Source organism: Cervus elaphus, chromosome 18 (genome assembly GCF_910594005.1).
Source record: "Cervus elaphus chromosome 18, mCerEla1.1, whole genome shotgun sequence".
Taxonomy (NCBI): Eukaryota; Metazoa; Chordata; class Mammalia; order Artiodactyla; family Cervidae; genus Cervus; species Cervus elaphus.
In genome coordinates, this window is record NC_057832.1 from 30,118,641 (window position 1) to 30,262,819 (window position 144,179).

Here is a 144,179-nt window from a genome sequence, read left to right on the forward strand (position 1 = left end):
GAGATGAAGAGAGGGAAAATGAGAGTGGAAGGAGAGAGAGAAGGGGAAGAGAATATGGAAGTAGGGAGAGAAGTTAAGTATCTTATAACCTAATTTTAGAAGTGACAGTCATTCCTTCTGTCATATGCTGTTGGTTAGAAATGAATCACTAAGTTGAGCATACCCTCAAAAGAAGGGGATTACCTACAGGTATTAATATCAGGAAGTGGTGGTCATTGGGGATCATCTTAGAGGTTGCCTAATATGGTGCTAGTGGTAAAGAACCCAGATGCCAGTGCAGGAGACATAAGAGATGCAGGTTCAGTCCCTGAGTTGGGAAGATCCCCTGGAGGAGGGCATGGCAGCCCACTCCAGAATTCTTGCCTGGAGAATCCTATGGTTAGAGGAGCCTGACAGGCTATAGTCCACGGAGTCTCAAAGAGTTGGACACGACTGAAGTGACTTAGGTGCGTGTACAACACAGGTTATGAACACAAAATACAGGACAATAATTTGGAGGGGGGAGAAGCAAGATTATAAAAGGAGAACAGAAATAGGTCTAACTGTTTTGTCATTGGCATATTTCTGAATTGAATGATTGAGTTGTAGGTGTCCATTTTGGTATTCTTTATAACTTCAGAGATACAGTGCCATTTTCTTTTGTATATATCAAATATCACATATTTTTTCAGAAAGATAGTGGTCATTTTCTGAAACAAACAAAAAAAAAGCTGTACCTAGTCAAGACTGACCCTTGATAGGTTTAGATTCTACTAAAAATTAGCCATTGCTTTTTATCTGATTTATGTCTCTTAGAGGAAAGTTTACTTCATTCTTCTGTATTTTAGGTTTTATATATGGTGCATTTTAATTCTGTCTTTAAAGTAAAGTGTTCATTCATTCATTTTAAAGTATAGTTAATTCAGTCTTTTAAAGGCTCCAAAATTTTCACATGAAAGGCACTGAAACAAACTTATAAGTAGAAAATATACTTTGTGGATATTTGGTCCATGAATTTAAGCACATGTAAGCTTTTTACTTGAATTATTCAGGTAGTAAACTCAAGTCTTTTCTGTAAATGTGATCTCTAAATGTTAGAACTATTGCAAACAAAAGAACTTCATTCCATCGTTTTTATATGGAGGTTTTTTTTTTTTTTTTGCCCACCCCCTTGCTTGGTATTATCAGTTTGATAACAAGAATCAAGCTAATAACATTAGCTTATGACTGATTAGCTGTCCAGTTTGGCCTCAGCTGAAAATTCTGAGCAATTAATTTTAATCTTATGATAATACTCATAGGACTGTAAGCCATTCTCCTTAATTCAAATACAGCAGTTTACAACTTAAATGCATATGCAATAATGAGTTAGGAAAATTTTTTACTATGAAAAAAGTACCACAACTGAAATTTTCTAAAATAACATATTAAATTTTTAATTAATTTTAATTGCCCCTTTTCAGTTAAGATAAACTATGCAGTAGTTCTTTAATTTTCAATTCATATTATTCTGAATGTCTCTTACTTGGTATTTCAAGAGAGCTGCATTGTTTGAAGTTAATTGAAGATTCTGCAAACGTATACATTACAAAATTAAGATTACTATAAAAATTCTAAGCAGATGGTACAAATATATATGAGAAGTAATAAGTAACATCTATATAAATCACTCCTCAGCTCCTAATCATACTTTCTTAAGGTAACCAATTAAAAAAAATTTATATGTCTTCATAGAAATTTTATTAAAAACATATGTGCATGCAAACACATTTTAAAATGAGTATAATAGGATTTTCTAAAAGTTTGCCTTTTCATATTTTTCATTTAATATAACATAGCCATCTTTCAAAAATGTAAGATTAAGTTCTGCATGACTCACTGTTTCATATGGTCTATAGAAATTTCATAGCTAAATATATAATAACTATTTTTCTATTGATGATCACTTGAAATATTATTAAATAACTCTATATGCAAGACAGAGGTTATTATTTAAAAATTTTATGTACTCTCTTAATTGGCTGTAACTGTCAAGATTTCCACTGACAGCTCCCATATCGTAGCTCTGCTCTTAAAAGTGTATGTGATAATTTTTTAAATTTGGATCTCAATGAGATGTTACAAATCTTGATTTTAATTTTCATTTGTTAACTCAATTATAATTACATGTTAGCTAAAGTATTCATAACAATATGTCAATTTTAAGTCAAATGAACAGCTTAAAAATAATGTTTGTCTTAAATATTTTATCTGTTTTAGCATTAAAAATTATAATATGGTAGTGTTAGAATGTATACTCTTCTTTTGACACTTTTGTGAATTATGATAAAGAATTTGCTTTTTGAAAAATAACAAGTAGCATCTTAATTAATTGCAATGTGGCTTTTACAAAGAGCTTGAGGCCTAATTAGTTAAAATCTCACATACGTATTTTCAGCACAAGAGTTCTGTCAGAAGTTACAAACTGCTTATCCATCATGGTTTCAACCGTGCTGGCAGTTTAGTTTTCTCTGAGGGATGGGGAATGAAACAGCTCTCTTTGTAGTCAGTTGCCTCACTAGGTTAGTTAGTGCTTAGTAATATAGACTGGCAGAGCCTGTTATCAACCTGCCTGAATGGGTTAATGAAGGAATTTTCTGTTTCTGTGGAAACTCAATAGATACTGGTTTGGAAGACTATCATGATGTTCAAAACAATTAGAAACAGGACATTTCTCTTAATCATTTGGTTTAACAGTAACTGGAAGGTAAGGTCATCTAAGCAGAGCTGACAGGTAGTACAGTCTGGGATCCTTGTTTTCTCATTTCAGGAGAAAAACACCTCAGTGCATCTCTTGGCAGCCCCCTCCTTTTCAGTGTGAATCTAAGATTGGAAACATTCTAGAATATATTAGGCTTTAGGACTTTGTCATTACCCGTAAACTGCCTTCTGTCTGCTTTCACTCATTGCCCTTCTTGATTCCAACCATATGGCTCTAGAAAAATCCCACTTTTGCTCTGCAGAGCCAAGCCCACAGCCGTATGCCAACCCTCAAAATGAGCAATTGAAGTTTTATTTCTGGTAAGGTCAATTTCCATTTCCTACAGCTGTTTCTTCTTTTCTGGGGAGAAAAAGAAAACTAAAATATTTTTCAGAATATTTTTCTATCACTCATGTGAAACATGATACGCATGCTATGATAAGTTGCCCCAGTTTTTTTTTTTTTTTTTTTTACCAAGTTCTGCTACTGCTTTGTGGTTTTTTCTTGGTTTGAACCATTGTACCCTTCTTTGCAGGCCACTGTGTAGAAAATGAAGGGATCAGACTATCCATAGCATTTCTGATGCTTAATTTATTTCACTTGTAATGCTGCAGGCAGGGTATATTGATGATGACATTACAATGAAAATGGCTTGAATCTTGAATATGGGGAGATAGGTTTCAGGTCAGCTTCAAAGGAAGAATTGACTACTGTCACAAAAAAGAATTTGAAAAAAAGTCCTGTTTATTTCTGGAGTCCTCAGGAATTGCAAGTCATCGGTGAGAATGCATCAGCAGAAGACACTGTTATGGCAACAAAGGGGGTCAGAGTAGGGGGATGAAGCACCTTGCAGCTGCCGTCTCCATAAACTAACATAGTGGGTATCACCAAGATCGTCCTTAGAAAAGAATGGCAGGTCTTGATGGCTAAAAACACAACCTGGAGCCATGGAAACACAAACCCTAAGAATTTCCTTTGATTCATAATCAGAGCCCTCAACCAAGAGAGAACATCTCAGCTCAGGCAGAATTGATCCAAAGCAGTAAAGAAAATACAGATGAAGATCCTGAGATCTTAGAATGAGAATCTAAACTAGATCCTAACAGTATCTCTTGGTCACATTAGCAAGGACCACAGTTACTTGGTGAGCAAGATTTACATGTGATATCAGAATCAGTGAGATACACACACACACACACACACACTATATGATCTATTTATCTTTCTATCTGAGGGAATTGGGAAATAAAGCGGAATTATTTTCACTATACTGTTTGTGTCCAGTAAGTCTTAATACTTTTCTCAAGTTTCTAGTCTCTCAAGTCAAAGATTTTCCAGGTATTGTCATATGTAAGGCATATAGCTGGGGGGAACCTACTTACTTCAGATAAAATTATAGTGCAAAGAAGGAGTATATTCAGGAAACCATCATCCTTTACAAAGCCTTTTTTTCTCTCAGGGTGTACCACATATGGGACTTGTGATTATTTGTCAGTAATAGGAGAAAAAAATTATAACTTTGAAATATCTGAAAGTACTGGCCATTTTCATTGCTAGACTTTTCCAAGTTCAGTGTATGTATGAAAAACAAAGGTTTTCTGCTTACCCTAATAATTCTCACAGCAATTTAAATCTCATATAGATTGTCACTAAATCTTCAAATGGAATTCATCCCTTGCTAGCACAGTGGGAATTGTTAACTGCAGTCAGCCAAGTGGCTGAAATTATTGATTATTGATTAATCACCAGGTGTAACAGATGTCTAGGTCACAAGAAAGACCGATGCTGTGTTAGCGAAGAAATTTAGTTTTGAAATATGTCATGTCTGCATTAAATGTTTAATATGCTGTCTTACCCAGTGGTCGTTTTGCATTGCATGTGTGTTACCTAGGAACTGAGGATCTAGCACCATCTGCAGGTGAAACTGCTAATTCCATCTGGCAGTTACAACATTTTTAAAAGATTGACAGCTAAGGTTAAGTTTGTTTTCACATTGATGGACAAGACTGTCCTCAATTTTAAATAACTGTATGCCAGAGTTGATTGAAAATTTACATTCACTTATTTTATCTTGCTTTTGACTAACATATTGTTTAATCAGTGCTTTTTAAAAGTAAACTCTTTAGTCAGGAACAAGAAAAACCAATATACAATAATCATTGGAAAACCTAAAACCCAAATAGAGGAGTCTGTCATCTTTTCCTCAGCTTAGTGGTCCCACTAATTCATTTTTAGCAACAAAAATATATAATAGCACTCATATGTTGGGCATTTATTAGATGACATTGTGAAAAATTATTTATAATTATCTCATTTTAAATTAAAAATTATCCAGCTGATCTCTGAAATGAGAATTATTTGTCCCTATCTTACAGATGAAGGAATTAAATATAGAAGCTCTTTGTGCAAGTCCACATAACTGGGAAAAGGTGGCATGAAGATTTGGGGTTGAATTAAGCCCAGGTCTCCCCAACTCTAGAGGGTCAAAGAAAGGTTAAGAATATTTGATAATTCAAAGATTTCACTTAAGTGTTAACATGAATAAACACAAAATAGCCAAGCATATTAAACAAGGTTTAAGATCAGAATTCTTTTTTGGAAGATGACATAAACACTGAAAGTTACACTTGTTGAAGTACTTTTGCTTAAATTTTCAAACACTCATTATCTTCAAAATATTTTCCAAATAGATTTTGGATAAAAGATTTTTGAAGTTAATAGATGTGAAAATATAACCAAGAAATAAGAAAAACTTAAATTACTTCTCCATAAATTTATCAAATTACTTGCTTTTCAAAATTCACATTATATTTCTAAAACATTACTTCCGTTTGCATGAGTCATTAGCTTTCATAAGGAGTGCTTTTATATAAAATCTGCAAGCTGTAAACCATAGCATTTCTTCATTATTAGCCTATACGGGTCCATTAAATCTATTATAAATGCATAGTCTACTGATTAATATTTTAATTGCAGCTTGAGAGTCTTGGTGTGGATCTAGAGAACGTTTATGAAGATTTTAAAATCCTGGCTTAGGTATTTCAGGATAAATCCTTGAACTATTATAACTTTTTAACAATAAAAAGTATACATTGAAGATCAGCTTAGTAGCGTTACTGATAAAATTTTGCTGTATACCGAGCAAAGGAGGCAGAAGCAGATACAAAAATTACAGCTGTTTCATACGGCAGCTTCTGTAGGGATTTTAATTCTAGTTATTAACTTAAAAAAATTATTCACTTTCATCTAAAGTACTTTTGTCTTCCTAGCACTTATTTTCACAACAGATTACAAATTTAACCACATACAAATTATTAAAGGTTTATTTTGCATTTGTACGTCTATACTTTTGGCAATAAAATAAGACATAGTAAAACATGTTATAGTCTCTTAAATGATTCTTTAAAACTACCTTTCAGCAAAGATGAAATGATAAAATCTCTTTAATTCTGACACTGAATGCTATTACTTAAAAAGATTCTTATCAAAGTTGGGCAATAATTTTATTCTAACAATGTCTTACTTTGTCTTGTAATTTTAGACATGGCCTAGGAATGCTTAGTCTTTACATTTAAAACAACAAAATGACTTTTGTAAACTCATATGATTTAAAATAGGCATGTTCAAATTGAAATGTTTTTTGAAAAAGATAATGAAAAGTTTCAGGTCAAATATAATAGAGAAAAAGAAGTGTTATAACTCTAGTTAATGTATAATTATTCGCATCTCTGAAATAGAGCTTTCAGTTGTTTGTATGTCCTTTGTTTACATTCCCACTTCTTTAACAGTCATGTCAATCTAATTTTCTTTTATGAAGTATTCAAATCTCTTTTGATATTTATAGGTGGATTTGATTTTGTGACAGTTTCTCTCATTTCTGCATCAAAATAGATCATGGTACTGAAAAGAATGGATGAATAGAAGACCTTTTCACAGAAACACAGTGACCAAGTGAGTCTTTTAAAACTCCAAATTCCATTATTTCTTCCCCTGCTCTTCAGAAATGGTACACATCAGAGCAGCAGAAAGAGTAGAGATGAAAAATAAACAGACCAAACTAAACATGATATTTTATCACTGAAAGGTAATAGCTTTACCTCCAGAATATAGTCCAAAGCATTAAGATGCAGAGCTTTCAATGTGTCCCGTGTGAGCTCACTTTTGTTCCCTTGGCATCACTGTCACTTCTTCCTAAGGCTAGGAGCTACATTTTCCAGAACCCCTTCTCTGTGTGGTTCTGGGTTATAGTTCACCAAAGAAAAGAGCCTTCCAGAGAGTTAGAAGCTGGACATGAATAGAAAGCCACTATTTTTTTTTCAAGGGTGTTTGCTGCTAGATGATTGGAATTAAAGTGACATCTTCATTCTCAATTTCTCTGACTTTCAGCAGCTGCTTTCCTGACCTCTTCCCTAGCCTCCCCCATGCCCACCAAGGCTCTTCCAACAGTCCTGAGAGTTCCTAATTTTGCATTAACACTTTATATCTGGATATGTCAGATGCCTTCTGTGATGCTGACTGGTCCCAGATGATAAAGACACTATCACAGTAAAGACAGGGAAAATATTCAGTTTATTAAATATTGTGACTGTCAGAAACATCATTTCAATATGTTAATAACAAATGACATGTCAAAGTAAAATTTTGATTATCTGGATTTCTCCTTTCCTTTTCTCTAACAATGACAACTAAGACCAGTCTGTATTTATTAGTTTCTTCGTTCTTTAAAAGAGCTTTAAAAATGATGTTCAAATAAACTTCAAGTATTAATAGTTAACTTCAACTTCTTTTGAATAAAAATGTCTATTCTTGTACTTGATATTACTCAATGATGTTTGACCTGCAGTAGAAAGGGGGAAATCAAGTTTCAAAGAATATCAGAAAACTAGGTGATTCTGACTCATTATTTGCTACCTTCTTCCTCCTGACATAAAGCACTAGAGACTAAGAACTGCTGTCACAAAATTGAGATCTAATCAAGATCATATTTAAATGTCAAAACACTTGTGACTTAATGGAGCTTGCATACAATTGTATATGATTCCATCTTGGTAAAGGGTTATATTCAAGAAATATCCATGCTCAATAAAACCAAATAAATATTTTTATATTTCCAGGAAAAGACTTTTGACATTCAGGTATTACAATATTTCCTCTCAAGTCTCTCTGTCCATCCTTTTCTTTCTCCACCTCTATTCAATGTAACCACCAACAAACTTACATAGTGTTTTCTACATACCAGGCACTGTTCTAGGTACTTCACATATTTTAACATATTTAATCCTATGACAACCCCATATAAGCTCCATATTACAGATGAAAATAATTAAGGCTCAGGGTAGAGTTTAATACCTTGCCCAAGGTCACAGAGCAAACAAGTGGCAGGGATGTAGGAAGTACACTTGGCAGTTAGGCATCAGGTTATGAAATCTCTCAAAGCTGTTCATCAAACTACCCTCTTTAGCACCTCCCTTCCCCATTTCCTCTTTCTCCATGTCTTCTTTCTAGCCAGTAATTCTTTGTCTGTTTCACTGAAATTCTAGCAATCCGTAAGAGCTCGGGAGAGCAGGTTACAGTAGAGCAGGACATGTGTTCCTTGAGCTAACTCTTTTTGTTTCATTTGCCCCATGACCTCATGTTTTTTCTTTCCTTAATGTGGTTCCAGACGGATCTAAGAAATATAAATGGGGATGATGATCTGCTAGTTACCATATGAGGAAGGATTCCAATAGTAAAGAAATACATAAAAATAGAACATAGAGAAGTAGTTTAGTATGTCAAAGTGGACTTGAAAGCTTTTGAGGTCATAGGGTTTTCTGTGCCATACAAAAATCTCAAATAAAGTATATTCAGATTGCCTTCAAATCCAGGAAACTCAAACTTTTATATTAAAATATTTATTTTTCTCAATAATAACTGGTCAAATAGTTACTCAGTAACTTTTGTTTTCTGGTTTTCAAACCATAATACTATTATGATCTTGTTTTTCTCAAAATGGAGATCGTATCCTTCCATGAAGAACAGAAGTGCTAGGAGAAACATATGCATACATATCCACTTTGCCACCAAGCCAGTCTGATTCAGTATCTTCAGGAATAAAATTCCCTATCATTTTTCAAAATACAATATACTCCAGAGTACTTTGATATTCAAGACCCTTGGGTTTTTAAAGTGCTAAAAAGCATATAATTGCTTTTTAAAAGGAAATCTAATAGATTGTAGCTCAGTTGATAGAGAATCTGCTTGCAGTGCAGGAGACCCGGGTTCGATCCCTGGGTCGGGAAGATCCCCTGGAGAAGGAAATGGCAACCCACTCCAGTATTCTTGCTTGGAGAATCCCATGGACAGAGGAGCCTGGCAGGCTACAGTCTATGGGGTCATAAGAGTCGGACACAACTTAGCGACTAAACTAATAGATTAAGAAATTTTTGGAGAGTTCTACTGCAGTTTTTCTTTTCTTTTCTTTTCTTTTGGTGATTGTGTAGGAATCAGGACTGAAAAAATATCTTGGCTGGTGATATTTAGAAATTTAAGATTGGAGGCCTAAAAAATTCAGTTTCATAGTACAAGTGCTGATACGATCACAGAAACTTTCAAAATAGATGTTTACATAGCACTGGCTTATAATTTATGTAGGGGGGAGGCAACTTCAGAAACAGCAAAAAAGTCTTATTGCTTTCTTGATTTTAAAAATACAAAGAAATCCTAATTCTAATGATATGAAGAGTTTTTAAAATTGTTTTCCCTGAAATGGCTTTTTGGCAACCAACTCCGGTTATTCTTGCCTGGAAAATCCCATGGACAGAGGAACCTAGCGGGCTACAGTCCACCGAGTCACAAAGAGTAGGACATAACTGAACATACATCAGGTAAATGAAGAGAGGGGCTTCCCAGGTGGTGCTAGTTGTACAGAACCTGCCTACCAATGCAGAGGATACAAGAGATGTGAGTTGCATCCCTGAGTAGATGTGAGTTGCATCCCTGAGTTGGGAAGATCTGGAGGAGGGCACGGCGACCCACTCCAGTATTCTTGCCTGAGAAATCTCATGGACAGAGGAGCCTGGCAGGCTACAGTCCATATGTTTACAAAGAGCAGGACAGGACTGAAGCGACTTGGCATGCATGCACGCAAATGAAGAGAGAGAACTATTATCAAGGAAAGGAACAAGGATATTCAAGGCTTCGGTGGCATATGATCCACTGAACATGTTTAGAAACACGCCTCCCCCCATCAGTGAAGTAGTGATTCACTGATGTAAAGGTGGTAAAATTTTTTTAAAGGGTGAAGGTGGTCTTTTTAGCTAGTATTTGACCAAATATAAATTATTGGTGTCTTAAATCTACATTGTGAGATATTTGCTCTCTTTCAGCTCTGGTGTCATGAAATATTATATAATGTTTGATGGTTGTTATCTACATGCTGAAATTCCATAAGCGCACATGAAAATTCTGAGTAACAAGATAACCCTATAATGACACAAGAATGATATGATTTCTAGTTTTAGAAGAAAATAAAATATTGTATATTTTCTATTTTAGAAGTAAAAGAACAAAAAGCATTAACAAATAGGTATAAATTACTGCATCTATCAACTGAATATCCCGGTTGATGGCAGGTGTCAATATTTAATATATTCTTTGTTTAAAGTGTAAAATACCTTTATTTTCTTTTCACATTTGACCCCAGAATGCTCAGTGCAGCAAGAACGTATGTTGGGGAGTACACATCTGCCTCCATAAAGATACTTTTGATCGCAAATTGCTGTAATACACAAGTTTTTACAGTTACTGTCTTTTGACACAAATGCTTCAGACAATTCCAAAGTCCTGAAGCCACTCAGCAACTTGGCTATAACATAGACATAAGAATCATTGAATGACCAATTGCACTACTGTATTTCTGCAACCAGTGTGCAAACACCCACATATGCAGACATCAAAAGACCAAACACCCCCAAACTGAACACCACAGTTTCACTGTTTCATAAAGATATCGATATTATTAAAGCAAACATTTTCATTGGCTATATTTTAAAGTATTTAAAACATATCTTTTTGTTTTCTTTAGAGAGGAGATTCAAATCAGTAACATAGCATTCATAATTTGCTTTTTATTTTTTTTTCCTTTTAAAAAAATCATTTATTTTTTGGCTGATGCTATGCATGTGCTTTCTCTAGTTGCAGTGAGTGAGGGCTACTCTTTTTTGAGGTGCATGGGCTTAGTTGCTCCGAGTATGTGGGATCTTCCCAGACCAGGGATTGAACCCATGTCCTCTACACTGGCAGGCAGATTCTTTTTTTTTTTTTCTATGTACAATAGATAAAAGTTTAATTAGACTGCAGAGTGTTGTTTCATGGAAATTAAGATGAACATGTTTCACACAAGATCTTTTGCCATGAAGTGAATTAAAGTCGCTCAGTCATGTCTGACTCTTTGCAACCCCATGGACTGTAGCCTACTAGGCTCCTCGGTCCATGGGATTTTCCAGGCAAGAGTACTAGAGTGGGTTGCCATTTCCTTCTCCATCATAACTTGCTTTTTAATAAAACTTTTTTAGCAAAGACTTAAAAGGGGCAACTCAGTACTGACCAACATATGGAGAAACAGACAGTTTTATTTACTACTAATGGAAGTTTAATGTGAAACAATTCTGTTGGAAGCTTCCTAAAGATAGGCATATTATCTGTACTAGAAATTTCTTGTTTAAAATCTCTTCCTATGCAATTTTAAAATACCTTATATCTATTTCAATATCTGTTTATCTTTTGTCCTTTTTTTTCCTTCCTCATTTACCTACCTACCCACCTATAGAGAAAAAAATTCTTATCATAGTAACAGTTTGTAAATAAGAGAAATGTTCAACATGAGAGGAAAGGTCAAGTGAATTACAGTATTTATATTATGGAACTTGATATAGCATTTAAAATTATGTTTCTAAGGACACCAAAACACTTTTAAGTAATACTGACTAAATATAGGCATAATGTAAAATTATATACAATAGTTTTTTTCATGGGAGAAGTATCTGTTTAAATAGCTCATATTTGAAGCTTGCATATATAAGAATAATACTCCCTTTAGTATAAATGCAACATTGAAAGGTATGTTTTTATCTGAGCTATTGTGTACAGCAGGACAAGGTTCCGCAGCTAACTAAACACGGTTCATATCGCAGACGTCATAGATTTGAATATTTATTACAACAATTTTTCCAGAAGATGGCAGTAAAACAACTTGTATAAATAACATCATCAATATTTAGACAAGTTTCCAGACAGAAAGAAGTAAAGCATTTTTGAGGAAGGGGACTTTTAAAATCTCACACAAAGTTGCTACAAGGTGCAAAAACAGGGTGCGCATCTTCAGACTGTGCTCAGAGTACCTGAGTTCACAATCACTGGAGCATATTTCCACATTAATGTGCTTTTAGCATCTCATCATTCTCTCTCATAGTCCACACAACCCCTCTCCAGAATGAGTAGGCCAAATTGAAGTTGAGTGTTCCTTTTTATAGCATTTTATCACATCTAACTTTCAATGTGAATTACTGATTTTTGAGCAGGTATTTCTTACATAAGTACTAGCACTTAATGAATTCTTTGAAAATATTTTACTAGAATGAGAAGTGAGTAGTGATTAATAATAAAATAAACTCTAAGAGTCATAAAAATTATATGCAGAATCTCTGACAAATGGAAATGAGTGTGGTTCAAGCATACTGAAAAGCAGAGCAGGTATTTCTAGTAAAAAAGTACAGTCATTTTACAATTGTATAATTTCAGTTTATAATACATTTGCATTACCAGTTTTGATATTATGTAGGTATTAAACATTTGAAAGTACTTTGAGGAGATTCTCTGTTTTTCCCATTAAGTCAATCTTTGTTAATATTTTAAGATGTTATTTTAAGTTTACATAAATTTCAAAATTGCATAAAATTTGATTTTTGTCTATAGCATGAGATCCCATCTATGTAAAACTTTATGACTAAAAGTGGAAATAGCTAACATGAGAAAATCAAGGCATAAACTAGTTCTGGGTGATGGAATTTGGAGAAATTTATTTAAAAAAATTTTTTTCATATTTTCTCTGATTTCCATGATACATATCTACCCTATAATATAGAAAAACATTTAAACTATATATTAAAACCTTCTTCGTCTAATTCCCCCTTGGAGGAAAGCAGTCAAAAGTTACAAACTTCTTAAGTACTGGGGATGAAATGTACAACATGATAAATATAATTAACGCCACTGTACATTATATACAAAAGCTTATAAGACAGTAAAAGTTCTCATCACAAGGGAAGGATACTTTTTAAAAAAATTATTTAATGTTGTACCTATATGAGATGAATATTCACTAAACATTGTGGTAATCATTTCATAATGTATGTAAGTAAAATCATTATGTTGTACACCTTATACAGTGCAGAATGTCAATTATATTGCAAGAAAACTGGAAGAAAAAGATCTTTTAAAATGAAAAAAAACTTCTTAAGTCCACCTAAGAGGAATTCACTGACACTCCACAGACTGTACTTTGGATCTTTCTAAGTTACACAAAACAGTAATATAATATACCATACATTCTTTTTAAAATAGGTATAGAAATGGGTAAGACATCCCTCCATTTCTAAAACTTTAATGGATCAGCATACTGGGATTTATTTTTCTGTATATATTTCTCTTAAAGCTATACTTTATTTAATAATTATAGTAGATTCAAATTCAGAACGTAGAGTAGAAAGTGAGTTCTGTGGGTTTACGTATTTGACACTGTTCTCCTGCCCATGTGGTAGGACAATGGCATGTGCTGGGAGCGATACATTCACCACCATTTTTACACTTCTGAAAGCAGACTGCTGCAAATAAGTTTAAAACTTAATTTACTAGTCAAATCCTACCATAAGCGATAACAATTTTCATTAAAGAAAAAAGAGAAACAGTTAAAAATCAATGATTAAGGAATTTTTCCCCTTTTTCCCATTGTTAGACTTTTATGGAAAAAATGAAACATTTGAACGAGAACTCCCATCATCTCAAAAGCTAGATTGAAAGCAATAAAACTACTCAGGAGGTTCTGAACTGGTCTGAGATGGGGCCAAGAAATCAGTAATTTTTTAAAGCTTCCCTGACTCCTACTTATAACTGAGACCAGGACTTAAATACATGTCATTTATCCTGGCAACTGTATTGGATAAACTGGAAAATACAAGATACCCTGTACCTCTGCTAATTAGAAAGAAAGAGTTCAGAGGAACTGGCATTTTATTCTATTTTAAAAAGATATATTATTTTTTTAAATTAAAATTAATGTGATCTATTTTGACATAAGGCAGAGGAGTTTGATGTTGACATTCCAAAAGACATTTGTGGAAAACAATTTTAAAGGTGAAACATTGATGCAACTGATGCTAATTGAGAATTTCCTAGGAAAGCTCATACATATTTTGTAAGGAAATTAGGACCTTTTTGATTTAGAAGTTTAGGCAAGTCCAGTAATAAACCAATGGAAGGAGGATTGCTTTCACAGGGAAATGGAAGAAGAGTGAAATAAAAAGATAAATTCTAAAAAAAAAGATAAATTCTAAAGTAGAGCTAAATAAGAAAAAATAAAAGCAAGGAAACAAAAAACAAGGAACACGTTCTTTGTCTGAAGTCCTGCTTTATGTTCCCATGTAGACTTTAGCATGTTAAGGGTATTTATTTCCCTTATGTGTGTTGCATTGTTTCCCTGTCCAGCCAGAAGGACAAAGAGCGAATGTTTGGTCCCACACACTTTCCTCCATTAATGCACATGGAAACACAGATACCTGGAGATAAAGGGATGAAATTTTAGTCCTTAAATATTAATAGTTTTGCTGTTTAATATGTTTGCTTTACCTGTAGCTGGCAAGCATATTTAGTAGTGTCTTACTTTTTTGGCATCTCATACCAGTGACAGGCGCACACATTATTTCTCACGCAGTGACCACATTCTTACAGGGAGGCTGGCAGAGAGCTGAAAGAACACACTGCAGCAATCTGTGACTATCATATATTCAATTATTATATATTATATGTTGCATTATGTGTGTGTGATATATAGGGACATAAGGCAGAGAAATGAGCTAGTAAAATATAAGATCACAACTGCAAGTTGTTAAAACCATCATTTCTAAATCATAAAATACAGTGGTTATAGCCATAAATTGCTAGTGGGTTAGCATACTTTGAAATACATTGGTAAAGTGTTTATAACCAATGGAGCCTTCAGTATGATAGTGCAAATATTATGAATCTAATCTTATGTTTCACCAAACTCTGAAGTAAAGAGTGAAATGACCTGGGAAAAAAACAAGAAAATAAGTCAAAACCAAGCTCAAAATAAGACCTGTTCCTGTGGAAGTTAGAAAAATTGGTTATATGTTTAGAAAAAACTTTAAAGTTACTTTTGGATACCTACTGAGGTCATAGAGACAGAGCTTTCTTTATATGTGACTTATTCCTCTCAGGGCCTGGGAAAAAGTCTTTTTTAACAATAAATCTTTGGCTTTTTCAAGAATATTTATTAGATAATCCTGAATACAGTGTACTAGTAACTTCTATGTATATGGTTCTGTTCCATGGAGTTCAGAAGTTGAGGTTTGTATCTTTTATGACAGGATTTTTCTTGCTTCATACTTCTTCCTGATGTGACAATTAAATGCAGTTATTTAAAAATAGTAATACAAAGGCAAACTTGCCTATAAATTTTTAAATTTAATTTTCCTTGAGTGATGATTAAGTGGATTTTAGTTTTTGTTGTAAAAGTGAATGTCCAATTATTTTGTTTTGGTAATAAGGTATTTGTGGACAGATTCCCCTTTTGAAAATTTCCAAACACTAAGAAAAATTCCGCTGATTTCAAATAGATTTATAGGTGAAAATAATGTAACACTTTTTGTATAAAAACAATATTAACTGAAAGATTTTAGCAAATGAATAATATCCATTATTTTAGACTGAGCCTCTTCTGGTTAATAATTGAGTTTCCTTTCTCTGGTATTTTTATTGGTACTTTATATAATAGAGAAATGATCTTAAGTTTTCTGCTTTCTAATTCTTACAGTGGAGAAGGAAATGGCAACCCACTCCAATATTCTTGCCTGGAGAGTCCCATGGACAGAGGAGCCTGGTGGGCTACAGTTGGTGGGGTCACAAAGAGTCAGACACGACTGAGTGACTGAACGACAACAATCCTATTCAATTTAAGATTATTTCTGTTAACTAGGAAGAGATGTATTCTTTTCATTACAAAAACATCACAAGAAATACCAGTGGTTAGGAATTTAACGCTTAAAAAGAAAAAAGGACCTTTTTATAATGGGTAGTCTTGTTATAATCAGTACTCATATACTGTATAAAACTTGAGTGTAGAGATAAATACTACATCTATACAAAAAAGTATATATAATTAAAGTAATACAGAGAAATGGCATAAAATGTGGACTTCGTTGTGCCACCCCTAATCCCATTTTAAGAAAAGGAAGTTTAGGAGAATACCCAGTCATGTATATATTTATGAGATTCTCCAGGTCTCAGATGGATCTTCCATCAGACTCCAAAATGAGCCAAGTAATCTGGCCTTACTTTGTATATGGAAAGAGCTCATGGCATTTAAGGGATGAAGGAAATTGGAAGATACATTTAACCATCTCTAGCCTCACATTTTCAGATTCCCTTGTAACTCAGTCGGAAAAGAGTCTGCCTGCAGTGCAGGAGACCTGGGTTCAATTCCTGGGTTGGGAAGATCCCCTGAAGAAGGAAATGGCAACCCACTCCAGTATTCTTGCCTGGAGAATCCCATGGAGCCTGGCAGGCTACAGTCTATGGGGTCGCAAGAGTTGGACACGACTGAGCGACTAAGCACACACATACAGCCTCACATTTTAAGTCTTGCTTATTAATAGTTAACCTTTCATGTTTTCAGCGCAGTGTCTCTCTCTTTCGAAATCTGTAGAATACACAGTATATGCTCCTTATACTTACTTTAACCATATTCTGCCTAATTTATTCAATGGCTTTCAATATGTATACCATCTTCCCTTCCCTCTATTTGGGCTTACAAGGGATGTGACCTAATAAAGATCATATTTTTTCCTGCACTTTGTATAGCATGTCTTATAGCAATAATACCGTTACTTAATGCCAAGTGCCAACTGTGCTTGGAGGCGGTCTGCTGTAGTCTCATTCACACTTGACAGCACCTGTCCAGCTCAAACTTGAAAGTAAAGAGGTCTGAGGCCTGGAAACTATAAATTTGTCGTATCCATGCCACTAGGACGTTGTAAAGAGTGATAACTCCAAAAATTTTAACATGACATGTATTCATTAGATAATTTTTAGTTCAATTTAGTAAATTAGAGGGTCTCTGCTTTACCTAGTGATATAGTTGACATACACATTTTAGAGAAGAAATTTTCTTACTAAATCTTACACCTATTGCAAATAGCATTAGAAGCATAGCTTTTTATTTTCTTTCTCACATTCTCCTTCTACCTAAAACTCTTAAACATGCATTTAGTCTCCTAATTTTCAAGATCTGCCTTAATCTAGTTTTTGCATTCCATGTTCATACCCTAGCTCCTTAACAGAAATCTGAATTAGAAAAACTCATTTTGTATGCTTAATGTATCTAGTATTAGAGGGATGGTTTCTTCTCCATCTCAATGTCAATCTTAGAATCCTAACCTACCTCTAAGTAAAACAAAACAAAACAAAACAAAACAGGATTGTAGGTCAAACTGTAACATGACAAAGAAAGTATGTATTTTAGGAATTAAATTATCACGTCTTATACTAAAAATCCACTCTATATTTGTATAAGCTCAAAAATACTAAGATACAGAAAACAGATTTAAAATTTCATTTATTGACATTATTTCATGCCTATGTCCTCAACTTCAGGTCATGCCCATTATTCTGAAAAAAACAAAAACAGTTTATAGCATTAACTCTATGAGTGAAAGTGTTAAAGTCATAGGCCATAAATGGGGGAAATGGTACATCTTTATGTCTCATATTACTGGGTACACTGCTGTGTGTAGCTGGCTCTTCATAAGCATTTAATGAAACTAAAGTCAAGAGAGATCATGAGATAAAATTAGTACTAGACATTAGATTGACTGTAAATAAAACATTTTTGCTGAGAAGGCAACAAAAATGACAGCATTGCACACGAAAGACTGCAAGAGAGCTTTGCTTATTTGTTTCACACCTTGGTCCTACAAACGTGCTAAGGTTGTGAGCCTAACATAAGTTGAATAAGTACACATTTTACACAATAACTCATATATTTCTATGAACTGGTAATTTGGTGACCAAAACTGCAATATCACAAGAAATAGAGAAAATAAATAAATAACATCTTCCCCTTTGAAAATTGTCTTATGTTTGTTTACTCAGAGCTCTGTTTGTGTCTGACTTTTCCTTTGCCTTTTTATTTATAAAGAAAGAATAATTGCCATTCTGACACTGTGTACCAAAGAATCCATTTGGACAGATGCAAGTGTTTGGCTTATTGCAGGAACCACCATTGAGGCAAACAGGGTCACATAAAGCTGGTAAACAGCAGGAGGGAGAAAGACCATGAAAGTTTTATTATTTAAAAAATGGAAGCTGCCCTGAAGTACAGAATGGTGCATAGTGAAATATTTTATTTTTACTGCCACTTAAACCCATAGCCTATAATTAATTAGACTTTTCCAAACATACGAGGAGAGGAATAACCAGATAATAGCTTTGAAAGTTTATTCATTAACAAATATTACCAAGCTATGAATGTGGAGGCTATTATTAGAATTCAGAATGACCTTGGTAAGCATTGTTGGTAAAACAATTAGAAGTTAGGAGAAAGCAATTCAGCAGCACAAACAGGATAGTCTGTAATCTGCTCAAATATATTCAGTCATGCCTTTAAGTCATCTTCCCAATTCAAATAGGGACACTGCACTCAAGTCCTAGCACACTCAAGAACATGCTTTGTTTTTGCTTCTTCCCGTTGTTCCACGTTGAAAGTCACCCCAAATTCCATTTTTAACCCCGATTTTGCCAGTTCTACAAAGTTTACACAATTTTATTCTTAACTGCACCTGTCAGAATGAACTTCTCTTTCCTGTTTCCAAAAAGCTAAACATTTATTATGTCACTTGTTACGCAACTTGTATCATAGTACTTTTTATAATTATAACCTATATCTCCTTCACTAATGATGTGCTTCTTGTAACTGGGGAAAAAACAAATTGATCTTTATTTCCCTTTGCATCTTGCTTCACACATAGTTGTCAAGCTATAAACACTGAATTAAATTTACGTTGAGAAGAGTCATTCGATCACAATGGATTAAACATAGATAATGGCAAACATATTAAGCCTGATACTGTGATTAATAAATAGAATAACATTATGATGTCCAGTTAACTCAGAATTGCTTGAATATTTAATGAAACAGAATGTCTGCATTGTGATAAAAAATAAACTTCAAAGATACCTGAATATGCAACACAAATATGTTTCTCTCCACCATAAGGCAAGAGTATGAGGGAAAAATAAAAGCCAAAAAAGAAATTGGTTTGGGTTGGATAAGAGTAAAGCTGAAATACATTCTGTGGTTGAATACAAAGATAATTAATGAAGACGAGAGAGAGGGTTTTAAACATCTATCTGAAATAAAAACTCTACACCAGTCTCATCTGATTAGTTTTATGTTTTGCAAGTCCTTATCCTTAAGCCATTGATGCACCTTAAACCACTGATGCACCTTAAATTTCTTTCAACTGACATATTTATTGAAAATATTTCTGATTTTACCTGTGCTACAGGTAGGTCCATACCAGCCAGGTTTACACTCACAGACGTCTGGTTTAAGACATTGGCCTCCATTTTCACAGTGCCTGTTACAGACAACTAAGATCATAGGATAAATTAAAAGAAAGGTAAATTAGACTCGGTACTGGTCATATTATTGGCTATAACTTAGGTGCTCATAACTGCCAATCACATTGTCTAATGAATAAGATTAAAGAGAAAGATAAAAACCAGTTTATTTTTTGGCTTTAAATAGTTTGCAGTTTTCATATTTAGTTATCTTTATTGTTTGCTGTTGTTAATAGAGATGGGGAAAGTAGAAAATCACTGGGGTGAATAGTAAGCAAGAGTTGACTGTGAAAATTGTTACTAATGAAAGTAATCATAGACATAGATTAAAGGAGATTTGTTTATAAGCTAAAAAATTAGAGGGGCTTTCTAGGTGGCACAAGTGGTAAGAACCCAACCACCAATGCAGGAGATGCAAGAGACATGCATTCAATCCCTGAGCTGGGAAGATCCCCTGGAGAAGGAAATGGAAACCTACTCCAATATTCTTGCCTGGAGAATCCCACGGACAGAGGAGCCTGGCGGGCTACAGATCATGGGGTTGCAAAGAGTCGGACGTGACTGAGTGACTGTGCACACACAAGTTAAAATTCTTGTTCTCTCAAAGTAATGGTCATGGATAGAGTCCAGAAGAGAGCTGCTTCTAAGAACAAGCTTCTTTATCTTACTTAGTGCTGGCTCCCAGTGTTCCCAGTGGTATGCAGAATGGTCGTCATCTTAGCAAATCATGAAGGCATGTATTTTGCTGAGGGTTTGGGTTTATCTCAGGATTAGAGCAATCAACTCATTAAGGAGCAATTTCATTATATTAGACTGCAAGAGAGCTTTGCTTACTTGTTTTACACCTTATTCCTACAAAACCACAGGACACATGCAGAGGTTTCCCCCTAAGCAGGCTCCACCATGGTGACAACGTGGTCTACAGTCTTCTGCAGACACAGATTGTGTTAAATCAGCTCATAATTTGGAAAAAGCCAGTTTATGAAGCACAAGCACAAGAAAACCTGCTGCTGTGAGCAGTTTACAGGAAACTTAGTTCTAGTTTAGCATGAAATCTAGTTCTGTGGGGTTGACTATGAGGCCACACTCTGTAGACACCTATAAATATCAGCATGTTTTGGTTTATAAAACTTTTGGTTAACTGGATGGAAATACACAATCTGAAGTTTCTTCTGAAAAGTGAGACTTGGAGTTACACATTCTTGCCCTACAAAGAAAACACTTCTATATATCTATAATTATTTTCATATGCTATTCATACTAGGTGGTTCTGTTAGTTCACTATGTTTACTGTAATTTGTTAATTTGTGCCTTGCCTTGCCATGAAAACACTTAACATGGCTCTCAGTTTAATAATAATTATATATGTACAATCCACTAAGATGTATTCTTTAAAAATATTACTTAAGAAATAACAAAATTTTTTCTTTAAAGTATTATCCATTTTAAGAATGCCATTTCCTAAACTCTCCATTTAAGATTTCAACCAAGGCAATGAAATTATATGGCTATAAACATGTTTTTCAAAATGATTTTTTAGGTTTCTTTTTACTACCTGATACCTTCTAATTATTTGGTAATAGCAGTTCCTTGGACCCATGTTTGAGAAATTATTTAATAGGCAGATATCCTTTGTTTGAAGCTAAAATATTTATCAGGATATGGTTCCATATTACTAAATATCACAAAAAATTTCTGCAGATACTTTTACCAAAGATGTATGAGCTATTGCTTTTTGGCTATCTGATTTGGCAAATTTAAATTTTTTAATCTTCAATAAATTATTTTTAATAAACATTAACAAAACTTAGACTCCCTCACCAGCATTAAAAGATATATATTAATATGTACACAGTAAAACTGAATTACCTTTAAAACATTTTAAAAAGATTGCATTATTTTGGTTTTGTTATTTGATTTTTAATTTGAATTATCACCTTCATCACAGGTTGCTCCACCATATCCTAGGGGACATTCACAAATGTTAGGCTTAATACATTTTCTGTGGTTTTTGCAGTCAGGATGACATATAGCTGTTAAAAAAAAAAAGGCTCGTGGCTTAGAAATATTAGTTATCAATTAAATTCATTATGCAAACTAATAAGAGCTATACTTAACAGTCTGGCAGTTAGAACTGGTGTAACTAGGTTTATATTTGCATATGTTTGGGGCGACACACTCTGTTTCTTCCACAAGGATTTTTACAAATCACTGGAAAAATCAAGGCAAAAAGGCTGATTTGTAGATACAGTGTATCCCCATTGTCTGTAGACTTAATTATATAATAAAAGTAAAATTCTCTGAAATTGAAAAATTTGAAATTGCTGTTAAATGATAATGACTGCATACATTCACAGAATTATTTTTTCCCTTATATTTGTTTTACTACCAGAATGACTGAGGCAAATGATTAATAGGGTAAGCAAAACATACCATATGAGGAAATTAGTCCCATAGAAAATCTGCTGTTGGACATGGATGCAAACCATAAAAGGATTACAGTCTTTCAGAGAGCAATTTAGATACTAATTGGCTAAATGCTGGTGAATGGCAGGGAGAATCAGAATGTCAAAGATCAAAATGCCAGGAACACATCATTAGCTTATTATATGTTCTTATTTCTTAAGCTTCTCTAACAACCCATTTAACACTTTCTGAAGTAACTGAAATGATTGAGGTTGTTTTATTTGCTAATAATAATGAGTTTTATATTATAAACATGTAAGAATTGAAGGTTATTAACATTATTCCTACAGAAAAAAGAAAAAATGAAGTTCCTCAAGGTAACTCAGAACAAAGGAACACTCTAACAGCTCTGTTGCTTAAGTTGGTCTCAAACAAATCAAAACACAAACAAAACGAAATAATATGAACACTAAAAAGTAGCTTCTAAGCCAGAAGTTTGATTTGTATCAAACTATGCTGATGACTGAGAAAAGAAATAAACAATCCTTTCAAAATTAAAGTGATGCCTAACTTGTTTTATCCTTAAGAGCTGGAGGAATTACAGAGAAACTTAATTTATACAAATAAATATGCAGGATTAGTCATTTAAAGGCTAAATACCTTCTGTGAGCCGAACAGAACCCAGACCACATGTTATTCATACCATTATATCTTGCTGCTTACTGCCAGGAATGTCAGTTAGCCCTGTAAGGTTGTGCTTTCTTTTCTGTATAACGGGAAAAATAATACCTAGCACATGGAGTCCTTGTGGATTATATGACATAATTGAAATATTTCCAAAGGCCCTAGAACAAGTAGGTGCTTAACACATATATTTGTAATGTATTATATAGTCATAATGTTTTTTAATATCAGCATTATTAAAAAATTGAGAAACACTTGTGTTAATTTTTTTGAAATGTGAAGAGAATATACCCAAATAATAAATAAAATGAATAGAAGTTAGTGAACTAAATGGAGTAAACAAAATTTAATACATAGAAAGGTGTATCTTTTTAAGCACTTAAAAGTGAACTAGATACTTTTCTTTGTGACATTCGAAGAGTTGTCACACTACCTCTGCAATTGATACCATCTCCGTAATATCCAAAGGGGCAGCGTCCACACTGGAAGTGACCACCTGTGGTTGGCACACGGGAAACACCAAGAAGGCAAGGGGATTCAGCACAACTTGATCTTTTGTCCAATCCAGGCTTTTCTGGCAAAACTGTGATGGCTCTAGTAAGTGATGATGTAAACACATCCTTATACTGTGTGTAACCTTGGGCAGACCTGTTAGTTTGAGTATACTCTCCTGCGTCTGTTTGGGTGAGACTCGGGTAAGATCCTTTATTTCACCGTGAGAACTGTTCAGGTTAATGCTTAAAGAACTATGGTTGTTTGTAGGAACTGCCAACTCCTCCAGACCGAGGTTTGCACTAGGAGTATGATCCACATGTTCAAAATCTGATATCTGATGGGAAATAGCCTTATTTGAATGATTAATTTGGGTTGTAACAATGAGAAGTGGGAGATGTGGTTGGTTGCAGCCAAGAGCATTTTTGTAGTTGCAGGACTGTGGATTGAGCTCGCACCAAGTAGTGAATGTTCTGTTGACAGTTGCTGCAAATTTATGGCTAAACAACCAAAAAAGAAAAAGCTATGTTAGTCACAGTTAGCATAACATTTATTAATGTTCTGCTGTACCTACAGAGGGCTTCTCTGGTGGCTCAGACAGTAAAGAATCTGCCTGCAGTGCAGGAGACCTGGGTTCAATCCCTGGGTGGAGAAGATCCCCTGGAGAACAGAATGGCTACCCACTCCAATATCTTTGCCTAGAGAGTTCCACGGACAGAGGAGCCTGGCCTGCTATAGTCCATGGGAATGCAAAGGGTTGAACATGACTGAGTGACTAACACTTTCTGTAGTATTTAACATTAGGTAATTCATTCCTTCATTTGAAGTCTGTTACATGTACATCAGTCATTATAAGAGAAATGTAAATCAAAACTACAGTAAGATACCACCTGACACCAGTCAGAATGGCCATCACCAAAAAGTCTACAAATAATAAGTGCTGGAGAGGGTGTAGAGAAAAGGGAACGCTCTTACATTGCTGGTGGGAATGTAAACTGATACAGCCACTATGGAAGACAGTATCAGGACCCCTTAAAAAGCTAGGAAATAAAACCATTGACCCAGCGATCCCACTCCTAGTCATATACCCTGAGGAAATCAAAACTGAAAAAGACATATGTACCCCCATGTTCACTACAGCACTGTTTACAATAGCTAGAACATGGAAGCAACCTAGATGCCCATCAACAGATGAATGGATAAAGAAGCTGTGTTACATATATACAATGGAATACTACTCAGTGATAAAAAGGAATGCATTTGAATCTGTTCTAATGAGGGGGACGAAACTAGTGCCTATTATACAGAGTGAAGTAAGTCAAAAAAAGAAATATAAATATCATATACTGACACATATATATGGACTCTGAAGAGATGGCACTGATGAATTTATTTTCAGGGCAGCAATGGATAAGTAGACACAGAGAACAGACCTGTGGACCTGGTGGGAGGAGAGGAGTGAGAAGAGGAGATGTATGGAGAGGAACAGAAATTTACTATACCATGTGTAAAACAGACAGCCAATGGGAGTTTGCTCTGTGACTCAGGGAACCCAAACGGGGCTCCGCAACAGGCTGAAGGGTGGGGTGGGGAGGGAGATGGGAGGGAGGTGTTGGAGGGAGGGGACATGGGTGTACCTGTGGCTGATTCTTGTTGAGGTAAGACAGAAAACCACAAAATTCTGTAAAGCAATTATACTTCAATTAAAAAAACAGTCTTAAAGTCTATCACATATATAAATGCTATTCTAGGAGCCTTGCAGCATTAAAAAGTCAACACATGATTACTGCCCTCAGAGAAGTTGTAATATATTTAAATACACAAGATAACACAGAATATAAAGCAGTATAGAGATATTTGTATAAAATTTTATTTCTGCATAAAAAGACAATATAGATAAGGTAGGCCATAGAGATAGAAAAGATAATTTCAAGTACACATTATGTAAAGGATCAGTGGCCAGAATAAACCCTTACAAAACAACAAAAAGTCAAAGAAAAATTATAAAGAGATAAACAACAGAAAAGCAAATTTCGATGATGATTTGAAAAAAGTAATTTGATAACTTTTGGCAAGCTTTATCCAGAAACAAACAAACAAAACTAGACAAGTCTGTAGATATGAAAATAATTTTAAAAATTATATAATAATACATATAATTTTAAACTAAGAATTTGAAATCTCAATGAGTTTTTACAAAATATAAATGATTAAATTAACTGAAGAAGAGCTAGAGTAGATGACAGAAAAATTACATTGAAAGAAATAGAAAAACAATCTAAAATAACCTCCTAAAATGATGTCAGGACAGCTGATCTAATGGAAAAATATTTTTACCAAATTTCAAGGAAAGACTCTTGCAAAACTATTGCAACATGCACAAAGAGATGAAACATCAACATTTTATCAGAGTGGCATAATCTTATAGTCAGCATTATTTTTGAAAATACACAAATTTAAAATGAAATACTATTTTTTTATTTAAGGTAAATCAAGTGCAGCTGTGTAGTTATATATTACCACATCAGGGTGAAATAGACTTGTATCTCAACTAACAATTGTATTAAGATATAAGTGAAAAAATTAATATAATGTTGATACAACCATTTTCTGTTAAAAAAGCAGTCCGAAAGGGCAGCCCTGGTGACTCAGTGATGGAGAAGCAGCCTGCCAATGCAGGAAACATGGGTTCGATCCCTGTCCCGGGAAGATCCCACATGCCATGGAGCGACTAAGCCCATACACCACAAATACTGACCCTGTGCTCTAAAGCCCACAAACCACAACTACTGAGTCCACACGTCACAACTGCTGAAGCCTGCTTGCCCTAGAGACTGTGCTCTGCATCAGAAGACACTGCAATGAGAAGCCTGGGCACTGTAGCTAGAGAGTAGCCTCTGCTCTCTACAACTAGAGAGAAGCCCTCACAGCAACAAAGACCCAGCACAGCTAAAAATAAAGAAAGAAAAGAAAAATTATTAAAACATTCTGAAAAAGTTAATCCAAGGAAACATTAACAGATATTATAGCACATAGTGATGATGAAAAGCATTTGATAAAATGTAAAACCCACTCCTGACTTAAAACCAAAGAGAATTCTGAGAAAGCAACCAGTAAAAGGAAAATTCTAGCAGAAACCTGTAGTGATATCATATACTCAGTGGCAAAATATGGAAGAATTCCCACTAAAACCATTAAGAAACAAAACCATTAAGAAACATTCCTGAGGAGCCAAGATGGCGGAGGAGTAGGACGGGGAGACCACTTTCTCTCCTACAAATTCATCAAAAGAATAACTGAACGCAGAGCAAACTTCGCAAAACAACTTCAGATCGCTAGCTGAGGTCATCAGGCGCCCAGAAAAGCAGCCCATTGTCTTCGAAAGGAGGTAGGACAAAATATAAAAGATAAAAAGTGAGACAAAAGAGCTAAGGACGGAGATCCATCCCGGGAGCTCTTAGGCGGCATTGCTTGGGGTAGGGTCCGGGCCCCAGTGCCCTGAGGACAATCGGAGGGAACTTCTGTGAGTTGCCAACTTGAACTGTGGGAGACCAAAAGAGAGAGAGTAAATTAACCGGCCCGAACACACTGCCGGCCGTTCGCAGAACAAAGAGACGGAGAGGGTCCAGAGAGGAGCTCGCAGGCTGCGGACCGGCCCAGCCCCGCCGGAGGCAGGAGGCAGGGGGGAGGGGAAGGTCGCGGCGAGACACCCGACCGGCGCGGGCGGGGACTGGGGCTGGGGACGCGGAGGGCGGAAGGCGCGCGCGCCCGACTGGCGCCAGCGAAAACTGAGACTGGGTCCGCGGAAGGGAGTGAGTGTGCCACACCTGGGGATAGTGCGCCCATCAAGCCCCTGGCTGCCTGGACCGCTCTGACGGGGAAGGCACAGAGAGCAGGCGCAGCTTTTCCTTCCGCGCTTTTGTGGAACACCCGAGGGCTGGAGCCTCGCGCAGCGCGGGGCGCGCTCCATATAGAACAGCCGGGAGCCTGAGCAGCACAGAGGGAGAAAGCAGCGTCAGCCCCTCCCGGCAGCCCCGGCCCATCCCCGCGGCGCAAGCCTGTCCCCACAGCGCCAGCCCCGCCCGGCAGCGCAAGCCCCTCCCTGCCCCGCAGAGCAACGGAACTAGCTACCTGAATAAGAGTCCACCTCCGCCCGCCTGTGTCAGGGCGGAAATGAGGCTCTGAAGAGACCGGCAAACAGAAGCCAAATAAACAAAGGGAACCGCTTCAGAAGGGACTGGTGCAACAGATTAAAATCCCTCTAGGAAACGCTGACTACACCGGAGGGGCCTGTAGATATCGAGAAGCGTAAGCTGGAACGAGGAGCTATCTGAAACTGAGCCGAACCCACACTGACCGCAACAGCTCCAGAGAAACTCCTAGATATAATTTTACTTTTTTCTTTTTTTTTTTTTTTTAATTTTTTTTAATTTTTTTCTTTTTTTTCTTTTTTCTTTCTTCTCTTTTATTTTCCTTTAAAATCCCCTATTACTCCCCCATTACTCCTTAACTTTCATTTCCACAGACTTTTACGATTTTTTAATTAGGGGGAAAAAAAAATTTTTTTTTTCTTTTTTTTTTTTCTTTTTCTTTCTTTTTTTTTCTTTTTTTTCTTTCCTTTTTCTCTTCTATTTTCTATTTTTCTTTTTCTCTTATTTCTTTTAAAGTCCTCTAGTACTCCTCTACTACTCCTTAATTTTCATTTTCAATACACTATAACCTTACAAAAAAAAAAAAAGAGAAGCCCTATTTTTAAACCGAAGATTATTCTCTCCCAATCTTGACTCTCTGTTTTCTACCTCAGAACACCTCTATTTCCTCCTTTCCCCTTCTCTTCCCAATCCAATTCTGTGAATCCTTGTAGGTGACTGGGCTACGGAGAACACTCTGGGAACAGACAGCTGCATAGATCTGTCTCTCTCCTCTTGAGTCCCCCTTTTTCTCCTCCTGTTCATCTCTATCTCCCTCCTCCCTCTCCTCTTCTTCATGTAAATCTGTGAACCTCTCTGGGTGTCCCTAACGGGGGAGAATCTTTTAGCCATTAAGCTAGAAGTTTTCTTATCAGGGCTGTATAGTTGGAGAAGTCCTGAGACTACAGGAAGAATAAAACTGAAATCCAGAGGCAGGAGACTTAAGCCCAAAACCTGAGAACACCAGAAAACTCCTGACTACATGGAACTTTAAGTAATAAGTGACCGTCCAAAACCCTCCATACCTACACTGAAACCAACCACCACCCAAGAGCCAATAAGTTTTAGAGCAAAACATACCACGCAAATTCTCCAGCAACACAGGAACATAGCCCTGAACATCAACATACAGGCTGCCCAAGGACACACCTAACACATAGACCCATCTCAAAACTCATTACTGGGCACTCCATTGCTCTCCAAAGAGAAGAAATCAAGTTCCACGCACCAGAACACTGACGCAAGCTCCCCTAACCAGGAAATCTTGACAAGCCAATCGTCTAACCCCACCCACTGGGTTAATCCTCCACAATAAAAAGGAACCACAGACCTCCAGAATACAGAAAGCCCACTCCAGATACAGCAATCTAAACAAGATGAAAAGGCAAAGAAATACCCAACAGGTAAAGGAACATGAAAAATGCCCACCAAGTCAAACAAAAGAGGAGGAGATAGGGAATCTACCTGAAAAAGAATTTAGAATAATGATAATAAAAATGATCCAAAATCTTGAAAACAAAATGGAGTTACAGATAAATAGCCTGGAAACAAAGATTGAAAAGATTCAAGAACTGTTTAATAAAGACCTAGAAGAAATAAAAAAGAGTCAATTAAAAATGAATAATGCAATGAATGAGATCAAAAACACTTTGGAGGGAACCAAGAGTAGAATAACGGAGGCAGAAGATAGGATAAGTGAGGTAGAAGATAAAATGGTGGAAATAAATGAAGCAGAGAGGAAAAAAGAAAAAAGGATCAAAAGAAATGAGGACAACCTCAGGGACCTCTGGGACACTGTGAAACGCCCCAACATTCGAATCATAGGAGTTCCAGAAGAAGAAGACAAAAAGAAAGGCCATGAGAAAATACTCGAGGAGATAATAGCTGAAAACTTCCCTAAAATGGGGAAGGAAATAGCCACCCAAATCCAAGAAACCCAGAGAGTCCCAAACAGGATAAACCCAAGGCGAAACACCCCAAGACACATATTAATCAAATTAACAAAGATCAAACACAAAGAACAAATATTAAAAGCAGCAAGGGAAAAACAACAAATAACACACAAAGGGATTCCCATAAGGATAACAGCTGATCTATCAATAGAAACCCTCCAGGCCAGAAGGGAATGGCAGGACGTACTGAAAGTAATGAAAGAGAATAACCTACAACCTAGATTACTGTATCCAGCAAGGATCTCATTCAGATATGAAGGAGAATTCAAAAGCTTTACAGATAAGCTAAAGCTGAGAGAATTCAGCACCACCAAACCAGCTCTTCAACAAATGCTAAAGGATCTTCTCTAGACAGGAAATACAGAAAGGTTGTATAAACGTGAACCCAAAACAACAAAGTAAATGGCAACGGGACCACACCTATCAATAATTACCCTAAATGTAAATGGGTTGAATGCCCCAACCAAAAGACAAAGATTGGCTGAATGGATACAAAAACAAGACCCCTATATATGCTGTCTACAAGAGACCCACCTCAAAACAAGAGACACATACAGACTAAAAGTGAAGGGCTGGAAAAAAATATTTCATGCAAACGGAGACCAAAAGAAAGCAGGAGTCGCAATACTCATATCAGATAAAATAGACTTTCAAATAAAGGATGTGAAAAGAGACAAAGAAGGACACTACATAATGATCAAAGGATCAATCAAAGAAGAAGATATAACAATTATAAATATATATGCACCCAACATAGGAGCACCGCAATATGTACGGCAAACACTAACGAGTATGAAAGAGGAAATTAATAGTAACACAATAATAGTGGGAGACTTTAATACCCCACTCACAACTATGGATAGATCAACTAAACAGAAAATTAACAAGGAAACACAAACCTTAAATGACACAATGGACCAGCTAGACCTAATTGATATCTATAGGACATTTCACCCCAAAACAATCAACTTCACCTTTTTCTCAAGTGCACACGGAACATTCTCCAGAATAGATCACATCCTGGGCCATAAATCTGGTCTTGGAAAATTCAAAAATTTGAAATCATTCCAGTCATCTTTTCTGACCACAGTGCAGTAAGATTAGATCTCAATTACAGGAAAAAAATTGTTAAAACTTCAAACATATGGAGGCTAAATAACACGCTTCTGAATAACCAACAAATCATAGAAGAAATCAAAAAAGAAATCAAAATATGTATAGAAATGAATGAAAATGAAAACACAACAACCCAAAACCTATGGGACACTGTAAAAGCAGTGCTAAGGGGAAGGTTCATAGCATTACAGGCTTACATCAAGAAACAAGAAAAAAACCAAATAAATAACCTAACTCTACACCTAAAGCAACTAGAGAAGGAAGAAATGAAGAACCCCAGGGTTAGTAGAAGGAAAGAAATCTTAAAAATCAGGGCAGAAATAAATGCAAAAGAAACTAAAGAGACCATAGCAAAAATCAACAAAGCTAAAAGCTGGTTTTTTGAAAAAATAAACAAAATTGACAAACCATTAGCAAGACTCATTAAGAAACAAAGAGAGAAAAACCAAATTAACAAAATTAGAAATGAAAATGGAGAGATCACAACAGACAACACTGAAATACAAAGGATCATAAGAGACTACTACCAGCAGCTCTATGCCAATAAAATGGACAACTTGGATGAAATGGACAAATTCTTAGAAAAGTATAACTTTCCAAAACTGAACCAGGAAGAAATAGAAGATCTTAACAGACCCATCACAGGCAAGGAAATCGAAACTGTCATCAAAAATCTTCCAGCAAACAAAAGCCCAGGACCAGATGGCTTCACAGCTGAATTCTACCAAAAATTTAGAGAAGAGCTAACACCTACCTTACTCAAACTCTTCCAGAAAATTGCAGAAGAAGGTAAACTTCCAAACTCATTCTATGAGGCCACCATCACCCTAATTCCAAAACCAGACAAAGATGCCACAAAAAAAGAAAACTACAGGCCAATATCACTGATGAACATAGATGCAAAAATCCTTAACAAAATTCTAGCAAACAGAATCCAACAACATATTAAAAAAATCATACACCATGACCAAGTGGGCTTTATCCCAGGAATGCAAGGATTCTTTAATATCTGCAAATCAATCAATGTAATACACCACATTAACAAATTGAAAGATAAAAACCATATGATTATCTCAATAGATGCAGAGAAAGCCTTTGACAAAATTCAACACTCATTTATGATTAAAACTCTCCAAAAAGCAGGAATAGAAGGAACATACCTCAACATAATAAAAGCTATATATGACAAACCCACAGCAAGCATCACCCTCAATGGTGAAAAATTGAAGGCATTTCCCCTGAAATCAGGAACAAGACAAGGGTGCCCACTCTCACCACTACTATTCAACATAGTGTTGGAAGTTCTGGCCACAGCAATCAGAGCAGAAAAAGAAGTAAAAGGAATCCAGATAGGAAAAGAAGAAGTAAAACTCTCACTGTTTGCAGATGACATGATCCTCTATATAGAAAACCCTAAAGACTCTACCAGAAAATTACTAGAACTAATCAATGAGTATAGTAAAGTTGCAGGATATAAAATTAACACACAGAAATCCCTTGCATTCCTATATACTAACAATGAAAAAACAGAAAGAGAAATTAAGGAAACAATACCATTCACCATTGCAACAAAAAGAATAAAATACTTAGGAGTATATCTACCTAAAGAAACAAAGGACCTATACATAGAAAACTATAAAACACTGATGAAAGAAATCAAAGAGGACACAAACAGATGGAGAAACATACCGTGTTCATGGATTGGAAGAATCAATATTGTCAAAATGGCTATTCTACCCAAAGCAGTCTATAGATTCAATGCAATCCCTATCAAGCTACCAACGGTATTTTTCACAGAACTAGACCAAAGAATTTCACAATTTGTATGGAAATACAAAAAACCTCGAATAGCCAAAATAATCTTGAGAAAGAAGAATGGAACTGGAGGAATCAACCTGCCTGACTTCAGACTCTACTACGAAGCCACAGTCATCAAGACAGTATGGTACTGGCACAAAGACAGAAATATAGATCAATGGAACAGAATAGAAAGCCCAGAGATAAATCCACGAACCTATGGACACCTTATCTTTGACAAAGGAGGCAAGGATATACAATGGAAAAAAGACAACCTCTTTAACAAGTGGTGCTGGGAAAACTGGTCAACCACTTGTAAAAGAATGAAACTAGAATACTTTCTAACACCATACACAAAAATAAACTCAAAATGGATTAAAGATCTAAATGTAAGACCAGAAACTATAAAACTCCTAGAGGAGAACATAGGCAAAACACTCTCCGACATAAATCACAGCAAGATCCTCTATGACCCACCTCCCAGAATATTGGAAATAAAAGCAAGACTAAACAAATGGGACCTAATGAAACTTAAAAGCTTTTGCACTACAAAGGAAACTATAAGCAAGGTGAAAAGACAGCCTTCAGATTGGGAGAAAATAATAGCAAATGAAGAAACAGACAAAGGATTAATCTCAAAAATATACAAGCAACTCCTGCAGCTCAATTCCAGAAAAATAAATGACCCAATCAAAAAATGGGCCAAAGAACTAAACAGACATTTCTCCAAAGAAGACATACAGATGGCTAACAAACACATGAAAAGATGCTCAACATCACTCACTATCAGAGAAATGCAAATCAAAACCACAATGAGGTACCATTACACGCCAGTCAGGATGGCTGCTATCCAAAAGTCTACAAGCAATAAATGCTGGAGAGGGTGTGGAGAAAAGGGAACCCTCTTACACTGTTGGTGGGAATGCAAACTAGTACAGCCGCTATGGAAAACAGTGTGGAGATTTCTTAAAAAACTGGAAATAGAACTGCCATATGACCCAGCAATCCCACTTCTGGGCATACACACTGAGGAAACCAGATCTGAAAGAGACACGTGCACCCCAATGTTCATCGCAGCACTGTTTATAATAGCCAGGACATGGAAGCAACCTAGATGCCCATCAGCAGATGAATGGATAAGGAAGCTGTGGTACATATACACCATGGAATATTACTCAGCCATTAAAAAGAATTCATTTGAACCAGTCCTAATGAGATGGATGAAGCTGGAGCCCATTATACAGAGTGAAGTAAGCCAGAAAGATAAAGAACATTACAGCATACTACAACATATATATGGAATTTAGAAAGGTGATAACGATAACCCTATATGCAAAACAGAAAAAGAGACACAGAAATACAGAACAGACTTTTGAACTTTGTGGGAGAATGTGAGGGTGGGATATTTCAAAAGAACAGCATGTATACTACCTATGGTGAAACAGATCACCAGCCCAGGTGGGATGCATGAGACAAGTGCTCCGGCCTGGTGCACTGGGAAGACCCAGAGGAATCGGGTGGAGAGGGAGGTGGGAGGGGGGATCGGGATTGGGAATACATGTAAATCCATGGCTGATTCATATCAATGTATGACAAAACCCATTGGGGAAAAAAAAAAAAAGAAACATTCCTGCACACTTTGCACCGGAAGTCCCAGCCACTACAATCAGAACATAAATTTGATAGCTGGAACAGGGCTGTTAGATTGCTCATTTCAAGTTTTGCCTCTGTAATTTAAGAACTCTGTAAACATATTGCTTAACCCATCAGTGCCTCTGTTTACTCATTTGTAAAATGGAAATGAGTTACTATATATAGCTGTTATGAGAATAGGATGAAATAATGTATTAAAAATATTTGCTTAGTGTTGGTATATCATAAATATAGACTAAATCTTAGTTACTATAAAAAAGTAAATAGAGACAAACTCACCATTTGCAAAAATATTATGTTTTAACGACAAAATCAAGACAAGAATAAACCATAGAAGAGTGTAAATAGAGCGTTAAATAAGGCAACTGGGTGCATGAATAACTTTAAAATTAGGATAGATTTCCTATATTGCAATAATCAACAATACCTTGCAAAATGAACAGATGCAGTGATATCTTGGAAGATAAACAGCTGACATCACAGTATGCAAAGGCATAAAAAAAGGTAATTAGAAACATGCAAGAATAATAGTGTGTTACTGAATAAAACAAGAGTTATAAAGAAAGCACTGTGAAGAAGAAAAGGTCTTATGAAACAGTGAGTTTCACATTTGAGTAGGGTTTGAGTAGATGATGAACAGGAATTTATAGAATATAAGTTTGGAATGATCCCTTCCAACCCTACCTTTCTCTGAAATCACCTTAAATAATTATATAATTTGTTTCTAATACAACATGATTCATTTATCTAGAATATAAACCAGAGAATTCAAAAGATTAGCAAGAAAAAGCATAATCTGTAAAATGCATTATATAATCTTAGATGGACTTTTTGGAAAATAAAAATTCCTGAGGGGTAAATATGGGAATCTTCTGAAAACAAATGAGAGCTAATACTTGTCATTAGAGTTTAACTGAAATAATTACTTAATAAAGGCATTCCCATTTGTTGGTTTAACATTCCTGTCTCTGATCGGCATCTTTACCATCCTCTTCCTCAGTTACACTATTGTCAGACCTTGTGAGAACCACAGTATGTGCAGTAAACTCATTTTAAATGCATGTTTCAACTATAAATGTGTACACAAAAACGGATCAGAATTAAGCTTATAAAACCAAAGCACTGTGAATAAGAACATATGAAGATGTCATGTGCATTGAACTCCTTGCAAATTAGATCAGAGAACTAGCTTAAACATCACCTCTTCAGCAGATGCTTCTCTCAGGGACTGAACTGTGTTCCCCAAAATTCATTGGTGGAAGTCCTAATCCTGTGGCTGTGTTTGGAGATACTTTTAAGGAGGTGAATAAAGTTAAATAAGGTCATAAAAGTAAGGCACTAATCCTATAGGACTGATGTCCTTATAAGAGGAGGAGGCAAATGAAGAGTGCACCTGTAAGGTTACTGTGAGAAGGCAGCCATCTGCAAACCAAGGAGAGAAGCCAGAAACCAACCCTGCTGGCAACTTCATCTCAAGCTCCCAGTTTCCAGAATTGTCAGAAAACAAATTTCTGCTGTTTAAGTCACCCACTCTGTGGTATTCTGTTATGACAGCGGAGCTAACAGATGTTCCTCTGGTTACAGTCACCCAATCAATCAATGTCAACCACCTGTATTCTTTCCTAGAACTTTGTTCTTCACACTTAGGTGTCTCTTTCCCCCACTAGTTAGAAACTTCAAGAATAAGAGCTGCACTTTATTTGCTTTTATAGTTATTGATTTTTGTGCCTACCACAAACTAAGTAAACAGCAACCCACAATAAAAAATCAAGTTTGTGTTAACAAGCACCTTCCTAAAATACACAAATGCCTCTGATAGAAAACTTACTAGTCACTCATGTGTAATGGGGTTTGGTTCAATGTGCTTTCTTCTTAAATTCCACTTGATAAAGGTCTTACTGAGAATGTGAGCCACTGTTTGGAAAAGACAGATGTTATCACTTTAGTGCACAGAGTAGAAGGCTCAGAATTTGGGACTAGATATTGATGTGGGTAGCTGAACTAGTAGGGAATTCCTCTCACCATCCTGTAATGTGTTCTTCGAATCTGAAGAGCTGTTATCTTCAGTGCTAGACAGGCACACCCCAATTTGAAGTACAAGGTGACATCATGTCATTAATATATGTTTTTAATCAAAAAACATAATTTGCTTAATAATACCAAGGACACTGACTTTTTATAATTTACTTTTATTTTTTTAATTTTTAAAGGTTGATATCCACCAATTTTTTGTCTTCTTTCTCCAAATGTTATCCCTGAAAAATTTCATCTGTGGCTAGTGACACTAAGAGTTATATCTTTAACATTATCCTTCTTCCTGAGCTCCACATGGATATTCCAGTCACCTCAGCCTCGATGTATCCAGATTGAATTCATCATCTTTTCTCTTTGAAACTGTTTCTTCTTCCTTACATTTTATGTGTGTCTTAGTCAGCTCAAGCTCCCATAACGAAATATCATAGGGTGATTTAAACAACAGGAGTTTATCTTCTAACCATTTAGGAGCCTGGGAAGTCCAAGATCTAGGTACAGGCCCATTTGTTTCCTGGTGAGAGAGCTTTCTTCCTGGGTCCCAGACAGCTGCATTTTCCTGGTGTCCTCATCCGGCAGAGAGAGAAGCAGAGGAAGACCTCTGGTGTCTCCTCTTAGAAAGACACTGATCCTATTGGATCAGGGCTTCTCCTTTATGACCTCACTTACCCTTAACTACTTCCTTACTCCAAATACACCCATACTGGGTGTTTGAGATTCAGTGAATGCATTTTGGGAGGAAATAATTCAATCCACAGCAATGTAAATGTCACTTCTGCCCACTCAATTTACTTAAACCAAGCACTGTAACTCTGTCCATCACCATGTTAATCCCAATTATTGACCTAGTACTATCAACTTGCTTCTTTTTTACTGAAGTATAGCTAATTTTGATGAGATGGCTGGATGGCATCACCATTGCAATGGACATGAACTTGGGCAAACTTTGGGAGATGGTGAGGGACAGGGAGGCCTGGCATGCTGCAGTCCATGGGGTCGCAAAGAGTCAGACACACTGGGCAACTGAACAAAAACAACAATAGTTAATTTCCAATATTGTGTTAGTTTCAGGTGTGTGGCATAGTGATTCAGTATTTTTGCAGATTATACTCCATTATGTTACTGTAAGACAATGGGTATGATTCCTTGGGCCATGCAGTATACTTGTCGCTTGTCTGTTTTACATATAGTAGTTTGTATCTGTTAATCCCACACTGCTAATTTGTCCCTCCCCACGTCCCTCTTCCCTTTGGTAACCACAAGCTTGTTTTCCGTGTCTGTGAGTCTGCAGAAATAGACTCAAATTTCTTCTATCATCTCTCTTTCATCCTAGTCTTAGGTCAGAATTCATGCCTTTCCTGCGTGCATGCTAAGTTGCTTCAGTCATGTCCGACTGTTTGTGACCCCATGGACTGAAGCCTGCCAGGCTCCTCTGTCCATGGGATTCTCCAGGCAAGCCTACTGGAGTGGGTTGCCATGCCCTCCTCCAGGGGATCTTCCCGACCCAGGGTTCGAACCTGCATTGGCAGGCGGGTTCTTTACCACTAGCGCCACCTGGGAAGCCCTATGTTTGTAATATTGTCTTAACTCTCTACCCATCTTCACACTTGCACAGTTCCTTACCTGTAACTGATCTGTCCTCCATAGTGCTTTTAAGTAGAGTTTCTCAGATGTAAACCTTATCATATTTCTCATTGTTTGTCAGTGATCTGCCCACCAGATACCCCTGCTTTTTGTAGCAGGCCCCTTTACCCTCTATTCCGGCACACTGAATTATTCACAGTGCCCAAGGTGTGCTGTAACGTTACATGCCTCTGTACCTTTGCTCATGCTGTTCCCTCTGCCTAGAATGTCTATTTCTTGATCAGAAACATCAGATTCAGCTGCAGTGATACTTCCTTTAAAAACTTTTCATTATCCCTCAAGGTAGGCATGATTCCCTGTAGTGTTCCTACTATTCTCTCTAGACACTTTTACTGAAAGACACAGATCATACTGAACTATGTAATTACATTTCCTGCTACTACACTCAAACCTATTAGGTCAGAAGATACATATTTCTATATCCTCTGCATCTAGCTTAGTGCTTGATAGTGAGTGAATGCATGAGTACAAGAGAGAATGGAACTGAGTGATTTGAATTAATTAAATGCAGAAAAAAAAATCATGCTAGAAGATAGGGACTTTTACCATGACATGTTTTTCCATCACCATAAAATCCTTTTGGACATGAATGGCAATGATAGGAACCAAAGGTATTGAGGCACTCTGTTCCTGGAAAGCAAGGCCTTGATTCACACTCATCAACATCTTCCTGGCAATTTTTGCCTAAATAAAATATACATTGAGAATTCAAAGTGTTTACTTTGAAAAACATTATATGTCAAATCAAAGATTGATTTATTTTACTCTTTATGTCCTGGTAACTCCCACAAAGCTGTCATATACAAAAGGGAAAGAAGTGTACTGTTTTAAAAATTTACTATGTACTTACATATAAGGTTATTAATTAGATTTTATTTAACATTAAGCAAGATCCTTCAAGTATATAAGCTTTACCCTATAACTAAGACTTAAGGCCATTAATATTTCAAGGCAAAAATTACCATATTATAGCAGTAATTTGTACTTTGTTAAAAAAATACTCAATGATCTTTTAAAGAAGTCATTAGAATAGTTGCTTGCTTAGCTTAAAGGACAACTTATTCAGTCCAGTTATAGCATTGGCTATAAAAATCCACTGAAATTTTAGTGTGCTAGGAAAGTCAGTCTTTCTTCAGTACAATTTTTGAGCGAAGTGTTGCTCTTTGAAATGTTTAACAACTTATTTGAATGAATATGTTCATAATCATTAATGATGGTAACCCCTATTATAGTAAAATTCATGAAAAAATCAACATGTGAATTCTTTCAAAAGTAGTGTATGGCATGGCAAAATAACCCCAATAATAAAACTGTTATTTTAGAATGCTGAAAAAAATTAGAAGACACCTAAATGTCCTGCGAAGTTCTAGTAAAATGTTAAAAACAGATAGCTTCAAGGAAAATACCAGCTCAATAACTGTACCTTTACATATATATTTTTAAATATTTATATCCATTTTCATTTTAAAAATATTAGTATGAGTTTTTTTTTTAAGCCTTGGGAAATTAAAGGTAGTCGTATTTATCTGGAATTTCTGGAATCAGACACTTTAGAATATTAATGAGTTAACAGATATTCTAACATTTCAATTTGATTTCAACTCTTACATCATGATATTTTTCTTAAATAAATGAATTATCAATAAAATTCTTAGATAATTTTTATATTTCTCATGGGAAATTTCTTTATTATTCTATACCATATTTTAACAGTAATACATTTAAATATGTTTCTACTTGCCAAATATAGATAGAAATGTTTAGGAACCTGCAAAATACAGTATAGGCATAGAATATTGCCAAACTATGGAAGTGAGCAAAAATTTAAGAGTATATGTAAGCAATGCACAGTTAAAAAGGACTACAGATAGCAAATGTGTTTGTGATGAATTCTACTAGAATTTTAAAGGGTGCATTAAAATCTTTTAAGACCGTACATTTGCTTGAGTAATGTGTAGATTACATGGAAAGCCAAAGATCTTTACTTTCTAATTTGTTCACATCCGAATTTCATTCATGAGGAAACAAAGTTTACCTTTGAGCTCAGGTGGACAATCACAAGAATAACTGTAAACTGCTGGGGTCCAGCCCCAGCAGGATCCAGGGGTACCCTCAGGATGAACGGCGTCGGCAAGAGAAAACACGTGAGACCAGCCTTAATAGGGCCAAGTCTGTGTTTTACTTTTTGACAACAGTTCTTATATCCTCACTCAGAACATTTCCAAGGTACAAGATGCTTACTCATGCTTACACAGGATTAGTATTACATCAGTTTGTTTTTTAGGAAGAGCAGGATGTTTTCTGCTTTCTAATTCTATAATAAATCTTAGCACATTATCTCCTGGCCTTGGGGCCCATTAACATTTTATGCGGGTCAGGTGAATGTAAACCTATTTTCCGTTTCTGTGGTGACCTTAACTGAAAGGTAGCAGTCTCATAGGGCAACAGTACAGAGTAAAAGTATATCCTTGTTAACACAAAAGTTAATCCTTCTGCAGAAGTTGTCAGTTGAGTTTATCTAAGAAGTTTACCCCACACTGACTCTGCACTTTGGTGAGGCAGCCTCTGCCTAGCACTCCTGGCTAATAATTAACAACCGTTTCATTGTTACCACACTAGGGCTAAGCTCTTATTTTTCTAGATCTATAAATATATTAACAATGGTTTCCACAGCACAACCTTAGCACATTAAAAGCAAAAACACAGCAAGCAAACGTCAACCCAGTAACCACCTTTAGAATAATTTTTCTTATGTTTTCTAATAGGACTCCTTTACCCCTCAAAAAGGCTCTATGTCATCAGGGCCTTTATATGATCAGGTTCTTTATGCTGTTTTATGATTAGGGTACTATAAGCAGTCATGCATATTAGCACCAAGGGCATAAACGCATTTGCCAAACAAACTAAAATACCAGCAAAGGAGTTTAAATTAAAACACTCCTTTCACCCTGGATAATCTCATAAAATACCACCACCCGGCAAACTTATTGATTAAAGTTCTAAATTGATTCTTGTTTGGGAAGAGATCGGGGAAGGCCTTCTGCCTGTGTCACAGAAATTAGGGAGTAGTCTATTGAAGCAAGCATCAGAAAGACAGATATCATCTTTAAGGTGAGCGCCAGGGGCAGCTTTTCGGAATCCCTGAAAACCTGATCTGCCTTGCCTGTCAGGTTTTCTCCTCGTGACCTTGTCATGGGAGGGATCTCGTGAGCTGGCCTTTTCGAAATCCCCGAAAACCTGATCCACCTTGCTTGTCAGGTTTTCTCCCTCATGACCTTGTCATGGGTAGGATCTCATGTGTTGGCTCCCGGCACTAAACCTCTGACACATTTGCCAAGACCACAGGGGCTCACCTGGCCTTCAGTGACATTCTTTTCACAAAGATCTCCATGAAAACCAGGCAGGCAGACACATAGGTATGCTCCACTTCCTGGCAGAAATTTCCTGTCACACACACATATGGTCCCCCCATTCAAGCAATCACAATATGTCACAGTCACCTGCAAAATAAACAAAAAATAAAGACTTTATTTTGCTGTAAAATATCTTCAGTTTATGTCGCAGAAACCATGATAGGCATGTATCTGTATGTGCTAATGGGACCAGATCACACATTTTGCAAAATAATATGTATACATTTAATGTAAAATAGTATTCTAAAAGATAATTGAATAAGACAACTATGCCCAAGCTCAAGAACATAGCCAAAATATAAATGCTAGGGATACATTTTTAAAATGTCACAAGATGATCAATTTCTATAAGGTAAGCAGAACAACTGAAAAAAAAAATCTTAAAGTGGAAAGCAGTCACCTGACTTATGACAAGATCTAGAGAGGAAATAGTCACTTGAATTATTTAGTTAACATGACATAGTACATAACTGTCGTCCATACCATTACTTCTGTGTGAGTGTATCCCAAGTTTCATGTGACTATAGGGCAAAAAAATAAGTAAAAGAAAATACAATTTGCAACTAGCTATTTCAAATCTCATATTTATAACCTTTTTCATTGAAATATAGTTGATTTACAATATTATGTTAGTTTTGGGTATACAGCTGAGTGATTATAATCCTGATTTCTAATTCAACATCCAATATTCCTTCACTTGAAAGAAAAGGACATAGTTAGCAATCTTAGGCTTACCATAGATCTTTTGCAAAGGTGGACAAGAATGCACTTTTATTCTTACAGTTAAGTGCAGAAGAAAATGCTCTGCTGCTGCTGCTAAGTCGCTGCAGTCGTGTCCGACTCTGTGCGACCCCATAGACGGCAGCCCACGAGGCTCCCCCGTCCCTGGGATTCTCCAGGCAAGAACACTGGAGGGGGTTGCCATTTCCTTCTCCAATGCATGAAAGTGAAAAGTGAAAATGAAGTTGTTCAGTCGTGTCTGACTCTTAGCGACCCTATGGACTGCAGCCTACCAGGCTCCTCCGTCCACGGGATTTTCCAGGCAAGAATACTGGAGTGGGTCGCCAGTGCCTTCTCCGAAAATGCTCTAGGAATTCATAATTTAGAGCCATATAATTGAGACTTTCTCTAAGGTTTTAAATTTGCCAAAAAATATTTAACATTTTGGCAGTTAAATTTTCCATAAAATGTTGAACAATTTCTATTTTAAATTTAAAGTAGCTATTAAAACTCTTTATTAATTTATGCAATTATAAATACTACCTCAATCATGACTCTAGTTTCAGCACTACAGTCATCATTAACATGCAGGGTAAATTGCTGGGGGATTTGTAAATTTGTTTTCCACATAAGAAGTCCTGCAGAGGAGATATTTGCTCCTCTGGGGCCAGAGTCCAAGATAAAATGAATATCAGAGCCTTCTGGGTCAAAAGCTGTGAACTGGTACACAAAGTTCTCCCCATGAAACGTCTGTAATTTATCTTGCGGAATTTGAATCAATGGGAGTTGATTTTCTATAACAGAGAAAACATTTAAATTTTGAACCTGCATAGAAAAGGAAAAGTGTGATGCAGAGAGCTCCCAGTGATCCATTTTGATGAGATCTGAACTCTTAAAATTTCTGTTACCTACTTTCACTAATTCTGTAAAAGATTTCAAATAAATTTGATTCCATTCTTAGAAAATGTAAAACTGACAGGTACAAGAATTCAAGCTTTTCTAGAAGAGTGACTGTGATAGTGGTTTCAGTCTGTCTGCCTTCTCATGCCCTCTCTCAGCACCTACTGTCTTACTTGGGCTTCTCTTACCTTGGACATGCTGGCAGACAGACTGAAACGACAATCACAGACAACTAGCCAATCTGATCACACGGACCACAGACTTAACTAATTCAGTGAAACTAAGTCATGCCGTGTGGGGCCACCCAAGACGGATGGGTCATGGTGGAGAGGTCTGACAGAATGTGGTCCACTGGAGAAGGGAATGGCAAACCACTTCAGTATTCTTGCCTTGAGAACCCCATGAACAGTATGAAAAGGCAAAAAGATAGGATACTGAAAGAGGAACGCCCCAGGTCAGTAGGTGCCCAATATGCTACTGGAGATCAGTGGAGAAATAACTCCAGAAAGAATGAAGGGATGGAGCCAAAGCAAAAACAACACCCAGCTGTGGATGTGAGGTGATAGAGGCAAGGTGCAATGCTGTAAAGAGCAATATTGCATAGCAACCTGGAATGTTAGGTCCGTGAATCCAGGAAAATTGGAAGTGGTCAAACAGGAGATGGCAAGAGTGAATGTCGACATTCTAGGAATCAGCCAACTAAGATGGACTGGAATGGGTGAATTTGACTCAGATGACCATTATATCTACTACTGTGGGCAGGAATCCATTAGAAGAAATGGAGTAGCCATCATGGTCAACAAAAGAGTCCGAAATGCAGTACTTGGATGCAATCTCAAAAATGACAGAATGATCTCTGTTTGTTTCCAAGGCAAACCATTCAGTATCACGGTAACCGAAGTCTATGCCCCGACCAGTAATGCCGAAAAAGCTGAAGTTGAATGGTTCTATGAAGACCTACAAGGGCGTCTAGAACTAACACCCAAAAGAAATGTCCTTTTCATTACAGGGGACTGGAATGCAAAAGTAGGAAGTCAAGAAACACCTGGATGGAGTAACAGGCAAATTTGGCCTTGGAGTACAGAATGAAGCAGGGAAAAGGCTAATAGAGTTTTGCCAAGAGAACGCACTGGTCATAGCAAACACCCTCTTCCAACAACGCAAGAGAAGACTCTACACATGGACATCACCAGATGGTCAACACTGAAATCAGACTGATTATATTCCTTCCAGCCAAAGATGGAGAAGCTCTATACAGTCCACAAAAACAAGACCGGGAGCTGACTGTGACTCAGATCATGAACTCCTTATTGCCAAATTCAGACTGAAATTGAAGAAAATGGAGAAAACCACTACACCATTCAGGTATGACCTAAATCAAATCCCTTATGAGTATACAGTGGAGGTGAGGAATAGATTTAAGGGACTAGATCTGATAGACAAGAGTGCCTGATGAACTATGGATGGAGGTTCGTGAGACAGGGTACAGGAGACAGGGATCAAGACCATCCCCAAGAAAAAGAAATGCAAAAAAACACAATGGCTGTCTGAGGAGGCCTTACAAATAGCTGTGAAAAGAAGAAAAGTGAAAAGAAAAGGAGAAAAGGAAAGATAAAACCATTTGAACACAGAGTTCCAAAGAATAGAAAGGAGAGATAAGAAAGCCTTCCTCAGCGATCAGTGCAAAGAAATAGAGGAAAACAATAGAATGGGAAAGACTAGAGATCTCTTCAAGATAATTAGAGATAACAAGGGAACATTTCATGCAAGATGGGCCCAAAAAAAGGACAGAAACAGTAAGGACCTAATAGAAGCAGAAGATATTAAGAAGAGATGGCAAGAATACACAGAGGAACTGTACAATAAAGATCTTCACAACCCAGATAATCACCATGGTGTGATCACTCACCTACAGCCAGACATCCTGGAATGTGAAGTCAAGTGGGTCTTAGTAAGCATCACTACGAACAAAGCTAGTGGAAGTGATGGAATTCCAGTTGAGCTATTTCAAATCCTAAAAGATGATGCTGTGAAAGTGCTGCACTCAATATGCCAGCAAATTTGGAAAACTCAGCAGTGGCCACAGGACTGGAAAAGGTCAGTTTTCATTCCAGTCCCAAAGAAAGGCAATCCCAAAGAATGATCAAACTACCACACAATTGCACTCACCTCACACACTAGTAAATAATGCTCAAAATTCTCCAAGCCAGGCTTTAGCAATACGTGAACCGTGAACTTCCAGATGTTCAAGCTGGTTTTAGAAAAGGTAGAGGAACCAGAAATCAAATTGCCAACATCTACTGGATCATCAAAAAAGCAAGAGAGTTCCAGAGAAGCATCTATTTCTGCTTTATTGACTATTCCAAAGCCTTTGACTGTGTGGATCACACAAACTGTAGAAAATTCTGAAAGAGATGGAAATACCAGACCATCTGACGTGCCTCTTGAGAAACCTGTATGCAGGTCAGGAGGCAACAGTTAGAACTGGACATGGAAAATGGATGGGGAACAGTGGAAACAGTGCGAGACTTTATTTTGGGGGGTTCCAAAATCACTGCATATGGTGACTGCAGCCATGAAATTAAGGTGCTTGCTCCTTTGAAGGAAAGTTATGACCAACCTAGACAGCATATTAAAAAGCAGAGACATTATTTTACCAACAAAGGTCTATCTAGTCAAAGCTACGTTTTTTCCAGTAATCATGTGTGGATGTGAGAGTTGGACTATAAAGAAAGCTGAGCACCGAAGAATTGATGCTTTTGAACTGTGGTGTTGGAGAAGACTCTTGAGAGAGTCCCTTGGACTGCAAGGAGATCCAACCAGTCCATCCTAAAGGAGATCAGTCCTGGGTGTTCATTGGAAGGACTGATGCTGAAGCTGAAACTCCATTACCGGTACTTTGGCCACATGATGCGAAGCGCTGACTCATTGGAAAAGACCCTGATGCTGAGAAAGATTGAGGGCAGGAGGAGAAGGGAATGTCAGAGAATGAGATGGTTGGATGGCATCACTGACTCAATGGACATGAGTTTGGGTGGACTCTGGGAGTTGGTGATGGACAGGGAGGCCTGGTTGCTGCAATTCATGGGGTAGCAAAGAGTTGGACACGACTGAGCGACTGAACTGAACTGAACTGATGAGAGTGTAAAAGCACTTTGATGATAGCACAGATTACATAAATACATTTGCATTGCCCGGATAAGACGCTCTCCTCTGTGGCCTGATTCCCTTCCCCATGTTGACTGGCTCACTTCCTGCTCTTTCAGTACTTCTTCTCTGTCTGTTCTTTTCAGCTTTACTTTGTCCCTCACATCTCCTTTTCTTTTTCTCCCTCACCACCGGTAATGGGACTGCTTGTTTGACTCCCCTGAGATTTCCTCTCTCTACCCCCTCCCCAATTATAATAATTGGGAGGCATTTAGTCATACTAATTCTCAGCTCCTCAGAGGTCCTTCTAGTGTCCAGGCTCCCACACTGGAATGAAAGCTGCTAAGGGACCATGGCTATGTTGTGGACAGTGTTCCCTTTATGGTCATGAAGTGATTTAAAACATCTCTTTATAGTGTCAGAGTAAGAAAGCTTCCTTCCTTGTCAACTGACTTAACAGAACACTCCTTTTCATTTTACTGGACACACTATGCTTGCATTGAAAATGCACTGATGAAAGCAACTTTAGTTTTGACTGCCATTCTGCCCCCGTATGTCCTTATAATATTCACTGATTTTAATTTCCCCACCTTTCAATATGGGGGTCTTGGAACAGATAATTCAAGGCCCCTTATATCTTTGAACATTGTGAGTTTATGATGAATCAGTCATACCAAAGCCATTAAAAAGAGACATCAATTCAGAAGTTACATTGTGTTTCTCTTGTTTCTTGCACTAAATTCTTCCCCACATTTCCATTGTCTTCCCATAATATCCCGAGTCTTGCACCTGAGCAATGACTCATCTGACATATGGTCTAACACAGCAATGAAATTTGCACATTCAGTAACGTACATGGTGACATTACAAAGCATTAGGTAAACATATGGCTTTATGACTCCTTAGATAAAATTACATGGGACCAGGGAGTAATTATATCTTGTTGTATCTTGTGTTGCCTGGCCTTATGAAAAAGGAGAATGTGAGGAACATTCTGTCTCACCTATGTGGAATCATACATGGCTATTTAAAGAAGTAAAGAAATTATATGGTACATGACTATAATTTGGGTAGTTTTTTAGGTGGAACAAGCATCCAGAAATCATCCGTACCCAATATTATGCTCAGAATGTCACAGAGTAACAGGGCTGGGTTTGTGTTCTTTATCACATATTAAAATAAAAATCCCATATCTATTGTACTACAATCATAGAGATTATATATAATGAAAACATTTCATCTTATATTTTCTTGGAGCAAAATAAATTATGCAATTAAGTAAAAATCCTAAATTACACAGTGTTCATCTTAAAAAAACATTTATGTAACTCATGATTTTAAATTGTTTTTAAATATTTGGATTAAAAAGAATAACTTACTTTCTAAAAATGACCATGTGAATTTTGAAATTTTCAGTCTACAAATTGAACAAGGGCTGGTAGGATTTTTATCCCCTTCAATGTAGCAGAGTCCATTGATAATGCAAACATTTTCCTAATGGAGGTTTTTTAAAAAGGAAAACACCAATCAAGATACAACTAGTTAGTGTTTAGGAAAAAAAAATACACAATACATAAAAAGATAGCAGCATATATGTTGATGATTCCAACAAATGCATTTTATAAGTCTGTATCAGCAGACATTTTTTTTCACTTTAGAAAACTTTTTTTTGGTATATTCTGATCAAAATACGTGTTAGAAAACAATTTCCTCTTTGTGTTAATGGAACTGATCAATATGAAAGGAATAAGAAAATACACATAATTGTACCTCTGTGCACAATTATAATTTATAAATAACATGGAATCAAAAGCATCACTTTTCTTTCTGTGTTTTTACTGCTAAACTCACGCAGGAAGTGTTTTATTTACAAAGAAATTAAAACAGACTCTTTCCCCCTGCATATCTAAGAATCAGATTGGTTTACAGCTATCCTCCCTTCCTCCAGGAGCCCACTAGTCCTTTGAACATGGCAAAACTAGACCAGATCCGTGGCATAGTCATCCATACTTGATAATTGATACTATTACATAAAATAATGGAGAGATCTGCTGACATACAAAGAAATAATCGTAAATGTACAAATCATTTTTAACTTGGGAAGAAGATCAAATTTTGTCCAGGATATATAAACTTTGCTCATTCTACCAAATCTCTTTGACATCATTTGGAACACTGCACAAAAATGAGAACAAAATAGCCCCAAGAGGTTAAAACAATTGTGAATAACAATATTTGGAAAGTAATTATTTCAGGACATGTGGAAATGTAATATTTGGAGGGAAAGAAAATCAAACAGCTTCTCAAAAACAGAAATTTCTTATTGATGTGATCTGATTGTTAATCTCAAGGAAAAAAAAATTAAAAGTCTGAGGAAAGGGAGGCAGAGGATGAGATGGTTAGATAGCATCATCAACTCAATGGACATGAATTTGAGCAAACTCTGGGAGATAGTGAAGGACAGGGAAGCCTGGCGTGCTGCAGTCCATGGGGACACAAAGAGTCGGACATGACTTAGTGACCGAACAACAGGTACATAAAAACCATTTTATATGCTGCTTAGTTCTGAAGAGCCAAGTGATATTACACGCATGGTATCACTTAAATCAGCAACTTACATAGAAAAGAAACCTGTTGCTAAGCCTGGTGGACTGGATATAAGTTAAGAAGGATATGGGTGAGAAGATTCAGCCCAGGCGGTGCTGTTCTCTTATCCCTCAAGTGATAGATATTTGCGTGGTTCAATGAACTTGGTGGCCACAAGAAACTCCCTTTGAAAGTGTTAGCCTCACATTTTACAAACTCTATCTAAATGCATGTCACTTGCCACAAAGAAGATTAAGTAACCATAAGGCAGTATTTTATTGGAAAATCACTATTACTACTTTAAAAATGTATGTAGGAAAGAAAATTCAACCTAAACCTCTAGTTTTGATGTTTCAGGAGTAAATCAACCTGTCACTTCAAATTTTTTGAGGCAGAAAGGAACAATTTTGATTTAATCTTGCATAAACTTGAGGAAGGCTTTTCTCTATTAGTATTTGTGATATGAAAGTGAACACCTACATTGATATTCCAGCGGCACAGGAAATGAAAAACCTATGATGCAAATGTGAAAATAATGGAAAAGTTACATAGCTCTATAGTACACAAGTCTTTTTCATAGAGACCAGAGACTTGACAAGCTCCATCATATATGATCATTATTTTGGGACTACTGAACCTATAACCATCATTAGATACCTGCAAGATATATGTCGTTCTATAATCAAATAATTTGTTTTAAGTGTATTTTTATAAATTCATTATGAAATTTTAATATATACATATTTTATTTATAAATATGAGGATATCTTTTCTTTTTTACCTTTATTTGCCTCTTCATGATTGGTTTCTCACCCATCACCTCTATGGTACTAGACTGCTGAACATCAGCAGGCAACTGACAATCAACAGTCCTGCTGTTTCGATAAACAGTATATGTGTAGAGGGCTTCTTCAAGGAACCATTTACTGCTATTATACTGAAAGCATAATGAAAAATCAATTAACCTCTGTTAGATCGTGGAAATGCTTTGCCACTGAGTTACATATAACCAAAATATAAATTTTACAATATGTGCCTTGTATAATGGAATACATAATGAAGAAATAAAAGTGACATTGACAGTTTTATTCAGAATATGTATGCATCCTAATTTGATATAAGTTGCTTTTAATAAGTCACACACTTCTTGTGGGTTCAAATCAAATAACTTACCAATATTAGCCATAAATAATGGATCCCAAGTAATGACTTTTGAAGCAAGAAGAAACATATTTGACTATGTAGTTCACACATAGCAGACTAGTTTTCTACTCAGAAAATCCTTCACTTCTCTTGATCCCACCTTCTACTTGAAACTGCCCTTTCTGCCTCTATATACATGGTTTTCAAAGGGCTTCTCATTTTCTTACATGACCCACCCACCTTAACTACATCTAACTGGGCCATAGGTGGACCAAAGCTATGCCAATGCTTCAGTTATTTCAGATGTTTTAACTTCATACCATAGAGGATGTTGAGCCAGCCTGAAGGCTTGAGTTACAAGATAAAAAGCTATGGAGCTGTTGATGGCCATGTTTATCACTACATGGAGAAAAGTAATACCTAGCAAAAGGGAAAAATGAAGCTCATAAACAGAGAAAAGCAGGATCATGACAGATACACACACACATACAAATGCAGACAAACTGAGTCTTCATGGTGTTTAAGTCCCAAGTTAAATTTTTTTTTTTTCTTGAGAATTTAGCAGTCAGGTTCCTATTGTGATTTTGTGAAAAATGCATTTTCCTCATAATAAATATGATTTTTTCTCAAGCTAGTTCAATTGAATTTATGTAACTTAAAACTAAATAAATTCTACGAATCAGCAAACTAAGATGGACTGGAATGGGTGAATTTAACTCAGATGACCATTATATCTACTACTGTGGGCAGGAATCCATTAGAAGAAATGGAGTAGCCATCATGGTCAACAAAAGAGTCTGAAATGCAGTACTTGGATGCAATCTCAAAAATGACAGAATGATCTCTGTTTGTTTCCAAGGCAAACCATTCAATATCATGGTAATCCCAAGTCTATGCCCCAACCAGTAACGCTGAAGAAGCTAAAGTTGAAGCTAAAGTAGGTTCTATGAAGACCTACAAGACCTTCTAGAACTAACACCCAAAAGAGATGTCCTTTTCATTAGAGGGGACTGGAATGCAAAAGTAGGAAGTCAAGAAACACCTGGATGGAGTAACAGGCAAATTTGGCCTTGGAGTACAGAATGAAGCAGGGCAAAGGCTAATAGAGTTCTGCCAAGAGAATGCACTGGTCATAGCAAACACCCTTTTCCAACAACACAAGAGAAGACTCTACACATGGACATCACCAGATGGTCAACACCGAAATCAGATTGATTATATTCTTTGCAGCCAAAGATAGAGAAGTTCTATACAATCAGCAAAAACAAGACTGGGAGCTGCCTGTGGCTCAGATCATGAACTCCTTATTGCCAAATTCAGACTGAAATTGAAGAAAGTGGAGAAAACCACTACACCATTCAGATATGACCTAAATCAAATCCCTTATGACTATACAGTAGAAGTGAGAAATAGATTTAAGGGACTAGATCTGATAGAGTGCCTGATGAACTATGGATGGAGATTCGTGACATTGTACAGGAGACAGGAATCAGGACCATCCCCAAGAAAAAGAAATGCAAAAAAAGCAAAATGGCTGTTTGAGGAGGCCTTACAAATAGCTGTGAAAAGAAGAGAAGATGAGCTCAATAAAGGACAGAAATGGTAGGGACCTAACAGAAGCAGAAGATAATGAGAAGAGGTGGCAAGAATACACAGAAGAACTGTACAAAAAAGATCTTCACGACCCAGATAATCATGATAGTGTGATCACTCACCTAGAGCCAGACATCCTGAAATGTAAAGTCAAGTGGGCCTTAGAAAGCATAACTACGAATAAAGCTACTGGATGTGATGGAATTCCAGTTGAGTTATTTCAAATCCTGGAAGATGATGCTATGAAAGTGCTGCACTCAGTATGCCGGCAAATTTGGAAAACTCAGCAGTGGTCACAGGACTGGAAAAGGTCAGTTTTCATCCCAATCCCGAAGAAAGGCAATGCCCAAACTAAATAAATTCTAACAAATTCACCCCATTTAGTAACTCAATGTCATATCATATTTAAACTTTAAATACTATTTTTCAGTATTTAAATGCATTGGTGTCTAAAGAAGTAAAGCAAGAATTATGTTCTGGCTACATAATGACACAGAAAAAAGATATATTTTATTACCAAAATTTAGGTTCAGATATTTTAAAAGTATATGCCTTGGAATGTTTTTAATGGCTCAGAAGTAGGAGTTTACTGATGTTTCAGTATTACAGGTCAGCAGGAAAAAGAAGGCAAGAACACACTAGTCTATGGCTCGCAGAAGCTGTGTTGCTAAAAGAGTGAGCCCCATAACATGTCTCCATGTTTAAGGGACTGTGTCCAGTCTGGCCTAGCAGATAAATCAGTGGTTCCCTTTCAGCAGAGGGGGATGACAACAGTCATCAGAGGGTAGTCGTGATACTGATGCTTAGATGGATGTATGGACTCTTATTTTGGTTTTGGGTGTTGAAACAAGACTCCAGGCAATGACCGGGAATACAGGGGTTATTTCCACTCCTCTGTTTAGACAGCCTACTCCAAATGAAGAATAAACAGGGTTCTCTTTCTTTTCCATTCAACAGTATTTTGTGAGTATCTGTATGGAATCCCTAGTGGCCCAGATGGTAAAGAGTCTGCCTGCAATGCAGGAGACCTGGGTTTGATCCCTGGGGAAGGGAATGGCAACCCACTCCAGTATTCTTGCCTGGAAAGTCCCATGGACGGAGGAGCCTGGTGGGCTACAGTCCATAGAGTCACAAAAAGTCAGACACGACTAAGTGACTAACACTCACTTCCTTTCATATGGAATAAGAATATTCTAATAAAAAGAGATCACGGAGGTGAGAAAAACAAAATATTTTCTTATTGCTATAACCAAGATTCAAATAAGGTGTAATGAGGGAAAGAAGCTGCTAAGTCTAACTAGCATGGTCAAGGAAGGCTTCAAAAAAGGAACAGCACTTCTCTTGAAAGTGAAAAAGGAGACTGCCTTTTGGATACTGGGAGCAAAAATAGATAAAGAGTGCCATTTGGGAAGCCTGGAGGGGATACCATGTGAAAAAAACAGTAATGCAGGAAAAAGCATGGGATTTTCCTGGAGTACAGGAAGTTCACACCTGGAAAAACGGACAATAGCTGGATCATGAAGGGTCATTTGTTTCTAGGATAGCAACTTAGGTTTAATCCTATCAGTAAGTGATTTAAAAATTGGATTCTGTAAAGTCTTACATGTTTTTAGAGTGAGTGAAGAAAATGACTGAGTGGATGGAGCTTTAGATAAAAACTTGTTTAAAATGACTACTGCAAAAGTAAAAAAGCACATCTGTATTATGCTACCATTCATGGGGGTGGGGGGGGTAGAAATTTACATTCTCCTCTGTGCAAAATAAATACAATAAGAATAAACTAAAAAAAAACAATGGATACTTTTGGAAAATGGATGGGAACAGGATGGAAAGGAGGAGTAATGGGGAGAGGGACACAGGGATGAGAAGAAAGTGACTCTTTTCTGCATTGTATACCTTTTGTATGGCATCAACTATTAGAACCACGATAATATATCACCTACCTTCCAAATAAGTATACAACTAAAATCAACCAGAGTGTGAAGGAAATTCAAAGTGGAATACAAATATTAAAAAAAGAAGTCCAACAGTATTACAAATAAAATACATAAACACTATAAACAGGGTGGGAAAGAAAATAGTTAACATAATTTTGGTTCTTGTTAGTGAATATATATTTTTTCTATAGTTCTATATAGAGTTAGAGAATTCCAGAGTGTACTCTTTATCAGATATTTGGAGGAGGGAAGTAGAATGAGAAGAAATATCACAGTAAAAAGTATATCTGAAAGAACAAAATGTACTTTCCAAGAGAATATAAACCTATAAAATTCTCTTGTCAGATCACTTAATTGGAGTGTGATGATCCACATTTGATGTGATGTGATGTGATGATAACATGTGGTTTATTCTGCCAAGAACAATATAATGACCACTTTCTTGAGCGACACTAAAGTGAATGAAATAATATATATTACATTTTCTATTACATGTCTTATTATTTCACTGAGGTTAAAATATTTCATGGCTCATTTGGAAAGGCTCTACTCATAAAATCTTGAAATAAGCATAATTATTGTGTATAACTATTTGACAAAGACACATAGAAAAGTTATTTCCTTCTTAAATTCTCAGTCTCAGAATGAATTGAGAGAAAAGTAAAAAGAATGCTAAATTATGATTTATTATTGTAAGCTTCTAGCTTACCCAACATAATAAGTACTTTCTAAATTTAAAGTGCTTTCCTTAAAACAAAATTCCACAAATAAAAGGAAGATCATATAAATATCATTAAAAATAAAGTATAATTTGATGCACTAATATTCAAACTGAGTGACCATGTCTGTCTTATGTGGCCTCAAAAAAGAAAAACACCTTTTTTTTTTTTTTTGCAGTTTTCCCATATGAAATCCATAATTAGGGAAATATAAAGGATGAGCACAATTATTCCAAACTTTTTGGTTTGTAAAAGAGAACTGTTCATATCTCTAAATCCTATAATTTAAGTACAGTGTCTTCGATTAAAATGACCTCCATTCTTTGTGTTTTTACATTTCAATAAAGAAGCTGATATTGTTTGATATTATTTTAATTTCTTATTGTGACTAAAATAGTGAGCTAATGCCTCAATAAAAATTATAAAAAACAGTTTAATAGAGTTAGGAAATGGAGAAGCTTTATGGTTAAGTAACTTAACAGTTTTCCTGCTCAGCTATCTGAGGATATGACATCCTTTGAGATTATGTTGCTAATCGATACCCCAAACTAAAGAAAATTAACCTGAATAACTCATGAACTTAATTGTTTTTGACATTATAATTAACATACCTTCAGTTTAGTAACTTCACATTTAATTGAAGGTGATTCTTTGAAGCCTTGACCAAAAACTCTCACCATCACACAGTTATATTTTAAAATATTACAGAATCCAGCATTCTCAAGTTCTATAATCTCAGGAACCTTGTCTACACAAAATAGTGATTTAAAAAATAGAACATATTTTCTTTAATTCCAGAAAAAACTAATTATTTTCCAGGCCAAAATTAAAAGCATATGTAAAATAATATTTTAAGGTCTACCCCCAATATTACTTAGTACATTAATTAAACTGTTACATGTTAACAGCAATCTAGTATTAAAGGAAGTATTACCTACTATTCAAGCCAGTAGAAACAGCATTACAGGTATTACCAGTGCCCCATTATACAGGTTTAATTAATATTTTAATAATACTTGATACCAAATAATACAAGTATTAACAAATTACTGCCACCTGGCATATGCTTTGCTTTTGCCATTTGGTTTATGTCATAGAGATACGCTACAGAGAAAATGCTCTTATAAAAATAGGTTATGAAAAAATACCCTTGTAATAAGATAATATATTTAGCAATGCAATGTATTAAATTAAAAAACAGTTCTTAACGTAAGTTTTAGGAAAGAACTGTCAAATTTTGTGCATGGTGTTGTCCCTGTATTGTTGATATTTTTATGTGTTATTGCTGTCCTACATGCCACCGTAACCTTAGGTATACTTCTCAGTGGTAGGAGAAAATAATTTCCTTATCAGTCAGAGTCAAATGACCTTCTTAGGGTATTTCTCTCCTTCTGGTCATGGTAAGATTATTCATTCTCTCTTATCAGCAAGATCTGGTGGTTAAAATAGATAAATTCAGTATAAAAAGTAATTCAATCCTTTGTTTAAGAACTGTCAAGATCTATGTGAATATAACTTTAAAAGCAATAGGATATAAAAATCCTATTTGTATTTAGAGTTCTAAAATATTTATGAAAATTTAGAAAAAGTATATTCTTTTATATATTCAAATGTTTACACAGCAACTTCTGTTTTTCTGCTGTTATTCTAAATGTTGGAGATATATTCATGAACAAAATAGTCCCGGCCTTCCTGATACTTACATTCTATTATAGGAGGACAAAAAAAAAATAAATATGAAGTGTATCACATAAGTGTTTTCAAGACAATGGAGAAAAAGTACATTAACTATTAATACATTAAGGGAGATAAAGGCTATGGGGTTGTGTGAGAAAAACTATTTTATTTAGAGTGACCATGGAAGGATTCTATGATAATATGATATTTGAATAGAGAAGACAAGGAAGTCAGTCATGAAGATATATGGAAGAATGTGTCAGTGAGAGGAAGTGTTAAGTGCAAAGGTCCTGAGGTAGAAGCAGGCTTGGCCTTTATTAGGAACAGTAAAGCTTCCACTAGAGAACACTGGCAAGTAATGACCTATGGAGGAATGGTGGATGAATTCAGCAAGAGAGGAGTCTGAGATTATATAGGGTCTTCTAAGCTATAGTAGGGCCTGCCAATCTTACTTTGAAGGTGATGAACAGCCAACAAAGGAATTTAAGCAGAGGAATTATACAGTCTGACTTACATTTCAAAGGAATCACTACATGAAGAATAAACTTTGAGAGAATCTAAAATAAATATCTCTCAGATAATGGTGGCTTGGACTAAGTTGGTAGCAGGGAAAGAGATAAAATTCTTTGAAACTAGAGGGGAATTTCTTTCTGATGGATCAAACATGAGGCTTGATATGAAAATAAAAGTCAAAGTGACTGAGTTTTTAACATGAACAACTGTGGAAAGAAGTTTGCTTTTACTGAGATGGAAAAGAACAGGTTGGTGGCGGTAGGAGGAAAATCGGGAGTTATTGGTTTAATGATTATGAGAATCAAACTGACTTTCTGATGTCTTCCTCTAATTTACTGTGACAAAATAATGAGTACCATTTAGATAGATTAGAAAAAAAAAAACAAAACTAAGCATATTAGTAAAATGAGCAAAATGTAAAAAGAGCTTAAAAACACTAAATTTGGGAGTTCCTGGCAGTCCAGTTGGTTTCAGACTTCACTTTCCCTGGTCAGGAAACTATGATCCCACATGCCTTAGGGCCAAAAAAACACAAAATGTAAAAACAAAAGGAATATTGTAACAAACTCAATAGACTTAAAAAAATGGTCTGCCATCAAAAAAATCTTAAAAAAAAAAAAAACACAAAACACCTAAATGTGAGTTCTAGAAAAACAATTATTCTCTACAAGTAGAGGACCAGCTATGTGCAAAGGCCTTGAAGTCAAGAGGACCTGACATTTTAAGGAACAGCCACAGAAGCCAAAGTGAGTGGAGAGCAATGAGTGAGCGTAACAGTAGTAGAGGGTGAGTATGGAGAGATTCTGTGTGCCTGATCACATTGTGTCTTACAGGCCATTACAAGTACGCCAGCTTTTATTCTGAGTAAGATGAGACTGTTTTGGAAAAGTACTAATGTATTGATTAATATAATTTGGGTTCTTTTCCATACATAATCTGAATAAAGTCTGGTAAGACACTGAAGTTAAAAAAAAAAAAACAAGTTTTCATAATCAGATAAAGTACACAAGATCAAAGTTGGACTGTATTGACTTACCTTGGGAATCACTGCAGTCATAAGAACCAAAGCCTGGGGAGCATGCACACCCCCATTCCATACACTGCCCAAGGCCACTGCATAAATTTGGGCATTTTAAAGACAAGAGAATGTCTTTAATTGACTTTCTGTATTCTTCTCTGTTATATTTCCCCTTTTCAAAATCCTCTTTTCACATTCATTTTCTAAGAGAGCTACAGCTGCTTCTTCCCAGCTTAGATCATCTTTTAGGAGATGATCTTAGACACATGTCTATCACACTGTCTAGTCTCTTGCCAAGAAAGCCAAGACAGTGCCTTCCTATGCTGGAGGTGGCCAGAGTGTGCTCACACGGTGCCAATGTGCTATACTCAGTGAGGCCAGATGGTGTGGGCCACGTGGGGGCAAACTCTTGGTTGACCTCCTCAGCGTGGTCCTCAGGGAAAAAGTAAGTGAACTCTTCTAGGTCACTTTGGCCAAGACTTTGGAAAGCAAACAAAGGAAGAAACTCACTAAATTGTGCTGTTTCCATCTGCTTTGTCGACCCCACCTTGTTTCTTGGCTGTGATTACCCTGTTCTGTGTATGTCTCTCCTTGTCCAAAGTTTCTGATGCATCTTGGTTTTCACTCCTGGGGTGATTTTGTAAATTTAAGTCTAGATTGGTTAGGGTCACACGCCTTTTTTCTTGAGGAAGGAAATCCAAGCTGTTTTCTTCTTGAGATGTATGATTGCTTATTTCTCTGACAAGAGCTTCTGAATTAAGATATTCAGACGTGACATCTAGCTCTGGTATCAAGGAAGAATATTTGACATGTTTTGGGTCTTTGCAAGCTGAAACGACCTCTGATGGAGAAACAGTGTCCAGATGATGAGAAGATCTCATCAGTGAATACAGTGGATACAGTGAAGCAGTGTCCAGCAAGCAGCTACAGTAGGATAGTTTTCAGGTGATGGCAGAGAAACTGGCATTGTGTCAAACATGCTTTCTCCTGGTAAGATCCCTCCAGATGGAAAACAGGAAAGAACAGTAATTTGGACAAGAACAATTTTTCTTCAGTAACTTGTTGGGAAAAAACAAACAATGTTGAATTATCAACCACTCATTTTAAGTCAGACATGAATATGATAGTAAATGAAAATAAGTTACTTTCTTACCTCCACTCATTAACAAAAGCAACACAATTATTAAAAGTTTGATCAGTTATGATCCCATTTTTATCATGGAAATCATTTTCTGGATTTTCCTCAGAGGTGCCGCAAAGTCCCAGAGTGTTTCTGTAATCTAAACTAGGAGCTCTGATTGTTAAACTCATGCCCCATTCACTAAGATCATCATGGATAAAAGCTCCAGAAGAAAATCATATCTGAAATACAGAAATAAAAGATGTTTAAACAATATTCAATATAGATTAAGAAAAAAAACCCTATATTTTAAGCAATAAGAAATAAATTCATTTATACTTTTAATACAAAAGGAAAATAAAATACTGGTTTTCTTTAGATCACAAGTTTCCTTTTAATATTACATGTCAAAGTAATAGAATTTGCATTTTGCAGACTTGAAGTTTTATCTCCATATTGATCCTTTCACTGAGATATTTTGTTTATGCTCCTTTTGTTAAATAATTTACACTAAAGCAAATATTTTATATAATTAAAACAGCTAGAAATGTTGAGGATAATGTTTCTGAAATAATATCTCTAATTATTTCATGTAGAGCTAGACTGCTGAGTAATTAATTTACACAGATAAATATAGTTCCAGAGGAGAACAGATTCCTGTGGGTAATCAGTATTCTCTTGCAGTCAGTAGGTAATAGAATCAGAAGCCAAATTATACCAGAAAGTTGCTTGGGGAACTGGGAATGGCAGCAAGGGGGTTTCTTGAATCATTTTAAGAGCCTGTGTCATCCATGAGCCTCCTCACAGGAGGATCACCCCTCTCCCAGGTCAGGTGCTTTGATGTCTGCGTTGAAGATCACTGAAAATACACCACCTGTGTTTTGTTCCTCTGACTCTCCTTCCCCTTTTAAAGTTTTAAATTTAAAAATAGCCCTTTTCTCCTTTGAAAACAGTTAAGTAAAAACAGCTAAGTGTTCACTGCAGAAAAATATTTTAAAAGCAACCAAATTTTACATTACTACTCAATCTGAGGTAGGTAGTATATCTTAGTGCAAGTGCTTTGAAAAGCTCTCCTATATTTCATTAATATCTTCTTCACCTGTCAATAAATTCACATTCACTCCAAAATTTTCATGAGTACAAAACGTTCTATTATGTGACAGCACTATATTTAGGGTTTTGGTTAAATGGGTTTTATTCATCACTGATTAATTGTACTTTTTCCCTCTTGGAAAACTATAATGAGTTTCACTATGGTTCTGCACATCCTTGATTATTTTGATAAATTTTCAGAACTAAAATTTCCTGAAAAAATGGCACACATAGGTTCAGATTTTTTTTATGAATAATACGTATGTTCTCTGGAAAGACTGACTACATTGTCTACACTTGGTCTTGCATGAGAGGTGTTTGATCTGCATTTCTTTGATAAACTGGTGAGGTTGACATTTTCATATTTTTGTTGGTTATTTGTACTTTGGGGCATATCAGTCAGTTTTATTTCTTTGCGAATTGCCTATTTATATTATTTGCTCATTTTAATTGGAGTGCTGACTATATTAGCGATGTCTGAGTGCTTTCTGTATTAACTGTGTGCTTTATATGTAGCAAATATTTTCCCTTTTTGATTTGCATTTTGGTTTTTAATGGCAATTCAAGTATATAAAGCTACGTTAAAAATTCTTACTTATCTCAATGCTATAAAAACATTCACTTAAACTTGCTGTTGCAGCCTGGCGGAGCAGAGACCAGAACCTGCCCTATGACTCCAGGGTGCGGCAAACTGCACCCTCCTGATTGTCGTGATTGTCCGTAAGCATGTCGACCTGACATTCTTGGGGCAGGAAGTGCTCTCTGCTCCGCTTCACTGCCTACCCCTGCGTCCGTCTCCATGGAAACAAAACAAGTTATTCCTGATCAACAGCAAAGCCGGCGCTAATCAAACGCCCCAGTATGGCCATTCCCTAATGATCTCATGTGACTTCTGCCAATAAACGTGTGGGCTGAAAGGAGCCATTCTGTCTTCCTGCCATGGAGAGCAGCAGGGCCCCCTGACTCCCCGCTTGCCAAATTATATGGGTCTGTCTTTTCCTTCCGGCGCTCAGCCTGTTTCAGGTCTTTCTCACCCGCTGTGCTGGACCTGGCAACATTTACTACTTTCATTTAAACTTAAATTTCATTCACCTGGAATTTACTTTTTTGGAAGATGAAGGGAAGATGACCTTAAAATACAAATAATCAGCTCACAGATATTAAGTATTATTTTAAAATACATAAACTTAGGTCTGTTTCTTGATTTTCTAGTCTCTTTCATGTATCTACCAGTTTATTCCTGAAGCAGAATCATCTGTATTCATTTAAAAAATAGTTACTCCTGAATATTTATTCTTATGTATTTCATCTCTGCCTGATATACTGTTTATTAGATGTTATCAAAAATATTTTTTGTGAATAACCCACCGTTATACTGAAATCTTAAAATAAGGCATTTAAAATTTGACAGTTTTAACTTTGTTGTGTCTGTTTTCGTGGTAAGTGAAAAAAAATGTATTCTGAGATCTGTGTTAATTGGTAAGTTATTTTCTTAAAAAAACTAACATTGGAAAATAATAGCGCCTAATTTAATATAGATGAAATTCAGATTTGAATCCAAAATCAGTAGAAGAAAACAAAAAATACTTTTAACAGTGAATAATCATACATACTGTGACTTTTCTTCCTAAGTAAGATTCACTTATCTTGATATTGCTGGTTACATCTTGGCTCTTTACAAATAAATATGGCTGTGATTCATGTAGCTGACCACTGCACATATCAAAAGTAACTACATCACCTTCTTCTTTGGCAACAAAGCCGCAGTTAGATGACACAGGATAGTGAAAGCTTCCACAGTCCCACTGATGTACATGGACTTCAGAATCACGTGACATACTCTTATACAGCACAAATGTTCCAGTGTTGAAGTTATCATACATCCTATCATTAAAAGAAGTCAATTGCATTAAGAATTGATTTAAAATACCACAATAGTATGTTATAAACTAAATATACATATTAAATGTATGTATATGCATTCAATATATTTTGATGCAAGAATGGAAAATCTATATTCTAACAGCTTTATACATCACAACAGTCATTTGTAGATTACTAAATGAAACAAGGAAGTAATAAACACCCGAATCTCTCTCACTACATTTTTCTTGTGTTGCATCACTTCAGCCGGTCCCCACCTGGAGCCTTCTCTTTCTGACACTGCTTTCTGGCCCCTCAGATGCCTACTTACTTTGACGAGTCTGTCTCTCTCCACCCATAAAGCTTACACCTCGTGAGGTCAGGGGATGTTTGTCTGTTCTGTGCACTCCCATACTCCAGCCCTTAGAGTGTGGTTTGCCACCTAGTTGTTACATGGTTAATACTGTTGAATTATAACAAATTAAATTAATCGTCACTATGCTTTCTTCAGGTTTTTCCACATAAACTTCTAAGTTTAGTTATCATCATAAAGGATTTAATTATAGTCATAAAGGATTTTTGTATGTGGGGTCACCTACAACCTTTCAATACCTTTTCAAACTTTTGGAGTTTCACTTGTTATTGGGGCAGGGGGCTCTACATCTTTTTGCTGATATTAAATAATTTTATTAACAATGATCACATTATAATTTTTTAAAGAGGAAATGACCTTGTATCACAAAGAAAATTTTGACTCAACGAGGAGGTATTCTTATTACTTCTTTAGCAACATTTTAAAATCATGTATTTCCCAAAACAGTATAATTGAGTTTAAATCCTTCTATGCAGATATTAACAGCAAGATAGTTTAGGTTAGTGTAGGGTCATTTTGCTCAGTTTACTTTAAGTTCCAAAGGCAGATATCCAGGTATTCGCGATGGATACAACAGTTTTTCCCCTGAGTATCCTTGCAATGAATTAGAAGTGGTTAATTTTTTAAATAATTATAATGTGTTAGCTTACGGATGTACAGAACAAACTTTGGGACTCTGTGGGAGAAGGCAAGGATGGGATGTTCTGAGAGAATAGCATTGAAACAAGTATATTATCAAGGGTGAAACAGATCACCAGCCCAGGTTGGATGCATGAGACAAGTGCTCAGGGCTGGTGCACTGGGAAGACCCAGAGGGATGGGGTAGGGAGAGAGGTGGGAGGGGGATTGGGATGGGGAATACATGTAAATCCATGGCTGATTCATGTCAATGTATGGCAAAAACCACTACAATATTGTAAAGTAATTAGCCTCCAACTAATAAAAATAAATGGAAAAAATAATAATAATTATAATGTGTTAGCTTAATCATCTTACCTAAACCTTCAATATTATTCTGTATATTTTATAAAAAGAACTAGATTTTAGGGCAAAAAACATTTCACACAAACAAATATTTTGAAACAAAACATTGATGTCCATACATGCCTTCCTTTTTAATCTTTCAGTGAACAGGACTAAGAAAAGAAATAGTATAATGTTTAAAACAAAGCAACAAAATCCAAGAGAAACACAAACTACCAAAGGAGAAAGCTTTCAGGAACCTACCTGCCATCAAAGGTGATTATATGTGGATCAGTAAATGAAAAGCAGTAAGCAGTTGGGACATCTTTCACTCTGATCTTAAAAGCAAAGAAATCCCTAAATATTGCTATTAATTGTTATTTAGAGATATACAATAAATTTTCTAACAAGCTCAGTGAATTTTTAATTAGCTACTGTTTTATCATAGTTATTAAGATAGGAATCATTTAAAAACTGAAATAGCTCATTAAATAATTTTGAGATGAAAAGTTTATAAGGTATAGTAATAAAATACATATATTTTTAAAGCTTAGTCTATAAAAAGATTTTTATAATTTGTTAACCTGGATGCTGTCTGGAATGTAGCTGTTCCACAGGAAATTCTCATGAACTATAGGTTCTACTACAATATTTGTGACTCTATTCTCATCTTGTGAAAAATCTGTAACTGCAGTATAGTAGACAAAAGCATGGCTGCAGGTTCCGTTAGCACAGGATGATGTCTGGTGAAGGTCCACGTGACAGGAAGACAGTGCCGAATTTAAGCCTAGCTGTTCTGTACCTATTTTAGTGAAAGAAATACACAGAAAATTTTCCTAAGAGAAACTACCAACCAAAATCCATAATAACATAGAACAGTGAATTCAGAATTTATTCTTAAATTATTATTTAAAAATATACTGGTAATTTCTAAATAAACCAAAGCTGTTGAACTCTACCTGATCTTTACAAAAAGTTAATCAACATGTGTGTAAACATATATACATACATACTACTATTTTTCATAGGTTATAAATTCATATGCTCTTGGAAATAATTTAGAAGCAATATAAAATTTATTTTTGTTACTGTAAAGAAAACAATGTAATTCTAACACTATGAAACATAATTTTTTCTATCTAATTCTTGTAAGCCTTGGGTACAGATAAATCTTAGGGCTTGAACTTAAGTTCTGTTCATTGTTGAGTGATAGCAATGATTACTGAAACAGAGTTCACCAAGCAGATTTAATTATTGATACAGAGTTCATCACTTTAAAAAAGAGAAAAATCAAAACTAAGTAATTCCACACCAGAAATAAATCCTCAGTCTCTTTTCACCTTCTGAGTGTCGCAATATATTCAGAAACTTGAGATGCTTTTTGCCTTGGAACAAAAAACACACACAAAAATAACTTGGAAAGAAAAGAGAAGGAAGGAACTCTAGAAATCTGTGTAACTAAACAAAATGGATAGATTCCACCAAAAGCTGGCTATAAAAGAAGTTTGCTCTCACATCCAATTGGTGAATACAAAGTCCATCTGAGATAGGCTCACTGCATAGATTCTAAGTTCCTGAAAAAATTTTCTCTTCATGCATTTTTTTCCCTAGGAATATATACTTTTCCCATATACACAACAAACAGCAGAAATGTCTAAACTTTTAGTCATCTCCCTAAGGGGAATATGAAATATATCTTGCTTAGATAGAACCACAGACATAATTTCCCCTAGTCTATGATGTGAGGGCCAAGTACTGTTCTTTTTAAGACTGGGGAAAAGCAGTGGTGTCTTTCTAGAAATGTAATGCATGTGTGTGCTCAGAGGCTCAACAATGTTTGACTCTGCGACACTATGGACTGTAGCCCACCAGGCTCCTCAGTCTGTGGAGTTTTCCAGACAACAATGCTCGAGTGGGTTGCCACTTCCTCCGCCAGGGGATCTCCCTAACCCGGGATCCAACCCGGCTCTCTTAAGTCTCCTGCACTGGCAGGCCAGTTCATCACCACTAGCTCCACCTGCGAAGCCCAGAAATATGGTAGGAGACACCAACTCCTGCTCTATAGGAGTAGAGATATAATGAACATATGCTTAAGGAAGATGAGATGAAGAATATCAGAATGAAATAAAGAAATTTTATACAGAAAAAAAGGAATTGTTTTTAACTGACAAATAACAGATAAACTTCTAAAATGTAGGAATATATTTAGGCTGTTTTTATATTATTTTAGCAGTGCTTATTGTATTGAAAGAACTTAGAGCAGGCAAATATACTTTAAAGTACACTTGGAAGGAAATCTTTGCCTAAAGCAATTTTGGAAGATGTCAATAACATCACCCTCTTCCTATTATTCCCCATAAACTTTAGTAAAATTTGCGTATTATGCAAATATACACAATAAGCAAATAACTTGAAGCAGATGTGTCAAATAGCCTGAGAAAGAGGGTTTAATTTCATATTCTGGATTATATTTAAAAATAAAGTGTTGCTTATGGTGCTCCTGAAATCCGAGTGAATAGTTGGGTGTTACCTAAGCCTTTTGAGTGTCAAACATGTTGGGAGAGCCTCTTTTGATTCTTTTTTCTATCTCTCTAGTCATCTCTTTCTGGGTGAGTACTTCCCATGAGGCAATCTCTCTTAGCATTTTTATCCTTTTGTTTCTCTGATTTAATTAGGTATAATAAAGATGTGAAGACCTAGATACACCATTGCACTTGGTGTATTTACTAAATAAAATTTTATGCCCTAGGGTGAAAAAGGTATTAATATATGAACAGAGTTATAATCTCTCTTAAAAAGTATTTTAATTTTTTTATATTTTACTTGCTTGGTCCCTATATGAGAGGCTTAGGGGGAAAAAAAGAAACCAATCACCCCAATCACTGCCATACATGGTTTGTCCTCTCACAGTCTATCTTGTTCTGAGGGAGAATTTCAGCTCTCTCTGTGGCTGTGACAGTGTGTCATACAATCTATATAACTAGTCATTTAAATGGAAGAATTTGAAAGCAAAACATCTCAAACATGAGCTTACATTAGAGAGCAGAGTGAGAAGAATGCATTATGGGATTTGTGTTACATAAGCTTGAACTTTTAGCATAACTTATCACACCTTCCTCAGGGATGACTTGGAAGATCTTAAAGACCCTTAATGTGTGTCCCTCAATCTCTGAAAACAAAACAAAGAGAAGAGTAAGTGGAAGGATGAGGAGAAGGAGAAAGAGGAAAAAAAGGAGGAAGAGAAAGATAACAATGTGGAGATTGTTTATTATTGTCTTTTTTTCCCTAACTTGTGCTTTGAGCCCTGGAGGGATAAATGTGGATTGCAATATAGATTGCTTTGGCAATCATAAATTCAGCCCAGTATTATTAACATGATTGAGTTGTAAAATGATGTAACCATGCAATATAATTAATGAGTGCACTCCAGTGACTTCCTGAAGAAAAAAAGCATTGGTTATTATTTGAAATCTAATCATGAAGTGGATTTAGCATATTACCTTGATCAACAGTTGTCAGTTTTAATGAGATTTTGCACTCCTGATCAAGCTCACTGAATCCAATAGGACAAACAATAGGAACTGTGCTCTTTATCCTCAATTGGTATCCATTCCCGTCTTCAGATATAGTGCTCAATTCAGGTTGTAACTGGTGTAAGAAAACATGTAAAGCAATCATTTTAAAATATAATTTATTTCTGATATAATAATTTTGAAAGGGCATTCCCCTCCATAGCGCCTATGATGATAGTAATAAACACTAGAATTTTTGAACTAACCAAGATCAATTAAAACCAAACCCTCGAAAACATCAGTAATGCACAGAAGAGTACATTGATAGTTGCTGTAATGTTTAGAGTTTAGGCACAGTTTGGTTCCACAACACATTTTAAGCATTCTGGTTGAAGCCTGCCTTCGTGATTCTGGCTCAAGGCAGACAGAATATTTTTCTGCAAAAAAAAAGGGCAAGTATATTCCAACTTTAGTTCGGTAACAGGCCCTCAAAGCTCATTGGCACTAGAATTATTTGAGCTATTTCTCAAAAAATACAAACTCTTGGGTCTCAACATGGAGTCTGTGATGTGGTCCTAGAACCAGCAGCCACAGGTCACAATGTGGAAAACACAGTTCTAGAGGAATAATCTTTCAAATATACACCCACTGCCACATACCTTAATGCCGGCAAAAAATTCTTGGCTTTCAATGGCTAAACTTTGTACATGTGGGTTCTCCAAGAAAAAGACGGAAGCACTCCAAAATATCTATGAATACAGTTAACAAATAGTCATTTAGCAACACAATTATGGAAGACATATGGATAAATTATTGAAGTACTTAACTTTAACTTTTGGTAGATTGTGCATAAGATATAATAGAGAAAAGTAATTTAAAAGCTTGCTTGAAAATTGAGAAAAAGTCCATTATAAAATATTAGTTGTTTAAACTTCAACATAAATCAGTGTTTTGTAGACTTTGTATTTAAGATGTTTTTAAAGGTGGATAATAAATGATATTATCATTGGAAAAATAGAAACTTTTTTCCCCAGAATAAAATTATATTTTAAAACAAGAAAGGGACATAAATTCATAAGGGTTCATTGATAATAATCAGTGAATTACTAAAGCAGATTCTCATAGAAAGTCACTAAGATTACTGATTAATCCAGTTATCACTGGAGTTGGCACAACTCCCAAGAAAAAAAATTAAAAACATTGTGCTTTATATCCTGAGGATAAAGCTTATATTAGAATATATATATTTTTAAGCACTTTTTTTTTCATTTTTATTGGCGTATACTTGCTTTACCGTGCTGTGTTAGTTTCTGTTGCACAATGACGTGAACCAGCTGTGAGTATACACATATCCCCGCCCTCCCGGACCTCCCGGCCCCTCCCCGCCCATCTAGGTCATTCAGACCACTGAGCGCCCTGTGCTTTATATTACAGCAGGTTCCCACTAGCTAGCTATTTTACAGGACTATATGTGTCAATGCTAATCTCCCAATTCGTCCCCACTTCCCATTTTAAAATCCATTTTTGAAAATTAACACATTTATGAAAATAAACGAAAATCCAACTTTTTGAACATACCTTGTCTCCAAGTCTGAGATTTATACCATCCAGCTCTAAAAGAGAGAATGCCTGAACTGTGGTCTCTTATTTCAGCTCTTCTTTGATTTTCTTGAGAAGAAAGCCTAGCCCAAGCTATGTGAAATCCCACCGAGTTGTTTGTAGGGAAAACATCAAAAGCACACCTACAGAAAAGCCTGGACTCAATAAGCTCCACCACAGCCTCTGGCCTTCCTGGGGGTGGTGGTGGTAATGAGGCAGACAGCTGACCTGGTGGGAGAAAATGTGTGGTTGGTCATCTTACAGAGCTGTTATGGGAAAGCTCATGGAAACTCTAACTCAGTAAATGTAAAATACATTTAGAAAAATAACTATTCTCTAGCAATCAGCAAAGTACCATATTCTTACTTTGACTCATAATCTCATAGATATTGATAGCAGAGAAATATGTTAGCTTATCAAGCTTATATTAATGCATGTTGAATATGACTACTCTTGAAAAGTCTAGCTCTTGAAAAGGAATTTACTTTCTGTTAAGCAATTATCTTTAAAAAAAAAGAACGAATAAAATAAGATTGCTACTTTATAATTTCCCGTTATAAAAATAGTCATGATAATTCAAAATCAAATGCTTTACCCTTTTACTCTTATAAGTTACTCTCTTAACTCAATCCATCATCATTCTGGGTTGAAAGAGATGTTCATTACAGAAGTGATTATACTATGTTAGTGGAAAATATTCAGAGAAGGAAATGGCAACCCACTCCTGTATTCTGGCCTGGAGAATCCTGTGGGCAGAGGAGCCTGGTGGGCTGCTGTCCATGGGGTCGCACAGAGTCAGTCATGACTGAAGCGACTTAGCATGCATGCATGTATTGGAGAAGGTAATGGCAACCCACTCCAGTATTCTTGCCTGGAGAATGCCAGGGACAGAGGAGCCTCGTGGGTTGCCATCTGTGGGGTTGCACAGAGTCAGACACAACTGAAGCGACTTAGCAGCAGTGAAAAATATTAAGTGTTAAACAATAGTCTTATTCTTTTCATTTTTCTGAGGTTAAAAAAGTTTAAAGTTTCTCTAGGAACTCAGGAAGATTTTACAATTTTTATCCCTGGGCATTTTCAAGATTAAATTGGGGGAATCTAAATGTTTCAAAATAGCTTTTGATTTTTTTTTTTGTTCTCTTTAAGAAAAGAGAAAAATATCTGACTGATAAATATTAAAAGTAAGGTTTTTTAAATGTCCTAAAATATACAAATATTTTCTATGATATGCACTGTAATTAATTTTACGATAATCACAAAATAATTTTCTCATTCTGTAATGTAGATTTTGGAAATTTCTGAGACCTTAGTCTAAATGTGAGGGGAACAAACTTATGTAATATCAGATATTTTAAAGAATTATTTGTTAGATATCTAGTTACAAAATCCCAATAACAAATGAACTATCTTCAAATTAATCTAAGTAATAAATATTTTGCCAAACATTGTAAACATTAGGCCAAATCATTATCTAGATTTGAAGGAAATAATAGACTACTTTGGAGTATATATGATTTTTGAAAAATTACGTATCTGAATGAAAATTTTCTATTAACTAAACTAAAAAAAATGTTGAATTTATTTCCAAATAGGGAAGAACTATCTATGGAAATGATTACTAGGGAGAGATAACAAATGATTGGAAAGAAAATAAATCATGAAATTAATTTTTGAATCAGTTGGCATCCTCTATTTGGGTAAGCTAACCACTGCTTGCAACAATGTAGATCAAAAAACATTTGCTAAAATATAAAGAAAAAGATTTCAAAACAACAACAGATAAATTATTTCTGCTTGAAAGGCACAATTATCACTTTGTCAATTCTAACAAAGCACCTGCTGTAATGTATTCTCTATTTTATCCTGAAGGTGTATCTGTTGACTTTTGACTCAATATTTTCACTCAAGTGTTGCTTTCTCAAATTGTGTGTGACTTTGTACTGCAATTTTTCCAATTAATTACACAAATATTCTGAGTAGCATAACAGGTGGCTTAAATTTATTGTTTATTCAAGAGGGAGAAGTGATTTTACTTTAGTATAAGTGTATGATAAAATCCAAATCTATAATGCAGAGAAAAGTTATACTTTATGGTTAATGTTACTATTATTAAGGATACTATTTTATTCTCTTATAACAGGGTATAATCAAACTGAGACTTTGAGATATAACAATTGCTTATTTAGACAGCGCTAGGAAAATGGGCAGAAATATACATTTGCAAATGAAATAAGGCATAGAAAAACAACACAGTAATTTGAGGATTATTCTAGTACCACTTTTTAAAGACAAAGAGCTGGTATCTAAATTTTATATTATTTATCCTGATTCATTTTATGTCAATATAGTTTATTTCACCATTAAAGATACTTTTTTCAGTTATATTAATTATATGTCAACAATTCCTCCTTCATTCAGTATATCACCATATAATTATCAATATATTTTATCAACAAACCCCACAAAAAGGCTAATGTTTCAATAAATAATTTTAATTTCTGCCCCCTATTTAGCTAGACATCATAAATTTTATTAGACAAACTATTTAGAGTTTTTGTTACAGGAATGGGGCCTTAACATTTGAAATAACTTTTAAAATTTTAAATTAGAAAATGAAAAATATAGATTGAGAAGGGACCACCATGAATATTTTTGGGTTTATCTTTCAAGCTTATTTGGTACAAAGTATGGACGTGAGTTTGAGTAAACTTTGGGAGTTGGTGATGGACAGGGAGGCCTGGCGTGCTGCGATTCATGGGGTCGCAAAGTGTCAGACACGACTGAGTGACTGAACTGACCAAGACTACTACTTCAGGATGAGATCAAAGTATGTATTCTTGCATCTTAATATTGTTTACAGAGTATTTTATCATAATGCATGCATCAAAAATATTGAATCAACCAGCAGTTACTGGATATGTGCAATTTTTTTCATATTATTTGAAAAATGCTCTTATAATTAAATATTTCTTTAGGTAGGTTTTGAAAGTGGAATTCCTAGAAATAAATACATGTGAATTTTTAAGGCTGTTGAGATTAATTGCCAGATTTTCTCATGAAAAGATTCTACCAATATACACATATATCTGTAGGACACAAATATACCCAACTCCCTATACCTCTGCCAGTTCCAAGACTATTTCTTAAAGGCATAATAAAATGATTTTTATTTTTCATATCCACTAGACTATTGTCGAATCTTACTGTAATTCAACACACAAAGTAAGTTACAGAAAATAAAAACCTTTGGAAATTATTGGTTTATAAATACATTGTTAAAAACAAACTATTTTAGTGAAAAAAATACACAGAAAATTTTCCTAAGAGAAACTACCAGCCCAAATCCATAATAATATAGAACAGTGAATTCAGAATTTATTCTTAATTTCCTCTTATTTAAAAATATACTGATAATTTCTGTCTAAATAAACCAAAGCTATTGAACTCTACCTGATCTTTACAAAAAGTTAATCAACATGTGTGTAAACATATATACATACATACTATTTTTCATAGGTTATAAATTCATATGCTCTTGGAAATAATTTAGAAGCAATTTCAGTTTCATCAGGGCCACTTGGGTATAAATTTGCATCAGAAACAGCTGCAAAAGGTTAAGGTTTATAGATTTATCCAACTGATAAGATAAATAGGTGACAGATATCTAAGAGGACAATTTTTTGGAGAAGTATGTTTTAATATAGGTTAAGATTTACTAGTTCTCATTTTTCTTTTATAATACTTTTTTTTCCCTTTTCAGGATGAGATCAAATGAAGATAATTTGGAAACATATTTTGAAACAATTTTAGCTTTCATTATCTTGGATTCTAAATTTTAGTCTGCATTGTTAAGTAATGAAACATTACAATCTCCAGAAATTTATAGCAGTCACTTGGACATCCCTTCCTTAGGAATTGCCTCCACCGTAATCAGGCACAGGATTACAGAACTGAGTCTACCGCTGTCATGGTAGTACTTATACCCCAATGTCAAGTTCAGCACATTCTGAACAAAGATAGGCTCATCAGACTGCTTCTCAGAAGAATTTAGATTTAAACAGAGATGAGGAGTTGAAAGCTGAGACAGGTGAATAATGGAGCGCTATAGGAATGTCTGTGTGTGCTTAGCTATCAGTCGTGTTGGACTCTTTGCGACCCTCCCCAGCCCCCATGCCCCTTCCACCCAATGGACTGTAGCCCGTCGGGCTCCTCTGTTCATGGGGATTCTCCAGACAAGAATACTCGAATGGGTTGCCATGCCCTCCCCGAGGGGATCGTCCCAACCCAGGGATTGAACCCAGGTCTCCCACATTTGCAGGCGGATTCTTTACCCTCTGAGCCACCAGGCAGATTCCTATGGCTAAGATTATGGAGTTGCTCTCTTGCCCACACTTTCTGAGGTGTTCCATTTAACTCTTCCTCAGATTCAATGACATATCCTAAAACCTTAGTGTTTATTTTCTTTTTACATTATTTCTACTTGTTTTCTGTTATTTGCAAGCCAAACTAATGTTCCATTGTGTGATTTTTTTTCATGTGCATTTTTTTTGGTCATATGTATTTATATTCATGAGGGATGTTGCTCCATAGTTTTCTTGTAATGCCTGTATCTGGTTTTACTTTTTGAATAATGCTGACCTCACAGAAGTTAAGCTGTCCCTTTTCTATATTTTTTGGACGAGTTGTGTCAAATTGGTAGTGTTTCCTCCCTACATGTTGGGAAGAATTCCTAAGTCATCTGGGCATGAGTTTTTGTTTGCTTGTTTTGTGTGATAGATTTTAACTAGTAATACAATTTATTGAATAGACATAGGGTCGTTGAAGTTATTTATTTTGAATGAGCTTTCATTTTGTGTATTTCAAGAAATTTGTCTACTTCATTTATGTTGAGTTCATTGGCAGAGTTATTCATAATAATCCTTTCTTGTAATATATGTAGAATCTGTGGTTCTGTTACGTCTGTTATTCCTGATACTGGTAGTTTCTATCTTCTCTTTTTCATTGATTGAATTGGCTATGGACTTATTAATTTTCTCAAATTTCTCAAAGAACTACCTTTTGATTTTCTTGAGTTTTCTGTTTTGTGTATTGTTTCAGTGATTTTCACTCTGACCGTTACTTCTGTTTCCTGCTTACTCTGGGTCTCATCTGTACTTCTAGGTTCGGTGTATAAGCTGAGGTCTTTAGTTTGTGACTGTTCTTTTCCAATATAGATGTTTAGTAGGTTTTTCTTTTAATTAACTTCAAACTTTTTCTAATATTCTAATTTCCTTAATTTAGGGCCCAGAATGTGTTATATCTCACTAAATGCTTCACATACAATTTGTAAATAATACTGATTGCCTAGCCTCCTCCAATTTTGCGATTTGTGGATAATATGGATTTTCCTCCACTTTGCTATTATTTCTGCATGCTCAATTATTCACAGATGGGTATTAATCTCCAACATAGACCATAGATTTGTCTATTTCTTCTTGACGATGGATAAGTTTGCTTCATATATTTTGAATCTCTGTTGTTAGGTACATTAAGGATTTAGATTTTAATGTTCTGTTGTTCAGTTGACTCATCATTAGGAAATGAATGTTGCCTTTCCATGTAATATTCTCTGCTCTATAATCTTTGTCTATTAATTTAGCCACTCAAGATTCCTTGTGATTTGTGTTACCTAAGTATATCTTTTTCTACTCTTACACTTTCAACCTTACTTTTAAAAATCTTTAAAGTTGGTTTTTCTAGGCAGCCCATAGTTGTGTCTTACTTTTCTATCCAATTTGACAATTTCTGACTTTCATTTGAGATTTTAGATCATTTTTGTTTAATTGATTATTGATATTGTAGGGCTTAAATTTACCATGCTGTTGTTTTCTATTTGTCTTATTGGCACTTTTCACATTTTTCTGCCTCAAGCAAACAGTATATTTTATGATTCTGTTTTATCTCTTTGTTGGTTGATTAGCTATGATATTTTTTTCATGGGTGCTGTGGGCCTTCTAGAATACAATCTTAATTTCTCATAGCCTACTTTCAATTGATATGTTGCCTCTTCATGTATAGTTCAAGGACTATTTTGCTAACTAAATATGTAAAATGTGAAAAATATTTTTCCATGCATTATTCTAATAAAAGCATTCAATTTTTTGTTTGAATGACATTCTTTACAATTATAGTCTTAAATCAATGTTTCTTTTCTTATTTGGCTTCTAACAATCACTAAGGGTAGATAAATTGTGTGAAAATGATATATGAATTATAAAAAATAAAACCTAGTCATGAGAATATTAAAGTGAGATTTTTTTCTTAATTTTTGCTTTTTTGATGGTTTTTAAGGTAAATATGACTGACTGTTGCCTACCCAATCACCATAGGTTTCGGGTAGAAATACATCCATGTGAAAAAACATTTTATAGTCTCATTAAAGATGAGACTGAGAAGAGCCAGGGAAATGTGAAGTAGTTGTGATAAGGTTATTCTCAAATAAGCTCCTTAAATAAAGGGGACAAGTTTCAGTTACCAACAGCCCTCTTTAAGCCATTGGGTTTTTCATTTTATTCTGTCTAAAAGCAGATAAAAAAGCTAAACCTGGACCTTCATCCTGTCACCGTGCAGGAAGAGCCTGGAGACTCACAGACACCTCAACCTGGCATTGTAAAGTGGCCAAATCACCATCGTTATCGAAAATTTGTCCCCAATTCTTGCTAAGCAAGAAAAAGAAGTTCTTAAGAGGATTAAGTGACATTTTTGTTTGCCATCTATGAAGCTTAACTGAAGTCTAAATGGTACTTCAGGGTAAGCTTTTACTGGCATATCAGAGAGGATAATTATGTATATGTTTGACTAACTTGTATATTAAAAGTAAAAAATAGCAATCATCTTCCTTTCCCTAAAACCAGTAAGAGGACTCGAATATGGAGAATGAGAGAAATAATTCTGACTATTCAGGTTTCAGAAACTGAGTGAGTAGTAATGATATCAATAAAACAGGAAATATTTCTTAAGTTTTTTTTTTTTTTAATTAAAAAAAAATTTCAACTACAGAGGGCAGGTCTTTATTCCCAATCCCTATCCCCCCTCCCACCTCCCTCTCCACCCGATTCCTCTGGGTCTTCCCAGTGCACCAGGCCGGAGCACTTGTCTCATGCATCCCACCTGGGCTGGTGATCTGTTTCACCATAGATAGTATACATGCTGTTCTTTTGAAATATCCCACCCTCACATTCTCCCACAAAGTTCAAACGTCTGTTCTGTATTTCTGTGTCTCTTTTTCTGTTTTGCATATAGGGTTATCGTTATCACCTTTCTAAATTCCATATATATGTGTTAGTATGCTGTAATGTTCTTTATCTTTCTGGCTTACTTCACTCTGTATAATGGGCTCCAGCTTCATCCATCTCATTAGGACTGGTTCAAATGAATTCTTTTTAATGGCTGAGTAATATTCCATGGTGTATATGTACCACAGCTTCCTTATCCATTCATCTGCTGATGGGCATCTAGGTTGCTTCCATGTCCTGGCTATTATAAACAGTGCTGCGATGAACATTGGGGTGCACGTGTCTCTTTCAGATCTGGTTTCCTCAGTGTGTATGCCCAGAAGTGGGATTGCTGGGTCATATGGCAGTTCTATTTCCAGTTTTTTAAGAAATCTCCACACTGTTTTCCATAGTGGCTGTACTAGTTTGCATTCCCACCAACAGTGTAAGAGGGTTCCCTTTTCTCCACACCCTCTCCAGCATTTATTGCTTGTAGACTTTTGGATAGCGGCCATCCTGACTGGCGTGTAATGGTACCTCATTGTGGTTTTGGTTTGCATTTCTCTGATAATGAGTGATGTTGAGCATCTTTTCATGTGTTTGTTAGCCATCTGTGTGTCTTCTTTGGAGAAATGTCTGTTTAGTTCTTTGGCCCATTTTTTGATTGGGTCATTTATTTTTCTGGAATTGAGCTGCAGGAGTTGCTTGTATATTTTTGAGATTAATCCTTTGTCTGTTTCTTCATTTGCTATTATTTTCTCCCAATCTGAGGGCTGTCTTTTCACCTTGCTTATAGTTTCCTTTGTAGTGCAAAAGCTTTTAAGTTTCATTAGGTCCCATTTGTTTAGTCTTGCTTTTATTTCCAATATTCTGGGAGGTGGGTCATAGAGGATCTTGCTGTGATTTATGTCGGAGAGTGTTTTGCCTATGTTCTCCTCTAGGAGTTTTATAGTTTCTGGTCTTACATTTAGATCTTTAATCCATTTTGAGTTTATTTTTGTGTATGGTGTTAGAAAGTGTTCTAGTTTCATTCTTTTACAAGTGGTTGACCAGTTTTCCCAGCACCACTTGTTAATGAGGTTGTCTTTTTTCCATTGTATATCCTTGCCTATTTCTTAAGTTTTAAGGGCATGTTGTGAAATGCAAATTTTAAATACTGAGCTTCTACATTCAATGCAAACAATAACAAAATAAAGTTTCTGTTGAAGTAATTATTTGTATGTTATGCTATTCTCTAGAGTAAAAGTTTTTTTTTCTTTTTTTTTTCAAACAGTTGCCACTATTTCTTAAACTAATGGGGCTTCTCTCATAGCTCAGTCAGTAAAGAATCTGCCTGCAATGCAGGAGACCCAGGTTCAATTCCTGGATTGGGAAGATCCCCTGGAGAAGCAAATGGCAACCTACCCCAGTATTCTTGTCTGGAGAATCCCATGGACAGAGGAGCCTGGCAGGCTACAGTCCATGGGGTCCAAGAGTTGGACACAACTTAGCAACTAAACCACCACCACCACCACCACCAATGTTGGTAAATTGTTGGTTTTTTTCCATTGAAACATCTGAAAAATTTTACATAAATATTTGATAACATTATTTGAAATTTTATAAAAAGTATGTTAGTCACTCAGTCGTGTCCGACTCTTTGCAACCCCATCGACTGTAGCCTGCCAGGCTCCTCTGTCCATGGGATTCTCCAAGCAAGAATACTGAATTGGGTAACTATTCCCTTCTCCACAGGATCTTCTCAACTCAAGGATCAAACCCAGGTCTCTAGAATTGCAGGCAGATTCTTTACAGTCTGAGGTACCATGATGTGTAAAAAGTGTTGAAAAAATATGGTGTAAAGTGTACTGAAAAACACTTTAAAAAGAAAACACAATATTTTTCAAAATATTTGAAAATATTCACTCAGCTTGGCCACTGAGTGAAGCTAATGTGTCTCTCTGGATTTTCTCCTTTCCAGTGAAAGACACGAGCTTTACTAACTGAGCAGATGCTACCCTTCCCTATTGAACATACTGCCTGCAGCCAGGTTTAGTTGGCCAGCAGCTGTGTAAGGAATGTGAACATTTACTAACTGACTCTCTCAGGCTAATTCTCCAAAGACTTCAGTGCACAGAGAATGAAATGCAGAGCTCCTTAAATATCAGGCCCACTGCCCTTCCAACATGTTTTATTATGCTCTCACGTGCTCACTGAGATCCAACATCTTTGTCCTGCCCTTGCTTTTGTGAGTATACCCTATCCTAATCACATTAAGGCCATCCATTATTACTGTTGCTATCTGGGAAGTTCCTGCCCTCACTCTTTATTTGACCAAGGGATGTTCACTTTCAAACTCTCAGCATCAGTGCCCTGTGCTCAGAAAAGGCTTTCTTTGACGACACCACATTATAAATTTCATCCTCTCCTTACCTCCAGTATTCTTTACAACTTTTAATCTTTTTGATTGTAACTTACTGAAATTAATTGTAATTTATAATGTATATTCTTTGCCATTGTTTTGCTGTATTTGTGTCATTTGGGGTTTTCTAATTTGGTGAGTCTAGTAATCTCAGGATGAAAATGTTCGTAGATGTAACCCATGCATGTGTGTGTGTGTGTGTGTGTGTGTGTGTGTGTGTGTGTGTGTGTGTGTGTGTGTGTGTGTGTGTGTGTGTGTGTGTGCGCGCGCGCATACTGTCACTTCAGTTGTGTCTGACTCTTTGTGACCCTATGGACTGTAGCCCATCAAGCTCCTCTTTCCATGGGATTCTCCAGGCAAGAATACTGGAGTGGGTTGCTGTGCCCACCTCCAGGAGATCTTTCCAACCCAGGGATCAAACCCTTGTCTCTTAAGTCTCCTGCATTGGCAGGTGGGTTCTTTACCACTAGTGCCAACCTGGGAATCCCAGATGTTACCCATACAATTATTATTTGCTGAAGCAATGTTTGCCTACTGATCCACAGCAGTATTTCCCATCATTTTCAGTCTCCTACATATGGATGAGATCAGATAATAAATCAGTAGGGGACTGGTTTTCCCCCATAACCTGGTTACCTATCAGCACACTAACCCCCATCTTCAACCAGGAATAAATCCCTCCTTTATCAGCTTCATACTTGTCTAAGCCTCCAAAGTAAAAAAAAAATCGCCATTATGTAGTTTCTATTTTTAGTTCCTTGCAGCTGAGTTGGGCCACTAGTTCTATTAAATACTGCTATGGATGTAAAGAGTACATTGTCTATTTTCAAAGAATTCAGAGTCATAATTAAGCTATAAAAGAAAAGGAATGGATTCATTAGTTGTCAATTCTGAGCTCCATGACAGTATATTTTGGGGCTCCCAGTAAGGGTCCGTATTCTCCAACATCCTTAGTCAATACCATGATCAGTGTCAAAGTCACACATCTGATGTGTATTTTATGTCTCTATATCTCATGCCGCCTCTTAGATAACAGGCCAAAACATAATTCTTGATTCCTGTCTCCTCAGCCAGTGTGATTATATTCAGTCTGTCCCATCCAAGTTACTCAAGGTAAAAACCTAGATGTTGTTCTTGGTTTCTCTCTTGCCATCTTCTCCCATATCTAATACATGAGCTTCCATCTCTGAAAGACATCTCAACTCAATACCCTCTTTCCTTTGCCACTAGTCTAAGCCATTTCCACCTCCCCCAACCCCTAAACCACTGCCATCTTTCTACTGAATTAATGCAATAGCCTCCTAGATAGAGTCTTCTACAGGAATGGTAGCCTTTTGAATACAATCCTCAGATTCTGTTATTCACCTACTTAAAATCCCATAAGACTTTACTGAAGTTAGGACTAAATGTTAGTTCTTACCATGGTCTACAGGCCATATAGATCCTCCTTCCACATTCATCTTATCTGATCTCACCTCCTAGGGATCATCTGCTCAGTGTTTCTGCCATGTGGTTTCTCCTTCAGTTCCTCAAGTGTCCATCTTTACAGCTATCTAAAGACGTTCTCACTGGCTGTTCTTTTTAACCTGGAATGCTTTTTCCCACCTTTCTCTTCATTCAGAGCTCAGCTCAAGTTCATCACCTATTCAGAGACATTTCCCAGGTGCCCATGTAAGACAGCATCCCTGTACCAGTCAATCCCTATTGCATCCAGTTTTCTTTGCTTTCCAAAATAATTTTGGTTTGTTTTGTGATAAGCATTTTATTTTAAAATGATTTATATTCACACAAAGTTTGCAAAATAATACACAGCCATCCTTTATAATTTTTATCCATGTTCCACTAACATTCACGTACTAAAAACCGTGATACATTTGTCAAAACTAAAAAATTGTCTTTAGGACTCTACTAGTAAATAAACTGAAGTCTCTGTTTAGATTTTTACCAGTTTTTCAAGAGTGTTCTTTTCTAAAAAGTTCCAGTTACTCAGTTCAGTATATCTTCGTGATGCATTACTCATGCTTGCTTAGTCCGCTCCAATCTTTGATAGTTTCTTACTCTTTCATGGTTTTCTTTGATTTTGACACTTCTAAATAGTACCATTTACATGTTTTGTAGAATGTTTCTCAATTTGGGTTTATGTGAACTTGCTGATGATTAGACTGGGGTTATGACTTTGAGTAAGCCGAGCACTGAAGAATTGATGCTTTTGAACTGTGATGTAGGAGAAGACTCTTGGGAGTCTCTTGGACTGCAGGGAGATCCAACCAGTCCATCCTAAAGGAAATCAGTTCTGAATATTCATTGGAAGGACTGACGCTGAAGCTGAAACTCCAATACTTTGGCCACCTGATGTGAAGAACTGACTCATTGGAAAAGACCCTGATGATGGGAAAGATCAAGGCGGGAGGGGAATGGGATAACAGAGGATGAGATTGTTGAATGGCATCACCGACTTGATGGACATCAGTTTGAGTAAGCTCCAGGAGTTGGTTATGGACAGGGAAGCCTGGCATGCTGCAGCCCATAGGGTCACAAAGTCGGACACGACTGAGCGACTGAACTGAAGAATACCATAAAGGAGAAAGGTACTTCCTACTGAATGTTATTGGTAGATAATGGTATCAATATACATTACCATTGCTGATATTAATTGTTTGCACTTCCACATTAACAAATAATTTTGATGATTTGAATATCTTGGCAAAGAACCCTTAACAAATGGCCAATTTAAACCAGAAATTTAGCCTCATTTTAGCAATAATAGTAAACCAAGTATCTTACTGAGCTCCATAAACTCCATTAGCTCCATAAACCCCATCCAGAGGATGGCACAAACACACCAATAAACAGAGTTCCAACACTAGCAACTCATGTGCATTACACATGTTTTCTTACCTTCTGAACAATATCCCATGCATCCTTGAGTGGGCTGTAGGAAGTACACAAAAAACTTTCCACAGTTTCGTATAGACACCGGGATTTGAAAAAGACATCAGTCTTCCATAGTGCTGAACAAAAACCGCCATGTGGCACAAGCTGTCAGTTGCGTGAGTTCCCCAGGTGGAGGCTGTGTTTCTGAATCCTTCAGAGACAGCCAGATGGGGGCCCGTGTTCCACAGTGGTTCATCTTTTGAAGCAGAGAAAGCAAAAACTGAAACACCAATTTGTTTTCATACATGGTAGATAACATCAATTTTACATCTTCTTTCAAACAACCTTTAAAATATTAAAGGTCAGTTCAGTCGCTCAGTCGTGTCTGACTCTCTGTGACCCCATGGACTGCAGCACCCCAGGCTTCCCTGTCCATCACCAGCTCCTGGAGCCTGCTCAAATTCATGTCCATCGAATCAGTGATGCCATCCATATTTTAATATTTAAAAATATTTAAAATATTAAAGTATCAATCATCAAAAAAATCTAATAACTTGTGCCTGTACCATAAAGGAAAAGATAAAGTCATAAATAGTAAATTTAAGGCTACATGTTTGTGTGCTCAGTCATTTCTGATTCTTTGTGACTCCATGGACTGTAGCCTACCAGACTCCTCTGTCCATGGAATTTTCCAGGCAAGAATACTGGAGTGGGTTACCATTTCCTCCTCCAGGGGATCTTCCTGACCCAGAGACTGACTGCATCCCCTGCCTGCATCTCCTGCATTGGCATATGGATTCTTTACCACCTGAGCCACCTGGAAAGCCATGAATTTAAGAGTAACTTTCTCATAATCAATACAGTATTTTTCAATTAAAATACTTTTATTGCATTTATTATTATTCATTTATATTGTGAACTAGAGAAATTCAGTATCAGTGAATTTGCTGAATAGCTGATACATCCTAAGACAAGTCAATCTGAAGTCATCTTAATATATAGCATAAAGATAAAGTGATCTTGGAGATTTCTTGAAAATTTTCTGAAAATAATATTTGTAAGATGTTAGTGCAGAGTGGAGGAGGCATCAAAAAATCAGGGGAGAAAGAAAGGAATGCTCAAAATCTCGTGATGGGCAAACTGGTTAGCAATTTGGGGAAAAAAATGAAGTTAAAGCCTCACTTGAAGCCAAATTTGGATATCTTTCCCAAGTTCTTTCTACGTTACATACCTAAAAAAGGAAAATAATTCCCACTTTTTGAAGTTTTTAAAATGTGGGTATAATAATTTAAAATGTGGGTAACAATAAAGGAAGGACTTCCCAGGTGGCTCAGTGGTAAAGAATCCACCTGCCAGTGCAGGAGATTCAAGAGATGTGGGTTCGATCCTTGGGTTAGGAATATTCTTACCTGGAGAATCCCATGGACAGAGGAGCCTGGCAGGCTACAGTCCATAGGGTCACAAAGAGTCGGACATGACTGAAGCAAGTTGGCACGCACACGTGCAATGATAAAGAAAATGAGGCTTCTGTTAAGACATAATCCTTCTGTTAAGCCGGCAAGAACTGAGGGACGTAAGATAGGCAGTATTTTACTATTTGCAAGTTACTGAGGTTAAGTACACGAACCCTGGAGACTGACTGCCTGTGATCAAAACTTGGCTATCTGACCTGCTATCTAGGTGACTCTAGAAGTGTTAATCCCTAAAAATATATTTCCTGTATTATATGGTGAGAATAATGATGCTAGACTGTCTTCTATAAACATTGTAAATAAAAACATTTGGTGGACTGTTGAGCATTACATTAACTATTACTATTATTTTCAGAATAGAGAAGTATGGGAAAACTCCCTCAGATTAACTTAATCTTGATGAAAAATTAAAATATTGCAGTGTGAGTTATAAATTGGTTGTAACAGGATTCAATCCTTATAGCAAAAAATACTTAAGAAAAAGCACATGGAGCTAACATTAATGAGTTGATACCTCAACACATTTGGTCGGCATCTCAGCAGGTCTCAAAGAGCAGAAATTGATACCATCCAGGGGAAAGGGAGTGGTCACATATCAGGTCTTGAATGGCTGACTGCTGGAGGTGCAAGGAGTCAAAATGGACATTTCTATAAGGGCTCTGAAGAAACTGGTGTCCCCCAGGAAAGCACTCCCGAGCTAGATTGGAAAGGTAGATGTCTTTATAAATTTCTTCATTGACATAGTTCAGTCCTCAATTAAAATTGATTCCCAAAACAAAAACAGAGCAAAAAAAAAAAAAACCCCAAGTGTACATAAAGGCCATCTGAAATATCATGATCGCTTGCTAAAACAAAAATGACTTAATATGCACTTTCCATAAATACAATCAGCTAATCAACAAATTCTTTAGAATGTGTTTTTGAGATATTTGAGCTTCAAGGACTTTATTTTCATGGGGTTTTTTTTTTTTTTTTTTTTTTTTGGGCCATGCAGCATGTGGGATTTTAGTTCCCTGAACACGGATCAAACTCGTGTCCCCTGCATTGGAAGCATGGGGTCTTAACCCCTGGACCTCCAGGGGAGTCCCTATATTCATTTAATTTGGACAAGGGCTTCCCTAGTGGCTCAGTAATAGATAATCTGCCTGCAATGCAGGAGACATGGTTTCGAACCCTGGATCAGGAAAATCCCCTGGAGAAGGAAATGGCAACTCACGCCAGTATTCTTGCCAGAGGAGCCTCTCAGGTCACGGTCCCTGGGGGCGCAAAGAGTCGGGCACAACTTAGTGACTAAACAACAAAATTGCTGATTGCTTTGGGTCAAGATTTGTTTATTCCTACAACTGGGTCCTCCAGGTTTGAATGCCATAACTGACACTCTATGACCTGCTTTCTGCCACAGTAGCCACATGCACCCCCAAATCCCATCTCTGCCAGGTCCTGAAATGCAGCAAAGTAAACTAATCTTTTAACACTAGTGTAATTTTTATAAAATGCCCTCATACTAAAGTTTCTTGCATTTTTTTCTAGTACAGGAAAAAAATATGAAGTTTTAAAATTTTATTCTTTTTTAACTATAAAAGTATTGAAGTTGATTTTTATTTCTAAGCACAGGAAAGTGAATGAGGTGGAGGGGAACAGTTTTGAAGGAAATACAAGAGAAGAAAATTGAGGAAAAGCTAGTTCTGTAGCTTTTTAGGAAAGCCATTTTCTGAGCAGAGGTTGGCTTGGAAGATACTTTTTCTGTCAAATTCGCAGAGAGAGAACATAAAGTGCCTCTTCCCAGCAAGAAGAGAGAAGAGAAAGTGATGAAAACAGTTATCCTGGAAATACAGCTCTTGTTTGAGGCTCTTGTCTCTTACATAACGAGAAACAGATGAAACTGCCTTTGTTTGGAGTATCTTGTTTACACAGTAGGCAGAAAATCTCCCAACGTTAGGTATTCTGTTTGTCCAAGGGAAACACTACAGTAAGGATAGTATCTTTGAAATAGAAAAGGGAAAGAAAAATTTAATTATTACTAAAGTATCTAACTATGGAAAAAGTCTATCTAACTGAATAAAACTCTCAAATAGTTATTATATAACCTAAGGTTAGAGTGTTGATAAACAAATATCAGTTTCCAGACAAAACAAGGAGCACAATAAAGTAGAGATATTAATTTGCATGTCAGTCTCACAAGTATAGCTTATAAAATGTTTTGCTTTTATTTTGTTTATAGTTATAGCAATTAAACTGGGGGAAAAAAGGTATTGTTTTGCAAGATAAAAGATCTCCCTAAAGAATCTTTTTCAGTAAAAGATTTTAGGAATGACCACAAAACGTTCTTTTTCCTTTTGTCTCTAGTTTCACCAGTTAAAATGTCCCCAAAGGCTCTAGTGACTTTGACAATCTCAATTTGTCAACACTAGATAAATATTTTATAAAACGTATGAGAGTAGAAGTCAGAGGATGTGCTATTATTTGATTTAATTTTGAAATAATTCTAATTCCCTGTCAGCATCAGAAGATTGCACATGGTTAGAAACCAAGGAAAATACTTTAAAAACGAGATCACTAGTGAGGTTTGTGTAATTATTGAAATGTCTTCTCTGAGCTTATCCTGCAATAGAGTTTTATCTTGGGGAGAAAGTCAATAACTCCATGTTTATTCTGTGCAGTATTTCTTCTTGCTAAGCACTTCTGAAGTTCTCACATTTCCTTTGATTTGCTGCTTTGAGTAACTGTTTCCTAATCCAAAATTAATGATGTCATAAATTTAGAAACAATCACATTATGACAATGACAGTACTGAAGAACCATATAATATTTGAACAGAAATTTTTAAATTTTTGATATTTATTTTAGAGGAAAATTCTTAATTGTATAATTAACAATAGCTGATATTTTGTATTATTTATTTCACAATTTTCCCCTCTAAACCGACTAGTCACTCTTTAAATGTTCAAGGTCTCTGCAGAAAAAAATTAAATTTTATTAGCAATGAACGAGTGGCACTCTTAAAAACCTCATTACAACCTTAACTCTAGAAGGGAGCATAGTTAACTGTGGCTGGTCTGGGCTGCCATTCAGGAATCAGAAAGCCTAACTTCTCAAAGTACTAAAAGAATAACTCTACAAGCATATCTCACTCATAAGACAATTTCATGACATGAATGATATGTGAAGCTTTCTAGCAAATGTACAATATAACATTTTTTTCCCTTAAAAGTACATATAAATATACATTAAAACTTACATTTCTACTTATTTTGTCTTCTCAAAGGGATTTAAAGAAGCTAGGTAGTATATAATAGAATCTGCAATATTCGGGTTTCAAATACTTTGGGAAAACATACCAAGTTATAAATAATAGATATATAATGATACAATATGTAAATAGTTTTCTAGTTTTGTTTGTAGGTATAAGTAACCTGTATGATGTTAATATATTGGTTAATACAATGGCTAAGACTAGCTTACTTCCTAATTCATAACTGGGTGACAGACAAATATGATAAACTAAATATTTTATTTTTGATAAATATATTTATATACCTAAAGACAGGCATTTCATAATATCTGAGTTTATAATTAGAAAAACTTTGGTATACTGGAGAAGAAAATGGCAACCCACTCCAGTATTCTTTGGAAATTCTGTGGACAGAGGAGCCTGGTGGGTTATATAGTCCATGGGGTTGCAAAGAGTAGGACATGACTTAGTGACTGAGCATATTGCTCAGTGGAGAAGGCAATGACAACCCACTCCAGTACTCTTGCCTGGAAAATCTCATGGATGGAGGAGCCTGGTAGGCTGCAGTCCGTGGGGTCGCTAAGAGTCGGACAGGACTGAGCGACTTCACTTTCACTTTTCACTTTCATGCATTGGAGGAGGAAATGGCAACCCACTCCAGTGTTCTTGCCTGGAGAATCCCATGGACGGGGGAGCCTGGTGGGCTGCCGTCTACGGGGTTGCACAGAGTCAGACACGACTGAAGCAACTTAGCAGCAGCAGCATATTGCTCAACAGGAATTTCAAATATTTGTGAATTAGAAAAAAAAATTATATAGCTTTCCCAAGGATGTGGGAAAGAGAAAAACCACTGTTTAGCTTCAAATTCAATGATAAATAAAAAGTTAATATTAAGCTTCTAATATTCAAAATTGTATTATGGATTCTACAATGACACAAAAGTGTGAAAAGCAAGGTCAAATAGAGAGGTGATGAATCTGCTAAATCTCTTTACTTTGTTCTCCTTTATATATTAAAAGATGAATGCCTCTTGAAGATAATACAAATAGATTGAAAGTAGAAGAATGAAAAATAACATCAGGCAAACAGGAACCACAATAAAACTGGACTGGCATACTAATATAAGACAAAAATATTTTTTAAAAAAGTTACTAGAGATACAGAGGGACATTTTATAACCGTAAAAGTTTCAATCCACGAGAAAGATATTATAAACACAGACACCTAATAACAGAGCGGAAAAATACATGAAGCAAAATCTGATAGAAACAAGAAAAACAAATACTTACTTCAAAGGCAATAGTTGGGACTTTAATATCCCACTTTCAACATGAATAGAAAAATAGACAGAAGATCATAAAGGAAAAAGAGCCAGAACAACACACTTTAACCAACATGACCTAATAGACATCTATAGAACACTATGCCCAACAACAGAAGAATATAAATTTTTCTGAAAAGCACATGGAACATTTTCCAGGATGGACAATACATTCGACCCTAAGACAAATTTCAATAAACTTGAAGAGACAAAATCATACAAAATATGTTGTTTAACTGCAGTAGAATGAATATATGTCAACAGCTGAAAGAAATTTAAGAAACTTACAAATATGTGGAAATTAAACAATGAGCAAACCAAGAGATAAAAGAAATGGAAATAAGAAAATATATTGAAAAGGATGAAAATAAAGATACAACACACCAAAATTTGTGAGATGCTGCTGAAGTAGTGCTTAGAGGAAAATTATATTAAAAAAGAAAAGATCGCAGTATAATCAACTAACCTTTCACCTGAAGATTTAAAAAAAGCACATACTAAATCTAATGGAAAAAGGAAAGAAATTTGAAAGACTAAAGAAGAAATTAATGAAACTGAGAATAGAAAAACAATGGAGAAAATCAGTGAAATCAAAAGATGTTTAAAAAAAATAATCAACAAAGTTGATACAGTTCTAGAGTTGCCAAGGAAAAAGGAGAGAAAACTTACTTGATAGAATTAGAAATGAAACAGGGCACACAACTACACAGCTTATTAAGCAATACTATTACAGTTGCATGCTAATGCATTATAGAACCTTTATAAAATTGACACATTCCTGAAAAGATACAAAGTACAAAACTGACTCAAGAAAAAGTAAGCAATCCAAATAGATTTATATGATGTGAAAAGACTGAATCAGTAAAAAGACAAGACTCAAATATAGAGGAAGAAAAGGCCAGGTCTAGATGGGCATCAATGCTCAATTCTACCAAACATTCAAAAAATAATATCAATTCTTCATAAACATTTCCAAAAACTAGAAAAAGAGGGAATACTTCCAGACTCATTCTATGAGCCCAGTATTATCCTGATATCAAAGCCAGAAAAAGATATCACAAGAAAAAATGAAGAACAAAATATGAAGACTCACATTTTCTCATTTCAAAATTTACTGCAAAGCTACAGTAAACACCACAGTGTAGTGGTGGCATAAGGAGAGACAGAGACTGGTAAAGAAAACTAGCAGTCCGGAAATAAACCCGTGTACCTAAGGGAGGGATGACAATTTTTTCAACAAAACTGGATAGCCACATGCAAAAAAAAGAAATTGGACCCTTTGGTTATACCATATACAAAAATTAATTCCGAATTAATCAAAGACCAAAATATAAGAACTAAATGTTAAGACTTAGGACAAAAACATTAGGGTAAATCTTCATGACTTTAGATTTGGCAATGGATTTCAAGATATGATAGTAAAGCACAAGAAACAAAGGACAGGCAAGCAAGGACTTGCATGCTTCAAAGGACATGATCAAGAAAGTGAAAAGACAACCCACAGAATGGGAGAAAACAACTGCAAATCCACATACCTACTAAGAAAACTGCACCTAGACTATACAAAAACTCACACAGCTCAACAAAAAGGCCAACAACCCAATACAAAAATTGGTAGAGGATTTGAGTAGGTATTTCTCCAAAGAAGATATGCAAGATGTTCAAGCACATGAAAAAGATGTTTGGACATCATTAGCCACCAGAGAAATGTAAATCTAAGCACAATAAGATATCATTTCACATCCACTGGAATTGTCAGAATCAAAATTTCAGATAATCAGTGCTGATAAGACTGTGAATACATTAAAACCTTCATATACTGCTGCAGGGATGAAAAACAGTGCAGTCACTTTGGAAAATAATTTGGCTATTCCTGATACGGTTAAGCAGAGAATTGCCCTACGATCCAATTAGTCCATTCCTAGGTATATTTCTAAAAGAAATGAAAATATGTCCATACAAAAACCTATACCCAGATATTTATAGCAGCACTATTTATATTAGCCACAAGGTGGAAACAACCCAAATGTTCACCAACTGATTAATTTATATCCAAAACATGGTATACGCTTACAGTGGAATATTATTCCATCACAAAAAGAGAGAAAGTACTGATACATGTTAGAACATGATGAACCTTGAAAACATAATGCTAAATGAAAGAAGTCAGTCTATTATATGATCCCATTTAGATACAATATCCAGAATAGGCATATCTACAGAGCAGAAACTCTATAGATTAGTGATTGGTTATGATTGGGAAGGTGGAGAGTTTGGAGGAGGGTATAAGGGGAGTATAGCTAGAGTAAAGTATTTCTTTTCAAGGTGATAAACATGTTCTAAAATTCACTATAGTAATGGTTGCACATAATTGTGAATATAAATAAACCCAGAGATCATTTTATACCATAATAAACCACTGTACACTGTAAATTATTTGCATGGTATATGAACTATATCTTGGTAAAGCTATTTGGAAAAAATGTTCCATTTGTCTCCCCTTTTATCTCTACTATAAGGACATAAATAAGTTTATCATAAACTTTATTTTCAACTTTACCATGCAAGGAGCTTAGAATATGGTAACGGTTAATATTCACCTTTAGTAGAGAGGTTGTGCATGCTAAGTCGCTTCAGTTGTGTCCAATTCTTTATGACCCCATGGACTGTAGCCCACCAGGCTCCTCTGTCCATGGGATTCTCCATGCAAGAATACTGGAGTGGGTTATTATAAAGGGCAAGAAGGGGTAACGTGAGCTATAGTAAACACTGAAGCAAATTCCTCTGTAAATATTGGTCATTTTTCTGGAAACATATTATCTAAATGTAAGAAGCACATATTAATATTACATATTATTACATGTATTTTGAACAGTTCTTAATGAAGATCTAGTTAATGTGTAAGCAGCCAAAGAAAGTACGGATCAATGATAGCTTGTTGAGGCCTCTCATTTTTGGAAATACCTTAATGGGGTTCTAATCTTTTTACAGTTTTTCATGGGAGAGTGCTTGCTTTCCCTGTTTTACAGAGCAAACTTACCTTAGTCAACTTGATGAAGAGCAACAAGCTGATAAAGTAAAATTATGCACTTATCTTTTATAAATGTTGAGCCAATCTTTGTTTTAGAAGCTGCAGATAGTTTTACACAGATTGATTTCTGAAAATCATACGGAAACTTACAAGTAAGTTTTATTTAATGCTCCTGTCTGTGCAAACAGAAAGCAATCAGGAAGGACTAACGAATGTTGTCATAACTTACTGTATTTTAAACCAAGTGTTCTTTGTCCTGGATTGAAGTGATTTCTTCTCAGAGATCTATTTTACAGTAGCAAAACTGATTCTAACCGATATACGAAAGATATCTTATACAAAACTTACTGAATTATTGTAGGGGTAAAATGTTAATTTATTATTTCCAGGGGTAGAGAAGAAGTGGTGTAGTTTGGAGTTGAACTCCTTTCGGATTATTTCAAATCCAGTTGTCGCCTAGGACACCTGGAAGATTCAGCAAAAGTTTCTTACAGGAAATTAAAGAGACATTAAGAAGCGGGTATCAGCGGGAAACAAAAGGACAAAAACGGAAGGGAGGGTCTTAACAGCAGGAGAGAAGGCAACAATCGCTTGTGCGCAAAGGAAAACTGAATAGCACCAAGGCTGTAAAGTGACCGTTTCAAAGAGGGCGGAAGGCTAGCGCGGAGGTCGGTGTGGAACAGATACTGGATGCGGCCATACAGATGCACAGGCACGCTCCACGGGTCGTCCGGGAAGTGAGCCCCCTCCTCCAAAGGCCCAGGTGGCGCCCCAGCTCCCATCCGCCAGCGCCCTACCTTGCCAACCCTTCCCGGGGACCAAGAGCATCCACGCCAGCGTCAGCACCAAACTCCGCCAGGCGTCGCTGCTGCCACAGGTGGGCCAAAGACGTCGCTAAGCCCTGGCCGTGGGTGCGGGCGAGAAGGTGCCACCGCAGCGCCTCCGTCCTCCTACCACAAGACTCAGTCCGTTTCTGCTAGCCCTTCAGGGTCGTCTGCGCGTCCGCGCTGTGGGACCCGGGGGTCCTTTCCGGTGACAACACCGAGAGCCTGCCCGCCGGAGAACCACGCCCAACGTGTCCCCGGACACTGCCGCGCGCCCCGCGGGACCTGGCTAAGCTCCACCACCCGGGTTGCCCCAGCAGTCGTACTTTCAGGGGAAAGACTCCCAGGTTGTGACTTGGAATCTCGCGTCTCCCCGTTCTAACAAATGCTTTAGGAGAACTTGGTCCCAGAAACTCTTCAGGTGTACCTCCAATTAAAAAAAAAAAAAAAAGCCTTGTAGGATTTGTTGGAAGGGGCAGTGCCCCTAATTACACTCACAGATGGACTGTTTACCTGATAATGAGGGGTGCTGGTTTGTCCTAAAAGGTGCTTCGTAGGAGTTGCTCTTGCCACTTCAGGCCTCAGTGATGAATGATGGGAGGAAGTAGAGATTAATGTTTCACCATTAGCAGCTCTCTTCCTGTGTTTATATGGCAGGTTTTTCAGAAGCAAAGAGGAGAGCATTTAGATATTTATATGAAACATTACTCTCATGGTTTTTCTCTGGTATTCTCACTTCTTGAATCCTTTGATTAATCAGCTGGGGCTTCACCCTCAGAACCGGTACCTAAGGGGAAATAAGACACTGGTCTACAGATGGTGGTCCAGGAGTTCTGGTGGGCATCAGGGTTCACGCCATAGTTCCATCTATAGTTTCGGAGGATTGAAATGTGGACTGTGCACAGTGATAGAGGCAGTAGGTGCCCAAATGAATAAAGAAGTTCTTTTAAAAATTGATTATAATTTGTTTGAAAGAAATCTCCATTTAAAAGTTTGAAACCAGTTTCAAACTTCAAGATGAGTATTCATCTTGGAAAAAAAAATTCTTAATGTTGGACAAAGCTTGTGTTTAGCCCTCTTTTACATGCAGAAGAGGCACCCAATCTTATAGAAAAAAATGAAACATAAGTTTCTGGTAGAGATGGACAGATGAGTTTCATCTTGAAGTCTAATCGCAAAAGAACAATTTGATGTGAGCAGGTTTAAAACCCAGAGATTTTTTAGTCTGCATCTTTTGTTTCAGCTTATCAAAGCCCTAATAACACTGGGACAGAAAAGTAAACATTAAGTTTTCTTCAGTTTATTTGTGAAATTACCAGAAATAAAGTAATGGTTATAGTCAGGATTAAATCATATCAGACATTTTTTGTAAATTTATTGTCCAACAATATCTATAGAGGGGCTTCCCTGGGAGCTCAGCAGTAAAGAATCTGCCTGCAATGCAAGAGATTTGAGTTCGATCCCTAGGTCAGGAAGATCTCCAGGAGAAGCAAATGGCAACCCACTCCAGTATTCTTGCCTGGGAAATCCCATGGACAGATGAGCCTGGCAGGCTACAATCCATGGAGTCTCAGAAGAGTTGGACATGACACGGTGAACAACACAACAATATCTATAAAAATGCAATCAACTTTTATACTTTACTGGAAGACAACATCACTTACATAACTTTCAGCAAACCCTGAGCATAAAAAATTAAAGTAAAATGGGTCTCATTTTTCCTTTCACTTTTGATTGATGAATACCAGTTAATGAGTTTACAATAGACCTGTAACAGAGAACAAAATTTCTTTCACACTAGTGAGTTAAGTGGAAAAAGCTGAAAATAACTTAGTTGTTTTCAATGGAAAATTCATCTATGCTGACTTGAGTCTGCAAGAATAGGCTGAATAAAAACTAGTTAAAGTACTGTGGGGAAAAACAAAAGTTAATAAAAAGCATATTTTAACATACATTATTTAGTGAGGTTCATAAAAAGTTTGGTTAATATTCATATTAAATTTTTTATTTTTGAAAAAGAGAATAACCAATGAAGGCATGGTACTCTAAATACCAATGGTATATGTAAAATGCACTGTGTAAAATGTGTAAAATATCACTGAGAGAGAAATAATACAGAATGCCTGTATGGAAGATAAAGTGAAGCCAAGAACTAATAAGTACAATATAACTTGAATGAAAAGAAACACCTATCAAGAAAAAATTTCAGACAGTAATGTCCTTGAAAAAGGAAATAACTCAGTTCTTTTCAGGTTCATTTGCAAAATTATGCTGAACTTATATGGCCAAAACCTCCAAATTCAGGGGACAAAAAGACAGTGATAAGTGCACAAATCCTGAGGTCAGGACGCCTAGATCTGCTACCTGTTTACTGTGTTACCTTGGATGGCACACTTAACCCCTCTGAACCTCATTTATTTTGTGCAGTGAGATTGACGGTAATAATACCCACCCCATAGAGTTTAAGAAACAGTAGTTTAAGTATATGTGGTGGTGGGAGTGGAGGAAGGGGGTTCTGGAGAGAGAGCACTTAGGTAGTGTGTGGCACAAGGTAGCTGACATGAAATATATATAATAGTTTGCAGGTAATAAAACCAAGATGCAGTATCACATAATTGTACTTTTCCTTTTATCTTTTTATTATAGCATTATTTCTCAGTGTTATCCTCTTACAGTGCTGAGTATAATTTGGAGGAACCTGAAAAATGCACACTTATATAATACATGAATTCCTTGGCCCATGTAAGTTTTACTAAATGAGAAAACCTGTCTCTCACGTGGACACATCTGTTTTTTTTTTTTTTTTTTCTTTGTGCGGGGAGGGAAAGTTTGATAGAAATGGCCTTGGAGAAGAGAATAGCATCATCAGATCAATTTTTGAGCTCTGCAAATTAATCTTGAGGGTCTGGCACTGAGTTTATATTCAGGAGGCATTGCTTCCAGACACAGAAACTAAATGGGACAGACATTTCATTCCCAGCAATAGTAAATACCTTTTTCTTAATGAGGAGTCGGCAAACTTGACATATTAAAAACAATACATTGAGAGCAACCATTAACTGTGAATTTTGTAATGTTTATTGTAGCACATCTCTAGGAAACAATGTAAATAAGCTAAGAGCAGGGAGCTGCATGCCTGGCATGAGAGCTTGTTTTAAGAATGAATCTACATCCATGATCATAGCAACATTACTCACAGTAGCTAAAGCATGGATTAAACACAAGTGTCCATTGATGTATGAATGGTAAGCAAAATGTAGTGTATATTAATACAATACAGTATTATTCAGCTTTATAAAGGACTTTCTGACAATGAAGTTTGCTAAGTGAAAGATGCCAGACACAAAAGGACAAATACTACATGTTTCCACTTATATGAGATAACTACAGTAGGCAAGGTCACAGAGACAGAAAGTAGAATGGAGGTTGTCAGAAGCTGGGGGAGAAGGAGAGGGCAATGGGGAGTTATTGTTTAATGAGAACAAAGTCTGAATTTGGGAAGATGAAAACATTTTGGAGATGGATGATGGTGGTGGTTGCAGAATAATGTGAATATACTTATTGCTACTGAGTTATACATTGAAAATGGTTAAAATGGTAAATTTATGTGATGTATATTTTGTCACAATAGAAAAAAGTAAAAGAATAAGCTAAAGAAATCGAGAAAAAAGCACAAAGCAGGAGGTCCTATGTGCCTTGACTTCAGACTATACTACAAAGCTACAGTAAACAAAGGAGCATGGTACAGGCACAAAAACAGACCAAAAAATCAATGAAATGGGGTAGAGGGCCCAGAGACAAACTCATGCACTATGGTCAGTGAATCTGCAGCAAAGTGGGTAAGAAAATACAACGGAAAAAGACAGGCTCTTCAAGTAAGTGCTGCCGGGAAAATTGGATAGCTACACATAAAAGAATGAATTTAGAACATTTTCTCACACCATATACAACAATAAATTAAAAATGGATTAAAGACCTAAATGTAAGATCTGGAACCATAAAACTCCTAGAAGAGAATGTAGGCAGAACCCCCTTTAACATAAATCATAGTAATATTTTTTGGGGGCCTGTCTGTATGCTTAGTTGCTTTAGTCATGTGTGATTCTGTGTGACTCTGTGGACTGTAGCCTGCCAGGTTCCTCTGTCTACTAAGGGAAAATAAACAAGTGAACCTAATTAAATGCAAAAGCTTTGCACAACAAAGAAACCATCAAAAAAAACCAAAAAGACAATCTACTTGGAAGAAAATATTTGCAAATGAAATGATAGATAAGGAATACATATCCAAAATATATAAATAGCTCATACAACTCAATATCAAAAAACCAAATAATCTGATTTTTAAAATGGGCAGATAAACTGAACAGTGGAAACAGTAACAGATTTTATTTTCTTGGGCTCCAAAATCACTGCGGACAGTGACTGCAGCCATGAAATTAAAAGATGCTTACTCCTTGGAAGGAAAGCTATAACAAATTTAGACAACATATTAAAAAGCAGAAACATCACTTTGCCAACAATGGTCCATCTATACAGTTAAAGCTCTGGTTTTTCCAGTAGTCATGTACAATATGAGAGTTGGACCATAAAGAAGGCTGAGCACTGAAGAATTGATGCTTTCAAATTGTGATGCTAGAAAAGACTCCTGAGAGTCCCTTGGACAGCAAGGAAATCAAACTAATCATTCCTAAAGGAAATCAACCCTGAATATTCATTGAAAGGACTGATACTGAAGCTGAAGCTCTAATACCTTGGCCACATGATGTGAAGAGCTGACTCTTTGAAAAAGACCCTAATGCTGGGAAAGACAGAAGGCAAAATGAGAAGAGGGCAGCAGAGGATGTACTGGTTAGATAGCATCACTGACTCAATGGATATGGATTTGAGCAAACTCCAGGACATGGTGAAGGGCAGCGAAGCCTGGCATGCTGTATTCCATAAGGTTGCAAAGAGTCAGACATGACTTAGTGACTAAACAACAACAACCTGAAGAGACATTTTTCCAAAGACTATACAGATGGACAAAAGGCACATGAAAAGATGCTCAGCAACATCACTAATCATCAGAGAAATGGAAATCAAAATCATAAGATGTCACATCACACCCATCAGAATGCCTATCATCAATAGTCTCAAATAGCAAATTGACTAAGGATGTGAAGAAAAGGGAACCTTAGTACACTGTTGATGGAAATGTAAATTGGTGTAGTCACTATGCAAAACAGTATGAGGGATCCTCAAAAAAATAAAAATAGAACAATCATATGACCTAGCAGTTCCACTCCTGGGCATATATCTGAAGAAAACAAAGACACTAATTTGAAAAAATACATGCAGCTCAATGTTTATAGCAGCATTATTCACAATTGGCAAGACATAGTAGCAACCTAAGTGTCCATCAACAGAGAAATGTAAAAAGAAGATATATATCTATCATGTAGATATAGATATATATAATGGAATATTACTCTGCCATAAAAAAAGAATTAACTTCTGTCATTTGCAATAACATGGATGACCTAGAGGGTAATATGCTTAACAAAATATGTCATTCAGAGAAAGACAAATACTGTATGATATCACTTATATGTGGAATTTTAAAAATTAAACAAATAAATGATTATAGCAAAACAGAAATAGACTCACAGATAAAGAAAAAAATAGTGGTTATCAGTGGGGAGGGGGACAGGGAGAGGGACAAGATAGAAACAGGAGTTTAAGAGGTACAAACTACTATGTATAAGCTAAACCAGCAACAAGGATATATTGAATAGTGTTGCAGGCAGATTCTTTACTGTTGAGCCACCAAGGAAGCCCTTATTGTACACCATAGGGACATATAGCCATTATTTTGCTTCTCAGCATTTTGGCTAAGATTAAGTATAGTATTTGTTCTTATCAGTTTAATATATGAATTTTAAATGGAGTATAATCTATAAAAATACTGAATCACTGTGGTGTAGACCTAAAACTAATGCTGTACAACAACTATACTTCAATAAAAGGTAACCTAAAGTAAGATAAAATAAAAAGAATGAATGTTTAACCCATCAGCCAGAAAGAAAGCCCTTCCTTTAAACATATCTCGATGTTACTGGTTTCACGGAGGTTTCCTGAAGATGGTCAGTAGAGGTAGATATGGTTCAACCCCTTACTAATGGGCTGCCCTGATAACAGTTGGTAAAGAATCTGCCTGCAATGCAGGAGACCCCGGCTCGATTCCTAAGTCAGGAAGATCCCTTGGAGAAGCTATAGGTTAATCACTCCAATATTCTTGGGCTTCCCCTGTGGCTCAGCTGGTAAAGAATCCACCTGCAATGCAGCTGGTAAAGAATCTACCTGCAATGCAGGAGACCTGGATTCGATCCCTGGGTTGGGAAAATCCCCTGGAGAAGGGAAAGGCTACCCACTCCAGTATTCTGGCCTGGAGAATTCCAAGGACTGTATAGTCCATGGGGTCACAAAGAGTCGGACACGACTGACTTTCACTTTCAACCCCTGACTGAGTGTACTTTAAATAGAAATTCATATAGAGATGACAACCTGATTACATATCAGCCAACAGTACAAAATCACATAGACTGCAACATGGTGACCATGTCTTAGTACCTAAGCAGTTTTCCTTATAATTCAGCATATTTTACAGAAGACTGATAAATTACTACTTTTCAAAGATTTTGTTTCTGTTATTTGTATATAATAAAAGCAACTTTATTTTCTATTTTTTCTTTTCCACTTTTATTGAGAAATAGTTGACATTCGGCACTGTATAAGTTTAAGGTAGCTAGCATAGTGATGTGATTTACATACCTCATGAAATGATTCTCACAGTAAGTTTAGTGAACATCCATCAACTCATGTAGCTACAAAATAAAAGAAAAAAAAGTATTTTCCTTGTGATGAAAACTCTTAGGATTTACACTCTTAACAACTTTTGTATATAACATACAGCAGTGTTAATTGTATTTATCATGTTGTATGTTACATCCCTGGTACTTACCTATTTTATAACTGGCAGTTTGTATTTTTGACTGTCTTCATCCAATTCCCAATTCCCCTGTCCCCAGCCTCCAATAACCACAAATCTGATCTCTTTTTCTAAGCGTTTATTTCTTCGGTTGTTTGAAGTATTGGTATAATTGACCTACAACATCATGCTAGTTTCTGATGCACAAACAATAAAAGCAGCTTTTAAAAAAATCATTATTTTAATATAAAAATTAACTTGTTTCAACTTCCTATCTTCTACAGTGTGGCTTAAAAATGAGACTAGAATACTAAAGTTACTTTAAATGGAGTTGGAAAAGGTATATTTTCCCTGTCAATAGCCATTCATATACATAAGCAATAATGCGTGCATCTAAAGTATATGTTATACAACACCTTTATAATTGAAATGTCTGGCTAGTGTCATGATTACACTTGAATATTATTTAGATTCTTCTAGAAGCTTAAATAAAATGTTGTAGCAGATGGTAAAGCTATGTGACATTTCTGTTTTTATTTATATGGTTTATGTTGTCATCCTTTTCTAAATCCCAAAGCATTTTGAGCCTCACAATGATAACTTGTAATATGTAATTAATTAAATTCTTTAACTCCAGAAGGAATGCTTGATAATATTGAAGCAGTAACTCCATTATTTAGGAAATTGATAGATTTACAAAGCAGGCTAATAGCTGTCAGGATATTTCATTTTTGTCTAACTGTCCAAAACATTCACACTAGTTCAATTTGAAATAAGTTGGATTTTTATAAGATACAAACTCATTTTTTAAAATAGTTTTATTGAGATGTATTGTTAATTTACATAATAAAATTGACCTGCTTTTATATTGTGTAATTCAGTGCATGGTAGCATATTTACAGAGCTGTGCAAACATTATAGGCTTCCCTGATGGTTCAGATGGTAAAGCGTCTGCCTGCGATGCAGGAGACCCAGGTTCAATCCCTGGGTTGGGAAGATCCCCTGGAGAAGGAAATGGCAACCCACTCCAGTACTCTTGCCTGTAAAATCCCATGGACAGAGGAGCCTGGTAGGTTACAGGCCATGGGATTGCAAAGAGTCAGACATGACTGAGTGACTTCACATGGTCACAAACATAACAATCTAATTTTAGAACATTCTATCGCTCTAAAGATAAATCTTATGCCAATTCATAGTCTTTCTCCATCTCCAGTCTTTCAAGCAACAGCTAATCTCCTTTCTGTCTCTACATATTTTATTTTTTTGGATATTCCATATAAATGGAATCATGCATGTTCTTTTGTGACAGGCTTCACTTTTTGATATTATCTGTACTGTAGCTTTGTCAGTACCTTTTGCCTTTTTATTGGCAAATAATATTCCATTGTATGAATACAGTATGTTTTATTTACCCATTTAGCAGTTGATGGGCATTTTGAATTGTTTCTGCTTTTGGGTCATTGTGAATAATGCTGCTATTAACATTTGAGTAAGTCTTTGGGTGTATATGTAAAAATCCTCAGAAATTTTTTTGAGCAAACATTATGTCTTTTGTTTTTTTCCATGACTCAATTTTGAAGCTTAATTAGCAGTTGTAATACTTAAAGCATTACTTAAAATGGATTGCCTTGAAAATGTCAGTGCATTTCATTTGATCTTAGGTGAAGAAAAGTAAAACATCTTAAAGATTTGTTTGTACAAAATTAGGATGACAAATTTTGAAGTCAATTTGTAAAAGATTCTCAAACTTTTATGAATACTGCAAATGAAAATTACTTTCAACATTTTTGAAATTTTAAGGAACTTTTCTTCATGAATGATTAATTTATTAGCAAGCCTTTCAGACTTCAAATAATGCTTAGACCCGTAAAGAAAAACCAAAGACTTTAGTGTACTTAATTAAATTCCTGGATTTTCTGATATTTTAGTTTTCAGAAATGAAAATTTTCATGATATGAAAAAAAGAACAAACATTACTGGATGAGACCAACCTTGATTCAAAGTTGGAATCTGATACTTTAAAAGCTGTATGACTTTGGGGAAGTTATTTAACAGTTCAGAGAATTAATTTCTTGATTTCTAAAGTGAGGCTCAATAATTCAATGACTACCTAAACAGAGAGGCATCCAAGAATCTCTAATTGATGGCCACATTCTTCCCCCGGATTTCCTAATGTTTGAATGTGTTGAATCTTGGTTGCTGCTGATTGGATCAGGGAATCCCTGCTTGATGCACAGAAAGGGACCTGGCATCACAATTCTGCCCAACGGAAGGCTCCACAACAGGCTGATTCCCTGAGCCCACATGTCCCCACCTTTACGGAATTTATTTTACCTTGTCTTCTTTTACTGAAGTGTAATTGCTTCACAATGCTGTGTTAGTTTCACTGCAGACAGTTATATGTGTACATATGCCCCCTCCCTCCGGAGCCTCCCTCCCGCCCATCCTCACCCCGTCCTCTGGGCCATCACAGAGCACCAGGCTGAGCTCCCTGGGCCAGGCAGCAGCTTCCCTCTCGCTGTCTGACACGTGGCAGTGTACACATGTCAGTGTACTCCCATTTGTCCTTTACAGAATTCCAGTTCTTGACATGGGAAGTCAGCTGGTCTGAGAGCTACTGTATTGTACTGGGGAGGCTGAACAAGGTGAAGCAGTTTAATACAGCGGTTAAGATGATTTCTGAAGTGAGAGCACATCATCTGAAAATCTGACTCTGCCCATTCCCATCTAGTAACTCTGGGTAAGATATTTCTCTTTACCTTTGTTCCTCTCTAAAATGGGGTTAATAGTATTTGCCTAATATAGTTACTTTGTGGATTAAACCAAACCATATATGTAAGGTCTTATCATACATGGCACTTAGAACATGTTCAACAAATGGCTGAGGCTTGGGCTGTTTTTAGTATTATTATTTTTCATGCAGCTTATCAGTGCTATCCCATTACCTATATCTATTTACTGCAGGGGGGAATAAGATAAAATTAGAGGAAATTGTCAGGAAATTTAGAGATTGCCTATGGTCTTTGTAAATCCTCACTCTCTTTCTTTTCTCTTCTTCTCCTATGCACCCCTTATAATTTAGCTAATACACCTCCAGCAAATTCCTGTTAACCTAAAGGCTGTGTAAGAATCTGCCTCCCACTATATTCTCCTGTGACGACATTGTTACATTGACCCCTCAGTTTAAATGTGACATTAAGTCTGCTACTTAAACTATCTGGAAACTATAACTAATATACTAGTGCTTATCATTGTGATAGTATCAAAAAAATGGGCCAAAGAACTAAATAGACATTTCTCCAAAGAAGACACACAGATGGCTAACAAACATATGAAAAGATGCTCAACATCACTCATTATCAGAGAAATGCAAATCAAAACCACAATAAGGTACCATTTCACGCCAGTCAGAATGGCTGCTATTTAAAAATCTACAAACAAAAAATGCTGGAGAGGGTGTGGAGAAAAGGGAACCCTCTTACACTGTTGGTGGGAATGCAAACTAGTACAGCCACTATGAAGAACAGTGTGGAGATTTCTTAAAAAACTGGAAATAGAACTGCCATACGACCCAGCAATCCCACTGCTGGGCATACACACCAAGGAATCCAGAACTGAAAGAGACACGTGTACCCCAATGTTCATCGCAGCACTGTTTATAATAGCCAGGACATGGAAGCAACCTAGGTGCCCATCAACAGACGAATGGATAAGGAAGCTGTGGTAAATATACGCAATGGAATATTACTCAGCTATTAAAAAGAATACATTTGAATCAGTTCTAATGAGGTGGGTGAAACTGGAGCCTATTATACAGAGTGAAGTAAGCCAGAAAGAAAAACACCAATACTGTATACTAACGCATATATATGGAATTTAGAAAGATGGTAACGATAACCCAATATGCAAAACAGAAAAAGAGACACAGATGTATAGAACAATCTTTTGGACTCTGTGGGAGAAGACGAGGGTGGGATGATTTGGGAGAATGGCATTGAAACATGTAAATTATCATATGTGAAACAGATCGCCAGTCCAGGTTGGATGTATGAGACAGGGTGCTTGGGGCTGGTGCACTGGGATGACCCAGAGGGATGGGATGGGGAGGGAGGTGGGAGGGAGGTTCAGGATGGGGAACACATGTACACCGGTGGCGGATTCATGATAATGTATGGCAAAACCACTACAATATTGTAAAGTAATTAGCCTCCAATTAAAATAAATAATTTTTTTTAAATTGTGTATTTAACATAATGCCTGTCAAATGCTAGAGAACTGACAGTACTACATTCTGTATATTTTTATATTATTTATAAGCATAGTTACTGAAATATCTTATTCAGTTGTTTGTGACAGAGCAAATGTATCAATGAGAAATTAAGTGGAGAAGAACAGTGTCTTAGTCATCACTTAACTCTAGCAAATTTATATACTAACTTAGTCCCAACTGAGCCAGAACCATTCTGTTCTACGGGTACCACCCAGATTTTTCTCTAGGTTTTTGTAAACTTTTTCTATAAAGGGGCAGATAGTAAATTCAGACAATTCAATCTCTGTTGAGACTCCTTTTCTGTCATTATAGAGTAAAAACAGTCATAGACAATACGTAAAGGATTGGGTATGGCAGTGCTGAAACAAAACTTTATTCACAAAAACTGCCATCAGTCAGATTTGACCTGTGGGCCATAGTCTGCCGATCTTTCACAGATAATGAAAAGATAGTATGTGTTATTATTAATCACTACTTACCACGCACATTGTTTATTTCTTCCTTAGTTTTAAAATGTATGATCTTTTTGTTTTACTGAAACATTTTAAACCTTCTTAGAATTTCTGTATTTTCTTACCTGCACAATAATACAAAAAGATATTCTAGTTAGAGCTGATTAAGAGTTAACTATTTTAGAGCTGGGAAAGTCATCAAGATGAATTTTTTTTTTAAGATGAATGGTTTTTAATCTTATTTTAAGATAAATGATTTATTTTAAAAATAATGTGTATCAAAGTCTTTGATTAAAGATTGAGTGGAAATCTTGGGGCCCTACCCACCAGCTCTGCACAGGATAGTTTGGGAAATAATGGTTTGAGGACGGGGTACATACTCAGATGTCAACAGAGGCAGAGCAGGGAATGTAAATGTGTGACAGTGGTTTAGTTCAAGACTACCGGGAGAGGTGGAGACTAGGGCGTGAAAAGGCATCGACCACATAGAGGGAGGAGCTGCTACCACCAGCTCATTATTGTACTAACAGAATTTGGGCCTATTTTTCTTTTGGGGACAGGGGCCTATTGCACTAGATGGTCTCTTTTCACGGTAACCAAGCATTTTTCTTCTTTCATTCTTTTTTTTCTTTTTAATATTTATGAAATACTCTAATTTAAAAAGCCAACAACTAGTTAAAAACAAACAATACAGAAAAAATTCCTTGTCAAACCAAAGACACAACTCTAGGGTACAGCTGCCAACCAGCAATCTCTGCTTAGGATTGACGTCCTCATTTTATGGGTAGGAGAATGGAGTGTCAAAAATCATGACTTGGGTAAGTCTGGTACATATGTTCCTTGACTTCACTGCCCAGGTGCACTTTTCAGTAACATGTTTTCTTTGATTTGAGAAGAGAACTTGGTTGATCAAATAGCAGCTAAGAGTACAGACTTTGTGGTTGGGCAGACAATCCCAGCATTGAACCCTCTTATGTCCTAGATTTCTCATTTGTAACATAAGGGGATCAATGCATATTTCACAGGGCTGTGATGAGGGGTAAATAATAAGATAGTGAATGAAATGTCCCCTCCATTCCTGGCATGCAGTAAACATGATAAATGGGACTATTATTAAATTTTAAATTGTAATGAAAATTTTGATGTGAGGTAGTGAGAAAATAGGGCTTCCTTGGTGGCTCAGTGGTAAAGAATCTGCCTGCCAATGTGGGAGACATGGGTTTTATTCCTGGTCCAGGAAGATCTCCTGGAGAAGGAAACTGTACCCACTATAGTATTCTTTCCTGGGAAATCCCATGGCAGAGGAGTGCGTGGGGTCACAAAGTGTTGGACACAACTTAGCCACTGAACAACAAGTGAGAAAATACAAGTCTAATCAGCTTCGTTAGGTAAGCATGCCTATGCACACATATGCATTTTTGTCTTTCTGGGTTTATAGACTAAATATCTCAAAAACTATCACACAAATCAGAATCATTTGGCCACATTGATAACAAAAGGGTGAGGGTCTGGCTGTTTACTGCCCAAAAGCCAATAAACAGGCCAGGTTGATAGAAAGGGAAGTTTGCTTTATTTCAGATGCCAGCAACTGAGAAAGGGAGAGGGTAGACATGTGTCCAAAGGCCAACTCCTCCCTCACTGACAACCAGTGTGGCAAGAGGTTTTATAGAGAGAAATGGGGGTGGGGGGAGGCTAAATACAGAAACAGCATATTGATCTTTAATAGTCATCTCCAAACTGGTCATCAGTGGTCTGACTAGCATCATCTTGGTTGTTTTAGGTACAGTTCAGTTCAGTCGCTCAGTTGTCTGACTCTTTGCGACCCCATGAACCGCAGCACGCCAGGCCTTTCTGTCCATCACCAACTCCCGGAGTTTACCCAAACTCATGTCCATTGAGTCAGTAATGCCATCCAACCATCTCATCCTCCATCATCCCCTTCTCCTCCTGCCTTCAATCTTTCCCAGCATCAGGGTCTTTTCAAATGAGTCAGCTCTTCGAATCAGGTGGCCAAAGTATTGGAGTTCAGCTTCAACATCAGTCCTTCCAATGAACACCCAGGACTGATCTCCTCGAGGAGATCTCCTTGCAGTCCAAGGATCTCTTTGCAGTCCAAGGGACTCTCAGGAGTCTTCTCCAACACCACTGTTCAAAAGCATCAATTCTTTGGCCCTCAGCTTTCTTTATAGTCCAACTCTCATATCCATACATGACTACTGGAAAAACCATAGCCTTGACTAGACAGACCTTTGTTGGCAAAGTAATGTCTCTGCTTTTTATATGCTGTCTAGGTTGGTCATAACTTCCCTTCCAAGGAGTAAGCGTCTTTTAATTTCATGGCTGCAGTCACCATCTGCAGTGATTTTGGAGCCCAGAAAAATAAAGTCAGCCACTGTTTCCACTGTTTCCCCATCTATTCGCCATGAAGTGATGGGACCAGATGCCATGATCTTAGTTTTCTGAATGTTGAGCTTTTAGCCAACTTTTTCACTCTCCTCTTTCACTTTCATCAAGAGGCTCTTTAGTTCTTCTTCACTTTCTGCCATAAGGGTGGTGTCATCTGCATATCTGAAGTTATTGATCTTTCTCCCGGCAATCTTTATTCCAGCTTGTGCATCTTCCAGCCCAGCGTTTCTCATGATGTCCTCTATATATAAGTTAAATAAGCAGAGTGACAACATACAGCCTTGACGTACTCCTTTCCCTATTTGGAACCAGTCTGTTGTTCCATGTCCAGTTCTAACTGTTGCTTCCTGATCTGCATACAGGTTTCTCAGGAGTCAGGTCAGGTGGTCTGGTATTCCCATCTCTTTCAGAATTTTCCACAGTTTATTGTGATCCACACAGTCAAAGGCTTTGGCATAGTCAATAAAGCAGAAATAGATGTTTTTCTGGAACTCTCTTGCTTTTTCAATGATCCAGCGGATGTTGGCAATTTGATCTCTGGTTCCTCTGCCTTTTCTAAAACCAGCTTGAACATCTGGAAGTTCACGGTTCACATATTGCTGAAGCCTCGCTTGGAGAATTTTGAGCATTACTTTACTAGCATGTGAGATGAGTGCAATTGTGTGGTAGTTTGAGCATTCTTTGGCATTGCCTTTCTTTGGGAATGGAATGAAAACTGACCTTTTCCAGTCCTGTGGCCACTGCTGAGTTTTCCAAATTAGTTAACCTTTAATTCCAGGGTCCATTTGCTCCCATTTCTTTGAGGCCAATTCTCAGAATTATGGCAGCTCATGTCCTGGGGACAGTGTGGTCATCACACACTTAACTTCTTCCCTCTGGGGTTTCAGTACCTATAAGACAGCTCACAGGATATGGCTCAGACTATTGTCTATAGCCTTTGAGAAGGAGCTAAAGGTCCTTTCCTATGCTTAATGACTACATTAATATTATTTGGTCTCCTTTGACTGTTTTCCTTTGTTTCTGCGTTCCTCATTTCTCTGATTAAATTTATTCTTTGGCTAAAGTATTCTTCAGACAAAAGGCAGGCAGAAGGCATGTGGTGGGGCGGTTGCAGGGGGAGTGGGGTTGGCATTCAGAGGAGTTTCCAAAGAGAGATAGGATAACACTGCATATGTAACACTGACAGTTCACATGCAACCAGTCACATGGGGAGCCCGTTGCTGCTAGGTGACAGTGAACGTATCTGTTTCATCCTTCATGTTGTGACAGTCTGAACGAGAAAGGAAGTGCATCTCAAAATAAGGAACAGATGAGTGTCATTCACTACCACAGGAGACGGAAACAAACTGCCACGTTGAGGAAACATGTGGCTTCTTGTAAATTATGTCATCTCGAGCAACAGTTTTAATGAGAGACTTCTAGTAAAGTGAAGCCTTTGACTTCTTCCTCTCTAACTACCAAAGAAAATCCTCAGTCTAGTTTCAGGGAAGTGAATTTCCTGTCTGTTATTTTTTAGAGCTACAAGCTGTTTCTAGTGAGTGGCTGTTTCAACTTTAGGCAGTAGTGAAAAAGGCATGTGCCGTTAAAGCACTGTAATAAAAGTATTTTGTAGATGATAGAGGACAATATCTAAATTGAATAAAGAACGTTTTTGAAAAACAAATCGGCATGTTTAGATTTTATTCTTAAAACCAAGTTAGTAACTCACAATTAGAAACAGGATATAACACAAGAAGATTTCTGGGAGTCCTTGGACAGGAAATCTTTTTTATGTGCTCTTTAAATGTTATTATTTAAATAGTGTTCGGCTTGCTTTAATAAATCAGGATGACCTATTCTTAATGATAATGACTGAAAACTATAGAATAAATGTCAAAGTAGCAGCACAGCTGTGTTTTGCGGTGATGAAGTTTTGGGATTACAGTAAAAAGATAGTAATGAGCATTCTTTTCATTTAAAGATAGACTGACCACAATAATTCAGATACCAAAAAAATGCATAAAAATCATTTGTTTCACTCAAATTGGATTGGGTACATACTGGATAATTAATATGCTTGACAGATAAACAACTTTAATCATTTACTCAGTCAACAACCAATTCTTGAGACTACTGGGTTCCTATGATACTAACCCTTCTCCAACGTCAACACACAACATGAGTTTGAGACATTTTCTTATCTCTGAAGTTTCCATAATTTCTTTCCAAGACCTTTCCACCTTAAATCTGTAAGTAGGCACAACTCTAACATTAAAACAACACACAACTCTAATGATACAATGCTAACATTAAAACAACATCAAAAGCAGCAGCACAGTTTAAAACCACTAAACTACTTATTAATGAGAAGGCTAGGAACTGGGACCCGGGACCCTTTGCTGCAGTGCTTGAATCTAGACAAATGAAATAGAATATATAAAGAAACTATATAGAATCTAGAAATATAAAGAAACTATAAGGTACTAAAAATAACTGTATGTGTGTGCAGCTGGGGCAAATTATGAACAATAAGATACAAAAAGACCAAAAATCCAGCTGTCACTTCTGAAGAGACAGGAGCACTGTGCATGCCCCTTGCACACACCACCACCACAGGGGTGGGCAAACCACCCACGCCACCCCTCCAGCTGGACCCCGGAACACACTCCCACCCTCATTCCATAAAAGGAACCAGCTTGCCTCCCCCTTGGGGAGCAAGCAATCAAGGGAACTTGTTGCTTGTTCTCTCTCCTTTCTGCTTCAGGAGGGGTCCCAATAACACCTGGCCTGAATTCTTTTCTGGCCTCTTAGCAGTTTCTATTGATTAAGGAGGCCAAGAACCCTGGTCAGTAACACTAATATCAAACTTCTTGATAGTCACATGTATCATTTTCCTTTTTCCATTTAGAAATACTTTCTTGAAAACAGAGCACTTGCAGGATTTATATGTATTTTCTTTTTCCCAATTCATTTATACTTTCTTCTGGAACTAGCACACAAGTACTCAATATCAAGTTGAATCAGGAAATCTATTTTGTTGATTTAGTTTATTGAGATAGCAGAAGACATAAAGGTGTATAAATTCTAAATTAATGCACAGAATACCATGAAGACCCATAAAGAAAAAATCTGTCAAATATACTGTTATCTACAAAAAACAAGTTCAAAGCCAAAACTATTGCGACTTTTTTCTACTATCACTAGTTAAAACTCTTTTGGTAAATATAAGAATCAAAAGTTTCATGACATATAATGTAATTTCAAAAGATAGGAGTTTCAAAATGACCTATTTTAATGGTCAAGATCTAGGAAATTCTAGCACTATGTAAAATGATACAAAAATGAATACCAAAACCTAAACTATATTAAATATACCCCACTTTTAATATGATAGCATACAACTTATCAAAAATATCTAAAGTTCTGGAACTCTCCATTTTCAAGTGGCTATTTACTTTGTTAGGACACATCTAAAATGGATCCACCTATGCCCTCTGAAACAGCAGAAGCTCATGCCAAAAAATAATCAGTATGGAACACATCAAAAATAGCCCTTTATATTCATATTCTATTACAAATAACATCCAAGTATAACCATGAGATTAGAAAAGAATTTTTGTTGTTAATAACAATACAAAATAACCTAGAATATTTTAAAAAGGATGAACAAAACGAAAAGATTACCACTTGATATCTTTGTGCTAATTCCACACAGTTTCCAATGTAAAGTGTCGGATGGGGATATCTTAACTACAGCTTGGTCATGTGTAAGAGGCTTTCCAGGTGGCGCTAGTGGTAAAGAACCTGCCTGCCAATGCAGGAGAAGTAAGAGATGAGGGTTCAATCCCTAGGTCGGGAAGATCCCCTGGAGGAGGGCATGGCAACCCACTCCAGTATTCTTGCCTGGAGAATCCCATGGACAGAGGAACAGATGAGCTAGGGTCCATAGGGTGACAAAGAGTCAGACATGATTGAGTGACTTAGCATAGCACAGTTCAGTTCAGTTCAGTCTCTCAGTCATGTCTGACTCTTTGTGACCCCATGCACTGCAGCGCTCCATGCTTCCCTGTCCATCACCAATGCCCGGAGCTTGCTCAAACTCATGTCCATCAAGTCGATGATGCCATCCAACCATCTCACCTTCTATCACCTCTATCATCCCCTTCTCCTCCCGCCTTCAATCACAGTCTTTTCCAGGGAGTCAGTTCTTCACATTGGGTGGCCAAAGTATTAGAGCTTCAGCATGAGTCCTTCCAGTGAATATTCAGGACTGATTTCCCCAACAGTCATGTGTAAAAGAGGAGAAAAACTGATGAAGATTATTTTCAAACCTATATTGGTTTTATATTTGAACAAGTTCTAAAATATTATTGGTGTGTAAATTAAAAGATTCTAAAGATTGCAAATGTTTAGTAACATTATATATTATTGTTGAGCTATATGTTCAAAAAATCATAAGAAATATACGGTAAAGAAAGTATATTGTTACACCCAATATGTGAACAAACAATTAACAAGCAAAATCTTAAGTATAATACATGAGAGAGTTTTTCCTAAGTGACTGCAGTATGCGTTCAGAATACAACTCTGGACATCTGCACCATTTATACGCTTACGTTTCAAAATTCTTGCCCATGGTCTCCTATCTCAGGAATAATTCCCTTGTTTCCTCTCAACTGAAAGCCTGCAGGTCATTCTCATTTCCGTCCATTGCACCTCCCACTATCAGACGGTCCCTTCAACCTGTCTGCTCCTTTAACTCCACTCAGTTCTATTCATGTTTTTCCTTCCCTCCTGACACTACATGGGCAGATAGCCATTACTTCTCACCTAGTTTGTGGACAATAACTTCTTTTTTGTTTTCATTTTTACCCACATGTCTATTTAAATCTGTCAGTTCATCCCCACCATCTTTTGCTTGAGGCCTCATGCAAATTTTGTAGCTCAAAATATAAGCTACAGCGTCTTCAGAGTGGGCCCCTCTCCTTATCCTCTTCCTCAACCAGAATGCACACCTCTACTCCTAGGAAGCAGATCACAATCCTCTGATAGGACAGGCTCTTATTCTTTTCTTGATTTTTTTTTTTCACTTTTGGGTTGCCTCATGCAGCATGCGGGGTCTTAGTTCCCCCACAAGGGATCGAATCTGAGTCTCTTGCACTGGATACACGGAGTCTAAATCACTCGACCACCAAGGAAGTCCCCATTTCTTTCATATCCCTGGCCATAGGCTTTCTGTTCCTTATCTTTTACCTGGTTATTGCCTACTCAGGTTTGATTTTTCCAGTGTTTTCTTAACATGTCAGCGATCCCCATAGTTCCAAGTACTAAACATTCTTACAGCTCTTTTTTTAGTAACCATTTTTAAAAATTGTTATATAGTTAACTTGCGATGTGTTAGTTTCAAATGTACAGCAAAGTGATTCAGTTATATACATAAATATACACATGAATATTCTTTTCTATTCTAGATTATTAGAAGATATTGAGTATAGTTCTCAGTGCTATATGGTAGATCCTTGTTGTTTACCTGCTTTATATATAGTAGTATATATATGTTAATCTAAAACTCCTAATTTATCTTCCATAAATTCCACACACATATATATATGTGTGTGTGTATATATATTATATATATTATAATATATATTATATATATATATTATATAATATATATATATTACATCTTCTTTAGCCATTCATCTATCAATGGACTTTTACCCATTTCATGAAAGTTTCCCACTTCCCTATATGCCAAACCCGCCAAATTGTGAGGTCCTTGAAGTAAAGATTGTCTGGATCAATGTGTTATTTGCAGAAGATGGCTCAGTAACTGAGACGTTGATGACACTCAAAAAGTTCTTCCTTCATTAAATTTAATCCAGTAAAAGTATGAATTATGCTGATGAGGAAAGGCATGTCAAGGATCTGAATGGACACTGTTCTTCAGTAGGTTCATGAGGGAGTTAAAAATAAGCTTCATTATTGGTCTCAGAAGACCCAGTAACGTCTGCACCCCCTGCTGAGAGGCCTGGCATTGATACACAAGGGCACCTGATAACCTGCTTAAAAATAGCTGCTTTGTCCTTTCATTTTTGCCCCTCAAATATTTAAAAAACAAAAACGATGAAAGCCCAAGTTGATATACAACCACTGCCATTTGGCTCTAATTACCTACCTGATCAACAGAATGCTCACTAATTAACCATATTCTCAAAAATTTGTCTAGCATTTTTTCAAGTCACAGTATAATCCACTCCAGTTACACTTGCTTAGCATGACACAACTCAGTGGTATTATATCTAGGTGGCAGAATATCAGATGAAAGTGGGGTCTTGTATTTGAACTAGGAAATTGAGATAGATGCACGTCCTTTTCTGCAATCACACGTATTGCACTGTGACATCAAAATGTGCCATGTGATTTTCCATGACCATACCCTTGTTCTCACTGTTTCCTTTGCCTAAACTACTTTCCCCTTATTTCTTACTGGAAAGATCACCTTCAGGATTCAGCTAAAATAAATCCAGTGAATAAAGGAGTTGTAAATTTCCTGCCAAGAAAAGTGAGCCATCTCCAGAGTGTCTCATGCATCGCTGTCTATGCTCCCTCATTGTTGCCACCATTAATCTTCATTTATACTTGCATAGTGATTGTCAAGCTGTATTTTAATAAACTTTATATGTCTCTCCCTAACATTAAAAGTGATTTATTTCTTGTAAGTAAGTGGCTCTGGCAAGCTGTGTTTGGAAAAAGTGTTGCTGAACAGGCAACACTGGAACTGTAAAGCAAATATGGCATTTTTCTAAGGATTAGTCTCAGTTACATAATGCTATGTGAAAGTAGACAGACCTCAGTGGCTATATACTGTATGATTCCATTTATATGATATTATTGCAAGGCAATATGTCTGCTCAGGAAACAAGTAAGTAGATTCCCGGAGCTGGCAATGGGATATTTGTTGATTCCAAATGAATGAAGAGATATTAATACATTTTGGGATGAGATATATACTGTATACTTTCCTCATAGAGGCAGGTGCACACTGATTATGTTCATGAGAACTCTCAAAACTATACACAAAGGGTACATTTAGTGTATGGAAATTATGTTATTTTGAAAGGAGAAAGGAAAAAGAATTGGAAGCAGTCATCATATTGGTGTTTTAGACCCATAAACCCAAACCTTATTTGTGGTCAAGCTTTCCGTCTATGTAAGGAGTGAGGAGGTTAAGGAGAACTTGCTGTTAATATGCTCTCTCTTGTATAAGGTGCTGTAACAGGAGATCACTTTGTACTTGTATATCACAGAACACTGTGGACCTCTGGTTTATTTACATTTCTGTATGTGTGTTATATGTGACATTAAAAAGTTCATAAAAATTTTAAAACTCTAAACCACAGATAACCTCATTCCTAAGTATCAACCTGTGAAAATACATGCCAAATTTATTAAAATATGGAACAAATAAATGACAAATTCTGAGACATTAACTAATATGCATAGCTCTATACATTTTGATTAGCTCACAGAATCCAACAAAAATAAAGAGCATCAACTGAAGTGTCAGTGTTTTATTTCTCACCTAATATGAGAAAGTGAAGGATATGGTATCATGCCATACTTTTTAACAAGTCCACAAAATGATGCGGGGCATATTTGGGCTAAATGAGGAAACCTATCATCAATATAACAAGATAATTATTGTGTATGTGTTTGGTGTGGGGTTGGATTGTGAGTGTGTATTCGACTCAGGGAATTTTTCGAAGATAAAGAGTTCTTGCTTCATGTGGTACATCTCTGGTATTGTCAGTACTGGGGGCCCCGCAGAGTGGCACGGCTTTGTTAATCTGGGGAGTTCTGCCCCTCTTCTTATCCTCTGCAACAGACGTTACCTTGCTTGTCATGCGTACCCAGGTTGCTGCTGCTTCACAGTCATTTTCAGGGCACTGGAAACTTTCTTCAAGGCTGATCCTGATCTTTCTGCCTAGATCTGCCCTATAGCCCCTCCTTTAAAGATTCTGCCCCTGCCTCTCTCTTCTCCCTTTTCCAAAGCTAGGGTAGTCTGGCTAGAGCATGCCCATATGTCTTTGTGATTCAGATGGTGACAGGCGAAAGCGTACATACTGTTCCTGTCATCTTTCTCCCAAAGGTATTTTATTCTCTCTCCAAATTCTCTCTCTCCTTCCTCCAAGGTTTAAGCTTTTCAAATAAAAAGGTGAAACACATGGAACAAACTGTTATCTTCCTGTTTTATCCATTCTCTCAGAGGTTATGCAAAGAGGCTAACTGAAGGAAAGAAAGAAGGGAAAAAATGCAGGAAACAAAGCTTAACACCTTAAAATGTTGTATTTGCATAATTATTGGTAGGTTAACATGCCGAAAAACAAGTCTTAAATGTGCAGCATGTGAATGAAGAAAATTCTGCTGAATATATGAAAGAGTTTGTTAAATATTCATGTATGTTTTTCTGTGGATATGAGACATCATTAAAAATGTCAACTCACCCTAAAATAATCTATAAAATTATTATTAAACCAATAAAAACTTAATAGTAGGTTTAATTGGGGCTATCGAAGAAACTCAACTAAATTATATTGAATTCATCTTCAAAAGATTGTTGTTTAGTCGTTCATTTGTGTCCAACTCTTTATGACCTCATGAACTGTAGTATGCCAGGCTCCTCTGTCCTCCACTATCTTCTGGAGTTTACTCAGATCCATATGTATTAAGTTGGTGATGCTGTCTAACCATCTCATCCTCTGCTGTCTTCTTCTCCTTTTGCCTTCAATCTTTCCCAGCATCAGGACGTAAGGTTAAGCATACCCAAAACATGAGAAAAATTCCTAAAGAGAAAGAAGAATAAATTTTGCTAAGGGACTGCTGTTTCGGTATTTTCATGTTGTTAAGGGAGGAAACAGAACAGGCTCTGTCTTGAAAGCAGGACTCCGTCCCGGGCTGTGCTGCGGGCTTTGAGCGATAGGCCCAGCATCTATGGAAACGACATACCAACTGGAAAACCAGACCCCCCAGATGGAAGAGCCCCAGGGCTCGTACCTAGAAAAAACCACCCTAATTATCTGTGTAACCGAATAGAACCGTAAATTCTATTATGCTTTTTGGGGGTATGATTACAGGCCTATTGGTAAGTGGCCACTGTTAACTACCTAGGCTTAAGGCATATGAATCAGGGGTTAACTTTGATTGTATCTTTCTTTTCCTTTGTTCAGACTAGTTTCAGAGAATTTGGGGAGGTGGGTTTGGGCACGTACACTTAGGGTATATAAGGTTTTCACAAAAGCTGGTTGGGGTCCTTGGCTGAGAGGAGACTGTGCCTTGGGCCCACCGGTGTAATAAACTGCACTCTGCTATCTGCCTTATCCTTCTGAGTGAGTTTGTTTCCCAGAACACATGGCTACAGCATTATTTTCAAAGCCAGTCATTGATTATTAAAGTAATAATATGAAAGTAAAATATTAGGTTATTTGTACTGATTTCTTCATATAATTGGCAGCATATAGAAATAGACTTTTATATTTCGAATATCTCTGACTGGTCAGATAAAGCTTCAATTATGGCTGCAGTTGTCATGGACTAATTTATTCATTTAAAAGATAATACTTATACAATCAAATTCTGGGAGGTCCAGTTGAAAATAATGTTTTAATAAGAATTACAGTTTCAGCTATCTATATTCTGAAACTACTCTTTTAGGAGTTATAATATGTAAAACTTTAATAAGAGAAAATGCATCATCATTTAAAGGGCAGCAGCTACACTCGAAAAAGGTCAATAAAAATTTCTTTAAAGAGAGGAAATCATATCAGATCTTTGGCTGTACATATGGATGCTCTCAGCAACTGAATCAAACCTGCACATCACCCTGGACCCTTGTGACCTCATATCCCCCTCCTCCCCTGGCAACTTGAGGATGCAGGAAATTCCCTGACCTTCTCTGGCAGCTGCCCTGGGCTGCAAGTGGAATACCAGGTGCAGCAAAGACTGGATTCTAAACTCTGATTTCTGCTCATTTTTGTCTGTTTTGATCATTTTCTTAGTTCTTTGAGCTTTCAGTCAACAGAGCTGCCAAGCAACTTAAAATTTTTTTGTCATAGGTGAAAATCCTATATCTAGGAAGAAGCGGTGCTTTGTGATTCTTTCCCCACATTCAGCCATGTTACTGCAGGTATCAAGTTTTCAGTATGTAAAGGTAATGTTTTCATAAACTTTGGGAAGTTTGTACTCTCTTCTCTCTCTCCTTTTTTTAACCAACAAATGTACTTTGTCACAGTTCTGTAAGCCAGAAGTTAGAAATAACTGGCAGGGACTCACACTCTGGATGCTCTGGGGAAGAGATCTTTTCCTGTGATTTCTAGCTCCTGGAGTCTGCAACATTCCTGTCTCTGCCTTCATCTTCTACATTGCCTTCTTCCCTGTGTGTTCTACTCCATTTTAACTTATAAATTCCCTCCTCGATTGATGCTGCGTTTCATATTCATGATGTGTTTAGACAGTTTTTAAAGTCTCAGTCGAGGCTTTTGAATCTCATGTTCAAAATATGCGTTTTCACACTCTAAAGACGCTCTCTCAGTTTGCGACTTTTATTTCATTCAATTGTCTTCAAATAACTTTTAAATGATCATTTGTTTTCTCTTTTAAGCCTGTTTAAAGAATTTAAAATCTGCTTCTGACTGATTATCTTGTCTCATTTTTCTGAACCACATTTTCCCTGTGATTTCAAGTTACCATCATCAGTGTAAGTCTTCTCTGATGAGATGAGGCACACTCATCCTCAGGAGAGTTTCAGTCAGAGATTTTAACTGTCTCTCTTTATCACTACAACGAGTTCCCATTGTGTGTGGAAGTTTTCAAGCATTTTGTTGTTGTTCTTTTAGCTTCCAATTCTTTCCTGCCATTCAGAAGCTTTGAGCTTTCTGAAGTTGAACATTTGCATCAAAACCATTATTCCCCTGTGACATAGTTCTTTAAGCTTCTGAGATGACTTGAAGTTATTTTTAAACTCAGTCACTCAGAGTTGTGGAGATTTTGGTGCCCTTAAGTGATTTTGACTGCCTCTAGAGATAAGCTTCCCTGGTATCTCAGCTGGTAAAGAACCTGCCTGCAATGTAGGAGACACTGGTTCGATTTCTGGGTTGGGAAGGTGCCCTGGAAAACAGTGACCCATTCCAATATTCTTACCTGGAGAATTCCATGGCCAGCATCCTCTATCCATTAAATGAAACTTTTTGTAACTCTCTTTACTGTTCGCTGCCAAGGTTTCTTGTATCCCTCAGGGACCCATTTGCATCTCTACTAAGTGCTTCCAAACATTGTTTGTAACTTCAAAGGACTGGTCTCCACTGTGGGTGATTTGAGGATTTTAAAGTCGTTTGTAATCAGTCTGATCTCACTGACTTCTTAATATTCTTCAACTCAAACAGAAAATCTTTCCATTGCTCTTTCTTTTTCCCTCTTTAAAGTAAATTGGCTTTTTATATGAAACCCAATCAAAGCAGTTTGCACTAGAATTTCATGGGGAAATCTAAACAGACTAGAGCCTTGTGTCCATGACTCAGATAACACCATCAGAGTGCATTCATTGGGTTCATTAGAAATTCAAGTATTTGGCCGCCAGGAGGCCCTCTCTGGTTCTAAAGGGCCCTACAGCTCTGCTGTGGAAGTTTTTAATAGCTTGTGGGTTACAAGTGCTCGCCTTGACCCCTGCATGTATTTTACTCCAACTCAAACAAGTACCTGGCAGCCAGTACAGACCATTCATGGGGCTGGTGTGGGGAACGGGTCGGGTGGGGCAGATTTTATAAATTAGTGCCCCCTAACTGTTTTCCAGTACTGCGTCTGTCTTGCAGGTCATAAGGGTGGGCCCTAGTCTGATTGGATTATGGTCTTATAAGGAGAGGAAGAGACATTTCTCTCTCCACCATGGAAGGATGTTGGTCATCTGCAAGTCTCCTTCTGACCTCATTTAACCTTTATTACTTCCTAAAGACTCTGTCTCAAGGTATAGTCACACTGGGGCTTTAGGGCTTCAATATATGAATTGGGGGTAAGGGCCAGAGAGGTAGGCACTCAAATTAATCCATAGCAGGACACTCCAAGATAGAGCTGATTCTTTAAACCCATTCTCTAGACTCATTGTGTCCTTACCTTTGGAAAATTGAACTCACTACTTGAAAAGTCAGCTGGGTAGGGGTGAGTTGCTGTCAGATTGCCATTCCTCAGAGAGCTACTGCATCATACTCAAGGAGTTTCCCAATGCAAGGCACTGCAGTGCAGTGGTTAAAAGACCTATATTCAGAATGACAAGTTTTGAAAACTAGCTCTGCCACTTACCAACCAGGTGAAAATTGAAAGCATTAGTCACTCAGTCGTATTTGACTCTTGGCGATCCCTTGGACTATAGCCCACCAGGCTTCTCTGTCCCAGGGATTCTCTAGGCAAGGATACTAAAATAGGTTGCCACTCCTTTCTCCATGGGAATTTCCCAACCCAAGAATCGAACCTATGTCTCCCGAATTGCAGACAGATTCTTTACCATCTGAACACCAGGGATACTAACCAGGTAACTCTGACAATATATTTAACTTATTTTTACCTGTTGTGACATCTGTAAAATGGGGATAGTAATAATATTTGCCTGATAAAGTTATTTTTTTAATTGTTGTTCAGTTGCTAAATCATGTCAGATTCTTTGTGACCCCTTCAACTGCAGCATGCCAGGCTTCTTTGTTCATCACTATCTCTCTGAGTTTCCTCAAACTCATGTCCATTGAGTCAGTGATGCCATCCAACCATCTCATCCTCTGTCGCTCCCTTCTTCTCTTGCCCTTAATTTTTCCCAGCATTAGGGTCTTTTCCAATGAGTCAGTTCTTTGCATCAGGTGGCCAAAGTATTGGTGCTTCAGCTTCAGAATCAATGAATATTCAGGGTTGATTTCCTTTAGTGTTGACTGGTTTGATCTCCTTGTTGCCCAAGGGACTCTGAAGAGTCTTCTCCAGCACCACAGTTGGAAAGCATCAATTCATTGGTGCTCAGCCTTCTTTATGACCCAACTCTCACATCCATACATGACTACTGGAAAAACCATAGCTTTGACTAGATGGACCTTTGTCAGCAAAGTGATGTCTCTGCTTTTTAAAATACTGTCTAGGTTTGACATAGATATTCTTACAAGGAGCAAGCTTCTTTGAGTTTTGTGGCTGCAGTCATCATTCACATTGATTTTGGAGCCCAAGAAAATGAAATTTGACCCTGTTTCCACATTTCTCCCATCTGTTTGCCATGAAGCGATAGGACCGGATGCCATTATCTTAGTTTTTTGAATCCTGAGTTTTAAGCCAGTTTTCACTCTCCTCTTTCACCTTCATCAAGAGGCTCTTTAGTTCCTCTTTACTTTTTGCCATTACAGTGGTATCATCTGGGTATCTGAGATTGTTGATATTTCTCCCAACAATCTTGATTCCAGCTTGTGATTCATCTAGCCCAGCATTTCACATGATGTACTCTGCATATAATTTAAATAAGCAACAGACTTTATGTTTTTAGAAAAGTTTTGCTTTATTTATTCATTGACTTATTTTTGGCTGTGCTGGGTCTTCGTTGCCATGGGAGGGCTTTCTCTATTTGTGGCCAGTAGGGGCTATTCTTCATTGAGGTGCACGGGCTTCTTATTGTGGTGGCTTCCCTTTGTTTGGAGCATGAGTTCTAGGCACGTGGGCTCAGTAGCTGTGGGACATGGACTCAGTTGCCTCGTGGCATGCAGGATTATCCCAGACCAGGGATAGAGCTCATGTTTCCTGCATTGGCAGGTGGATTCTTAACCACTGGGCCACCAGGGAAGTCCTCATAGAGTGACTGTCTGGATGAAACAAATGGTACATGTGAAGCTTTAGCATTCCTGGTATAGAATGTGCTCAATAAGTGGGGAAACTTTTGTTATTTTTAGTATTATTATTTCTCATATGACCTATGAATGAAATCTTGTTACTCAGCACATCCAAAAACAAACTAAATTACATATTACTCTACAAAATTGTCAGGGAGTTCAGAGTTTGCCTATAGCCTTCATATACCCATCCTCTCTTCTGTTTTTCTGGTTAACTCTTCCTCTTTCCTTATAAGTTAGCTAATATGTCACCTCTAACAAATTTACCTGCACTCAAAGGCTGGGTATGAACAATCCTCTACTATTTATTCCCTTGGCCCTCTAATCTCATATTGAGTATTGAGGCTCTTGACATTGATGGTGTTGGTTTAAATGTGACCTGACAATGCTACACAAAGTAGCCAAGCCTCATTTTATCCTCTCGAAAATGGGAATAATATAGAATCATTTGCACCTGAGTGGTATAGTTTATATAAATAAAGTGATGCATATGAAATGTTGAGCATAATGTTTAGCAGGTGCTCAATAGTCAGCAACTCTTATTGCACTATCGTTGCTGGGTCATTATTACAAGCACAGTGATTGACATATCCTCTTCTGCTGTTGGTACAGAGCAAAATGCTAATCAGCATATAAGCGCTAAGAGAACAAAAGGCTGCCTTAATCAACACTTAGCCAGAGATCTCTAAATACTATTTAGTCCCCAGTTGAACTAGAATCATTCTGTTCCATGCACGCTGTCCAGCTTTTGTTCTAGGTTTGGCAGGGTTAGATAGTAAGCAGTTTTTATTTTACTGGCTAATCTTTTGTAGAAACTATTTATCTCTGCTATGGTGAGGCAAAAGCAGAGATAAACAATCTGTAAACTAATGGGTATAGCTGTGTTCTATTGAAACAATTTTACAATAATTGTAATAATAATTTTACAACTTATTTACAATAATACCCAGCTTTATTTGGTATGCCAACCATATCTTGTTGACAGATTGCTTGCAAATTAATAATTGTCAACATGTCTTCCACAGACCATATATTTTTCTTTAAAAATAGCTGCCTATTTTGGAGCTTCTGTACATTCTAATCTGCACAATAATAAAAAAACAAAATAAAAATATATTCTAATATCTGGATTAAAAAAATAACTTTTTTAGAACTGGTGATCTCATCCAGACTGATAGTTTTTAAGCTTTGTGAAGATAAAAAAAATTCAAAGGAAATTTTAATGTGTCTAGAGCTTTCGTTGAAGATAGAGTGGGAATCCCGGAGTCCTTCTCTTGAATCATAGAACAGGTGCCAACCTGCAGTCACACATTATTAGTAGGACAAACTTTGCCAAAGAGATTGATCTTTGCCATCATCAATCTGAAGACAAAGGCAAAGACGTAAAAGGATCAGCTTAGAGTCTTGGAAAATTCTGATGTTACATTATACTTGCCTATACTTTTTTTGCAGCATGGGCTTTGTAGTGTATATCCTATGTGTAGCTATGTCATTTTATGAGTCAAAGTTTTTTAGCACAAGATTAAATTAATTTAGTATAATATATGATAATTATTTCACACATAAAAGTCTGTTCTGAAAATTAAGAATCAAATAATGACATCTTTTTAATAAACTATGTTTTTTTTCTTACTTTCAGCTTTCATTTCTATATTTCAAAATATAAAACTAGAGGTACAAGGGTGTAACTGTTAGTTAATACTGATTGTATGAAGCACATTAACTTCTACAAGTAAATACTAATTATATTGGTTATACTGGCTGTTATTAGTTAATATTGCATATTCTATTTAACATTATTTTATATTGATTTTACTGGACAAGTGCACACATGTTTTTATCAGATATTATAAAAGAATCCTGTGACATGGTAAAAAAGTTTTAAATCTCTTTTTAGTGCTCTAGGGATCTCCTGTTTTATGTTTCTAAACTCCTGGTAGGTTTCTTGCTCTTTGATTCTCAATAAATATGTTCTTTAACTCCATTATTTGGCCCCTTGTTCTCACTTTGCCTGTATAGTATTCTCTCATACTTTATCTGTTATTCATATCCACCAGCCCATCAAGGTCAATCTCCAGTCCTGAACTGTTGTCGGAGCTTGAGATATATATAATTAACATCTTCATTCAACACATGTAGGACCTAACTTATTGTATATTATCATCAACACACACAAATACACTTATGTTGTCCTATTTACTTGAAAAATTTTCTACTTTTAAGCACACTATTTTGCATATCTGGACTGTGTCTAATTTCTCAGCCTTTACTCTCACACTTCCTGCTTTATATTTTTACATTATTAAAGCTGAATTCTTGCCCTGTAGCACATTTTCTTTTATCTCATGGTATTAAAATTTGATCTGTTTCTAGGTTTATCTCACCTACTAAACTCTAAGCTACTTGAGGATCAAAGCCTTGTTTATATATCTCTGATTGTCCAGTACCTAATCAAGTGTTAAATACTGATGATGACATTGTTTGAACTGAATTGACTGAATTGAAATGTATGAAACTCAAGCTAAATCTGCAATTCACTACTCACTGATGGAGTGATGTTGGACAGTCTTAATGCGAACTGTAAAACTCTATTCTTATCCATAGGTGGCAGCAAACTCCTAAAATGAGGAAAATTGTGCACAGTTAATGATTGATCATAGAAGTTAAAACCACATATTCTAATGTATATTTTGGCCTTCATATGAATAACAACTATATAAGTTTTCATTTTCCAGAAATACTAAGGTGAAGAGAACACAAATCTGTTGAACTAGAAACTCTTTGAAGTATCTTTTCTGTCTTAATTATTCAGTATCTCCAGTCACCTATAAAGCCTTTGTCTTAACTCCTTCCAGTTTGTTCTATATAGAGGCTGTCATGCTGGCCTCTATATTTTTGTTTGCTGGCTGCTGAGCAAAACTGTGAAGTTTTTTCTATTCATTTTTAGTGACATCTTTTTTTGTTGACCAGAAACATTATCATGTATTGCATATCAGCCTTCCTGAAATATCCACAAATTAATTTTTTAAAAAATAGTATTTATATCTTCTGCCTATATAGCCATGGACAGAAGTTACAAGCATTCATTTCTTTTCTTTTTTTGGCTGCACTGGGTCTTAGTTTACACTGCTCATGCAAAGATGTTAAGGAGAAAAATAGGCCAGAATGGACCCAGTTGTGAAGGAGAGCGAAAAAGTTGGCTTAAAACTCAACATTCAGACAACTAAGATCATGGCATCTGGTCCCATCACTTCATGGCAAATAGATGGGGAAACAGTGAGAGACTTTATTTTTTTGTGCTACAAAATCACTGTAGATGGTGACTGCAGTCATGAAATTAAAAGACGCTTGCTCCTTGGAAGAAAAGCTATGACCAACCTAGACAGCATATTAAAAAGCAGAGACATTACTTTACCAACAAAGGTCCGTCTAGTCAAAGCTATGGTTTTTCCAGTAGTCACATGTGGACGTGAGAGTTGGACTATAAAGAAAGCTGAGCGCCGAAGAATTGATGCTTTTGAACTGTGGTGTTGGAGAAGACTCTTGAGAGTCCCTTGAACTGCAAGGAGATCCAACCAGTCCATCCTAAAGGAAATCAGTCTTGAATCTTCATTGGAAGAACTGATCCTGAAGCTGAATCTTTGGTTACCTGATGCAAAGAACTGACTCCTTGGGAAAGGCCCTGATGCTTGGAAAGATTGAGGAGAAGAGGATGACAGAGGATGAGATGGTTGGATAGCATCATTGATGCTATCGACATGAGTTTGAGTAAGCTCCGGGGGTTGGTGATGGACAGGGAGGGCTGGAGTGCTGCAGTTCTTTGGGTCGCAAAGAGTTGGACACAACTGAGCAACTGAACTGAACTGGACCCAGTTGTGAGAGGTTTGGTGGAATAATATTTTGAAATATTAGTCCATCTTCTTTCTCTTCCTTCCAATGTTTCATCTTTTTTCTGCTTAGATATTTAGTATAGTCTTCTCTGTGTTCATTGCCTCAAGGAGTGTTCTGAGACAGAAATTTAGAATATAATACTGAGAAACTTTCAGCTTTTGGTTGAATTGCATGAGTTTATAGGATAATTTAGTGGATAACAACACAGATAGAATAATCTGTACCTTGAGAATAGAGTGATACCGTTGAACTTCTGTACTCTATGTGAAAAGTTTTCCAGATAAGGATGGAATAGAAAAAGGAGAGTGATGCTACATGCACAGAGAACACCAGCCGGAGAGCAGAGGACCATGCTCTGTGTCCTTGTCCCGAAGACCTGGCTAGACCAAGCCAGAGCACATGTTTCCTGACTCACTGTTTCTGTATTTACAATTTTCTGTATTTTGCCAAATGCAAAGTTATTACAATTAGAGCGACACCTTATTTTTCCAGAAATAGCTATTTTGTTGATGTGATTATTATAGACTTTCTATTTCACTCTCAAAAAATGCCATGGTTTGAGTGATAAATTATAGTCATTCTAATTATAATCAGTGCATATCAAATGTATGCTCTTCTTTATGTTCTTCCTTATCTACCTTTTTCATTTTCAAGAGAATGTAAAGCATCCTTATAAATAAACATGATAAGACAACATGAAAAAATAAATATATTGAATTCAAAAGGCCATAAATAGAGAAAATAAAATAAAGCCAAGAATAGTGTCAGCACACACAGTGAATAAGATAAGGTTTCCTGTATCCAAGCTAGGAACATGCATTTAGGTTTAAAACCAACAACAGGATTCATAGGAACAGTGTGATGAAAACATATCACTAGCTCATTGCAACACACCAACAGGAAATATTTGAGGTACCAAAGCCAGATAATCTGAACGAAAAAGTTTTTGAGTCAGAGTTTATCAGTTTTCTCATTGGATACCAACTGTAAGCAATGCATGAAATTGAAGTACTAGAATGAACAAAGCCAGGTCTAGACCTCGTGAAACTTATATTCTGTTAGAGTAAATAGATAATTAACAAGTAAAATCAATAATTTCATTCTACTCATCTATAAAGGATGTAAACTGGTGCCAGTTTTAGATGGAGGCATCAGAAGGGTCCAAGGATAAAATGTAAAATAAGAGTAAGGTCATGTGGCCTCAGTATCAGTTAAACAAGCTAACACTGTTTCTGAGAATTAAAGGCTCAATTAACAATTAACCAATCTGTAATTTAAAACTATGTTCATTAGATTTACATGTTCATAATGAACACCTAAAAAGGTTTTTCTGATTCTCCAATATTATTTTACATTTTACCCATTTTTGCTATTAATATCAACTCTAGAAAGCTATATTTTAAGGTTGAAGTAATAGATGTTTAAACTAGAAAATTGAATGTATGAAGAAAAAATTTACTCAACACCCTTCCATATTTTTTCTGTGTGACTAATTACTTACACCTAATTATTATTTTGTAATAATTTTTTTATTTTTATGATATATATTTTTTTAACAATAGATAAAACTGTATATCATCACTTTAATTGTTACATACACCTGTATCACTGTATGAAGTGAATGGTTGTGCTTTAGTCTTTAGCATGAAGAAATTTATAATGATGGTACTGTATTTGGAATGACATAAGAGATTATTACAAGTAGAAACCCTACTAAGTTATTGGCCAGTATATTTGGAAATGAAATTTCTAACTATTTGTAAATAAGGACATTAAGCATTAAAATTATTTTGGGCTAAAATTTTTTACTAATATTTTAATCTAGACATGTTCATGAATAATGCATGTTAATTTCATAATAAAAGAACAATTTTGTTATACATTGTTTACTAAATATACACACAAAATGCCAACATGTTTGACTTTTTAATGTTTGTTGATAGTGTAACAATTTATTCTATTGTTTATTCTAGAAGTTATAAAAAGGCAGAAGTATTCAAATTCTAAGATATACTTTACATTTAATCATATATTTGTATTATATATTAAGAGCATTTTCTGTCATTTTAATCTTTTTAAATTATAGTAGCCAATGGTTATGTAACATATAAGAAATTGAGTAGAGAATGACACCTAAATATTTTTCTGTAACTGGAAAAACTGCCTTTGGGGAAAATTACAGATAGATACTGCCTCCTTGGATAGAGACAGTGCTTTGTCTTTCAGGCAAATGTTCTTTTTTTCTGTGGAGGATTCCTTTGGTAGGGCACTTTATTGGAAGTTATTGCTTCCTCATTGTTCCTGGGGAATCATAGTACAATGAAATAGCCCAAAGCAGATGTTTCAGGCCAAGAAACATATGTTAAATCAGTGCAAGGACAGGCCGTATGCTGAAAACAATCATTTTCTCCCTGGGAGATAATCTTAGCCATGTATTTTTCTTACAGACTATCAGGATCCTTTTCCCTCCAACCCAGCTGACTGGATTGTAAGCTAGAAAGATGGAATTTTCATGGCACAGCACATAGTGTGGAATGGACTATTTATGCTGCATTAGTTTTGTGTGTGTGTGTGTGTGTGTGTCTGTGTGTGTGAGTCCCTTGGACTGCAAGGAGATCCAACTAGTCAATCCTAAAGTAAATCAGTCCTGAATCTTCATTGGAAGGACTGACGCTAAAGCTGAAACTCCAATACTTTGGCCACCTGATGTGAAGAATTGACTCCTTGGAAAAGACCCTGATGATGGGAAAGATTGAAGGCAGGAGGAGAAGGGGACGACAGAGGATGAGATGGTTAGATGGCATCTCTGACTCAATGGACATGAGTTTGAGCAAGCTCTGGGCGTTGGTGATGGACAGGGAGGCCTGGAGTGCTACAGTCCGTGGGGTTGCAAAGAGTCGGATATGACTGAGCGACTGAACTGAACTCTGTGTGTGTGCATGTGTATATGCAACAAGTCGAGCTTAGATAAATGTATCATCAGATACTTTGACAGTCTTCAGTGGTTCACAGGACTGGACTCTTCCTTGTGGTAAAAGTACCAAGCTAAAAGGAAGGGATATGTTTACACTGTCAAGAAACACAGGAAGGATTTAAGTGTGAGATAGGAAATGAGAAAGGCCTTGGCCTTGGCCGGTGAGAATCTGCTTTCTCCTTAGAGAATAGGTAGTTGGGCCCAGACTGTGAGGTTAGAAAATGCCTGACGCCTTCAGTGATAGATGAATCGGCTTCTCCTTTGTAGAGAATGGCTTGCCTCTGAGGGACTTGTTAAGAGTCTTACTGAGGCATATTAAAAAGTTTACAAGTTTACAAAACTCTGTAATAATCTTAACTAGGAAAATAATTTGGAAAAGAATTGATACATGTATAAGTATGACTGAATCACTTTGCTGTACACCTGAGACCATCCCAACATTGTTAATCAACTATGAAGTGGGGTTTCCCTGAAACTGTCACAACATCACTAATCAATTATAGTCAATATAAAATGAAGTTTAAAAAACTTCGTCCCCTTCTCCTCCTGCCCCCAATCCTTCCCAGCATCAGGGTCTTTTCCAATAAGTCAACTCTTCACATGAGGTGGCCAAAGTATTGAAGTTTCAGCTTCAGCATCAGTCCTTCCAATGAACACCCAGGACTGATCTCCTTTAGGATGGACTGGTTGGATCTCCTTGCAGTCCAGGGGATTCTCAAGAGTCTTCTCCAACACCACAGTTCAAAAGCATCAATTCATCAGCGCTCAGCTTTCTTTGTAGTCCAACGCTCACATCCATACATGACTACCGGAAAAACCATAGCCTTGACTAGATGAACCTTTTTTGGCAAAGTAATGTCTCTGCTTTTCAGTATGCTGTCTAGCTTGGTCATAACTTTCCTTCCAAGGAGTAAGCGTCTTTTAATTTCATGGCTGCAGTCACCATCTGCAGTGATTTTGGAGCCCAGAAAAATAGTCAGCCACTGTTTCCACTGTTTCCCCATCTATTTGCCATGAAGTGAAGACCAGATGCCATAATCTTAGTTTTCTGAATGTTGAGCTCTAAGCCAACTTTTTCACTCTCCTCTTTCACTTTCATCAAGAGGCTCTTTAGTTCTTCTTTACTTTCTGCCATAAGGGTGGTGCATTTGGCAGTTGCTTAAAGCCTAAACTCTTTGTGATTGGTTGACCTTGGATTTTGATTACTTAACCTTGAGGCATTTACAGGCTTAGATTTTGGTTTGCTTACATCAGCTGCCATGGCATTAGAGTCACCTCAGCCTAATGACTCTTTTTGTTTAATTAGTTTAACAGACTCTAATGCAAATTGGAAGTTGCCCTAGAAGTAATCCTTCTATTTTAACAAAATGCTTCAACAAATTCTAGATGATAAAAGTCACAGCCTGCTCTCAGCTGTACTGTGGGAAATAGGAGCACACAGTCTCTTACCTGTACCAAGGCTTGAGGAAGCATCAGCAGTTTTCCCACAGAAGGATAGCCCCGAATCCTGGACACATGTGAGCCATAGCCTGGAAAACTTTAAAAAACTAGGAAGAGCTAATCTTATTAGTTGGACTAGTGGGATTTAGTGTTACCATACAATAGGAATAAATATGACCTTGTTTTCTAATCATAGACTAGAGTAGCCATGTTTATATGGGCTCTGTTACTGCATTGGGGAGGGTCAAAGAAGACCCTCCCTTGTGAGCCTAGGTTCTTGGTGAGGCCACAGAGAAGAATCCAGGGTCTTATCTCTGGCAAAAACAAGTTTATTAAGTAAGGAACAGAAAGAACACCACAAGGGAGAGGTGGGCCAAGCCAAGAGAGGCACTGGCAACAGATGATGAGGTATGGGAGTTTTCAAGACAGGGCTTTTACATATTCATTTAGCTGGGTATGGACTGACAGTTTTGATTGACAGTTGCAAGTTACATAACTATAATCTCTGATATGCATGTCTTTCCCGTAATTCAGTTCGTTATAATCACATGTATGTATAGAATATTTATGACACTTAAGGAGCTCCCGACTGCCTAAAATCACTTGAGGACACAGCTGTGTATTAAGGGCACACGTGCTAGAGTTGAAGAAGTTTCTGTGATTAATTTGTAGCATATCTGTGAGCTCTCTTGGGCTGCACTAGGGTGTGTCTGGGATGGAGTTTAAAGACCAGCTTGAATCTTTTTTGGCTAGGCCACCTCTTGTTGTTTATGCCTAACTTCCCACCTAATAGTTTCAGGTTTCTAATAATGCACTTTCATACCATTTATTAAAAATTCTTACCAAAAACTGTTCAGAGAAGTTATACAAATTGTTGCCCCTATTTGACAAATAAGAAAATAGAAACTTGGAAAATTGAAGTTACTTGTCAAGGATATACCACAAGCAAACAACATACAGAGCTCTCAAATCCATAGATTTTTGGCTATAAATTCTATATCCATTCTATAATAAACCAGTCATCTTCACATTTTACCTACATCTCTATGTACTTTCTTACAGTTTTATTGAAATAATTCGTGTGTGTCTTGGTTCTTATCTTTCATTTATTCACCAGAACTTACTGTAAGTGACCTAGGTGTCAGCAGTCCTGCTGACCTCCGGCTCCTTCACCCATGGAACCCCAGGCTCAGCTCTTGTTTAAGCCTCCTTTTCCAAAGAACAAAGAGGCTTCAAGCCTATAAATCAAATCAAAGATTTCTTAATAGTGCCACCCAGGATTCAAAAGAGAGGGTCTATATTGCACATTTTACAATAAATACCTCAGAAGTTTTCATTCATCCTTTTGTAACCTCCAGCTCTTTTCAGTTTTCCATCAAAGACTCTGCCTGTCACACTCTTCCTCCTTCCAGTTCCCTTTTGGAAGGCAAGTTCCTCTCTGTGTAGCAAAATCCCTCTTCCTAAAAGCTTGAAGCTAGGCGGGACAGGCTTCTAGAGGCTTGATTTGAACCCTGAAATAGCTTTGCTGACACAAGTCATTCATAAAGAACAAAGAGAAGCTCTCTCCTCAAGGGATATTCTCACCAACAGAGGTTGAAATGCTTCCTACATGTGAATGGGAATTATCTCCCTGTGGGAAGATAAGCATTATCCAGAGTAAAAAGAGAAAATAAGAGAAAGAGATGGTGTGAGGAGACAGTGTGTGGAAGATTGTCTGTCTTTTGTGGAAACTTGGAAGAATATCAGCCATGCAACACTCCCCCAGAGATGGGTCTCTGGTCTCAGTTTGCTCAAGCTGCTCTAACAGAATACCACAGACTTGGTGGCTTCAACAACAAACATATTTCTGACAGTTTTGGAGCCTGAGAAGCCCACGATCAACATAGCAGCAGATACAGTGTCTGGTGAAAACCTTCTTCCTGGTTTGCAGATGACCTTCTTCTTGCTGTATCATAACATGGCAAAGTCAAACTCTGCTGTCTCTTCCTTTAAGGGCATCAGTTGGCTCATGAGGGCCCCATCTTCATGACCTAATCTAGACCCAGTTACCTCCCAAAGACCCCACTTCCTAAACCATCACAATGGGGGTTAGAATTTCAACATAAGAAACAGGGGCACAAAGACTTAGTACACCATAGCTTTAACCAGAGAAGGCGATGGCACCCCACTCCAGTACTCTTGCCTGGAAAATCCCATGGACGGAGGAGCCTGGTAGGCTGCAGTCCATGGGGTCGCAAAGAGTCCAACAGGACTGAGCGCCTTCACTTTCACTTTTCACTTTCATGCATTGGAGAAGGAAATGGCAACCCACTCCAGTGTTCTTGCCTGGAGAATCCCAGGGACGGCGGAGCCTGGTGGGCTGCCGTCTATGGGGTCGCACAGAGTTGGACATAACTGAAGCGACTTAGCAGCAGCAGCAGCAGTAGCCTTTAACCCCAATTATCCCTCACCTCTCTCCACAGGAGGTCTATGTGAACAAGAAGAGGCCTAAGAAGCAAGAGAGGAGGGAAGACCTCTGAGGTAATCACTCAAATCTCTGCACACATTGCTCAAACAGGATAAGACGTGCAAGATAATATACAAGGTATAAGCTGTTTCCCTCAAAAAATAATGCTCTGTAAGATTAAAATATTTAGCATATATCATATGATTTTTTTTCAGTTTCTAACATTGTAACAAATTAGTTAATTCTAAGACCTGGCCTGTAGTAAATAAATAGTCAATCATGTAAATTTCGTATCAATTGAACCATGCTAATGAGAACAAAGACAGTTTTCACTTTGTGCTTGAGCCAAGTTCTTTAAAATTAGAGTTTTAATTTCTAAAATAAAAGTACTTTTCAATGTAGACAATCTAAACAATGTCAAAAGAAGATATATTTTAAAAACCACTCATAATCCTACTGTTAGGTAGTCAGAATAGGAAAAAGGAGTCCAGAATGGCTGTGGCTAAAAGACAAGGAAGGGAAAAGCCCATGAAAATAGAACAAAGGAAGGTCCAAGGACTGGAGTGAGGACCTCAGGTAGAACAAACAGCACTCCTGGCTAGCCCAGTTTACATAGGGTAGGCCCAGGGGGAGGAAAAAACATATAAAAAGAGGAGCCAAAGGACCAGGGGTCTCTCCTGTGTGTGCTCTCTCTATCTCTCTCTCGCACTCTCTCTGTCTCTCTCTCTCTCTTCTTGTCTTTTGGGTCGGCATGCCCTCATGCCTCAAGGATGTATTTTCTTTTAAGTTCTAAATAAAATTGAGCTGTAACACAGAGCTGTAACCCTGTCCGAGAGCTGTGATGTGCTGTGGGCTTTAACATCCATCACTTCAAATTTTTGTTGTGACAAGACAGAACTGAAGAAATTACACACTCCACTGACACTACTAGCATTAGTAAAGTAATGCTCAAAATTCTTCAAGCCAGGCTTCAGCAATACGTGAACCGTGAACTTCCAGATGTTCAAGCTGGTTTTAGAAAAGGCAGAGGACCCAGAGATCAAATTGCCAACATCCACGGGGTCATCAAAAAAGGAAAAGAGTTGCAAAAAAACATCTATTTCTGCTTTATTGACTATGCCAAAGCGTTTGACTCAGTGGATCACAATAAACTGGAAAATTCTGAAAGAGATGGGAGTACCAGACCACCTGACCTGCCTCTTGAGAAACATGTATGCAGGTCAGGAAGCAACAGTTAGAACTGGACATGGAACAACAGACTGGTTCCAAATAGGAAAAGGAGTACGTTAAGGCTGTATATTGTCACCCTGCTTATTTAATTATATGCAGTACATCATGAGAAACGCTGGGCTGGAAGACGCACAAGCTGGAATAAAGATTGCTGGGAGAAATATCAATAACCTCAGATATGCAGATGACAACCACCCTTATGGCAGAAAGTGAAGAAGAACTAAATAGCCTCTTGATGAAAGTGAAAGAGGAGAGTGAAAAAGTTGGCTTAAAGCTCAACATTCAGAAAACTAAGATCATGGCATCTGGTCCCATCACTTCATGGTGAATAGATAGGGAAACAGTGGAAACAGTGGCTGACTTTATTTTTTGGGGGTCCAAAATCACTGCAGATGGTCACTGCAGCCATGAAATTAAAAGACGCTTACTCCTTGGAAGGAAAGTTATGACCAACCTAGATAGCATATTAAAAAACCGAGACATTACTTTGCCAACAAATATCCGTCTAGTCAAAGCTATGGTTTTTCCAGTAGTCATGTATAGATGTGAGAGTTGGACTATAAACAAAGCTGGGTGCCAAAAGAATTGATGCTTTGAACTGTGATGTTGGAGAAGACTCTTGAGAGTCCCTTGGACTGCAAGGAGACCCAACCAGTCCATCCTAAAGGAGATCAGTCCTGGGTGTTCATTGGAAGGACTGATGTTGAAGCTGAAACTCCAATACTTTGGCCACCTGATGCAAAGAGCTGACTCCTTTGAAAAGACCCTGATGCTGGAAAAGATTAAGGGAAGGAGGAGAAGGGGACGACAGAGGATGAGATGATTGGATGGCATCACCAAGTCAATGAACATGAGTTTGGGTGGACTCCGGAAGTTGGTGATGGACAGGGAGGCCTGGCGTGCTGCGGTTCATGGGATCACAAAGAGTTGGACACAACTGAGCGACTGAACTGAACTGACACTAATATGAAAAAATGTCTAACTGTAACAGAGATCAAATTGCCAACATCCGCTGGATCATTGAAAAAGCAAGAGAGTTCCAGAAAAACATCTATTTCTGCTTTGTTGACTATGCCAAAGCGTTTGACTGTGTGGATCACAATAAACTGGAAAATTCTGAAAGAGATGGGAGTACCAGACCACCTGACCCACCTCTTGAGAAACCTGTATGCAGGTCAGGAAGCAACAGTTAGAACTGGACATGGAACAACAGACTGGTTCCAAATAGGAAAAGGAGTACGTCAAGGCTGTATATTGTCACCCTGCTTATTTAATTATATGCTGAGTACATCATGAGAAATGCTGGGCTGGAAGACGCACAAGCTGGAATCAAGATTCCTGGGAGAAATATCAATCACCTCAGATATGCAGATGACACCACCCTCATGGCAGAAAGTGAAGAGGAACTGAAAAGCCTCTTGATGAAAGTGAAAGAGGAGAGTGAAAAAATTGGCTTAAAGCTCAACATTCAGAAAACTAAGAACATGGCATCAGGTCCCATCACTCCATGGCAAATAGATGGGGAAACAGTGGAAACAGTGTTAGACTTTATTTTTTTGGGGTCCAAAATCACTGCAGATGGTGACTGCAGCCATGAAATTAAAAGACGCTTACTCCTTGGAAGGAAAGTTATGACCAACCTAGATAGCATATTAAAAAGCAGAGACATTACTTTGCCAACAAATATCCGTCTAGTCAACGCTATGGTTTTTCCAGTGGTTATGTATGGATGTGAGAGTTGGACTGTGAAGAAAGCTGGGTGCCAAAAGAATTGATGCTTTTGAACTGTGGTGTTGGAGAAGACTCTTGAGAATCCCTTGGACAGGGACAGCAAGGAGATCCAACAAGTCCATCCTAAAGGAGATCAGTCCTGGGTGTTCATTGGAAGGACTGATGCTGAAGCTGAAACTCCAATACTTTGGCCACCTCATGAGAAGAGTTGACTCGTTGGAAAAGACCCTGATGCTGTGAGGGATTGGGGGCAGGAGGAGAAGGGGATGACAGAGGATCAGATGGCTGGATGGCATCACCGACTCGATGGACGTGAGTTTAACTAAACTCCAGGAGTTTGTGATGGACAGGGAGGCCTGGCATGCTGCGATTCATGGGGCACAAAGAGTCGGACACGACCGATCGACGGAACTGAACTGAACTGAACATTTTTGATGAAAACTTTCTTTTTGAGGGCCAAGAAAGGAAATTTAAAGGGGTTTAAATAAAGAAAAATTAATCTGTCTCCCTAAAGGCTGACTCTGGTGACAGCATCAGGAATCAAGTTAGACAGTCATGACACAGAAGTTGTTGGATTACCTCTTCCTTCCTAAAGATTCTCCTTTTGGATTTCTTCTTTGTAAATTCCTTAAGGGACAGAACCAAGTTTTATGAGTTTATATAATCTGGGCCCTCTTTATTTAAAAAAAATATATATAAAATTAGGCATATAAAACTGAGAAATATTTAGAAAGAGAAAAAATACTATCACAGTACTTTTATTAATAATTCCCTTACTTCTAAAATACATTTTCTTGCATTTTTTGGGTGATAGTTTTTGAGTGCCTCCTCACATAAAGCAATATTATAGCACTTAAGAAAGAATAGGAAGATAATTCAATACTTTAGCATAGGTGATTGGAATGTTTTTTATTAATAATAATTTAGAAAAATTTCTTTCAGTTTCACTGTTTACCACTAGTGCTATCACATAAAGTTGTTGGGTTGCTGTTTCCTTTGTTTGTAGGCTATAGAGCTAGGACAAATTTTTATAGACTAGCTTTTGAGTATGTTTATTTTTAGACCTAATTTTTCATCCATTTCTACACTTTTAGTGTTAGGTGTTGTTGGACATGTTTATAAAGGTTCTGACTCAGGTGCTAACATCCTTGTGACGTGATTTAACAGAGAAGAAATCTGACTTCATGTTGGATCTATCTCTTTAGCTCCAACCCTTGTGCTCTGTTGCCTGTGCTTGGTCATGTTGGCTGTGCACCTCTCTAAAAGGATGTTGCTTATAACCTGAAATATGCATGATAGCCCATTCTTAAGGCTCTGACCTTCAAAGGTATAACACTTTCCATTCACAGAGAAAGTTGTAGAACAGTAAATAACAACTGTTTTGTTGGAGGTTTACAGCAAGATTGTAACCAAACCTACATGAACAGCTGAAAAACAAAGGATTCTGGCACCAAGAAGTTTGCAACAACCAGCCACACCCCCTCCTCTGGTAGTGTAAAGAAGCCTGAATTTTAATTGGGATGGGAAGATACCCTGAAGTAGAACATGGAAACCCACTCCAGTATTCTTGCCTGGAGAATCCCCGTGGACAGAGGTGCCTGGTGAGCCAAGTCCATGGGAGTCTCAAAGAGTCAGACGCAACTGAGCAATTAAGCACAGCACACAAGATGGTTCTTTTGGACACCAGTCCACCATCTTCTTGGTCTGCTGGCTTTCCAAATAAAGTTGCTGTTCCTTGCCCCTATTTATTGGCCTGTCATGTAGGAAGCAGTAGGAGTTTGGACTCCTGATAATGACACCGGCTGAGTTGGTATGATGGATGGTAGAAAGCCATTCCTACACAGAGACAGCTAGCTCTTATGTAACTATTCATGTAAGAGACTGTGAATCACATAACTATACCATATTAAACTTAATCTCAGTGCATCACCAACTCAACTTGTTTTTAGACATATCTCACAAATTGCTGCATCACTCCAATCCCACTTAAAATGAGGAAAGTACAAAGAAAACACTTTCACTTTCTTAACTTTCACAAAGAAAACAAAGTGAAGGGAGGCCAGTCTTAGTAAATTTCAGATAAAATATTTTGCTTTTGCAAAAGTTACCCAAAAAAAAATGTGCTCACACACATTGCTATGGTCCCTTACAAAGCCTTGGAAGTAAATAGCCGGTGGTAATAAGAGACCCTGAGACTTCTGTTTCATTAGCTTTTGGTAAATCTACCTCTGCCTGGAAAGTTGTGTTTTATTTTTTCAAAAGCTGGTGTCCTGAAATTTCTCCCTCACCTAAAGCGGTTAACTCTTCACAGACATTGAGCTGTGTGACACTAGGCATCTGTATAACTTCATGAACATTTGAGCAACTAAAGATCTCTTCCTATACCAAATATTATTTAAGTATTTCAGCTTACTGGATTACTAAATTTAATAATGGATTTAAGTTATCACATTTACATTATAAGGGCAAATAAGAATAATAATATTTAACTCATCTATAATAATGCTTCCCTATGTTTACATGGTATTTAACTTTTCAACATACATTTCCATAAAACACCATGGCTATTAACAAGATTCACTGTCAACAGTGAAAATCTGGATAATACATGTAAATATGGATTAGTAAAAAGACCCATCATCTCACTTATTTACATAGAACAAAACCTGCATTTACCTGCACTATGGTGATTTAATGTCAAAGCAGACACAGCAGGAACTACAACCCCTCCGCCATGTAAATATGTGTCATTCTGTATATACAGACTACCTTGATAACAAAATAAAAATTAGATAAATTGGATTTAAAACCATAGTATATGATTTTATCTTTGTAAATACACCATTTAAACAATTTTAAACATTATTTAATAATCTCTTTTATTACTTCACAGATTTAGTTATTTTACTATATAACCTAGTTACTAATGTAAAAGTTAAAATAATATTTTTGTATTAGCTATGAAAGAACAATACAATAATTAATCATAAAAATATCTGTATTTTGGTGATGAATTATGACCCAAAGATATCTAAGAAGATGTGTATTTTAGTCTTTCTATCCATATCCTAAAAATTATTATAACTAGAACATTTTCAAAAATATATACATGAAATATGAAAATGAGATTTCTTAAAAACACAAGAGGCATTCTGATTTTTAAGTGCAATTCATCCAATAGATCAATAATGTGTTATTTAATCAGAAAACAGTCAGGAATCTAAATTAATTGGGGGCACAATAAATCCACTGAGTCACAATGCTTGTTGAACATGATAAATATTCCGAATTTACATTATATGACACCAAAAAGCTGTTTTTATAATCATATAGTGGGCATCATTATGTCTAGATGATTTCCTATGGAAAAAACTGAACCAAAAATGTATTCCCTAGAAGCCAGTCTTGGTTTTCATTGCTAATGCCTTTTTAAGGTAAAAATTGTTTTTTTCAATACACCAGACAAAATGCTATAACCAAATCTCATTCAACTAAATTAATTAGTCTTACAAACTTACTTGAAATTAAAGTTAAACTTGAAAATAAGTAAATGCACTCCTGATCAAAGAAAGTTTGAACTGACCTGCCACTGCTCTGAGGGCCCCCCTCGTGGCTCAGTGGAATCTAATAAATAAATGACCAAACCTTTATCTCCATGCCATGTGTGTTAAAAACCAGTTGTTTTCAATGTCAGCTATTACAACCTTCCGATACATATATCATTTTTCCTTTAGGATAAGGACCTTAATCTGGGTATGTAACTCACTAATAAACCTCAGATTCTGTGAAACTTCTAAGAAAGTGGTTTATAGAGTTCATTAGTTCTAAGAATACAAAAGGTCTCAATACCTAATTGTCATCACTGGCATCTGCAATGTAAGAAAGTGAAAAACTATAATCCAAGAAAAATTCTTGGAGCCCTGAGAGATCATGGGTGTCTATATCCAACTGAATTTTCATGTTAACTTCACTTTCGTATTTACTTCACTTAACATAGATTTCCATTTTCCTTCATTGCAAACCAATCATATATCACAGAAAATACTTAAAGTGTTCAAAATTTTTCACTTAGTATTTCTGAAAACTACTAAACTCTCAGGATACATATTTTTCTTTCAGTTCCAAATTATTGTGTAACAAGAACAGTAATTTCTGTTCAAAGTAAATAAAAAAGGATCCAAAACTGGTTTACTCATTTTGTTATACTTAACATAATAGGCTACTTGAAAAATAAGAAATGCTGCTTTCTGTTTCTGTGTGGTATGTGTATCATTTACTAAAGAAGAGCCTACATACATATATACTCTATGTTCATATTTTCAACGTAACTTTTCATCACTCTGTTGCCTACTTCTCAAAAGTCATTAATTTTCTCTTCATTCTCTTTTCAGCACATTGTTGGTATTCACTGATATTTGACTTGTTAAAACTGACAGTTTGGAAACTACCAGTATTTATAGGCAGGACTTAAGCTTTTATGATAACATTTTTAGAGATTCACTTTAAAAGCAAAAACTTCCTATGTTGCATTTTAATCTTCATAATTAAAGAAGGTAGTGCCTTCATTACGTATTGTCGTTTTGTTTTGTTTTGCTTTGTTTGCTCTTCCTAAGTGAATAAGATGCCTTTTACATTTTCTTCCCTCATGGGGCTAACTTTGGCTTCCCAATAGTTTGACATAGAATCTAGAGTTGTAATATATATGTCTAAATTCTTAAGAAAATAAAAATATGTGTTTCATTGATATTTTCATTAAAAATCCAGTCAGAATAGCCAGAATTGAGAGTACAAGTAGACAAAATACTTTGTATATGAAAAACGGAGTAGTCTGTTGGGTCTAGCAGGTTGTTATAAGCTAGTAATACAGTCTTTCTCAGAAGATTTTGTTCATCAGACACTCATTTTCTGAATTACTTCATTTGAGATAAATAATTAGAGCTGTAAAAAAAAGTTTTTGACCACATTGTAAGTCCTTTAAAAAAAGTTTAAATTTGAATGGTAATTTTGCCCTTCATAAAATATGTATGCACTGCATCCAAGAAAAAATACTACTAAAATTCAGATTTATTGGGAGAAAAAAATTTCCATTTTCCTTTTATCACATTGAATGATGTATGATTTTAATATTGTGAAATTATCTGAAGTCTGCTATATGAGAAGACTGATTAAAACCAATTGAAATAGCTTAGAGCATTTTATAATTTATCTGTAACTTATTCATAAGTCCACTGCCTGGAATGAGTAGAAAATATTCAGATGGCTTAATTCAGTAAGTTCTTAATGTGAGATATTTCAAAAGACCAGTCTGAAAGTAGTTCTTATTAATAAAGTCCACAGAACAGTGAGACTATATTTGCAAATTAAAAAAAAACCAGATTTTTGCCATAAGCTTTATTGTTTACATAAGATATTCAGTTCACTCAGTTTCTAGTGATGTATATGTAGATGACTTTGCTGCCCCACCTAACATTTTCATTTGATCTCTATTCTGACTGACTAGCAACATGGTTTTCACCTAACAATGATAAACTATTGATTTAACATAGAAATTTAATGAAATCTTTAGATAAGTAAGAAATAATTTTAAATGCTAATTTGAAGGACCCTTCCCCAAGGGATCAACATTACAAGGAAATAAAGTGAATTCCATCTTTAAAAATAATCTCTATTCTCTCATAGAGATATTCACAAACAGTGAAATATGCCTAAGAGAATTGGATGAAACAATTGCTTACTTCATCAGTCTATAATGATCTAGGTAAATGTGACCCAAATAACCAAGAAGAGCCTAAACTCTTGGCAGAATATGTTACCACTCATAAGGATCTCTCATACTTACCAGGAGATTTCCAATGTACTCTGGGCTCTATTTGTAGATGATGTATTAAAATATATCAAGGGAGATTAAAAAGTAAAATTCATAATAGCTAAGTTAAAGTGTTCTTATTAGAAATGCTTTTAGAAATGATGCAAGAAGTTAGAAGTATATTATGATTTTAATTACAAATATAGAATTAAGTTTGCCTTTCTCATTAGGAAAGTGTTTAAAGCATAAAGATGAAAGAAATTCCCTTTAACCTTAGTTTAAAAAAGGCAATAGATATACATAAGTGAGTCACAGAAGAGAAAAGTTAAGTGGGGCATGCATATATCTAAAAAAGTTCATATAAAAATGCAAATAAAAATCAAATGCCATTTTCTCTATCAAATTAGTACATTTTTATCAAATGTACTATCAAATGTAATTTGATCAAATTAGTACAAAAAGTACATTTTTATATAAAAAGCTGGGAGATGTGTAGGAAACAGACTCTCATATGCTGATGGGATGAAAACGGATATAATTTCCTGTGAAACCATATAGCAATACATGACATGAACTTAAAAATGGTCATATACTTTGGTCCACTCTTACATCCCCATCTAAGGAGGTAATTAGAAATGAAATCAAATGCAAAGATGTTCTGGTTAGTATTACTTATATTATAAAAAATTAGAAACAATTTAAGAATGGTTAATTATTGTTTGAATGTACTATAAAATTTTAGTTACCTATTGGAGGTTTGGAAGATCATTTTCCAATATAATGAGATGAAAAGTAATCTACGGCATCAGTGAGTTGTCAATTGATGCTATATGTATCACGTGAAACCCTTCTTATAATAAATGTATAGTCAATGTTTATAACAACTGCATTCTTTTCAAAAGAAAAACAGTATACAAGTGTTCAAAGTTATACAACTGTGATTCTAGACCTAGATTAATCATTCATCTATACAGTATTTGACAAAAGAAATTTAATGATAATAGGGTTTCCCTGGTGGATCAGCTGGTAAAGAATCCATCTACAATGCGGGAGACACGTGGGTTCGATCCCTGGGTTGGGAAGATCCTCTGCAGAAGGGAAAGGCCTCCCACTCCAGTGTTCTGGTCTGGAGAATTCCATGGACTGTATAGTCCATGGGGTTGCAAAGAGTCGGACACGACTGAGTGACTTTTACTCCACTTCACTTCATTTAATGATAATAGGGCTTCCATTTTTAGAACCGTGCCCAGCCATCACTGAAGATTTTAGTATTCATTCAGGATACTGCCAGCTAGAAAAAAGTGTTCTCATGATTTATGCCAAAATACTGAGAAGATTTATTCATGAATAATTTGTTGATGTCGGGGATCACTTGGGAGCCAGAGCAAGGTAGAGGGGAATCTGATTTGGACTCTGGAAAGCAGTAGGACATGTTCGTATCAGTTCACATGCTGATACCTGTTGAACTAAAGGATATCACAGGATATCACAGGTTTTGATGCGTATTTCTGAAGCTAAATGTGATGTCAACCCAAAATGTGTGACTACAGGGATAATACTTTAGATGCCAACAACCATATAATTAATAAAAATGATAGAAAAAGAGACACTAGTCATAGACTCCGTTTTCATTTTTAAGGAAGAATTATGTAACAGAATCCATGGTTATATTGAGTTACCTTTTTAACATCTATTCTTAAACTTCCCAGGAAAAATAGGCTCACTTTATAATTAGTCATACTTATTTGATTGGCTGCTGCTAACATTTGACTGATTTTGATACAAAATGGTCATTGGTATGTTAATTTGTAAGGTTTACCCTGAATGAACATATACCCTTCCTTATTTAGAGACAGAACTGCTCTGACATAAGTACATAAAAGTCTCTCAAGAATTTCCCCCCCCTTTCTTCTACCTGTTACCAGTGATCACCAAATGTTAGAGAATCAGAACATATGCGTTTAAAAGAAGCAACACACATCTAGCCCAAACAAAAAATTCAATTCCAAAAATCCAGTCTTCAAAATTTAGAATCAACTGGTTAACTTGTTTCTAGAATCTTTCATTTCCAAGGGACAGAATCAGCAGAACAATCTAAATATTATAAGTACATATTGCTATATACATATATGCAAATATACTATGCATGTAATCTTGGAAGAGGAAACATTACTCTTCTATTCACTAGTTTTTGGATGTCACAGTCTTAAATATTTGTTGTTGCTGTTTAGTCAATGAGTTGTATCTGACTCTTTTGCAACTCCACAGACTGTAACCCTCCAGGCTCCTCTGTCCATGGGATTTCCCGGGCAAGAATACTGGAGTGGGTTGTCATTTCCTTCTCCAGGGGATCTTCCCCATCCAGGGGCCAGACCCACATCTCCTGCGTTGGCAGGTGGGTTGTTTTTTTTTTACCACTGAGCCACCATGGAAGCCCAATCATAAGTATACTAGCTTGATATTTCAGATTCAGAAGAAATAATGTCTGCTAGAAGTGTTGGCATTTTTATATGTGAATACCTTTTGGGGTAAAGCTCAATTTACGTATACTGCTTAATACATAATCTATTTTTTTCCTTTAGTTGGCACAAAAGGCCCACATGATTACATCCATATGTTAATCAAAGAAAGTTTGTGCTACCTTTTTTATCCACTGTAGATGGACTACTTCATGTGACCTTCTGAAAGGCTCATATATTGCCACTTCAGTTCATCAACAGCTCTGAAATGTCAGTATCACCAAAATTGAACACAGAGCTTCTTATTTTCTATAAATGTTGTCTCCAGGTGGCATCAGCTGTATCTCAGACAAGGAAAAACACTGTTTGATTAAGCTTTTGATATCTCTCTTAAACAGAGGGCATTTAAAAAAACAAAAAACAAAACCAAAGAACAGAAATTGATCTTGGATCATGGACAGCCCAAACTAACATACTGAAGCTAAAGAAGATAAATGATGGGTTGGAGTTTTGACTGATTAATGATTGGTTTCTAGCTGCTACAGTTCTTTCCCTTTTCAGAATTTATCCTTGAGAAGATCAGGAAAATAGTAACAAATATGTCATTCTCCAGCAAATTGCTACTGCTTTTCTTTTTGAGTCCAGAGCACCTCCAGAAATATAAAGGTATAACAGGGTCTCATGTTGGAATAGGATCACTTCATATATGAAATAGATATTGGAAAAATGAATATTAAAAAGACACTCAGAGAAAGCACAGATCACTGTCAAAATATCTAAACACTTTATTTAAATTTATTGAAACAATCTGGTCTTCAAAATGGGCTAAATAATACCAACTTTGCATGATTTATTTTTATTTTTTATTGTATGTGTTCCGAACTATGATTTGGAGTTGTATTCTTTTTGTATTTCAGAATATGAAATCTCTCAATAATGTAGAAAATGTGACTTAATCTGCCTGGAATGTATCCATTTGTGTATATGGAAATCAAAATATGTTTCTACCTTGATCATGGATTATCTGGTTAAATTTAGGTAAGTTATCTAATATCTCAAGATGTAGTTTCCTATCTCTATTTTCAAAAGAGGTAATTCTAACTTTTAAAATCATCAGAACAATTTAAAAATTAAATGAGCTTTTTGCACTGAATATTTTGGTAGAAAATGTATTATTTAATTTATACACGTCTTACTCTCTCATAAATTATTTTATAACATCTCAGTTTGGGAGAGTACACTTATTTTTATTACCATATTTTCTGCTGTCAGCTACTTTTCCTGGTTACATGTGTGTTACTAAGGAGTGTTATACATCTGAAGGTGGGCTACAGTCCATTTCAGGATGGAGATATAATAGAATGCTTGTGTCTTACTTTTAACAGTACACCATTCTAACTACTTCTCTTTGACTTTTGCACTAAGCCTTTCTTCTCTGGTCTGCTTCTATTATGTTATTTAACATTTACTCAGTTCCAATGAAAAAATTAAAATGTCCCTTTCCCAAATTTACCTCTATTCTATTTCTTAGATATATATGCATCATATTCAACCAGTTCATAGCACTTATTTACATTTTGCATCTTTATGCAATTTTCACAAGTATCACATCATTAATTTCCTGTTGGTTTAAGCTGTGTCATGGCACAGTGAAAGTTGAATTTCAGTCATGTGATAAGGAGATAGAGAAATCCTTAACTACACAGTCTCTGAGAAGCTGAGCTCTTCTCTACCTCCTCATTCACTGATTCTCTGAGATACTAATTATAATTTGCACATAGAAAGACTATCAAAGTAGAATTATAATGAACATTATGACTAGGCTAGGGTGGGGTAAGTTGAGAAGAGTTAGCTCAAAAACTGGATATTAATCCAGTATATTAATCAGTGAATCGTTAAATCCTATTCTCTATCTGTGCTACCTGGGACATTGCTCATGCAGAGGCAGCTCAATTAATTCAGGATTCTGCAAGGAACTTTCCAACTTTGGGCAGAAAATGTTGACAAAATCAAAATTGTAGATAATTCATTTTTTCCCCCATACACTCGTTTTGCTTTTGAGAAAAAGTAAGCGCAGAAAACTGAAACTGCTTACACTAGTTCTGCCAGGTTTTACTCATTTGAACCTTGAATAAGTCACTTAATTTTTAGGATTTGAAAATATCCTTCTCTATAAAGTGTGGATTTTTGTGATGGTATCTGCTTCCTTTCTTCTTCCAATAAGGTTTTTCTGAATTCTAAGAAATTCTATACCATTCCAGAACTCAGTCGTGTCTCATCTTCCACAGAAAAATTCAGTAACGATACTTACTGAGAGCTTACTACTAGATTGTATTTGCTGTTTGCTGCCTTAGTCCCATGACATCCAGATGCAGTCAGATATGTTTATCCAGGGTCTCTGTGGCTTTATCATTCCACTGTCGTGATCTTAAACAGATGGATTTTATTAAGTCTTCCCTACCAATGTATATGAGGAAGGAAAGGACTGTGACTGTTAAACTGTGATTCTCCAGGTGATTTAACATATATTTTCTGATGATTTTGGTGAAGCAAAGTATTCCAATCTGAATATGGTGTTGTGTTTTGGTCAATAATATGGGCTCTGGACAGAATTCAAATCCTTATTTACACTCTCCTGAAGTTTCAAGACTGAGACTTCACTGTGTTCATCAAACAATTCCATAGTTTCTCAGGAAGAATTAAATGAGAGTAAGTATTCCCCAACGGCTCAGCAGGTAAAGAATATGCCTGCAATGCAGGAGATGCAGCAGATGAGGGTTCAACCCTGGGGTCAGGATGATCCCTGGAGGTGGAAATGGCAATCCACTCCAGTATTCTTGCCTGAAAAATCCTATGGACAGTGGAGGCTGGTGGGCTACAGTCTAAAGGGTCACAGAGTTGAACATGACTGAGCATGCTTACACACATATAGAATAATGCCTAGAATATATTTTTAAAATAAAATAAATGTTTGTCAATCTTATGGCAAGTTAAATATAATTGTCAGATCTGAATACAATTAGCAAATTTCCTTAAAATCTATTATTTAAATTTGAAGTCTGTTTTTTTCAGAGACTAACCTCCTGAGTGCAATATAACACACAGGGAGAAATTTTTGGCGGCTTGGATTATTAGCCTGATGCTCACCCAATTTGGATTCTCCTTCACTCGCCTGATACTTAATATTACTCTGGAAACTTGGGGAAGGAATTCAGAGGCTAAATTTAAAAATTTGTCTTCAAAATAAAAATCCACATAGACAACCCATTAGACTAGTAAAATCAATCCAACATAAAATAGAAACTACATTGAACATTGAAAGACATGAAGACATATTTCATAGACCCTGAAATATTGCTTCTCTAGTAAGTCGAGTTTGGTCTCAGCAAGGAAACAGTGCCCAAATGCTGCCAATGAGAGAACAAGGTGTCAATGTGCTTGCCATAGAAATTCAGACATCTGTACAATGAGAACCAAACGAACTGATCTCTGTGCATGGGAAACACCTGGTGGTAATAACAGTATTTAAAGTTTATCTGAATTTTAGAAGCTATTTATGAACATCATCTTAGAATCAAGTGACTCTTACCATATTGTTCAAAGCCAAAGCAAAGCAAGCAAACAAACAATAAGTTTCACTGAAAGTACTCTAGTTTGCAAGGTTCGTGTGAGCATTTAGAAGCATATGTATTTACTGGAAGGTGACTAAACTGAAATTCTCTTAATGAATCATAAATATCCAGTGTCTCTTGGTAGATACTATCATTTCTCTTTTCAAAGAAATCTATTTTTTTAGTAAAACTTTCAAAGATTGTTTAATTTGAAAATTATCTTTCTCCATTTGACCACTGCCTTTCCAAGATCTATAAAGAAGCCTATAAATTACTAATTTCAACACTATCTCACTTGCCATGAACTTTTCCCAGATCTAAGAAAGCTCTTCTCTAAAATTCTCCTTCCACAACAGAGTTCAATAAGGGCACATGCAAAACAATTCACATATGACAGGAAAATCACAAATGCAAATACAAGCCAGCAAAAGGGCAGTTGAATGCCAGTTACACTTTTAGAATAGTTCTTGGAATATCCAAGCTTTGTATTCAATTAAGTAATACAGTATTTAGAAAGGCAAATTAGAGCTGTAATCCAGGATTTAAAAATGAAATAAATTCTTTAACAAATTCATATAACCCACAAATCAGACTGCCAGATACACCTGTGAAAATGTGACAAATGCAAGGTTGCTTAAAACTAACTCAGCAAAAAATTTTAAAGCAGTTGGACACTCAATAAGAATAGATTCTAGATTATAAATTACATATTTATGTATTAAGTGTGATTCAAAAAA

The 144,179-nt window shown here is 36.5% G+C and overlaps 1 protein-coding gene, 1 non-coding gene and 1 pseudogene across 2 annotated transcripts; 2 read left to right on the top strand and 1 right to left on the bottom strand.

Moving 5' to 3' along the window:
- Positions 1-10,129: 10,129 nt before the first annotated feature.
- VWDE (von Willebrand factor D and EGF domains) lies at positions 10,130-89,834 on the bottom strand. Its single transcript, XM_043873225.1, is given in 43 exon segments — positions 10,130-10,183; positions 10,375-10,478; positions 13,486-13,581; positions 14,436-14,472; positions 14,474-14,532; positions 14,637-14,659; positions 14,661-14,694; positions 14,697-14,720; positions 18,205-18,300; positions 19,550-19,645; positions 20,450-20,479; positions 20,482-20,544; positions 21,553-21,673; positions 21,734-21,797; positions 21,799-21,849; positions 34,832-34,876; positions 34,878-34,974; positions 39,616-39,657; positions 40,900-41,080; positions 42,257-42,507; positions 47,140-47,256; positions 48,901-49,003; positions 49,128-49,283; positions 54,350-54,486; positions 56,965-57,126; positions 57,129-57,205; positions 57,207-57,456; positions 57,459-57,521; positions 57,524-57,889; positions 57,892-57,945; positions 58,092-58,308; positions 60,772-61,042; positions 62,622-62,695; positions 62,942-63,159; positions 65,858-66,005; positions 66,529-66,618; positions 67,448-67,534; positions 67,536-67,691; positions 71,002-71,072; positions 80,021-80,252; positions 81,983-82,016; positions 82,018-82,165; positions 89,672-89,834. Coding segments are annotated over 43 exon segments (4,962 nt in total).
- A 5,892-nt stretch (positions 89,835-95,726) lies between these two features.
- On the top strand, positions 95,727-95,846 carry LOC122675043 (annotated as a pseudogene).
- Positions 95,847-97,767: 1,921 nt separating this feature from the next.
- Positions 97,768-97,839, top strand: TRNAR-GCG. Its single transcript has one exon. It is a non-coding gene; the product is annotated as a tRNA-Arg (tRNA).
- Positions 97,840-144,179: the final 46,340 nt, after the last annotated feature.